A 144179-nucleotide genomic window follows, 5' to 3' on the forward strand; every position below is an offset into this window, starting at 1 on the left:
GAAAAGCCTCACCTTGAAACCCCTGATCTAATGATCAACTTAGGGAGGAATCCTCAACAGATGCTAAAATCTTGGGGGGAGGTTGACAAGCAATGGAATCTTCTCAAGTCTCAAAATCTTCCCTCTCAAATTTGATGAATTAAAAAGAAAAAATACACCTTTACAGTGGAGGAACCTAGCAGACATCTAAACCAACTGAGTAAATAAATTTAACACCAAAAACAGGACTCTAACCTTATGACATGAAGCACCAAAAAAGGTATCATCTCACCTGGGTTGTTTTCGTACCAAAAATGTTTAATCCTTCCTACAGTCCTGAAAAAAAAGCCATCAGACAAATGCCAGGTGTGATTTATTCCACAACCACCAACCCAGACTCATCCAAACCATCAATACGAAAGACCAGTCCTCAAGCCCAGTGAAGGTAGAGGGAATCTTCCAGATTAAGGGAAATAAAGAGATGGATTGAATAAAGGCAACATAGGATTCTGCATGATGATCAAAAGGAATAGATCCACAAAAAAATTTTTTGTGGCCACTGGGGAGATCTGAAGATAGTAAACTGGATAAGATCACTTTCCTAGAATTGAGAATGACATTTTGCTTATATGGGAAAGTAGTCTTAGCAGAGGCATCCTGACATATTAAGGGGTATGTTTTTACAATGTCTGCAACTTTCAAAATTCAGAAAAATGTGTATGTGTGTGTGCGCATGTGTAAAGAGAGAGAAAATACTAACTTTTGGTAAACTCAAGTGAATGAAATGTACGCATTCCTACAAGTCTTTCGACTTATCTGTGGATTTTCAAAAATATCAAAATGAACCAGTGGGGAGAAAATACTACAGACACAATTCATGATTTTTTTTTTAACGTATCAAACAGTTAAGTCCCAAAGGGCACAAAGCAAAGAGTCCATGCCACGATGACAGACTTCAGGTTGATCCAGAGAGAGGCAGCTGGCGTCTGGGAGCACCAGGAGCCCAGAGGAAACCATGCCAGTGGCCCCCCCAGACCACCCACTGCCCTCCGTCACGGGGCCTTCGCGGAGGCAGTTGTCTCTTCATTACAGCTGTCTGGTGAAGGCTTTGCGTCAACAGTTGCCTTCACTTGCCCATGGGACGTGCCTGACAAGGGTGGCCACCCATGCCCCCAGATTTCTGTCAGGGCGGAGAGACCTCCTTCCCAGAGCCTCACATTTCTGCTACTCTTGCTATTCAGTCTCCGCGCTCCTTCTAAGTCACTTTGCCCCAAAGATGTCCAAGGAGGCAGACAAGGCCACTGGTCAGAAAACATGAACAGAATACGGAAGGAGAGGAGGAGTGATGGACGAGAAGGCGTGTAGTCCCTAGGACTTTTCTCAGAATTTCCACCAAGCAAAGGCTCTTCTTGTTGCCATCCAATTTGAACTAGAAGTTACTGACGGCTGTCTTGTAGCTATGAGTGTAAAGCTTGGCGGAGACAGAAGCCGACAGTTGGAGAGATCAGAGCTGCGCTGAGTGGGGGGGAAGAACTGGGTCCTAGAGAGCTGCTGTACTTCCTGGATCGACAGAGGTGTGCCAGGCTACAGTTAATGAGCCAGTCAACTCCCTCTCTTCGTTTACTTTTCCTTCCCCCAGTTTGGACGGACTTTTCTGATAACTTACAACTCAATCCCAACTCAAACATTTCATTAAAGATATATTTTCTTGGGGCATCTGGCTGGGGTGTCAGTTGAGTGTCCAACTCTGGATCTCAGCTCAGGTCTTGATCTCAGGGTGAGGAGTTCAAGCCCTGCAGTTGGGCTCTGTGCTGGGCAAGTAGCCTACATTAAAAAATACATATATACACATATACATATATTATTTTCCCTTGGGCAAATAAACAACTAGTTATTTATAGTTTTATCCCTCTGTTATCAATTCACAAAGCAGATTAGAATACTCAAGGTGCTGAGAAGTCCTGCAGTAAAGAAACATTTTACGTTTGTTCAAGCCAGTAGGTCCCAAACCACTTGACTTTGGAGCTATCTATCAGCAATCCTTAGAAGTAGAGTTTCATCGGAAGTAACCTTGGTTAATTAACGACTGTGGAAATCATTCATTTGCCTGAAAAAGAAATTGTACCATGTACCATCACTTAATTTCCACATTAGAAATTTGAGGTCCAGGCAATCAAATAAAAGATTTTAACTTAATATCAAAAAGTTTAAATGTACTTGCAGGGCTCCACGGTATTTGTGTGCATGCCTGTACTATACTAGTAGTGGAGAAAGTTAGTGATTTCCCAACGTGCCCATGACCTAGCTACTGAGTGGAGCACACAAGCTTTTCATATTTGTATGTGCAGCAGGCTGAATTATGTCTGATACATAGAAGAGACTTAATAAATGTTGAATGAATAAAATCATTACCAATTTACTTTTTTCTGGGGGAATTATTTTCCTTGCTGCTTTTCTTCATTTTCCCTTCTCTTACACATTGAATTAATGCCTTTATTGAGCAATCTGTAGTCGCTCCTAGTTCTCAGTCCTGAGAGGATAGAATTAATTCAATGCTCATTAGTGTATACAACCAGTTTAAATGATTTGTTCATTGCACATTCCCTTTTACTTGTCCAGACGGATTCAGGTCTGATCACTACGGATCTCTTTAATCTTTCATTTCCCTGGACAAACTTCTACAATTAGAAATGTTTTCTAAGTCCTGTTTTACTTTATCTTTCAAACTAATAAAGAATGGCAAGTTTAATATACTCTTTTTAAAGAAGGCACATTAGGGGAAATAATTATATGCTATTGCGCATAGACCTAGTGAAGTTCATTTCACCCCTTCAAAATAGAGTATTAATTTCCAGGCATCAGGTTGTTAGAACAGATAATTTTGCCCCTCTCCATCCATTGTCCGTACAAGCTAAAGAAACGCAGGTCTTTGTGATATTTTTCTATCCTTCCAATGACAGTGCCAAATATGAAATAAACTAAAACATGTCAATAAAAAAAAAAAACAATTACGATAGAAGAACTGACGTAAAGCAGTGGGGACTTTGGTTGGTGTCGCTGAGAACAGAATTCTCCGCATGAGAAAAGATACAGATATAAGACTGAGGAGGATACGTAAGCTGTAGAACTGCTTTCAAGTTGGACACATCTGTATAAACTCATGGTAACACACATAAAAATGCACATTTGTAACTCTGCTAACTAAAAAGGCCAAAAGACTAATCCAGTAATGGTGAGAATCTTAGCACTTGTACTGGGGGTCTCTATCAATTTTTTTTTTCTTTTACAAAAACGAGGAACAAGGGGTCTTTGGAGAAATGGCTTGATTCTGTGTCTGGAACAAGAAATATCCAAGAAGAATATGGAACAGCCTGACATACCGCCAAAAGATTAAAAAAAGAATATTAGGGTCATGTCAAAAGGACCTCGGAGCCAGTATGAATGGGCTCTCACTGACCAAAGATGGGGTACCTTGAGCAACAATGCCAATGAAATAAAACACATCAAATCTATGTAAACCCCTAATTTTGTAATGAAACTTAAAAAAAAAAACCTCCCTAATAGCTTTCGGTGAATGTGAGGAAAGTAACCTCTAATAAAATGCAAGAATGGTAGCCTATGTATCTCGTTGTACCAAATAATTGATGAAAAGTCCCTCTTTATTAAAGCATTCCAGACAATGAATGAAGAAGGATTCACGGGAAGAGATGACGACTATTTTGCAAACCCTCACCAGTAACCAAAGGGCCTAACAATTACAAAGAAAAAAATATCAGGAGACAACAGGGAAAATCTGAAAACTGGGCAGCTGAAAATATAAAGACATTATCATTCATTTTTTACAAGGGATAATTATATTATGATTTTATTGTGGGGGAAAAATGGTTCTTATCCTAAAGAGATACATAGTGTAATATTTAGGGATGGGATAAAGTGAAGTGTGTAAACTGCTTTAAGATAATCAAGTAGAGGGGGCAATAAACGAATGAAGCTTGACCTTGAGATGATCATTACTGAAGCCAGAGAGGAAGATGTGGTGTTCATTGCACTATTCTCTCTGCTTTTGCTTTCATTTCCAAAGAAGTGTGTGTAATGTTTGCAGCGAAAGCTGGAGAAATAGCGATCAGGTGTGGTCCTCAACTTGGAGTTTAGACCTGGAATTTAGGAGTGCGTAAAGTGACAGGGACATAAGCTTCTGATCAAGTACGAGGAAGCGTTTTTGAACTGAATTGTTCATTACGGCAAGAAAGGGCTGAGGAGAGCACACTGCTGATTAGTAAAAATATACAAAGTGGGTACTAAACATGAGCTGAGGGCTTACATTAAGTTATTTTTCAGACCCATTCCCATGTGGTGGTCTGTCAACTCTTTTTTCCGTATCTTAAAGACCACCTGATTCAGGGTACTAATTGCAAAAACATGCACAGCGTCGGTTTCCGTGTGCTTGTGTGTGTAGCATGCATGGATGTGAAGCAGGGGGCCTGGGATTCAGAGCACAGGCGTGGAAGAAAAATGAGAACAGGCCAATAAAACATTTCAGCGGGACAGGAATGATCTGAAAACAAATTTACGTAGTCCCGCTATGCTTAACTTACTGCTGCTGAGAGTCCCAGTGAATTTCTTTTAGTTCACTGAAAACTCAAAATGGTTTCTCTATCACTAGGTAACACACCCAAACATCAAGCTTTAAAACATCAATTTAACTAGGTTTGAGGAAACCATGCAAAGGGATCATTAAAAGAACACAGTCCTATGCTACCTGGGCGTAATTTTCTTTATGTCAGACATGCTAATTTAGTCTGGAGGAATCAGAACTCCCATCCCAATAGGTTTTTAAAAGGGTCCAGATTCGACTCAACATGAAATGAAAAAAGACAGACCAAAGGAAAAAAAACCCAAAACTTCCAAGTAGTCTTTAAGACTATTCTGTAAATCTTGTACTAAATATTTGAATAGACACCACCCATGCTTTTTTTTTCTGCCTTAGCATAAAGAAAGAAGTCTTTTGTCTTCTTAGTCAAGCAAAGAATAATCAAACGAATGCAATCTTTACTTTGTCCTAATCCTCTTCCATCACGAAGAGCGTCTTCACAGTATAACCCAATTTGGATTCTGACCTATGCAATTAAGTAATCAAATCCTCTTTCTGCATTTCTAGTTTCAGTCTACTTCTCTCACCATAATTTGGCTTCCTCTGTTGGGCAGAAAGCCTCTCAGCGTGTATTATTTGCATATCGGATTATCCACTGCTAGCCTCGAATCCCATCTCTGGGCTGAGCGAGTATACCAAGGATTTTTTTACACTTGAGAAACTGGAAAAATCACATTGATGTGCATGTGCGTTCTATTTGAAGACGGTTAGGACTTCCTCTTCCCCAGGCAGCTTGGGTGTTTTGATTCTTCCCATCACTGCAATGCTAAAAATGATTTCTTTGACTCTACTCACTTCCAGCCAAGTTCACTGCTAACCAGAATCAAGGAAAAATAGCATTCCAGATGCCTCAGATAATTGTAGCTTTGAATTCTCAACACAGGACATTTGAAGGCATCATCATCTCGTAGAGTGAGCCAACTCTGTTCCGTGAATTTGGAAAATTTCAGCGGAAGCCTCAGCAACTGACCCTCTCCTCATTTTCGATCGACATTTCGTGAGTGCGTACAGAGGAAATCCTACTTACTGGCAGAGAGATGGTAACGTGAGCCAGGAGTGTGCTTTAATCACTGGAACTCGCCTTAACTCAGCGTGAAAAGTAAATGAGGAGGATTTCAGAGGAACCGTTTGATAAAAGAACTTGTCTTCAACACATTAAGGAGACAGCTACAGATTGAGTTTAGAGGTCCGTGCTATCTGTTCTCTAAGAGAACATGAGCTAGTCATTAAAGAAAAGGTTTGACTAAAATCTGGACAAACACAACTTTGTTTCTGTTAACAGACCCTCCTCCACCTTAGAGTGGGGCCCAAAGGACCAGACGACCCACGTATTTTTAGTCTTTGAAAGTAAAGCTGAAAAGATAAACTACCCAGATGGATTCAGTTCCATCTTGCTCAAAGAAATTCATAAAGATTATAATAATTTGAACCTAGCAAGAATAAATAATATCTGAAGTGATTTTTTTTCAAGTGGGTCATCAATTACTGGGCTCTTCTAGGAGCATTTTGACTAGGTAATTATAGCTTAATTTAATATTCCTCACATACTGACTTCCATCACAAGCATCGTGGGGGACCGTGAAATCCTATGAAATCATCAGAACCATCATGATAATAAGTAAGTTCCAAATAGGCTTCTGCTATGGCACCATCAGCAGAATACCATCAATTGATTAAGCAAAGTAAAATCACTCAAACTTCTACCCATAAATGCTTACTTGCTCTTCATTAAAGAAGGCACTGGGGTCGACTTCCTTACTATTACATCCTTGGTGTCTGAAACACTGTTAAGTGCTGGGAAAAAAGCAAATCTCTGCTAAACATGAATGAATGAATGAATGAATGAATGAACGACCAAATGCCTAACAAGCTGACTCAGCTGGCTTTTCCAGTCTGTAAAACAAATATGGACAATACTTGGGATTTAGTTTGCTTTTATTTTTTTTTTGGGGGGGGAGGAACCACTTATATTTTTCCTCAGCGTTAACTTGTTTCGAGAACACAACATTTTAATAAAGCTGGAGCCATTACTCCAACCCAGCCATGTTTGTGTTTAGCCCCCATAAATACCCTTGGCTGACATCTGCAAACTTGGAGTTGGGCAAAGTCCTACCATTCCTTCATCAAAATGGTGCACTGTGCCTAAGCGCTACGCGAACAATCCAGTCTATGCTAAATATCTTCCGAGAGTAGGGAATTTGGGTACACGGTAGGCACTGGGTATCTATACAACCATCCCCAATAAAACCCCAGAGCACCGAGTCCCTAATGAGTTTCCTTGGTAGGCAACGTCTCACACATGTTGTCACGAGTCACTGCTGGAGGTATTAAGTGCTTTCTGTATGACTCCACGGACATAAGTCTCTTGGATGTTTAAGCTTCATTTCCTTTGGACTTTGCTCCATGTGGCATTTCTTTTTGCTGATTCTGTGTTGTATCCTTTCACTGCAATCAATTATAGCCCCGAGTGTGACTATATGCTGAATCATGTGAGTCTTTCTCATGAATCACCAAACCTGGGGTGGTCTTGGGGACCCCCAACACAGGAGACATAGTGAATCTGAAGCAGTAATGAAACAAAAGCATGGTACGTTAACGGTGGGGAGCTCGCGGGATAGGGCTGAGCTGGAGACTAAGACACAGGCCCATCAGTGGTGTGTGGTCTCCTCTGCCCCAGTATCCAGTTGAATTTGCCATCTGGAGCTAGAGGGCGTTACGCAGGAATGAACTTACGAAAATGTATCTAGTCCAGATTTCTCATTTTTTCACATGGGCTACGGTTGATCTAAAACACCTTTCTACGGGACACAGAGGTAGTTCAAAGTCAATACTAGAACACCAAAATCATGTCTAAGGCCCTCCTCGTTCCTTCCAAGCCATCATTTGTTGCTTGGCCGGAGTCTGCCCTTCCCCAGAAGACCTCCTGTTTGCTTCAAGATGTGCCACATGCTTGCAGATTTGCACCATGTTGCATTTTCAATTAAACCAGCTAAATGGGGTGTTTTAAAAGGATGGTTTCCAAGCTGCCAGGACAATCATGCCACAAACTCCACCAGATTTTATTAGAGTCAAATGACAGTATAAATCATTGGGAAAATGTGTGCCAACCACAGAAACAGCAATGTCTCAAATTCTGGGAGTACTGACCACCATCCAGTTGGCTGAGAAAGGACCATGTGGCTTCAAATCATTTTTCACAATTACTATCCTAGCTAGTTCATCGTTTTTGGCAGATACACCCCGCATGCAGAGTTGAACTCAGCTAATTTTCCCTCTGCTGATCGACAAATATAATTTTTTCCCCTCAGAAAAGCCACCCAGAGAGCTTTCATGAAATCTTGAGGTAGTACATCAAAAAAAGTGAGCCCATTTATGAGAGCCTGGCCTGAAAAATGCATATTAAATAGGCCACCCTATATGCATCACAGAAATTTCCACTGTACTAACTACGATGACAAATTCGGAGTATCAGTCATACGAACTACTAGCGTCTGACAATCAAATAGCAGGATTTCATAAGCCCTCTTTACTTTTCTCTTTTCAACTGTGCTTGCCTTCTCTACAGCAAGAGGGGAAAAAAATTAAGTTATTAACTACGGGCTTGTCCGAAATCATTACTAGTACTTTTTTCTTTCAAAGTATATTTTTAGTTCTTAACAGTCAGATAAGAGATATTATACAATGCTACATCAATTTCTTTTAAAAAAAAAAAAGATTTACATGACTAAAGGAATAAAAGGAATGAAACCTTTTCTATCAAACTTAGGTTTTCACCCAACTTTCATTTCCACGTGGTCTTCTTGGGACTGTTCGTCAATAGCCCAAGTGTCAAATTCCATCCACGGATGTGTGTTTTATGATGATTTCAAAAATCGTTAAGCTCCTGCACACTGAAGACCCCTCCCACAAAGAGAGGTATCTATCAACAAAGGAGCCTCCCCCCTGCATTTCGAATTCAGCATCTGTGTTAACTCTGTAGGGAGGGAGGATGCTGTAAGGACACAGCCCACAAGGGGCTTCAACTGTATCCTGTACTATTCCTTCATCTGGGGGCGGGTGGACAGGTGTTTGTGGTATTCTTAAAAGTATCTCTATACCTGAAATATTTTACAATAACGTAAAAAATATTTAACCCCCTGAATTTGTTCGATTGGCCTTTCCAGACCCTTGAGAGGCACCTTACTCAGCTTCTCTGTCTCTAGACTCAGGCTGAATTTTCTTTAGTAGGGTCAGTGTATCCATTATACCAGATGGGTACATGAAAACCATTTCTAGCATACGGAATTCCCATAAACTTGGCCAAATCTTTGTGACCGTTCCTGTCAGATAACCTCGGTTTGTGGAGCATCTTGACAGAATATACGAGCCAAGCCTATTTTCAATCAGTGTAAGTAAAGTAAAAATATCTTTTGTATTAAAGCTGCCAGCTTCCCAAATAGAAAATGTGGTAACCAAAAGGTAGAAGATCAAGAAAAACAAGTTAAATGGATCACGCGTGGTTTAAAATGTCCCCTAAGTTTCAAAATCCCTTCTTACCCCAGCCGATCGTGGGAAAATGGAAGCTGGCTGTATTCATATAAACCTCTCGTTTGCGAGAGGGGAAAGCAAAGAGGTCTCAGAAGGGTCCTGGGACCCTAACATCAGCACAGATTGGGATCCTATTAGAAATCAATGCAAATTCCCAGATCTTGGCTGGGGGCTGCGGGAGGTGTAGACAGGAATTCTACAGCGTGATTCTGACACCAGCTAGTTTGAGAACCATGGGCATCAAGGTTGGAAGTCCAGCCTCTGGGCTCAGAGCGACTGGGTTTAAATCCCAGGGCTTGACCCTGATACACAGTGAGACTTTGGACAAGTTCCTTAATCCATCTATTCTTTAAGTTCCTCGTCTGTAAAATGAAGATAATAATAGGTCCTAAGTCACAGGGAAACTGGCATGAAAATAATACATGTGAAAGTTCAGCAGCGTGCTTCCCATATAGTAAGCACTCAAACATGAGCAATTATTTTCCCTACCATGGAGATTGTCAAAGACTTGCTTTTGTTTCAGATTACTCAACTGTTCATTTGATTAGCGTTTATTGAGCATTTATTACCTACTGGACTCAGGCAATGAGTGACACAGGATTCCCACCTCGATGGCGCACTTCTCAGTCCAGTCCTGACTGCATATTAGAATCACCCAGTGAGTGCTGATAAAATCCTCCCCACCCCCCACTCAAGCCACACTCCTCAAAACATAAAGAATCTCTAATGGGGGCCCCAAGCTTGGATAGGTTTTTATTTTTATTTTTTTAATTGTTTGTTTACTTATTTTTCAGAGAGAGATAGAAAGACAGAGCCCAAGTGGGGAGGGGCAGAAAGAGAGGGAGACACAGAATCTGAAGGAGGCTGCAGGCTCCGAGCTGTAAGCACAGAGCCCCATGCGGGGCTTCAACTCATGAACTGTGAGATTCTGACCTGAGCTGAAATTGGACACTCAGACGACTGAACCCCCCCAGGCGCCCCTTGGATAGGTTTTCTAAAAGCCACTCAGGGGCTTTCAGTTTCTTCCAATGGAAGAAACAGGCCTGCAAGCGGGAATTACAGCCTAAAACCCAAGAGCAGAGGCTAGATGTATGTACACGCTCCCAGAGAAACTCCTAGAAGGAACCCTTTGTCCGGCAAACTTTCATTGGTGCTTATACATTCCCGTACTGCTTGACTGATCTTCTTAGGAAGCGCGAATCATGTTTCCCTCAATCCCCAGTGCCCGCCGCCTTGGCCCAGCGAAGAGCAGGTACAGGAGACGTCTGTCCACACAACAAGAAGGGAGTGCTGTTTTGAGGATTGCACCCTCCCCACTCCTGGAAGCCTGAGCACAGTGTTTCACAACAGAGGAGTAATTACACGGCCGTCATCTCCGTAACCAGCTCCTGTAGATGTAGAATTCCCCGGATATACTGCCCAAGCTTCCAGGCTAGACATAATGGTTTCACAACCAGTTTCCAAGGGGAGGAGCTACACGGGCAAAGCTTCTAAATTAATTAAAAGAGACAGTCAGGCACACTTCACGCCATTCTTTAATCTCCACTCTCCTGTGATAAATATAGAATGACAGGCCGGGGCCCAGGCTAACGAGCCAAAGGCAGGACCCTATGGAGGCTCGCCAAGCAGCCCTCAGAAACACTCCAGCAGGGCCCAGGGTTCAGAGAGAGGAAGAAGGAAATCAGCACCTTGCCTCAACCGGGTCACCGGGTCACCGATGTGTCACCAGAAGGCTCTGAAAAGCATGCACTGAACATGTGATTCCCCTCCCCCTTCCTTGACTAGCAGCGGTTTAAATAACAGACAAAAGGAAATAGCATGTATTTCTGTTTCACAGCAATTAAAAAGTCAGAGAATAATAACAGTAAAGATTTATTAAGGGTTTTCTAGGGTCAGAAAAGGCATTGCGCTAAAGGCTTCTCATGCAGTACTTCATTTAATTGTGGCAACCAGCTTCCCAAATGATCCTCGCCTCCTAGCATGTACATGCTCACCATACAGTCCTCTCACACGCGAAACCAGAGCTGGCACATGTGACCGACAGAAAACTCCAGAAGAAATGGTCTGTGACTTCAGAGTTTAGATGATAAAAGACATCACGACTGCTGACATGATTTCCTGGATTATCTGCCCTGGGGGAAGCCAGCACCATCACGAGTCGACACTCAAGAAGTCCTCACCACAGGAAGAGGCCAATAACGAGGCCACTTGCAATTGAATCTTCCAGCTCTAGCCAAGACTCCAAGTCATCCAACTGAAGTCCCAGACACCACAGAAAGAAAAGTCATCACTGTCGGGGCCTGTCTGAAGGCCTGATCCACAGAACCCATGAGCTGACTGTTTGAAAAATTAAGTTCTGTGATTTGTTATGCAGCAATAGCTAACTCATACAGAAGAACCAGATACTTTTATGTTATGGTTGAGGAGAGTTAGAGGTAACTCACGGGTACAGAAAGTGAAGCAATGGGGGTCTGCACCGAGGCTGGCAGATCTGAAGTTCTAGCTCTCATTCTGTCATGTTACTCCAGACAGATAAAGGTACGTAACCTCTTTCCCATCCCTTTTGTTAAGGGAAAAGGAACTATTTAATAGGAAGCTTTGAAACTCGTTCATCTTCCAAGGCACCCACCATTCTGTCTTGAATTTTAGTCATTTCTCTATGGATAGAGGTTCCTGGAGTAGCATCTTAGTGCTTGTAAATAGCAGAAGAGTAGGGTCAGGATACGGGGTCAGTCCTGCAGACTCTTATCAACCTGCCTGGTTTGACAGCGTTGCTCTACCGCGTTCAGGCTGGGTGATTTTAATGTTTATTTATTTTTCGAGAGAAACAAAGACTGACCACGAGCAGGGGAGGGGCAGAGAGAGAGGGAGACACAGAATCCAAAGCAGGTTTCAGGCTCTGAGCTATCAGCACAGAGCCGGACGTGGGGCTCAAACCCATGGACCACAAGATTACGACCCGAGCCAAGGTAAGATGCTCAACTGACTGAGCCCTCCAGGTGCCCCAGGCTGGGTGATTTGAGACAAGCTGTCTAAATTCAGGAGCCACAGAAGATTCCTCGCTCTTAAAACAGGGCCAATATTCACACACACACACGCGCGCGCGCGCACACACACATTTGTTCACACAACCTTACAAAGTATTTCACACATTGCCTGCCACACAGTAAGTGCTCCATAAAGTGTTACATCTTTGAATTATCAAACACAACCAACATTTAAATGCGCACACAAAAGCTCTTCCCTCAACCTCTCCTCATGTGAAAAGGGAATTTCCAAAGAAAGAGCAATGCTTCTTGGGGATGAAGAGATCTTGCTCTGTAGGTACTGAAGCCTTGGAGTCCCCAGGCTGGCCAAGGTGCTAATGCCTTCCCAGGTGCCTCACTCTTCCTTGGTCCTGGAGCTAACAAGATGTCAAGTGTCCCTGTGTCCCTTCAGATGATTTCTACTCAGATGTTGTTTCTTTTTTTATTTTTAATTTTTTTTAATGTTTTATTTATTTCTGAGAGAGAGAGAGAAAGACAGTGTGAGCAGGGCAGGGTCAGAGAGAGGTGAGGGAGACACAGAATCTGAAACAGGGTCCAGGCTCTGAGCTGGCTGTCAGCACAGCCTGAGGCGGGGCTCGAACCCAGAGATCATGAGCTGAGCCGAAGTTGGACACTTAACCGACTGAGCTACCAGGTGCCCCTCAAATGCTGTTTCGAGTCCAACCTCCCTTTGAACTTAGCGTTAGGGTTCCTTTTTTTTTTTTTTTTTTTTTTTCTTTTCTGCCTGAAAGAGTTTCTATGTAAAATTCTCTCTGGGGTTCCAAAACACTTCTGCCACCCTCCACTTCTGGGTGAGATGGAGAGAAACGAAATTGGGAGAAAAGCCAGCCACTTTCGCCCATCTCAAAATAAGCACAAATTCCTGGCATTGCGAGGTGCTAGGAGGCCAGGTCTTCCGGGGGGTAGAAGTGACCCCCACCCCTATCCCAGCGTAACAAGAGTACAATTAAAATATTGACAGCAACGAAATCCAGTGCCAAGGGAAAGGTACCATGCGCTGTAGAGACAGAGGGCCCAGGAGAGCGGAGGAAGGAAAGAGGGGACAGATGAGGACAAGGGGGACTGGGAGCAGTCACCTAAGGCGTGGCCCCTGAAGAAGGGGTGAGTCCCCACATAAGTCCATGGCAAAGGGCAGGAAGAGCAGCTGCATGGAAAGCATGAAAGGCACGGAGGCAGGAAAGCATGAGACAGCCCGCAAAACGCTATGGGTTTGCAGAGAAGCAGGGACAGGACTGCAAAAAAAAATAAAATAAAATAAAGGAGATTAAAGGAAATACCCTTGTAATAACCAGCAATGACGACTTTCAAAAAAATAGCAAAGTAAAGGTCTCTTTGTAGATTATAGAGCAAATTGGGGACATGGGGATTTCACGAGTAAGACTAAGTCACGGATTTCTCAGTGATCACAAACCTAAAACCCTAAGACTAGGGAAACAGATATTTTTTTTTTTTTACAGTTAATTTATTTATTTTGAGAGAAAGAGAGCACGGGAGCGTGCATGCGTGTGAGCAGGGGAGGGGCAGAGTGTGGGAGAGAGAGACCCCCAAGCAGGCTCCGTGCTGTCAGTGCAGAGCCCAATGCGGGACTCCAACCCATGAACTGTGAGATCTTGACCTGAGCCAAAATCAAAGAGTCGGGTACTTAACTGACTGAGCCACCCAGGCGCCCCATTGAGAAATAAATATATTTCCAAAGGAGGCAATGTCAAGTGAACAGGTGCACGGCTCTTCTCAACACTCACGTAAATTTCCCTCTCTGAACCACTGAACTAGCTACAAATCACATACTTTCCAGCCAGTGTTTCCCCTAGTTTAAAAAATGATTTTCCCTCGCATTTAAAAACTATTACCTAAAGTGAGCAAGCACATATCAGAGGACTTAAGCCAGGAATCTGTCACTTACCAGCGGGGTCATTTCAAGGATTTCCAAGAGCCATTATCCATTACCCAGACTGGTTTCAAGGTGGAGGAAACACGTATCAGAGACAAACACGATCCCTGATGGGTCTGAGGGGGTCTGTCTGCTCCTCAGTGTAGTTTTCTATCCCCTGGCCCAGATTCAGAAAGCTACACAGAGTAAGCTCTCAAGCCGAAATCCTGCGAATGCAAACTCCCTTCTTTTTTTGCCTTAGAACCAAAGAGCTAAGTTCCAACAAAGATCCAGAAAACATCACAAGCTGTCAAGAAAACTCATGTGGTGGGTCTCCTGAGACGGCAAAAGCATCCCTGGCCACTGCCTCCGTGTATCCCCAGACCCCACAGAAGTCCCCCGTACCACACGGCCCCGGGCCAGGCTTCCTCACCATATACCACATGCTCGGCCACTTGGGATCGTTGAAGTAAGTAGGCTGCGCACGGCTGAAGTCATAATCCCTCTTGGTCCGTCTTTTTACCACTTGCTGTTGGATCCACTCCACCTGCCAAGAAGAAGGGCATTTGGTGAGCGCTCAAGATCCACCATGGTTAGCGCGGCATCGGCGACAGTCTGAAGCGTTTCCCATCCTGAGCCAACTCGGGTCAAGTCACACGCTTCGTGCCGCCAACGAGAGCCCCTGCTCTCAGATTCTCTAAAAACCTAGTTCTCCTTTATTTATTTGTTTGTTTATTTAAATACTTATTCATTTTTGAGAGAGAAAGAGAGACAGAGCAGGAGCAGGGGAGGGGCTGGGAGAGAGGGAGACACAGAATCGAAAAGAGGCTCCAGCCTCTGAGCTGCCAGCACAGATTCCCACGGGGGCTCAAACCCATGAACCATGAGATCATGACCTGAGCCGAAATCTGACACTCAACCAACTGAGCCACCCTGGTCTTTAATGACAGGTCATCCCCACCTCTCGACAACATGCTAACTTTCCGGCTTCTTCAGAAAGTGTATTTTACTCACAATTCTTTTTTGCAAATTGACAGTGTTCATTTTTTAAGCTCCTTATTTTTTCATCTTCCCCTTAAACTTGGGGTCAGCAAACGTTTTCTATAAAGGTCCAGATAATAAGTATCTTGGGCTTTGCAGGCCATCGATCTCTGTTGCGACCACTTCTTCTGATCTTGTGCACACAGACAGACAGAAATGAAGGGGTGTGACCATGCCAGTAAACTTTGCATAGAAAAACAGTGGCAGACTGGATTTGGCCCACGGGCCACAGTTTATGACCCCTGACTTACATGACACATCAAATGTTTTTGATGCTCTGGGGTTGCACAGCAAATTTTAAAATTATCCTGGGATCAAATGCTCTAGGATCACAATTTTTTTTTTTTTTTTTTTTTTAAACACATGGCTCCCTACAACATAGCGGAGTAGAAACAGCAATATTCAGGGAATCAGAAAACCACAGCCCTAAACCGGTCTCTGGCACACAATTGGAGAAATCGTTCAATTTCCTGAGCCAGGGAGGCTCCGTGCCAGCTCAAATCCAAACCCACCACACTTGAGAAACTCTTAAATATTTAGCCACAACGTTTGCTTCAACAAAGTGACTGAGAACTTTTGAGTTTACTGCAGAATGATAACCTAAATGGTAGAACTACATATGGGGGTATTTTTTTTTTTAATGTTTAGTTTTGGAGCGCCAGAGAGAGACAGAGAGACAGAGTGCGAGTGGGGGAGGGGCAGAAACAGGAGACACAGAATCCGAAGGCAGGCTCCAGGCTCTGAGCTGTCAGCACGGAGACCAACGTGGGGCCTGAACCCACGAACCACGAGATCATAATCTGAGCTCAAGTCAGATGCTGAACCGACTGAGTCACCCACACGCCCCATGGGGGTGTTATTTAAAACAGGTCATCATTATGGCAACATAAAAATACACAATTTCCCTTTTGAACGGTGCATCTCAAAGGTGGTATCAGCCCTGGTGGCATTCTACGATTTGTTCCTAAATTCTCCTTTGTTTGCTCTCTCCTGGCCATAGCTAATTGAGCCACAATACTCTAAAATGTTCTGTGCGGCCCTTTATCCCTACTCTTCACAAAGGGATTAAAAATTGAGGGGAGGGAGGCTTTGTGATTCCATTTGCACCCATGCAGTAAAGATTTCAAAACCACTTTTGCCTACTTGATTAAAGATCTCTGGAGGAGAAGAGACTCTAAGGAACCGACTCATAAGCTCAAAGTGCATGGCTGTAAATAAGGTATGGAGGCCAAAAGCCAAACTAATAAATTTCTATGATTCTCACACTGAGAAAATACATTCAACAAGACTATTGGTACGGAAGAAGAATATGAATGGCGAATTCCTAGTTATAGCACTAACGAGGCAAACAGAATTATGCAGCCTCCTAAATAAACACAAAACCCATTTATATGAGGAGGATCCCAGATAAGCATCACACGTGCACCTTCTCAGACAGGTAATTCAGGCACAATTATGAGTCCAGAAAAAATGCTGATAAATGAAAAATAATATTCTATGAAAGGAAAGGTTTTTCTGCTCCTGTTTCAATGAATGTAGACTAAGGGACACCCTGGCACTGGAACATTCTACACCAGCTCCCCCCCACCCCCACACCCCCGACATCATACCTGTGCACACCGGACAGAAGAGGTCATGTGTATTTCTTTAAACTACTTGACAACAGTGCTCGGGGCCACTAACAGATATCTTGTTTTTTCCTGGACTCAAGAGACTGCTCTTCAGAAATCACATCGAAACTAATGTGGCATTAAAAATGCCTGTACATTTTTTTTTTTTTTTACTGAAGAGGGTAATTTTTAAGCGGCTGGATTTCTAAAAATAGAGGGCAAAAAATCAATTTCTTTCTCAATCGGAGCGGAGCAGTAAGCATGGGAGTGAGTGCACTTTTTGTATTTCCAGGAAACATTTTAATCTCTTCATTTCAAACAATCTTTCTAAGGAATGAGTCTCATTCACCCACTTGTTCATTCAAAAAGCATTAAGTGTCTCTTCTGCACCAGACGCTGTGCGGGGAATATAAAGATGAGTAAAAATAGTCTTTGGCTTTGAAGGGCTTACATTTTCCCAAGAAAGAGTTAGCAAGGATTCCACAATTTTCCACTTCATAAAAATGTAGTGATCTCCATGAATGACATCTCGCACTCTATTAATGAGTGAACATTTTGATTATGCAAATTAGATCTGCAATCCGTATTATTACTGTCCGGCTCCTGTCGGAGCGAGACTAGCCTGGTACACATTCGCACGCTGGGTGAAAGGCGGCGGCAGATCAGTTTAGACGGAACTCTGTCCAAACTAATCCTCTGTTGGCAGTGGCCTTTCCTACCAGAACCTTCATAAATTCTGAATTGCCGCCTGTAGGTGTCCATAAACCAGAAAGTGTCACATATCCCAGGGTGGTCACAAATAGACTGCTGAAGATGAGAACGAGTCTCTTCGGGAGCAGGGGTGTTTCATTGTTTCTACGACAACACCGTAAGTGTGCACTTCCCCTAAACGCACACACAAACACAGACAGACAAGTGTGGAAGAAGTATGCGTGGAAACCAAGTGCCAGCCATTTTCCTAGATGAACTGCAGTTACTAAAATAGAACAGCATATCGTACCAAATAGCATCTCTTCTGTAATTTTACCAAACAAAAGTGCTTAGTTATAGGGCTTGGTGGCTGGAAGGTGGCACAGTAAGTTGGCATCTAGATGTGACTGTAAGTCACTCTGTCTGATCACAGGGCTGAAAAGCTTGAGAAAAGTACAGTGGAGATTTTTTTAGCGTCAGATACCATGTATTTTGTCTTGGTATCTAGGAGTGTGGGTATATAGCCCTACATTTTTTGGAAAGTGGGGAAAGTACCTCTTGGATCGGAAGATTTCTATGACTGGAAAGACTGTATTTATATTTTTAAGCCATTATCCATATGTCTGTCCGTGAGCCCTTTAAGAAACAGCTCAGAGGTAATGCATTATACAGACTTCATGTTTTGCCAAGGAGCCCCAATGCGCAGAAAAGATACTTGGAAATTCATTTTCATAAACTATGGTCAGCCCAGGAAACGAGGGAAACCATGTGCTTTCCCTCACTGGTTGAACTTCTGCAAATTCTATTTCTTGTACAGAGGAACTACATTTCATCCAGACTGTAAAAACCATAGGACCTTTGAAATATCAGCGTATCCTCCATTAACGTCAACATATGCATGCTCCAGGTGTTAAGGACAGTTTCTTCCTCTACCCACAGAGCTCCTCTCCCTATATGGTCCAAGTGCACGCTAGGCATCTCCCACTTCAGCATCTCTGTCTAAGGATGTTCTCTTTCATCAGATTTTACTTGTCAGGCAAAGCATGTTAGGTGACAATTCTGGGAAACCCCTCCACCCAACATCTTGGACGGACTCTGATCTCCTTAGTTTAAAATTCAACACTTTCTGAACTAGGATAAAAAAGAAGTTATAGGAATGTACATGACGTAAGTTATTATAAAAATGTTAATGGAAAACAAATTCTAATCTCACAAGAAAGATAAATACCACACGGCATCACTTATATGCGGACTCTTAAAAAAAAAAAAAAAAAAAAAAGCCAAACTCATAGAGACGGTGGAAAAAATGGCTGCCAGAGGCTGACGGGTAAGGTAAAGAGGGGCAGGTTGGTAAAAGGGTACAAATACTCAACTGTAAGATGAACAGGGTCTTAGGATCTTATGTGTGACTGAAGACTGAATATCACATGGTAGTTGAGGACACTGTATCATATACCTGAAATTTGCTAAGAAAGAACTTAAATCTTCTTACCAAATATCATATGTATATGTATACACATATATGGTGATATATGTTAATTAACTAGATGGAGGGAATCCTCACATTTTACATATAAATGATCGTATAATCACTACAATGTACTTTTTTAATATATATGTAGTTTATTGTCAAGTTAGCTGACATACACTGTATATGACGTGCTCTGGTCTTGGGGGTAGAGTCCCATGATTCATCGCTTATATACAACCACAACGTACGCTTGAAATATCTTCCAATTTTATATGCTGATTATGCCTCAATAAAGCTGAAATTTTTAAAAAATGGGGTCACTTTAAAAATGTGTCTCAAAATGGGGAGGAATCAGCCCTCTAGATATTAAATATATTAAAATCCCTACATCTTCACCTATATATGATCATATATATATGATCACTACAAGGTACACTTCAAATATCTTACAGTGTTGAGGCACCTGGGTGGCTCAGTTGGTTAGGCGTCTGACTCTTGATCTCAGCTCAGGTCATGATCTCACAGTTCATGAGTTCAAATCGCACATCAGGCTCTGAGGTGACACCACAGAGCCGGCTTTAAGATCCTCTCTCTCCCACTCATGCACTCTCTCTCTCTCTGCCCCTCCCATGCTCACTCTCTCTCCCAAAATAAATAAATTAAAATAAATACCTTACAATTGTATATGTTCAATGAAGTTGAAATTTAAAAGAAAATTATGGTGTCACTTTTGGGGCGCCTGGGTGGCTTAGTCGGTTAAGCGTCCGACTTTCTCTTAGGTCATGATCTCGCGGTTCGTGGGTTCGAGCCCCGCGTCGGGCTCTGTGCTGACTGCCAGCTCAGAGCCTGGAGCCTGTTTCAGAGTCTGTATCTCCCTCTCTCTCTGACCCTCCCCTGCTCATACTGTCTCTCTCTCCTAGAAATAAATAAAAATATTAAAAAAAAGAAAAGAAAAGAAAATTATGGTGTCACTTTAAAAACGTGTTTCACAGAGGGGGAAGCCAGTCCTCTAGATATTAAAATATATTGGGGCGTCTGGGTGGCTCTGTCAGTGAAGTGACTGACCTCAGCTCACGACATGATTCATGGTTCGTGAGTTGGAGCCCTGCATCAGCTCTGCTGAAATGCTGAGCCTGTTTTAGATCCTTTTTCTGCCTCTCTCTCTGCCCCTCCCCTGCAAAAATAAACATTTAAAAATTACTTAATTATATTAAAACTGAGGATTAAAATATATACTGGTAGCAAATGTCTACAGATTTCCATGGAATGGAATGGAAAGTCAAGAAATCAACCCCAAATATCTAAGAATATTAGATAAGGGTGCCATTTTTTTTCTTAAGTAGTTTATTGTCAAGTTGGTTTCAATATAACAGCCAGTGCTCATCCCCACAAGTGCCATCCTCCATGCCCATCGCCCACTTTCCCCTCCCTCCCACCCCCATCAGTCCTCAGTTTGTTCTCAGCATTCAAGAGTCTCTCATGGTTTGCCTCCCACCCTCTCCCCCACTATTTTTCCCCTTCTCCCCCATGGTCCTCGGTTAGCTTCCTCCTAATCCTCCTATACGTGCAAACATATGGTATCTGTCCTTCTCTGCCTGACTTATTTCGCTCAGCATAACACCCTCAAGGTCCATCCATGTTGCTACACATGGCCAGATTTCATTGTTTCTCATTGCCATGTAGTATTTCATCGTATAGATAAACCACATCTTCTTGATCCATTCATCCGTTGATGGACACTTAGGCTCTTTCCATGTTTTGGCTATTGTTGAGAGTGCTATGAACATTGGGGTACATGTGTCGGTAAGGGTGCCATTCTAGATTACGTGGGGGAAAACCAGATTACTTCCTAAGTGAAATCATTCTGACATCTTACATCAGGATAATTTCCATTGAATGATATTAACCGTAAAAGTAAACAAATACAACCATAAAAGGATCCTGAGAAATACAGATTTAAAAAAATAATCTTGAGCAGAAGATGCTTGTCTAAGTATCAAAAGGGGGATTCAGAAAAGGTGATACATTTAACACTGTAAAATATAAATTTGGCACAACAAACAACAACAAGAAAATAAAAACAAAAACAAAAACCTTCAAAAGCAAGGCAGATGACAAACAGGGAGTTTTCATCTCCTACCACGGACAAAAGGCTATTTCCCTAATATACAAGAAGTTTCTCCAATCAGTAAGAGAAAAATTCAGTAGGAAAACAGGTAAAGGAGAGGAGTACAGTAATCCCTGAAAAGATAAACCAAGTTTTTAACCATATAAAAATATGCCTAACCTCATGCAGATAAAAACAAAAGTAAATGAAACTGACACCAAGATACCACTTTTTCACCTTTCAGATATAAATATGTAAAAATTGGTCACATCCTCCTAGTGAGGTCATGATACACCAATCATGTCCTATCACGATGATGGGAATATAAACCTGTCCAACTTGATGGAGCGTGTTTGGACCAGATCTACAAGAATTCAACAAGAAGTTAATTCTACTTTTAGGGATTTGTCCTACATCTTTATTTACACATGTAAAGATGCAAGGGTATATACCAAAGCACTGTGAATAATAACTGCAAACTATAAACAACCTGAATGGATACTGAGAGAGATTAATAAACAATGGAGTACCATGCAATCATAAAAGAGAATGTAACGGATTACATTATGTACTAACAGAGAACGATCTCCATGACACAACTTAAAGTGAAATGAAAGAGAGAAAGAGACAAAGAAAAAGAGAGAGAGAAGGAAAGATAGAAAGATAGGTAGAAAGACACAAAGACAGACAGAAAGTCAGACAGACAGAAAGTCAGACAGACAGAAAGTCAGACAGACAGAAAGTCAGACAGATAGAGAGAGAGATAGAAAGATGAAAGAAAGAAACAGAAAGAGAGAAAGAAAGGAGAAAGAACAGTGTATAAAGAGTACTACGATTTTTGCCTTTGTCTGAAGCGATTACAGGCAAAACCCTTTGCTAACACTGGTTGCTTCCTGAGATATAAATGCCTAGGATACAGGCGTTGGGGGAGACCTTTACTGAGTGTCCTTCAATACTTTGTTACCTTTGTGCTACAGGAACATGCACCTATACCAACATTTTAACATTTCTTTTAATTTAGGAGGTTCCATTGATTGATTACTATCACATAATCCAATGATTTCAAATGTGACTGGCCGCATAAATTCACAACACATATTTTTTTAGGAAATGAGAAAACAGTACACAAAAGGCATCTTAGGTGGCTTTCCATTATGTTTTAACATGGAAAGTATTGGGAAAAGGTGGATAAATAACAAATAGAAGTGATTTAGTAGAATGTGGAGAATTCAGTTAATAATGTTAGATTTGCCACCATGCACCTGTGTGACCTTGCAAAATCTTCATGGACACTTTTATGTGAAAAATGAGAGAAGACAGACAAAATATACCCTCTCATCTCCTTCTAGCTTTGAAATTTTATCTATATATTCTCTTCTCTGATTTGACTGGGAATAAAATGTTTGCACTACATGCCATAGAGGGGAATAGGTGCTCTAGTTGATAAATGATCTTAAGTCATCCCGTGAAGAAGCAGGATTAATATTTAGAAAGAAGTGTAGTAAATTCTATTATTCCTTTCATGATCTGAGGAAGCAGTTGCCAGGACAGAAAATATGTGGGATTCCGCATTTTGTATCCTTTCTTGGGTACCATCAACAAAATAGTGTGTGGGGGGGGGAGCCTGTAAAGAAATCTCCCCTCCTTTCTCTCCTCTGACACTGAAAACAAAAGAGTGCAGAGCTTTGAAATTTAAATATATATATATATTTAAATATATATATAAATATATATACATATACACACAAAATGTCACTTGAGTGCATCATGGCTACGTACCTGTTCATTGTGGAAAAGAAGGGTTGATGAAGACAATCTAGTGCTGACAAGCCACTCCCAGGCCCTAAAAACCAAAGCCAACATACCCCAAAACTTTTCTAGAAATCCAATGCAGAAAAGAGTTAATCAGTGAGTAAATCAAAGAATCTCATAAAAGTATGTGTTCAGCTGAGGGTATTCCGGTCTTTAAACTTTACTCCAGTTAGTAACTAAACCAGTCATTAGTGAGTTACTCAATACTGACATTGTTTTTGGAGTCACGCTTTAAAAAGAAAAAAAAGTCTGCTTATTTCAGATAGCTACTGGTGAACAAAATAAGCATTCTGTTTATCTGATGGAAGACTTCACCTGATGTGGTTGCGACAGGCACTTGGAATCCTCTTTAATGACGGCAAAGCATCAGAGGCTTCTAGTAAAGAATCATCTAGTCATGAACAGAAGGACTCATGCCGCTTCTGGGAGGTCACTGATAAGGAAATTGTGAAAGAAATACCTTATGTGCATTCAGAACGGTGTAATCGAAGACAACAGGCCAAAGTGAACAACTTTAACTGCTGAAACATTTTATAATTAGTTGGTTCTGTTGGAGCAAGCCAAACTCTTAGAAGTGTGTCACTGATTTGATCTCACGCTCTTTTGTTTGGTGAAAAATTCATGGTATTATCAGTCCAACTGCATTACTTACTTTCAGAGAATTAAAGTCCTATTTCTCCTCTTAAACTACTCCACTATTCTAACTTCTAAATGTTTAATTTCCTAACTTGCTCCCCGTTTTTATTTCTCCTCACTTCGGAGAAGACGATGTGTGAACAGGAAATACTAATAGTTACATCCAATTAAAGCAGTAAAATTTCCTCCCCGCGCTCAAGGGCCTATTGTTCATTTGTCTATCCAGTCTAAAAATATTATATAAAGTATCTACCATGAGGTAGGCGCTGTTCTAGATGCTGCAGAACGGCAGTGAACCAAATAACCAATTTCCCACCTCACCTTCAGGCAGTTTCCATTCTGATTGAAGATGGACCATAAACATGTAAATAAATAAAAGATTATATAACATTCTTTCATGGTGCAAAAAATAAATAAGGCAGTTTCCATTCTGATTAAAGATGGACCATACACATGTAAATAAATAAAAGATTATATAACATTCTTTCATTGTGCAAAAAATAAATAACATAAGGTAATGGAGATTTCGATGGAGGGGGCTATTCTAGGTAAGGTGGTCAAGAAAGGCCTCTTTAACAGATTTCTGAATAGTAAGGACACAGCCATATGAATGTCTCAGAAGAAAATACTACAGGCAACGTGAATCATTAATACAAAAATCCCTAGAATGACCAGATGTCTGTATTTTTGTCTACAGTTCGTCCATAGGCCACAGATGCCTATGGTAATCCCTCAGGGGCTAGCGGTGGGTATACCAGTACTACATTATGCCCTCCAATGGACAAAGAAAAAGACTCTCACAAGTCACGGAAGCAGATTCCCAGACATCTGGTCAACTAGTTCTGGGCTCCTCAGTGGCAAAAATATGATCTAGAAGAAAACACACATTCAAGGTGTCCCCAAGGCCCCACCAGTTTCTCAGCTAATGGGAACAAACGCAGCTGAAGAAAGGCTAAACAAGGCCCTCAGCAGGGGGCCCTCTTGCCTGTATCTAGGGGCAGTACCCTTGTGATGCTAGTCACTATAAACTTGTCCAGTAAGGTGCACTGATGCAGATTCTGACCTTTCGACTGTATGTCAAAGACCACACATTCAATGTAATCTAAACACCAGAGAAACAGTTAAATGATTTCTAGGATAGAAAGGTCCCAGGTACAAAGCATTCAAGCATTAGGGAAGGGTAGGAGCATAAAACTTGGAACCTATAGATCTTCAGAGATGGGATCCTTTTCCCCACCTCGCCAGTCTAAATCTTAGAAACAAAATCAGCATCTACAATTAATGTGGGTCAACACAGAAGAATTAAGGAATTGTTGACCCGGGTCGAGAACCTGGAACATTATGGCAGACACCAGAAGTCAATTCAGAACCTAAGAGGACCAAAGGCTAAATAAAGTCGATGGATCCCACAGTGCTAATGATACATTCTCCCAGTGACAAATTATATCGCCAACATTTTAACCATCAAGGACTAGTCCACAATCAAAGCACACAGCAGACCAAGTGCCATTTTAAGAGCCATCATGGGGGGAAAAATATGAAGATCAAGGAAATGACTGGAAACTAACTCAAAGATAAGAAAAGGTGAAAAACTGATAAGAAGAGAAAAAAAAAAACGTCAGGACATAGTCCTTTAAGGAAAGGTTATTTTTAAGCATTTAAAATTAAGGCTTTGCCCATCCTGGCCACTAGTAATAATACCCATTAGTAACGGTTTCTTCTGGACTTTTGTTGACAATGTTTTATCTTTGCTTTACCTTGTCTTTCTAGGAAAGCTAATTCTGGCAGATTTCAGGTTAATTTTCCCATTGATGTGTCACTCCCTAAACATTCTTAAAATCCCTTGATGGCAAGATACTGATTCCCTATTTGTCTCAAAGGTAACACATTCGTTTCTTGGGACAAGCTGAATTTGTCCTCTGGCGGGGGCAGGGAGGCGGGGGAAGTTTCCTATTCCTAGTCATGCCAAAATGTTTTCCAATGGGTAAAAAAGAATTCAATTTCTGTTAAAAAATTTTTTTAAGGTGTGTGTGTGTGTGTGTGCATGCACACATGTGCACAGAAACACCCAGCACATGGATTGGGGTTATTAAAACGAAAAGCTGGTCATGTGAATTCATTAGATTCCTTGGTGAACAGCAAGGTTATATCCAAAGAACGTTGCATATTCTAACTTGGATTTCAGGGGTTTTTTTTGTTTTTTTTTTTAGGACAATTAATTTAAGCAATGAGAGGAAATTTGCAAACAATTTTGATTGTTTCGAAGTTTGAAGAGGAAATAGAATTCTGAAGTATCTAAAATTAATCCTACATGTCTAAATGCCACCCAGGGTTAAAGTCACACTTTTGATTAAATGCAATCTTAATTCAGGGATTAAACTCAAACAGCACATAATTCCCTCCAGCTTCACTCTGGGATCAAGATTATCACTGCGCTAAAAATACAGTGGCATGACTTCATTCTATGTGTGTTTGTTTTTTGAATACTCTCCCTCTAAGCAATTCGGAAGCCATGGCAATGGAATAAAATCTATTCAACATGTAAAGCAAGTTACACCTCACTCTGCCCTTAACAGAACTGAAGTTTGAGACATCTGAAAGAACGCCAATCTGACTTTAAAACTAAGTGTTAATCACTCGATGGATTTTGGTTCTCTTTGACCAATCCGGCAATTCTGTGTATCAATCATTCAAAATATTCCCAGACCCGTATTTGCAAAAATTGGATGGCCCTGCATAGCAAGTGAATACAAAGACCAGCATTATTTTGTAGAGAGTGGAGAAATTGTTCAACTCAGCTGAGATTAATATAAAAAGAGGCAAACGCTGGCAAAGGAAAGGGAGTCATTCTCATTCTTTCTCCACGCAGAGGACATGGGGTGATCTGCTCAATCTCAAAAGTATGTCAGCATCTTGTGTCTTCATTCCATGGCTCACAAACAATGATCGTGAATGTTATATTCACATGGGGAGAGTAGGAGAAATACTCTCCCCTAGTGACTAATTCAGCTCCAGTGCACACACTGTCCTCTTCTCCTTGCTATTTAAATAACAACAGCATTTGCTTCTAAATTTCCCTGGACTCTACAGCTCCGATTTTGATCACAGTGAAAAAAATCTGAGCGGGTGGGAGGGGGAGTCCCTAACTTCAGAACTAGAGGCCCCAAAAGTTTTAATATCATCAAGTGAATTCTTTTTTCAATGCGAGGCATTCTCAATATTCCAGAAGCTTCTGACTTTTAACTTTTCTCTTTTACATCTCTTCATTGTCAAGATTTCAAATCTTAGAAATCAAGAAACTATCAGTTGGTATGTTGGTGAGCTCTAGTGATGAATGAAATGTAGGGAATGGATAAAAAGTCAGTGTCTTGGGCCACTTGGGTGGCTCAGTCAGTTAAGCGTCTGACTCTTCATTTTGGCTCAGGTCATGATCTCACAGTTCAGGAGATCAAGCCCCGACCTGGACTCTAAGCTGAGATTGGAGCCTGCTTGGTTTTCTCTCTCCCTCCCTCCCACTCTTTCTCCCTCTCTGCCCCTCCTCTGCTCATGCACATGTGCACACACTCTATTGTCTCTCTCAAAATAAATAAACTTAAAAAAAAAAAAAAAGTCCAGGTCTTTTCTTCCTCCTGTTGCTATGAGATAAATATGCAGTTTTAGAGGCAAATGCATGAAGTGTGCATAAGTTGCTCTACATTCTCTTGAGGTTAATCTAAATAGTTCATCTGAAAGGAGCTCAAAAATCCCTAAATGTACAAAGTCACCAGTGGGGAGAAGTCTGAATAAAGACCCCCCCCATGGTGGACCCCAAATAGCAGAGACACGTGAGAAAAGCCAATCTTCAGAATGGGTCTCTGACTTAGGTTTCTATTATATTCCTTTTTTTCTTTCCTTTTTTTTTTTTTCCCCCAGAACTTTAACCTTATACTTGGCAGGGAGGGCAGGGGTGTTTTGCAACAAAAACACTGGAATTGTGGCGGCTCTTAAACACCATCATCACCCTCTGAAATATTCAGCAAACAGCTACTTTGGTCAGGGTGGGGGAGAAGCATGCCTCCGCGCTTCAGGGAAAAATACTGTCCAAAAAATCCCGGGCCAAACGGGAAAAGGGGTTGGCATCTTCTCACCTCAATCCAGTTGCCTAAAGCAAACCAAATGTTTTCTCACTCCCAAGCGGTGTACCCTCACCTCAGAACCACTGACGAGGTGTCCAGCAAGGTGGAACTGGACCAAGCCCGCAGGTCAGGGCACATACAAGTCTGGGGCCGGGCCTGATGGATGAGAGCACTGGCTGGAGCAGCCGCCTGCCACCCGCTCCCAGCTCCTTGGTGGCCCACATGTCACAGCAGAGGAGTGCCAAGTCACTCAGCTGGGCCTCCGTCTCCCTGAACTCGTAATTCATACCCACCACAGTCAAGTACGGGAGCCCTGGGGCCGAGGCTTGAGGAAGGAGGCAGAAAACACATTTTCATCACTGTCATCAAACCTGACACGTTTTCAGCGTGAAGACCCGGGAGCTGCAACTCTCGCCCATCAAGCTTCCTTCCTTCCTGCTGTGTGTTCTGGATGCCTCATCGCACCCCCCTCCTCGGAGTCTCTTGTGTCAACGTCCATGGGAACGTGATGCATTTACTGCTCCCGGGGGGCAATTCTCTCTAGACGTCTCCCCGCCCCTCCGCCCCCTCTCTCCTCCAGTGAGTCCCTCTCTGGCACACTCGGGCTCCCAGCGCTGGGGTGGCAGCTGGCCTAGACCACTGTTCCCAGCAACCCCACTGAGTCTTGGCTAGTTGAGGAAGAGCCGTCAAAACCATGGCCCTGCTGAGCACATTTCCCAGGGACGATGTGCGGTAGAACACTTAGCAGGCCACATCGAGGTGGGGGCAGGCAGAGGAGGTCAGGCAATACTAAGGGCTAGAGTTCGAGGATTATGCCTGGATTTCGTGAAGGCGGGGGCAAGGGCAGCCTCTAGGACTTCCTGTGGCCACAAGCAGCCACGTGGTGCCTTGTTCACACCAGGCACCTAGTAAGGCTTTACAGAAGGAAGGACTGTATTGACTCCTCTTTCAGGAAAGTAATCATTGGGAGTCTGGCCATTCTCTAGCCCCACACATGTAAGGGAAAGCAGAAAAGCCAGCTCTAGGAGGAAGGAAAGAGGAGGGAAATAATTTAATGTCATTTTCAGACAGGAGCCTCTGGATTTAGCCCCAGGTTAAACCAACGAAGTGACTGTTTGCTGAGCTAAAGAAGAAATCACAGAGGTGACAGTGGTGGGTTTTTCCAGGGCTTTAATTTCCAGTGGGTAGAGAAATCATTGGCCATAAGGATCTGGAAAGCCCAACTATTTGTTTGTTTGTGGATTTTTTTTTTCATGCCCTATACAAAATAAACTCTACCTATTGTTTCTTTTAATACCACCCAACTGTCCCATGAAAAGATCATCCTTTTACGGCGGGGGGGGGGGGGGGGGGGGGGGGGGGGGACACTGAGGCACAGGGAGGTCAAGTCACAGGATAGTAGGGGACCTGAAATCATCCTGATAAGGCAAATCCATGCCATTTCTAGGCCTGAAGCTTAGTCAAAGCTGATCACAATACTATAACCAGAAGCTTTACTAGATGAAGGGTGAAGAAAGGAGGGAAGAGAGGAGAGAAAATAGAGTAATTCTGGAGCTGTTCTTGTCTATGCAAGGAATTGTGCAGAAGACTTCAAATATTCAGCTGGAAGCATTTTAAAATGGGTTCAGACACTCATTGAGCCTGCAAATGGCAAGAGAATTACGTGATGCATGAAAAGTAAAAATTTGATTCAGGAAGAGAATTTTTTTTTTTTTTTTAATTTTCGAGAGGGGGGGAGGGGCAGAGAGCAAGGAAGAGAGAGAAGCCCAAGCATGAAGGCCTTTGTGGGGCTCAACCCTCAGAACTGTGAGACCATGACCTGTACAGAAATCAAGAGCCAAACGCTTAACTGACAGCCATCCAGGCGCCCCTGGGAAGAGAATTCTTAGGACAGTCATGACAGAAATCCTTTTTCCTTCAAGGGCACCTTCTGACTTGTAATTTAAGAGCATGTAAAGTAAAAGGGCTAAAAATTTCCCAAATTAAAAATACAAGAAAACAAAAACAAAAACAAGAAGGCCTAACTTGTGGTGACGAAAATCCTTAAGTACCCAGCTGCTCCGAATTAAACTGAATGGACAAGAGGCGACTACGGAAGACATGATGTTTGCTGATTAAAAGTTGGGTTTCTCGAGTCCAAGGAGCCTGTGCTTGAGAATTCTTGCTCGTCCACTGAAAAACAGGCTAACCTGAGACAAGTTATTACCCTCTGAACATACGATGGGGAAGATTATTAAATCTGAAGAGTCAATGAGGTGATTCAGGTCAAACACCTAGCACAGTTCCTGGCACAAGAATACCCACCGTGCAATCACAGCAGTGTGTCAGCGTGCTAAACAATGCCCCCCACCCCCACCCCAAGGAGCTTCTTTCATTAGCCCAAGAGTTACAAGCTTCAGTGTAGTCCCAGATGACCCGAGTGTGACACTGAAAGTGGAAGTTTTATAAAGGCACACCGGACTAGAAACCAGGAGATCTGTATTATCCAACCCTATAGTCTCTTTGATTTCCATCTCCCTCCCTACAAGCCTAACAGGTGAGGTCAGACTAGTGACTTGACCCCAAGGGTTCAGAAAGTTGCCACCAGGGCCAACAGAGGATGACGGGGGTATTAAGCAGGAAAGCCAAATCAATGTTCTAAGCTCCCTCCTTCCTATCCTCCAAAGCAAGCCACAGCTTGAATAAAGTGCTCTGCTTCAAACCAGAGAAGAGGCTCAAAGGATGTGAGATCCATGTGGTTATTAGTAAAGTTCTATGGGATCTCTGAAGGTTTTAGACCTACTTTTTGTCTAGCGTTAGGACAACTTGCATTACCCTTCAAGAACTGGCATCCAGATCAGTAAGAAAAATAATTCTAGCTGTTCTAAGATTTTCCATTGATGATTTTATGCAGATAAATTGCCCAATTATTATTTTTTTTCTTATGGAGTAGTCAGTCAGCAGGAGCCTTGAGTTGAAAACTGGAACAAAGGCAAGCTATGTTGATGCCAGGATTCCACTGAAGGCAGCCATTTTGTTTCCATCCAAGTGGATTTCCAGACTCTTTGTAGAACAATTCTAATGAACACAGATGTCTTAGAGTTTTCCAAAGCCATGTTCAAAAAAGTAAGTAATGTACATAATGATGTCTGTGAGAATGTAAATACTTAACGTTCATAATAAAGAAGGTCACAAAAAGATTCCATAAACCGTACCAAATGGCCCCGACCATTTGACAAGAGCGCTGATAAGTCTGTCTCTGTGGGAAAGATCCGGTCTGACCACGTTTCAGCATTTCCTTAGCCATGTCCCTAAGCCAGACACTCATTTTCTCATATCTTGCTCACGGAGATCCCTAATCATCCTGTTGACTTCTATAAAGTTTGGCCCTCATTTCTTTCATCTTCCCAGTACTTGCCGGGGGACCTAAGTAGGTAAATTCATCCCAGCACCTTCCGGGTGAGGAGGTCTTTCCTTCTACGGCACTATCTGAGCACCCATGCTTATCTCTACCACAACTACAATTAGAAAGCATTTTAAATATTTGCCAGTCTTCGCCATGAAAACATGCATTCAGAGAAGGAAGAGACTAAATTTTCCCTTCCAGTGTCCTTGCATTTGGCAGATTACATGGCTGACAACGGATGTGCAGTAAGTGCTCGCTAAGTGAATTAATATGCCTGTTAATAATACATGAAAAATAGAGAGGACTTTGGAACAAACGTAGACTGGCAGTCAAGGCCACTTCCTGAGAACGGGTCTAGTTCCCGGGACTGACCTCAACCCATGTTTGATACAGATAGTCTTTCCTAAACTTTCAAACCAACTTGATTCAACACACCTTTGTTGAGCACCTATTAGATGCCAGGCACTGGTGTTTTATCAGTCACTTCAACAAGCCTCGGACTTCCTGGAGCAGGGTAGACAATTTAGTTAATTGCTGGCAATTACCTGAAAGGCGGGTCCCTACCCTCCAGCAGCCCAGTGGGTAGGCTTATTAGAACACCAAGAGGGCATACGTCCTAGCAACAGAGGCTACCACTTGGTCCCTTCTTGCTCGGAAATGTTCTATACTACAACCTTTTTAAAGCTTCAGCTTGGTCTTACACTGCGCTGTGTGAAGCGGGTCAACGTTACAGAAACAAGTCCTAATCCTAAAGGGGTGCTGGTAAAAGCTGTACATCATAGGTACCTCGGGGTTCTGGCTAAAAATTGCCACCGTCTATCTATGCGTGGTAAAACTCCAGAGAAAATGGATTACCACCTCCCCTTTGGAGTTTATCTGGTTCCAGAGGCCGACTGGGAGCCAGGCTGAGCGTATCAGGAGCCAGACAGAGGCAGGACTAAGTTTTCCTTTATGCAAAAGCTAGAACTTGCAGTGAAGAATGGTTCCACGGTATTTGCTGTATAGAAACAGGACAGGCAAAAGCAGATGGGCCGAGGCTTTATTATAGGAACGAACACTTACTAAGTAAGCCTGCCTGAGTGACTGGATCAGTCTCATTATTAGTCACCTCATCCTGTTGTGACCCACTGTACAAGGAACACAAAGGTATTTTGTAGAAAACAGTTCCTTTCCAATGACCCCCTACAGTCTTGGGCAACACTGTCTTATGTTTATTGACAGATTGTAACACACTGAGGGTTCACACATGGGTAGGTGCACCTGCAATGAACTGAATTGTACTGAAATCCGTAAAACCACTAAAAACATGACGATCTCTATAGCAAAGAAAGGAAATTTTCAAGAGCACCTTACCACAAGGTTGGGATGGTGAGTCGCTCTGTGCGTAGGCGGCATACCCAGTAAATATACCTGTCGTAGGTAGGTATGGGGCACCTGGGTGGCTCGGTTGGCTAAGTGTCTGACTCTTGATTTTGGCTCAGGTCCTGATCTCCTGGTTCGGGAGATTAAGCCCCGCGTTGGGCTCTGCACTGACAGCACACAGCCTGAGATTCTCTCTCTTCTTGACTCTGCCCCTTCCACACTTGTGCATGGTCTCTCTTTCTCAAAATAAATAAACAAACTTTAAGTGGGTATTTAAAACCCATTGTCCAGGGAAGTACTACAGGTGAAGACCATGAGGTCATTTTTCCATTTCTGAGCTTCCCCACCCCTTTCAGAATACAATTAAATTGTCAGACGCTTTGTTCCCCCTTCACCACTGGAAACAATCCCCAGTGGACATTGTGGCCAGTTCCTAGCTGGTAAATAACATGCCAAGCCCGACTTCTCTAAACACCTCTAGAAAGATCTCTCCTTTCTCTGACATGCCTCCAAGGTGGAGAAACCATAGCCCTTTGCAGTCTTGCCTCAGCACTGGCTGAGACCCAGCAGAAGCAGAAGCAGAAGACCCTGGAGTAACTTGTAGTTGATACAAGGGCATAGGGCCAAGAGCAGCCAACACGACATTGTAAGGTGAACTCCTCTGAGGGAAAGGATGAGCTCCTTGTTTCTACACTTGACATGCATCCCCTGCTGTCACTCTCTAATGTGCCCTCAAGGGCCCACGTGCTGGCTTCTGCTTCCTAACCCCGAACCACATCACCATCGGGAATCCATGGCCATCGCGTGGCAGTTGTGGAGCTCAGGATTATGGTTCTTCCCAAGAATTCCCTCCTATTCCCGGGATCAGTGACTTAAAAAACCCAAAAGCTACTAGCTTTCTATATCTGTTAATGTTTCCTTAATATACTTATGAAAGGGGGAAATAGCCTTACCAAAAAAAAAAAAAAAAGTCACCAATAAGCATGTGATCAAGGCCAAAGGTTCACTTCCTGTGTTCTGCCCCAGATTCTTTCCCTTTGGGGCAGGAATCTTCAACATTATCTAGCTCAACCCTTTCGCTGTACAAACGAGGAACTTGAATCCAAGTGAGGTTACACTTCGTTTGTGATAAGAAAGGTATTCCTCCTCTTAGGCCTGCCCTTTGCCACCATTACACACTCTAACATTTGACGTTTGGATTTTAGTGTAATTGAACCAATGTGGATAATGACACACCTCCCCCCAATGTGAACCAAGAAGACACAAAGGGGCTATTTATTTAAAACAAACTTTTAGCTTTCTCTAATTTGACAATGAACTGATTTGGAAGATAGGCCTACAAGGAAATAGCCTTGTTACACATAGACAGCAGATATGCAGTGAGGACTTAATTAATATGTGAAGCTGAAATGAACCATGAATTAATCATGGCATCCATCAAACTGAAATTCTACTGGTATTAGTCACACATCGGTATTTGTGGGCTTTGTTCCCTCAGTCATTTGTAAACACGCACACACCTAGTAACCATCAAATATCAAGGACAAACAACCTCAGTGCAAAAGAAGCAGATTCCAGGCTCAGTGAAGCAGCCAGTCTTTGGTGGGGTAGGGCTGACCACCCCATAACTCACTGCCGTGGCGGCCTTTTTTTTTTCTCCCCTAGCTGTGTTCTAAACACAAGTGTTATTTTCTTGCTTTTATCCCAAGATGTAAAATATTCAAGAACACTAAGAAAATGTCAGGAAGAGTATCTTGAGAACATTCTCAATTCTGTCCAACGGGTAGCCAAGCAATATATGGTCATGGTCTTGAGGTAAAAATATCAAGAACAATAGGGGCGTCTGGATGGCTCAGTCGGTTGAGCGTCCGACTTTGGCTCAGGTCATGATCTCACAGCTCATGAGTTCGAGCCCTGTGTCAGGCTCTATGCTGACAGCTCAGAGCGCGGAGCTGCTTCCAGTTCTGTGTCTTCCTCTGTCTCTGCCCCTCCCCACTCATGCTCTATCTCTGTCTCTCTGGCTCTCAAAAATACACATTAAAATTTTTTTTATATCAAGAAAAATAAAAACATTACGATACAAGAAATTCTTGGAACCCCCGACCTGTTGGTATTCTTGCCAGAGGACTTTCATCCTTCTGACGTGAACCACCTAGGTACAGAATTTAGATTTTGTCTGGTCTCCTGCCCCACGTCATCCTTACCCATGCACGGGTGAGCATGCTCCCTTGATGCAGGAGGATCACATAGCCTCAAGTGCCCTCAGATTTGCTAAGAACCACAACATCAGCCCCAGGCACTCTACCTATACAACCTCTAATCCTCTCAATGAAAGGTTAGGTGTTATATCCATTTCTCAGACTGAGAAACTGAGATTCAAAAGGCTAAGTAAGCAAAGTGTCCCAGGTCACCCATGGGGACAGGAAGACTGCCATGTACACCTGCTCGTAAGCCCATGTTTTCCCACTACATTCCACACCATCATCGAATTACTCTAACCAAAAGTAAAAATGAACTCAAGCAAATGCTCTCAACACTAGCCGCACCTCCCTTGCCTAGCACGAAGACTATGACTCTTGAAGTTGGCGAAGAACCGCAGGAAAGCTAAATGCCAAGATGCTCTACGTAGCAGACATCGTCAACAAAACGGTTCAGGTGAAGGTGCCCCTCGTACAGCTCCCCTTCCGAGTTGCTTATTTTAGGCATAAAATCTCCTTAGATTTTCACTGTAAATTGTTAGAACTAGAAATCTGAGAATAATTTCAGAGGAAAGCTGTGATTTCCATGGGTTTGCCAAGTCTGCAGCCCAGGAGAGCCAAGATTATGTTATTTTTCCCCGGAGTGGTGTTAGTAGAGTGATCTCTTGATGGTGTCAGCTAAAGATTCCCCAAATGCTCACCTGTGAGCCATGGTGGCCTAATCTGATCCTTTAACCTTGCTTTTAGATGGTAATTTTTATTAAAAAAGAAAAAGGTAAATGGTGAAAACAGTGCCAATACTAAGAGTCACAGTTTATTAGGGACTTTCTGGAAGACACTATATATAAATCCTGTCATGTAACAATCCCCGTAAGAGCCCTAGGAGGTTAGGCTGGCATCGTGTAAACGAGGACACTGGGACTCAGAAAGGTTTAGTCCTTTCCCATGTTCCCACAGCTAGTCATTGACAAGGCAGGATTCCGACCAGATCTGCCTCTGGAACGCACTCAATGAACCATTACACATGCTGTTCCTTATGAAGGGAGACAGGACCAGCTCTGGATCAGTCAAAAGGCCCATTCAGGACTCTCCTGCCACTCATCACTTCTGTTGGTCCCTTTTTAGTCGCAGCCAGCCTCAGGGGTGATGTCTGACCAGCTCCCCGACACCCGCTGATAGGGCCACTCTCTGCAGAGGGGGCAAATGATGTGTCCCCATCACCAATGCTGGTCCTCGGTCCACTTCCCAATCTCCGCTGAGACCTCCGGGAGCCGGGAACAATGACAGATGTAGCCCAGAGCGTCCTGTCCCTTTCCAAAGCGAGGCGGCACGGTGGGGCCAGCGCACACCCCAGCGCCACCATTTAAAGCTGCTATGCATTCTGCTGGGAACACCCAGTCGCCAAAATGGAAAGGGCTTTGATTCCTACGGAAGAGTCACCCTGTCACATTCCTAGCCCTGAACACCCAGCAGGCTCCTCCGGGAAGAGGCATCTGCCAAGGGACTCTCACCCCATGTGCTGGCCGACTGCCTGGCCCCTGGCCCAGCTGGCGCTGAGCCCCTAGCCTTGCGAGGCCCGGTCGCCAGCCAGGAGCTCTCTCTCTGCGTCCTCCTTTTGACCCGGGAGCTCAGGGAGTCTTTCTGAACAAGCTAAGGGAAGCACAGTAGGTTCACCCCTCGGTTGCCAGATCAGAGACCCCTGCTACGATCTCTCTCTCTCAGCTCTCCCTCACTCCTCCAGGCTCAACTGTCACTTTATCTAGGACCACCCCCTCTCCTGCCACGAGCCATACTCTCTAAATGTGGCCTCCCTCCCCCGGTGCTCCAGCATCACCTCCTTCCCCCCCTGCATAACTGGTTCCCAGGACTCACCACAATCTGAACTCATGCGGATTACTGACGCATATCCACGTATCATCCTTCCTTCCACAGGAGCCCCCGCGCTCTGCTCGGGTAGTAACCTCATGGCCTCCGTGCCCACTGTCCATGCAGAGCGCAGCTTGCGATGCACCGTGGGCCCTTGAGGCCCGAATCAGGGCTCTCCAATAAAAAGAGAATGCAAGCCACGTGCTTGCTTCCCTTAAATTCACCCGTGGCCGCGTTAGAGATGCAAAACGAAACAGGTGAAATAAATTTCAATAATATTCTTTAACCCAGTACATCCACGCTGTAACCATTTCATCATTGTGAGCAATAGAGAAATTATTAATTTTTTTAATTTTTAATGTTTATTTGTTTTTGAAGGGGAGAGAGAGACACACACACAAACAGAGTGTGAGTGGGAGAGGGGCAGAGAGAGAGGGAGACACAGAATTCGAAGCAGGCTCCAGGCTCCCAGCACAGAGCCTGATGTAGGGCTCGAACTCACAAACTGTGAGATCATGACCTGAGCCAGAGTCAGTTGGATGCCCAACCGACTGAGCCACCCAGGTGCATCATCTGGGTGAAATTATTAATACGATAATTTATGTTCTGTTTTTTGGTCCCAAGTCTTTGAAATCAAGTAGGTGTTTCAAACTTAGAACACATCTCAACTCGGGATACAAAATTTTCACTGGAAACACGTGATCTTTATTTAGACTCCATAAAACTGACCCTTGAAATAGTAGATTCACATATCCAAGTTGTATCAAACACACATAAACGTTTCCTGACAACCGAATCAAGATTTAGTTTTAAAATTTCACGTTAATAAGTAAAACTAAAACTTCAGCTCCACAGACCTATGAGCCACGTGCCAAGGGCATAAAGGCCACAAGTGGCTGGTGGCTGCCATACTGGAGAGTCAGATTTGAATGATTCAATGAGAAAATATAGTCTGAAATAATGATTGATTGGTGGCACTCATCGATGAAAGGCCTTAAATTTTTTGGATTTTCTCTGGATCCTAAATCACTTTCCAGAATGCCTGTGCAGCGAATCGTTTCCATGTACGGGTACACCAGCCCGCCTATCTCGCCAGAAATGGGAGATAAGACCTCGTAACAGGCCCTGGAAGCAATTGGGAAGCGCAGACTTCCGGCTCAGCCCAGTCACAAAGACTCAATTCAGCTCAGCTGCAACAGAAACTGGTGGAATCAGGGATACTCCCAAGCCACCCAGCAATTTTGTTTCATTAGCAGTTGCTGCCTGATGCAGCACGTTGGCCCTGGACCATTTCCACTCTTCGTCCTGCTTGATGGCGGACACATGTCAGTTTCCCTTATGAGCCAGACGATGACTTGGGGGTGGAAAGCCTTATTCATCACTTAGCAGGGAGACGAGACGTCCCCGCCGGACCAGCACAACTGCAGTTCAAGCCTGGTGGGCTGGTGCCGTCTGCACTGCTTTCCACTCTCAAAGTTCTAGACGATCATAATGTGTCGTGGAAGCTCTCCGAGGACCAAGCTCCTAGCTGGCAACTGGGAAACAGCCATTGGGTGCTAATGGGCACTGCGGGCTGGAGTCTGGAGAGCACCTGATGCTCACCTTTGATCTTCTCTGTAAATACAAATTTGGGGAAATAACACACAAATGCAACCCTGTGATATGTAAAAAGCATAAATTGGCCTTTATTCTAACAAGATTCAATTTACAGGCTTGGGCCTTTTAAATTTCCTTTCGCTCTTTCCTTAATCAGACCTTTCCCTGATGATCACACGCCCTCTGTTTGCCCTGAATATTAACATTGGTTTTTCCTCTGATACTTTCTCTCTATTGCCTTCCTTTCTTTTCCTTCTTCTTCTTCTTCTTTTTTTTTTTTTTTTCCATTTCCTTTCAGTGATTAGCTGCCCAGAGAGCTTAGGGAGGTCTCTCAGATTTTTCAGTCTGACAGAAGTCTGGTCTATTGAGCTTCCCTGACCTCTGGCTGTTTCAAACTAATCCCATTCCTCCCTACGCTTTCACTTCCCCCCAACTCGCTGGCTTGTTAGAATGTGACAATTGCTCTGATTGATTCTTCTGACCTGATTTAAGAAATGTAAGCAAAACAAAGATTTGTTGGGTTTAGTTTGATTTTACAGTGGAAAAAGGACCCTCGCTCTAGCCTCTATAATTAGTTCCTGCAACCTCCTTCACTCTCCAGTCTTCGCCTTTTATGTAGTAGGTCATCTACACATCTGTCTTCCACACCCAGCAAAGGTAGAAGTTTCACCATAGACTTTGTTGCTGGGCACGTGACCTGAATCTCAGCTCTTCTACAAACTAGCTCTATGCGCAAAAGTACTCATTTCAACCTATGCAGAATGAGGATTATGACCCTCTTCTCAGAGGGCTGTGGACTGTTTAAATGAGTTAATACAAAACACAACGACGTCAGACCCACACTGAGCACTCAATATAAGGCAGCTATTGTCATTACTGTGAGTCTTTAGCCTGGTCTTACTCATTCTTATCTTTAGCCCGGTACTAAGCCATGCACATTGCACAGCATCCAATTAATAGTCTTTGAAGCTGAGTGTTTCTTCCCACAAATGACACCAGTGGGAGATGATTCTTATTAGGATTCTTAAGTTTCACCTGGCAAATGTCTCAGTTGGTCCCATGGTCACAATGTTGGCCCCAAGACCAGCCACCGCTGGCATGTGTACACCTGCTGGTCACAAGCACCAAACAAGAAGTTAACTGGGTGAGAGCAAATCCTTCAATAGGTCGGCAGTTATCAAATTCCATGCGCAGCTCATGGTAGTATTGCCTCTTAGCAAGAACATGGAATTTTATAGTCTCACATCCACCAGGACACCCCCCAAAGCCTGCAAGAGGAAGCCTAAACCCGTCAGCCCTGAATAAGCAGTGCTCTGCTGGTCCCTAGGGTACCTGCCTTACCAATTTCATCCCCTCCCCCTGCCAACCCCATTTGCCCCATATACACACGCCTAAGCTGTTCCCAGAATGAAATGGGGTCTAAATGACACTTCCTGTTACACACCTGGAAACTTTGCTAGTCTTCTCCCTCAGAAGTCCTTGTGCCCTGAAATTTACTTGTCCACAGGCCCACTTCTGTCCCTTAAGGGTTGGGTCAAGGGTCTCCCCTCCTCTGGGAGGCTATTCCGGATTCCCCAACTCTTTCCTCAATGTTCCTCCATATTGTGGGCATACTTCTAACCAGGGGCCTCACGGCATCACGCGGTCACTGTCAGCTTCTGTGTCTGCCCTCTAGACGGCTAACTCCGTCAAGACTCCAAAGTAGATATGGCGTGTTGACTGGATGAACAAATGAATTAATATGTTGCTTTCACAGTTACAACATGTCCTTTGCATAAATAAAATGAACCCTCACACCACTATGAATTCTTCTTCTTATCCTATGCATCTTATACTACACAGAAGGAAGCATTTGCTCACAGAGCTACATTCATTTGCCCAAATGTTCACTGAAGAATTAGTTCAGAAGAATTAGGTCTTCTGACTCCAGATCAAGGGTCCAGTCTTCCATGAAAAGAACGTTCCACGTACATTATCAGAGTTAGTTCTTCTGTCTCCAAATCAAGGGTCCAGTCTTCCATGGAAAGAAAGTTCCATGTACATTATCTCAATTCATCCAGAAAACAGCCCTGTGAGACAGTATACACTAAGGCAGAGATCCAAGCTTGTGAATCTCATGTAGGTGGTGGCCACACGTTTGTGGCCTCTGAACTTCGTGCCTTTCCCCCGAACCAAGCCGTCTCCAAGCTGCACGACTCATAGATACACACGGACACTCAGAAAGCAGGATTTCTTCCAGCTGTTGTTTACAGTGAGGCAGGACAAACCACTGCTAAGCAGGAATGATGAGAAAAATGTCCTCATCAACTAGGTTTATCTCCATTCCTGACCCCCCTGTCTTCCAACTGGGGCAGGCGCGAGGGGAGGGCGAGTCCTGAGCGTGCCTGAGCCTGGACGTGGTCAACGGCTGACTTTACTGGAGTCCTGCTTCAGAAGGTTGTTCTTCCCCGAGCGTTACGGGAAGCAACGGAGGTTTATCTCAATTTAGACCTTAAACTTACCACTGATAATATGCTGCTTTTCACAATCTTCTTGAATTTACGAGGCAGTTTTAAATCTCATTCAAACTTCACAAGTTCGAACTGGGGCACCCAGGTAGCTCAGTTGGTTAAGCGTCTGACTCCTAATTTCCCCTTAGGCCACGATCCCAGCGGTTGTGAGATCGAGCCCCACGTCAGGCTTGGCACAGAACACTGAGCCTGCTTGGGATTCTCTCTCCTTCCCTCTCTCTCTGCCCCTCCCCTGCTCATGTGTATGCGCTCTCCCTCTCTCTCTCTCAATAAATAAACAAACTTAGGGAAAATAGAGACGTTCACAACAACCCAGTTTTAGGGCAGATATTATTATTCCTAATAAATGACTTCATGCTGCACCAGACAAATCTACGATCAGAAATTCGGGGCACAAGTCACAGTCCTTTCCTGTGTCATAAACTCTCTCAGGTAAGAGAGGAGGATGTTTGGCCACTCCTAGACCCTTGGCAGGATGCCAAACAGAATCTCTCAAAACAAAATTACCTGAGAGAGATGGTCATGCCCTACGACTACTAGCAAGCAACTGTTACTCTGCTTCTAACAGGAAGCCACACTGTTGAAACAGAGATATTCTCCTCTCTCCTTGCTTAACAGAAAATGTTAGCATTAATACTATAGTGTATTTCAATCTAATATTTTAAATGCAAAAAAAAAAATGAGATTTGTAAAAGTTAGAATGAGAAAACCAAAAAGCTAGACAGGCTAGAACCTCTGAGGCAGATGTCAACAAGCCAGCAAATTAGCAGGATTCCAGAATCTTCTGGAGCCACCATTTCAGCCTTCCACAGGGAGATGGCAGGACTCTGTTTCTCAGGGGATGGGAGCCCAAATCCGAACACTATTTTTGTTAGGAAGATAGGGGGAAGGGTCTTTTTTCCCTCCCTGGTGACAATTTTGGATTCTTCGGTGCATCCACAAGTCATCAAGGGTAGGAAGTTTAAGCTCTAGTCACCAATTTGCTATTTATTGTAACAACACTGCCTGGTGTTTATACAGCACATTCCGTTCTGTGATCTCCCAGAATGTTACAATCTTTTCCACTAAAACAGATGGAGAAACTAAGGCACATAAGACCACCAACACAGTTACCCGGAAGAGCCAAGTGATCGCTCGGCCCACATCCTCGGGCCAGGGCTGCCCTGATTCGGTGGAAGGTGGACCCCACTCAGCACAGGAGCTCACATCTCGGAAAAGGTGGGGCTATAGGAAACCCCATGGAACCAACCCTCAGCGTGACTTACAACCTGAGCAACAGGCCTAGGGTGAGCTGTGGACCACAGCCATCGGGTAGGATGCCAGTGGCTCGGTGAGGTCTTCCTAGGAATTTCCCTGCCCCGAGTCTAAACTGTCACCTCTGATATTTTATCCCCTAAGCTTCAATTTCTGCCAAATTGCAAATAGCTTAATACTTAAGCTATTATTGGCCTGTTACAACTTCTTGGGAATTAGGGGTTTGAGAGTCTGTCTGAGAATCACCGAGGAAGAGCATGTGAGCATGCAGAGAATGAAAAGATGTAAAGATACAGGAGGGCGAGAAGACCAATGAGTGGCAGGCCACCAAGAAAAAAAATTCATCTGTTTGTAATCCAGCCCAAGCTCCAAGGTATTTTGTTTTCCTTTCTAATTGGAGTCCAGACAGCAGTGCCTTCCAGCCAGACTCCCAATTTTTTTTATTATTATTTATTTTTGAGAGACAGAGACAGAGTACAAGTGGGAGAGAGGCAGAGAGAGGGAGACACAGAATCTGAAGCAGACTCTAAGCTCTGAGCTGTCAGCACAGAGCCCGATGCAGGGCTTGAACTCATGAGCCGTGAGATCATGACCTGAGCTGAAGTCAGACGCTAAACCGACTGAGTCACCCAGGCGCCCCTCCCAATATTTTCATGTAGTTTGTACCTTAAACTATGCACGGCTCTTTCTACGGATCTCTTCGGTTTCACAGAAGGGAAGCTTGAATCTATGTCCATGAATCTAGAGTTATTTCAAAGAAGCATTTGAAGGATATTAACATATTCCAAACACATGATAAGAAGCTAGAAGGCAACCCAGAGCTTGGGCTGTGCCGGAAGATTATCTGGGAAGTGACCAGAGAGACCTGTGGGCTTCAGGACACTTCCCTAAACCCACAGCTCCTCCTTGACTTCTCTGTAAAATGAGGGTAGTGACCCCCACCGCTCCACTGGTTATCAGGAGGATTAAAGTAGATAAGACAGCGAGGAACTTACGAAAAGGGCCGAGCCTGGGGAAAAGGCAAGGGCTCATGCTGAAAATCACAAAGTACGCCCAGGCCAGCACCACAGGTGAACCAGGAGAAGCACACTCAGACATCCTTGATCACACTGCGATCAATTATCACTATGCTGTAAAATTCAGTTTTCCTCCCTCCTTACCCATGGCTTTGCTTTCTCCGGCTCCAGTTACGGTCTGGAAGCAGGCCATGTGTCAGAAGGTCGGTAGTAGCCTGACACTACGTCACAGTGCCTACCTCAATCACCTCCTGCCTCTCACCACGTAGACATCCGATCATCTCACATCATCAGAAGAAGTGTGAGTGTGGTACAAGAAGGTATTTGCAGAGAGACAGAAACCACATTCGTACACTTATTATAATATATCGTTACAACTGTTCTATCTTATTATTAGGTATCGTTAATCTCTTCCTGTGCCCAATTTATATATGAAACTTTTTCAAGGGTATGTATGGACAGGAAGAAACAGGAAATACAGGGTTTGATATACTCCTCAGTTCCGGGCATCCACTGGGAGTCCTGGAACACGGTGCCAGTGGATACGGGGAGATAAGTGTACAAAATGGGTTTGCAGACAGAGGTAGCCGTTGGGATGAATGACTGAAGAGTTAGAGGCAACACTGTGTAGTGCTTAAGAAGGTATAGACTGGGGGCGCCTGGCTGGCTCAGTTGGTTAAGGGTTTCACTTTGGCTTGGGTCATGATCTCATGGTCCGTGGGTTCAAGCCCCACCTTGGGCCCTGTGCTGACAGCTCAGAGCCTGGAGCCTGCTCCGGATTCTGTGTCTGCGTCTCTTTCTGCCCCTCCCCCACGCATGCCCTATCTCTCTCTGTCTCTCAAAAATGAATGAATGTTTAAAAAAAGAAGAAGGGCGCCTGGGTTGCATAGTAGGTTAAGCGTCCGACTTTCGCTTAGGTCATGATCTCGCGGTTCGTGGGTTCGAGCCCCGCGTCGGGCTCTGTGCTGACTGCCAGCTCAGAGCCTGGAGCCTGTTTCAGAGTCTGTGACTCCCTCTCTCTCTGACTCTCCCCTGCTCACGCTGTCTCTCTCTCTCTCTCTCTCCTAGAAATAAATTTTAAAAAACATTAATTAAAAGAAATTTTGAAAAAATAAAATAAAAAAAGAAGAGGGTATAGACTGAAAGCTACTTAGCAAGTTACTCAACTTCTTTGTTTTCTCATCTGTAACATGGTAGACTAATAAGGGCACCCAACTCCCAGGGTTGTCAGAGCATCAGATGATTTGGGTTAGTGCATGCATTCTCAACAAGAGGGCTATCATCATCTTGGATGGTAAAAAAAAAAATCTGAGACCTTATAATGGTCTGTGGTCCCCTAAAGCTCAACCTTAACTGACAAAAATTTATCCCTTAGTATTTAATTTTTCTCATCAGGGAGAAATTAAACGTAATTCAAATTCAACTTAATTCAGTTCACTTACATTAAATTAAATTTTCCCCCTTAGCAGGGCAATAATGAAGCAAAAGTTGAAAAACACCAAGTTAGTATACAGAAAGCACTTATAACAAGGCCTGACACATAGTAAGTATGTAAGAAGTATTTATTATGATGATTTTCATTCTGATTTTAAGTAGACACTGTGGTATCCTGGCTCCAATTAAATGTTATAGTTGAATTAATTGGAAGCTACAGTTTAAAACTAAAGTTTGTTATAAACTGTTTAAAATTAAATCATTAAAAATGACTTTAAAGTATGTGTGTTGAAGAAGGAGCTTTATTTATTTATTTATTTTTTAATGTTTATTTTTGAGAGAGAGACCGTGTGAACAGGGAGGGTCGGAGAGAGAGGGAGACACAGATTCTGAAGCAGGCTTTAGGCTCCCAGCTGTCAGCACAGAGCCCGATGTGGGACTCGAACCCATGAACCATGAGATCACGACCTGAGCTAAAGTCAAACGCTTAATTAACTGAGCCATCCAGGCGCCCCAAAGAAGGAGCTTTAAAGACAGGGAAGGGAAGCTGACTTTTCAGCCATGCCTGACAGTTCCAGCCTAAATAATGTCAGTTTTTCTTAATTGCTACTTTTTACCCACCTACTTTTTATCTGCAGAAAGAAAGGCACATGAGGGAGAAAGAATGGGGCAGGGAAACACAGCCGAGGCCTTGGGGAAGTGGCATGGTCCCTCTGAGTCTGCCCTGGAAAGAAGTACCCCTTTCTCAAACGTCTCTCAAGGTCATCAAAGGACAGTCCTCAGGAATTGCATAACACAGAGCTCAGCCTATAGTAGGGGCTTGATAAATACTAGTTTTTCCTTCCAGTTATGTATTTTGAATTGACCTTAGGCTATAGTCAATATTTAGTGTAGAACTTAAAACATATTTGGAAGGAAGATGTCTGTAGACAGAAGGAAGGAAGGGAAGATGGAAAGATCAAAGGAAAGGAGAAGGGAAGAGAAGGTGGCTTAGTCAGTTGAGCGTCTAACTCTTGAGTTCAGCTCAGGTCATTATCTCATGGTTCATAAGTTCAAGACCTACATCAGCGTCTGTGCTGATAGTGCAGAGCCTGCTTGAGATTCTCTCTCTCTTCTTCTCTCTCTTCCCCTTCCCCACTCAAGATAAATAAACTTTTCTAAAAAAGAAAGGAGAGAAGGAGAAAGAAAAGGAAGGAGGGTAGGAATAAGGAAGGAAAAAATTTCATAGTTCTGATAGAATGTGTAAATAGATATCATTTCAAAGATATGTAGGCTCCCACTCCCCGGTAAAGTACTAAGCAAAGTACCAAGTAAAGTGTGTTTTCTAAGTTTTCCTTTCTCCCCAAAGTGCTGTACAGAATTGGTCTTCTGTCAAGAAAGCCCTAAAACAAAATAGTAGGGCAGCTTTGGGGGCCATAGTTCCCATGAGCTGGCCTGACTTGGCTGTTGCACGCTTCCAAAGGGTATGCGTGTATTCCCCTTAGGTTTTCCTGAGCACTAAATCCTCTTGATCCATGCAGCCAAACTCCCACTTAACTCTCGTTAATAGTGACGTTTGGGAGAGCCAAGCATTTTAAGTGTAACAAATTGCCATTGTAACAGCTGCAATTATGAGTAAATTTGATCATGAAAGAAGCCAAGGCACTGTAACTCAATAACTTTGTAACAAAGCTATCGCTCTAATAAGGATAAAGTACCACAGTGTTTCTCGCGGGTGTTTCAGTGGCTCCCTTGAACGCCAGAGGTGGGGGAGGGAGATATTCAAGGACACACTCTCCCTCTCTCCTGGGATGCTCATTAACCAACGTGTGGGTTTATCAATTCATAAGCAACATCAAGGTTTATAAACACAAAGGTAGATTATTGACGGTAGTTGAGTGCTACACTGACCGATGAACCTCATCTGAACAATGATGCACAAGTAAAGAGGACTGCTTCCCTGATGATGATCTCGGAACCTGCCCACAAACTCTCACATGGGAGGGGAAAAAACCAGGCCTGCTTCTGGAAACAAAACACCGGGTATGTTACAAAATCACTTGGTTTTCCATGTTTCCATGTACCATTCAGCCACACAATTACCAATGACTAACCCATTCAGATGGTCTATAAAGTCATTCTATTACTATCTGAAGTTTATCGGCTTAATACCTTCCAGCTCAACGCTGAATACAAAGTTTTCTGTAACCCCCTTTTTCTCCTTGCCTCTTGGCTTAAAGGGGGGTGGGGGGGGAAGCCTACCATCCCACAGGGCTTTGCTAAAGCTCCCAAGCAAAACTCCATCTCTGCCCTTAACTCTTAATCATAGTGACGACACCACATCTTTTTTCTTTTATTCAGGTCTGATTATTCTGATGTACAGTTTCCAAAGTGTGGGGATTTGATAGATGCTTAACACATTTCTGCTGGATAATCAAGTGAGTATATGAATAAAGTAAACACTTTCTTTTTGGCTATCTCCAACTCTATTATAAATGTGTGCACGTGCGCACGCGCGCTCCCACACACGTAAATAAAACTAACGAATTGTTTCTGCTTTCACAGAAAATGCAAAAAGCAAGAAGAGACAAGCAGGCTTCATCCCAATAGGCACCTGGCAGCGGCTTCTCACATTTGGCACCGTGTTTCTGGCCAAAACAAAAGCACAATCCTATGGTGAAATGCATTCTCTCATCACACTCTCAGCTAACTAAACCCTGCATCAACCTGACTTACTGTTAAGCAACCTGACGTGGTGTAGCCATTGCCACAAAGCAACCCGATGAAATATTTATTGACGGTTGGTAAAGCTTCTTGGAGCCCTCCCCTCACCCACATCCCTTTTCCCCAACCTCGCTTTTTTCATGCTTCCTTGCCGTCAAATCTTTACCTGCGGTGTTCGAAACATAAGGGCACATGGTAACATACTTGTTCCTGAGATGAAACTAGAAAATCAAAATATGTGTCCTGCCCAGCAAAGTAAAACACTCCAAAGCCACTTGGAAAAAAACAAGTCACCCACAAGACAGACATTTTAAACTGGGAAATTCAAAGAGTTAATGACATCTTTTGCAGGTTCCCAAAGTCAAAATGTGTAATGGGATTTAACGCGTCCTGACAAGCTGAGTTTACAAATTGCAAACTGCACGGGAGTGAGATCACCAAGTGTGCCCCCAAGTCATACACTTCGTACTTCCAGCAAGCCCTTGACCGTGCACTTGCCTTGCGTCGGGTAGTGGGTGGAGAACTGACAAATCCCAAAACCTGGGTGCAAAACTACCTCACTGCCCATTTAAAGACATATTCCATTCGGTGGATCGTAGCTTTACCCATGATCATCAAAACCTGGTATGCCCAAGTGTCCTTCAACTGGCAAGTGGGTAAACCCTGATACACCCACACAACAGAATACTACTCGGCAGTAAAATGGAACAAGCCACTGACACAACCATCTGGATGAAATCTCAAACACGTTTTGCTGAAGGAAAAGGATCCAGACGCAAAAAGCTACGTATGACATTATGCCTCTCATAGGACGTTCTAGAAAAGGCAAAATGTAAGGGGCAGAAATCAGGTCAGTGGTTGTCAGAGCTCGGGGCAGGGGAAGGGGGTGACTCTAAAGGAAACGAAGAGAGTTTTCGGCGGTGATGAATTTTTGGTGTTCTAGATTATGACTAGCGCAACTGCGTACACGGAAGAAAACTCACAGAACTGCCCGCTATAAAAAAACAAAGTTTACTCTTGGTAAAGTATACCTTAATTTAAAAAAAAAAGTCCTTCCAAACAAATTCATGGCTGGGGAAAATAAATCAACAGTGGGTGCTTCTGGGGAGAGACAAACACATGGAAAGGGCTTGAGGGAAGCCTGTGGGGTAACAGGAATAATCTGGACCTGTCTAGGGGTCCAAGGTACGCACCTGTATGCATTGGTTTAACCTGAGTTTCCCTGTAAGCAAACTGTATATTAAAAAAAAAACAAAACTGAAGATAAATAGATTAATGACATGCCCACCTGAAACATTTAGGAGGACTAGGCAGACATCTGCGATGTGCTTTCAAATGCCATCAAAAACTTAGATGGATTAATGGGCGGATAAAGGTGGACAGGTGCGGAGATATGTGACGAAAGAAGAACATAAATGTTAATGGTAGAATCCAGATACTAAGTACAGCGATGCTTTCACTTGGAATTCTCTAATATCGTTATACGCTTGAGAACTGTTGTAACAAATTAAGACAAAATCAATAGTCAAGAACAAAAATACATATACAGTATAGTGAGGATTTTCAAGGATTTAATAACTTTATATTCCATTAATCTTGAAAAGATGCGAGCTATCGTTTTTCCCTAGGACTATCCTTTTCCCATCAGAGAACATATTCAGATTCAAAGCCTGTAAATTATGCCACAGATGCACAGCTGTGCCTGTTACTTCACAGGGTTTGTTCAACGACAAACTTGAATTAGACACACAAGGCTGAGCACGGGCTCTACTTATCCACTGATGATAGAATCAAACTGACCCTTACGGAATCCTAAGTCCCTGCCGCCGAATGAATTCACAATACAGGAGCTGGTGCAGAGGGACAACCAGTCTAGAATTTTATTCCCAAAGATATAATCCCAGTGCTCCCCAAGGTCTGAGCTACGGAGTCATGAAATTGAAAAAGGCCAACTTATTTACTGGTGATTCATCTTGTTATCTTCATTAGGCCCACACAGGAAGCCTTTGCCCTCTCGGGGTAATTCAGCATTCTCAGATTCCGTGCCAGGCTGGACTTCTGACCCTGTTCCTATCAGTTAATTCCAAATGCTGGTTAGACTTAGGGCTCTGAAGCTGGAACTTTCCTGTGTGGGGGGGCCCGGGCTACAACTGCACTACTTTGAAATGTCCAACATCTAGAAATCTACAAACTGTGTTGCTTTGCCTAGAGACACGCAATCTGACAGCCGATCAGAAGGCTGATGCTTTCATTTAAAAAGCCCTTTGTGGCAGCTCCCAGGTCAGCTGTAATGACCCTCTACCCCTACTCTGTCTCTCTCTCTCTCCTAGAGGTTTATAGGTCAGTTATATAGAGCTCAGTCTCAAAGAAAATTGGCTTTAATCTCTTGGAATCAAGAATAGTTAGAGAGACATTTCACAAGGGGCTGAAAGAGTTTGTCTTTCTACCAAACAACAAAGATGCAATTATCATCAGGCTGGGGTTAGGGTGGGGGAAGGACGAACTTACTTACGGGCTGGATCACATATATTAGTATCAGCCAGGAAACCCATGGAAATGCCAGAAATACTATTGTCATGGGATCCAAGTCTTCCCTGCTTTTGAAAAGTTTGCATTACACCACTTCGCTCTTGCAAAAGACCTACGTTAGTACCTGTTTTTGCTAACTGGAAGAAATCCAAAGCGTCTTTTGGCTTTTACCAAAAAAAGCAAAACTGGAGCTCAGAGGCGATTTTGCAGTGAGCCGTCGTGAAGGCAGCACACACCTCAAGCCAGAACAGCACCGCCACGCTCGGTCCCAGGGAACTACACTCAGCAGCTGCGCACCAAGCTGGCCAAATCCTTAGCTTTGAACTGTGTCTGTTAGCTGTGCTTTACCTCGATTTCTTCTGTGAGTCCATTAGCAAGACATTTCCTCAGGTATCAGAAAAGCCTAAGTAAGAGAGCTTCTTTTGGGGTTCTGAAAATGCTCAAATATTTATTTCCATATAAATTGATGGTCACTGGTTCTTTGCTTTATGCCATCTTGTTCCCAAGAGCACTCTACTTTCACATAGCGGGGGAAGCCGGTACTGGGATTTCAGGCAGCCTTTACTGACCTTAGCTGTGCCTCATTCTGTACTAGTAGCTCAGGTTCAGTATGTCTTTTTCCCTAATTGCAATCTCAGAATGATTTAGGTATAAATTAGGGTTGCCAGACTTACTAAATAATAATACAAGAGACACAGTTAAATTTGCAGTTTAGGGAGACAACAATTTATTCTAGTGTAAGTGTAGCCCATGCAATATTTTGAGTCATGCTCATATTAAAATTTGTTTTTTTCTCTGACAGCCCTAGGTAGAAATATAAACTTGACATGAGTTAGTGAAAAGCTTTCAAAATGTATTAAATGATGCCTTCAAAAGTCTCAGCTTCAGGGACACCTGGGTGGCTCACTCCGTTAAGCATCCAAGTCCTGGCTTTGGCTCAAGTCATGATCTCACAGTTTGGGAATTCGAGTCTCAAGGTGGGCTCTGGGCTGACTGCATCCCTGCTTGGGATATTCTCTCTCTCTCGCTCTCTTTCTCTCTCTCTCAAAACAAACAAAAAGTCTTAGCTTTACATTGTTGCCAGCATATGGGTATATACTGAAGCTGGAAACTAGGCATTGGCTTCAGGCCTGGCCTCCAGGCTTGCTAGACGGTAAGCCCCCTGAAGGCAATCGCTACATCTGCTTTTTTATCTCTGATGGCCAGCCCAGCACCTCCTACACAATAAACTGTTGAAATTCTCCATGAGGAGATTGAACAAATGGGCGAAATCTGACTTCTCCCTCCTGCTACATCATTCCTAGAAGACTTCAGTTTTCCCTATGATAAGGAATGATCGCATTTTTTTTCCCCAGTCCTTCAAGAAATCTCCAACTTTGTCATTTTCTCTCTGTGCAGAGATGGGTTGAAAAGGGGGTTCGCGGTGCACTTGGGTGGCTCGGTCAGTTAAGTGCTAGACTCTTCATTTTGGTTCAGGTCACGATCTCACAGTCCGTGAGTTCGAGTCCTGCATCGGGCTCCCTGCTGACAGCATGGAGCCTGCTTGGGATTCTCTCTCTCTCCCTCTCTCTCTCTGCCCCTCCCTTGCTGGTGCTCTCTCCGTCTCTCTCAAAACATATAAACTTTAAAAAAATGTTAAAAGAAAAGGGGATTCCCACTAGTTCAAAAAGCATGTCTGTATCTTAAGACGCATAACTGAAACATTCCATCTAGAGCAAAAGCTGCCCTTGAGCTTGGGCTGTGCCAATGTGTCCTAAGGACACAGTCTTGTTACTCATCTGCTCACTCTGCTGGTCTTTTACACCTTTTTTTTTGGATGGCAGCTTGCGGCCAACAACTAATAGACGCAAATGCTTGCTTAGTGTTGCCAGTGGATTAACCAAGAATCTCCATGTCCGGCAACAATTTTCATTAATGGGGTCCACCCTTGATCCCATCTGATTTTGCTTTTGGCCCTTCTATTTCCCACTTCTACCCACATCCCCACCACCACCCTCCCAAGATACTTCTCATTTCTGCGGCCAGGCTTTTAAAACTTTTGTTCTCTTGTTGTTTTCATTTCAGGAGCTACCCCATCTTCCCAAATCAGAGAAAGTAATTCTTTTTTTTTAATTTTTTTAATGTTTTATTTATTTCTAGGAGAGAGAGAGAGAAACAGCGTGAGCAGGGGAGGGTCAGAGAGAGAGGGAGTCACAGACTCTGAAACAGGCTCCAGGCTCTGAGCTGGCAGTCAGCACAGAGCCCGACGCGGGGCTCGAACCCACGAACCGCGAGATCATGACCTAAGCGAAAGTCGGAAGCTTAATCGACTAAGCCGCCCAGGTGCCCCAAAAGTAAATTCTTAAAAGAACTTGTACTAAGCATGATGTCTCACTATGTGAACAACAGCCTTCTTCTGAAATTCATGAGCATCAGTAATAAGTACCATTCTCGTTTTCATACTCTTGTTATCAGCGAGAGACATTGACTATGACAACAAAGAATCAATGTTATTTGTTCCCTGTTTACTATGTGTATTGCTGAGTAGGTAACCTCAAGACTAACCAGGGGACTCTCAAGTCTAACTGCACAATCAGCCTTTTCAGGTAAAACAGCATCTTAGAGGACAGTTAAAAATGCTAAAGAAATATTCTAAGTACTGTGGAGAAACGGAGGAGAAAGTTTGGAAAGACACTAGAAAGACTATAAAAAGGGAACATGTGGTGGGCACGGTGGACCGGCAGCAAAATCACAAGTGACACTGGTTCAAGATGGTAATGAACGGATTGGAATGAACATTAGAAAACAGCTCATCTGCTCCATGATTTTATAAGAGAAATAAGGTCAATGAGGAGTGACATGCTAACAGCAACTGTGAGCTCGTAGTAAAAGCTGAGACTAGAATCCAAATATCACAAACCCAGCCAATGCCTCTTTTGTCTGATAACATGGTGCCTCTCCAACTGGCCACTCCCGTGTCTGCGGCAAAATGAGACAGTACCGTGTACACCACCACAGAATGGTTTAAGTTCTGGCAAAATAAGAGAAACTTGCAGAAGATGATAGCTTTATTATTGCCTCCATCATTTATTTTCCATCAAAATTAGTGTCCGAATCCCAACTGTTCATTCATTCTTCTACGGACCGCCCTCCACGCACCCGATACTATGCCAAGTCAAGAGAATGCCACCATGAACAAGAGGTAAGGGGCACTGCGATGCCTCCACTGAAATGATATCCTGGATGGGAAAAACCAACAACCAAATAAATAAGCAACACGGTTTTTGATTCAGATAGGTAACGAAGAGGAACGTAACATGTTGAGGCTAGTCAGTAGCTGGGCAGTTAAGATTAAGAGTCTACTTTAGCAAGGGGCACTGGGGGAGGTCCTTCAAAGGAGGTGACCTTTGCTTTGGTATGTGAAAGATGAGAAGATATCCGTCACACAAAGACCAAAGGAAATATGTCCCAGGCAAAGAGAGAAACACTTAAGAGTTTAGTATTTGGAGAGGTAGGCCAATGTGGCTAACTGTAACAAGGAAAAAGGTGGCATTTCAAAAACTAGGTCAGGGAGGTAGGAAGAGACCAGATCATGAGAGCCTTTGAAGACCATTAAGAAAAAACTGGATTTTGGGGCGCCTGGGTGGCTTAGTCGGTTGGGCGTCCGACTTTCACTTAGGTCATGATCTCGAGAGTCGTGGGTTCGAGCCCCGCATCGGGCTCTGTGCTGACTGCCAGCTCAGAGCCTGGAGCCTGTTTCAGTCTGTGACTCCCTCTCTCTCTGACCCTCCCCTGCTCACGCTGTCTCTCTCTCTCTCCTGGAAATAAATAAAACATTTAAAAAAAAAAAAAACTGGATTTTATTCCAAAGTCAATGGAAAGTCATTGAAATATCTGAACTTTGTGTATCCTAAGAAATATACTCTCAGTGGAGAAGAATAATGAATATAGATCCAGCTGCTATGGTCCAGGTCAAAGATGATGATGGGATTAACCAGACCGGTGGTGGTGCATGAGAGAAAAGTCCACAGGTTCGCAGACTGCTCCATTTTGGGCTTGAGCAACTGGATAAATCATTTATTAGGAAAAAAAGGGTTGAGGGCAATGGTGACACACAGGAATTAAAAGTATCATATGTGTCATGCTGTGTTTTGGATACTTCCTAGACATCTAATTGGAAATGTCAGGTCAATGAGAGAAGGAGGTATAAATCTGAAGAAAGGACACCCGCATAAAGGTAAGCCCTGGGTTCCCCAAAATGTACAGGTGAGGTGGAATGGGTGTCACTGACGACAAAGACAGAAGGTGCAGGAGAGGCATGAAAAAAACTGAAAGAATATGGTCTCAAGCAAGTGAGAGCCATTTTCCAAGAAGGAGCCAACAAATGATTGACCAATCAAATGATGTCAGGTGAAAGGCAGGGTGAGATCAGATCAGAGATGTATCCACAGGACTCGAAATATCAAAGGATTGTTGATATCAAGGAAAGCTGTTTCACTATGAATAGTTTTTTTAAAAAAATCATATGGTATGGAACGTAAGTGATCAGAGTCGTTTTTATGTGTTTATGTATCCTTCCAAAACTACCCCACGTGGAACCACATACATATACACATAGGTCCTTTCTTTGTGTTTGAACATAAAACATAAAATGGGAAGACATCTCCTATGTTCTTTTTATGGCGCTTTTTTAACTTTACGTACTATTTTGAAGAACTTTCCTTATCAGTCTGTCTAGATTTGTAACAGCATTTTATTAGCTACTTTCTACTTTGCTACAAGCCCTTAACCTATGCTTTTGATCTTTTCCTACACGTCCAATTCACTATAGTGGGTTCTACTGTATACTTCTCAACGTACCAGGATGAACAATGATGAGTCTTCAAACGTAGGAGCAATCTGGACAGAGGAGTTAAGAGATCGCCCTACAGAGCTCAAAGCTCAAACCAAAATGCAAGGACAACCTCTGTTGCACCGTAGTCCCTCCTTTTATGTTGCAAGAATTGATTTCTATTTGGTAGAACTGAGTACAAAAATGAAATTCACAGGCACTTATTAACAAATCAGCCCTTTTCAATAGTGATGTTCTAATTAGATTCCTTATTTACTGTTGCCTTCAATTAAAATAAATACATGGATCGGTATGATTGCTCTTTAAAGCCGGGCTGGGCAATTAAAACGGGCTTGGGTTTCCTTGTTGCTGGCTTTTCTTTGTTGTTTGCTATTCTCACTTACCCCTTAGATTTGCTTACTTATTTCGTCCTAACTTGCGCGGTGGCTCCCCAAATTCCCTTCTTAAGCCCGTTATAGGCTAAATGTTTGTGTTCCCCCCCCAAAATGCATACATTGAAGCCTCTAAAATCCAATGTGATGGTATTAGGAAAGGAGGCCTTCGGGAGATGATTAGGTCCAAGATGATTAATGCCACATAAATGGCATTAGGACCTTTACAAAGGAGGCCCCAGAGATCTCCCGTGCCTCCTTTGCTGTGTGAGGGCACAATAGGAAGACAGCTGTCTGTAAATGAAGAAGGAAGCTCTCACCAAACACCAAATCTACCAGCACCTTGATCTTGGACTTCCCAACCTCCTCGACTGTAAGAAATAAATTTCAGTTGCTTATAAGACACCCAGACTATGGTGTTCTGTTATAAAGTGACCCAAACTGAGACAAGACCTATCTAGAAATTTTAGAATGTTGTCATCACCCTACATTTTCTAGATCAAACACCTACTTGTTTAGAATCTGACACCTTAGAAATACTACCGGGGCACCTGGGTGGCCCAGTCAGTTAAGCGACCGACTTTGGCTCAGGTCATGATCTCATAGTTTGTGGGTTCGAGCCTCATGTTGGGCTCTGTTCTGACAGCTCAGAGCCTGGCACCTGCTTCCGATTCTGTGTCTCCCTCTCTCTCTGCCCCTCCCCCTGCATGCAGTCTACCTCTTTCTCTCAAAAAGAAATAAACATTAAAAAAAAGAAATACTACCTGAACTAAGAAAATGATAAAGATTCTTACCATGTTGTACCCTTCCTTCAAGCGGCTGAAGTGACTTATGCAAAATCCATATGGACCCTACCCTTCCCCATCAAGTCTCTCCTCCTCTTTTCACACGGCCGTCACTTTATTTGCCATTTGTTCTTTTCTTTGACTTGTACTATTTCCTCCAACCTTCATTTCCTGTTAAGGCTTTTCCCCCAGTGCAGTTACAGGTGTCAGTGGAAAAGGGAGCACAAGCGAAGTTGGCACACACGCTCCGTCCTGTCCTCGGCAGCCTCTGCTCTGGAACCCAAGTGACCTGAGCCTCTTACCGGTGCCCAAAAGATACTCGCATTTCAATTTGGAGGCTGAGACACTGAGAAATATCACATTTGAGCCGCTCAGCGGAGCACGACCCACCAGAACAAACATTGGCGTTGAGGCGAGGGGAAGACTCCAGCGAAGTAACGCAAAGTGCTGGCATCTGTCTTCCGTGCCTTCCTCCCGACCCAGCCCACTCTCGGGGTCGCAAACTGGGGTGCCTCTCAGCCGCGTTTTCTTTGGCACACACAAATATTTGTATGCTTTCCAGTTATTTGCCAACATGTAAAATCAGGCAACATTACTCGCGGGCTCTGTGGACCTGGAGGGAGCGACCCAGCGTGACACATGACAACTGGATGCAACAGAGTGTTAGCTGCCCCCTCACATGCCGCGAGGGGTCTCCACTGTGCCATGTGCCCAATTATTTTCTCTCTGGCCCATCTCACTCACTCTTCTTATCTGCGCTCCCAGTGTGGGTATGTGAGTTTATAACCTTTCAAAATGAAATACTGCCAAGTGCTGTCTAATAAAGATTTGGCAACCTTTCCAAAGTAGCTGAGAATTTTATTTATTTTTTTTTTAATTCACTCCTGCCTATAAGGGATTTGGGTCCTGACCCAAACTTTCCCATCAAAGAACCCAGCAGCGCACAATCTGACTCTCCGGTTTCTGACCATCCAGACATCTGGTAGACCCGGAAACAAGACCGTAAAGAAGAGGCGCGAGAGAACACAGTGGAAACTATACATGCCTCCTTCCATCTTCTCCAAAATCCCAGCTGTCCTGCCAGTAAATGTACCAAAGTTTGCAAACTTGGTGCTGAAAGGCTTTTGCCAAGAGTATATGGATTCTAGAAGCTGTTTCCAAGATGGAGAAATGCTACCAAAAAACAAGACAGGGCTCTAATGGCTGCATTTTGCAGCTGGAAAGGTGGCAAAGAAGGCAGACTAGAAGAAGACAGCTTCCAGGAGGCCCCCTGACTGCCATGTCCATGTCCTCCTGACCCATCATCAGAGGCAAGTCCATGCTGCTTCCAGAAGAACTCATCCTCAGGACACTTGGTAACTGTCACTCCCTGGGGAGACGCTGAGAGGCACATGCACAAGGATCATGGCTATGATGTCTGCTAAGAACACGAGGCGTCAGGTACCTACTGCTACCGTCACCCCACCTCAACACACCCGGGATCATCGCACACGGCACCACCCCAGGAACGATCGATCACAAAACACAAAACACAAAAAGAAAGTCAAACCATTAAGCTATTATCATGTTTAAAGGCAAAGAGCAGAAAATTACCCTACCAAGGAAAACAGTGCACACGAGTGTCTGGAAAGAGGTGGGGCAGGTGGGGCAGGTAGGGCCCCAACAGGAAGCACCTGAGCTCAGGTGACGCCAATTCCACGGCTGCGTCAGGCCAGATGGAGTCGGATGAGTAAGAAGGTCTTACCTGCGACTCCTACACGTAAGACTGAGTTCAGACGCTTCTGAGTGCCTAGCTCTCACTAAATAAGGTTTCCCCACTTCCAAGGGTCTGCTGGTGATCGGGTGCGTGTAAACAATTTATAACTAGTTTGTCTCAGAGTGAAGAAAAAAAGGCAACTGACATGCCAGTTCTCTCCGTGGACCAACTAAAGATCAATCAGAAGTGGGAACAAAACATTCCAAAGCGACACGGCGAATCCATGGGAAATGGGCTCTGGCCGATAAGAAAGGGATGTGTACAGCTCTTCAGGAACACTTCCGTACACTTCCTCCATCCCGTGATCACATGTCTTTCCCTCTTGAGGCAAAAAGGGGAAAAACTCTAGTCATCGGAAAATCAAATCCTGGGTAGAGTAGGTACCGACCTGGGTCAGGAAGGACCTGCCTTCTTTCCCAGGTCGGATTTCCCGCTGACCTTGCTGACCACGTCCAAGCGCCTCATGTATCTGCCCCTTCCTTTCCCCATCCCCCTTTATTTGTCGTTGTGCGAGGCTTGAATGCTCTGCCCGAACATTCTCTTCAGAGGATATGGCTTATGTATAAATGTAATGAATGAGCAATATCTCTGTGAGCTAAAGGCTTGCACTTAATTCTGGCCCACATTTACAGAGGGACAATTACTGCTTCCAGAGAATAAGCAAGGGGCTTCGGATATTTAAAGAGCTGTTAAATGTAGAAGTCTGGAAGGCAAAAATATGGGTAGAAGTTACGGGCAAGCAGAAGATAACTCAACAAGTTAAATCTCTTCAATTATAGAAAGGTTTGCTGTGTCCAGTACTGAACTCTGTCACTGGGCCCGCTTAACAGGTCTGAAAAAAAAACCCTCTTAAGAGTACACTGGAAGGTATGCCCGCATTGGATACGAAAGAGAGAAGTCTAAATCTAAAGGTCCTACGATTCTGCAGTTAATAATATTATACAAATAGTTATTTTATAATGAGATACACGGTTGTACGCATCCATGTGATGGGGCGATTTGACAAACTTGACCTTTAGGAAGAAACTAGACAGGAGAGGTGGCTATCCCTTACCCCGTAGCAGAAGAGGACTCTCAAGGTGCCTGGGTGGCTCAGTTGGCTGACTTCGGCTCAGGTCATGATCTCACAGTTCATGAGTTGGAGCCTCACATTGGGCTCTGTGCTGACAGCTCAGAGCCTGAAGCCTGCTTTGGATTCTGCGTCTCCCTCTCTCTCTCTCTCTGCCCCTCCCCTGCACATACTTGTGTGCTTGCTCTCTCTCTCTTAAAAATAAACATTAAACAATTTTTAAAAAAACGGTGATTCTATCCTAGATCTGGATAAAAACTGACCTGTAAACAGACTTGAATTCAGCAAAAGGACTGAAAAAGATAAAGACATTAAAAGGCCAGAACTTTCAAGATAAAATCTAATGGGCAAAAAAAGCTGTACTTGTATATCACACACACATAAGACACAGAGACCTAATTTAATGGTAGTTTGGTGTTGGTTTTTTTGTTTTTTGTTTTTAATTTTTTTTTTAAATTTTTAAACGCCTACTGTAATAGGAAATTTAGGATTCTGGTTTTTCTGTTCTGGGTAAGAAGGAGGAGAATAAAAAATACATCCCGCCTCTGCCCCTGCCCGTGTCGGCATGGGCAACACAAAAGCTATAGAGAAGCTTGCTACAGATGACAGCCTCCCTGACCAAATGCCACAGGGCTGGCAAAGATTTCTAAACAGATTAATGAGAGGCTTCGGAGAACGTTAACTCAAAACCGTCATTTCTGGAATTTAGCTCAGGTCTCTCACAGAAAAGCTGGTCAGTCCAAAAGAAAGACATGGCTAAGAATATCGTAAGAGTCACTCACTGATCCAGCTGCTGTACTAACGCCCCAACACGTCCTGCGAGACTGTCATTACCGTACTTGTGATGCTGTCTCAGAAGCCTGTTGAGTGTCTGTCGTTTAAAAAGCTGATCATAACACAATGTTAACACAGGGAAATCAGGCTATTCTTGCTCCCCGGGCTCATGCACCCCAATGGACCACAGCATTTTCTGAGCACCGGGAAGTTCGTCCTGATAGTGTTGTCCCTTTTGCATTTCCTTCTTTAGAGCCCTCTAAATAAAAACAAAAGCAGAGGCAAAAAAAAAAAAAAAAAAAAAAGTGCAATTTACTACAGGCAGCCAAAGCCAGGAACTGTTTGGTGTGCGTATTCCCTGCAATTCACTGATTCGGGTTCCCTTTTTGAAGAAAATGGCGATCAAGAATGACGCGTGCCGATGGGGCGCCTGGGTGGCTTAGTCGGTTAAGCGTCCGACTTTCGCTTAGGTCATGATCTCGCGGTTTGTGGGTTCGAGCCCCGTGTCGGCCTCTGTGCTGACTGCCAGCTCAGAGCCTGGAGCCTATTTCAGAGCCTGTGACTCCCTCTCTCTCTGACCCTCCCCTGCTCACGCTGTTTCTCTCTCTCTCTCCTAGAAATAAATAAAAATATTAAAAAAAAAAAAAAAGAAGAAGAAGAAGGATGCGTGCCCAGTGATTTCCACCAAGCCATTTCACGTGGCCCCATCACCCAAATCACACATGTGCCTCCACTCAGGCACACAAACCATCCACCACACACACACCCAACGGCAAAGAAAAGATGACCTTCCTAAGAAAGGAAGTCACACGGGCACTAGATTTATACTCCCAATGAGGTCTGTTGGAAGTGAAACACATCACGTCAGTCAGCACATATTTACAGCATCTCAGAGGATCTCCCCACAAGACACGTATTCACTAGGAAGGGGAAGCTAGTTATTTTAAGGTAGAGAAGACTGGGGGGCACCTGGGGGGCTCAGTCGGTAAAGCATCTGACTTCGCTCAGGTCATGATCTCACGGTTCATGGGTTTGAGCCCCACGTCGGGCTCTGTGCTGACAGCTCAGAGCCTGGAGCCTGCTTCAGATTCTGTGTCTCCCTCTCTTTCTCTCACTCTTTCCCTGTCTCAAAAATAAACATTTAAAAAAAAAAAAGAAGCAGCAGCAGCTTAGTGGCTTAAAATAATGATAAAAAATAAAATAAAGTAAAACAAAATGAAATAAAAATAAAGTAGCGACACTACACATGTCACCACCAAGTAACCACAAAGTCATGGGCAATGAAACCAATCAACATCACGGACCCCCGATCTGATGCACTGAGAAGAGCCTAGCACTTCTCTAGAAGTGCTCTTGCTACACCTGAACTAATCATGACATTAGATGTTCTACAAAATAACTGGCCTGTAATTTGCAAAAAAGGGCTAGCTGCTGAAAGAGGAAGAACAAAATAAAAAGAGAGAATTGCGGCCCAGTATACAAAGAGGGTGTGGGAAAAACACAGCTAAATGTATTCTTGGCTCAGAACAGAGACGATTGGCAAAGCTTGTGTGAAATCTCTAGATTGGATAACAATATTAAGTGGATGTTAATATCCAGGGTTTTGCCAGACTGTTAGCCGTTTGTACTTCTGGTTACAATAACAGGATGTCTTTGGTTTGGGTAAACACAAAATCCAATATGTAGAGTTAAAAGGGCATTATATCACGTGTGTAACCCGCTCCCAAATTTGCAGAAAAAAATGTGTGTACATAGTTATGTACACACACCTATACATGGGAGGGGGTGTGTACAGAGAGGAGACAGAGAATATGATCATGTATGGTGAAATGTGAAACATAAAGAACATTTGGGGAACGTGGACAGCTATATAGGGATTCTGCATAACGTTTTTGCGACTTCTCTAAGTAAAAAGCTTTTTAACATTAAAAAACAAGAACAACGAGGGGCCCCTGGGTGGCTCAGTTGATGAAGCACCGACTCTTGATTTCGGCTCAGGTCATGATCTCACAGTTCGTGGGACGGAGCCCTGCTTGGGATTCTCTCTCCCTCTCTCTCTGCCCCTCCCCTGCTCATGCTCTCTCTGTCTCAAAATAAAAAAGCTTTAAAATAGTAAAAATAATAATAATAATATTATTATTATTGGCTCAAGAAATGGCCAATGGATGAATGAATGAGCTGTAAGAAACATCCAAAAGAAAGTGTAGACAGCCCCCAATCTGTGGTACCCCATGGGCAAGGCGGGTGGGATCACGGGCCTCTTGTATAAACAGCTGGGTGGGAATGAGGGGCAGGAGACATCAGAATAGTTACATATGGTTCTCCCAAGGGGTGTTCTTTTTATTGGGAAGAAAGGGGAATTGAGCAGGTACCCTAGAGCCGGCCTGAAGTGGCCCTGCTCACCCAGTCTCGGTGAAGAGGGGCATATATTCCAGGTACGATGTGTGCCAGCATCCGTGGTCTCTGCTGGATCCTGCATAAACTATCTGATGCCCCGAGATAAGAAGAAATGAAGACCAAGATTTCCTAAGATAACGTTAGAGACTGAAACAGCTCCATATTCAGTAAATCCTTCATTATGAGCACCATGCCTCATTACATTCTGTCCTTACCTCCCAAACCGACTCGTATTTGGTTTCTCAAATTCACACTGACTACACACATGAGCTATGAAATTGGAATCATTTTAATTACCAAAGTTCAAGAAAGCTTCAAAAAAAAGTTGTGTAGCAGATAAAAAACGTGACTCTGCTTCAAAAATTTAGCTAATTCAAGAACAGTCCCAACAGACTGCTTTTCCAGAGACATTCAATTCTGAGTAGAGATGGGGGCAGGGGGGGGGGGGGGGGGGGGGTTACAATCCTCAGCCCATCAGAGTGTAAGTCTTAGGAGCTATTCCTATAACCCAAAACTGGGGTAGAGAAAATTGAGACCTACGAGAAATGTGCTTTCTCGAACTACCGAGATACAATTTCACAATCACGAATGCCGGGCGATAATATTCCAGAAACAAATTAAATAAGGAACCATGGCATCTAGCAGAGGGCAGGCCTCCCACCTCCAAAGCTGATTTGCATATTAATTCACATAAGGACTTCTTGCTTTAATAAGGAATACAATTTTCACGGAATCTCTTGGTGAGATTGCTACTGCTTACTTGTAGGGGCTTGTTCGCCAATTTATTCGAAAATGAGCTCATGTGGCAAAACATAATGGGGGGAAACCCCTTCCTAATCAATACAAAGTCACCAGCGAGCCCACAGAGGACCCAGGGCAGGCTGGTACAGCTGCTCTCTCCTCTGCTTTACCTGCCACGTCTCCTCTCAGAGTCCGTGCCTTCCTCTACCTCAAAAAGGACGGGTACGTAACTCACCCTGAGTTTTAGCTGCCACCTACTACTTTGTTCCTAACTTCCTTCAGCTTCCTATCTCCCAGGAGAGAGCCACCCCACCGCTCTAGGATGGAGTGGGAAAAAGTGGACATATCACACCTCCTTCTACATATTCACAAGGGTATGTGTCTATATCACCCATCACCCAAAAAGACAACGTGCAAGAAAGACAAGTGACGAGCCCTCCCTCAAGGGCAGGAGCCAACTTCTGCCTCTTCCATGCTCAGTATGCCCGCTGTCCCAGACACTGGGCTGCCAATGGCATGGCTCTATCAATGCCACCTGAAATTGTGAGGATCCATGGTGACCTGAGGATTCTGTTAGAGACCCCGCTATGGAGTTCAGAGAGGACCCCAGGTCTACGTGGGACTCATTAGGACGGTGTGGGATTTTCGTTACCTCAATACTTCTGAATCAATCAATACCTCTCCCGACCACACGGCTCCCTTCTCCAGGAGAATCCAACCTTATGATCCCCCTTGGCTGTCATACAAGTGCCGTATGGGAATGGCATTCCAGGGCAGGGCAAGCGATTGTGTGTTTTTGTCTGAAGAGGAAGCCAAGCCACTGGACGGACCAAAGGACAGTATGGCCGCTCCTGAAATTTGAGCCTCCACGCTGGTCAGCGGTTCGCAGTGTGATGTTACCAATGAAAAATGCAGAAGCTTTGCCTCTTGGTCCCCACCCAACTGGTTCTTCTTACCTTTGGTTCCATTGAAATGAAACTGTGGGTTCCTCTGCTCGAGAGAACTGACCTTTTAATCGTCCTGCTATGGTAGAAGTGGTAGTAGTCCTTCAGGGCTCCGATCTGCAAAGACAGGAGGGGAAAGAACAGAAAGGAGTTAATGGGAGTTCAAGGGAGTCTGCGGAGTTCCTGTTTTTCATTAAAATAAGAACACAAAACAAAACAAAACAAAAAAAGGTCTATAAATTATGCAGTTGTCTGCTATGCTTAAATGTTACTTGAACCTTGGTGATCACTTTTCAAAAGAAGGACATGTGATATGAAATGGAGTGTCCTTGAGGCGGTGACTGCGGAACTAAAGATTATAATGGGGCAGCTTAGCCTCTCTGTATCTCCCTTTTAATGTTTAATTTATATGCAGCATTTTAAGTAATTCTATATCCATTTATATCCAAATGTGAGAAAGAGAAAAAAAATCAAATAGCTATCTGGTTATAAAAACACATTGCGTTCTGTTTGCTGCGAGAAATGTACAACGAAGGACCTTGTTAGATTATTTATATCATCAGTTTGAAACAAGTCCTGAGCAGTTGGTCATTCACAAAGAAAACACTTTGTTTCCCGACTTAAGTAGACAGTATAAATACACAGCGGTTATTCATTTATTGTAAAACTCAAAGTCGGATGGCAGGCTCTAACACAAGACTAAGATCACAGATCCTACCTATCGACTAAGCATCCCGAGTAAAACACAGTCCAGTCCACGTTATCTGAGCCACTCTTAACAAATTCATCTTCCCGTGTGTGTACCCTTTCTTTAGTTAAAAACAGTGAGGTCAGTGCAGGATAGCTCGGAAAATAGGCCACTGTCCACTTTAGGAAAACAAACAAAATCCCAGACAGTTGTATTTTCTCAGCAGATTATAAGATACGGATCACATACATGAAAATTGAACAATGCACCAAATGAAGACAGAGGAGGGAGGCTCTCATTTCGGCTGACAGACGCTGCTCAGAAGTGGTTTCTTGGCTACATCCCATGTACTTACTGTTTCCATTTCCATTCTTATAAAACTTGAGGTTGGATTAATTTCTAAGACCTCTGCAGCTCTCAAATTCCATTCTTTGACATTGACACCCCCCCCTGCACCCCTCTTTTTTCTTTCTTTCTTTTTTTTTTTTTTCTTTGCTTTGGGTAATTACATCAAGTGGCTATTCCTCCAGAATACCATGGCTCTGCCCTAAAAGAATGGCCATCCATGGGATGTTTTCCAATTGGGACATTTCAAAAGTTGGGCTTTCTTAATTTAAAAAACAAAAAAAGTCATTGGTCCAGCTTCATTCTTTCAGGTAAAAGGTTTATTTTTAAAATTTTCTTCTTTCCATCACATTTTCAATGATCACCCCACCTCTCCGGTAAGGATGATTAACCCAGCTACTGTCCCATTTAAGAGTCATGCACTCACGGAGACTTCACGCTCTAATTGAAGGGCTCTAATCATTGTTAGATTTGATCATCTTGAGTCACGCATTTTTAACTCAAGGGGAAACTGATGTACCCAGAAAAGGTCAGGGAGTCTGTCTGAAGCAGCAGCAAACAATGAGGAAAGGGGCCCAGATGCTAGCCTCAGTCTCCAAGAGTGTTTCAAGGAGGGATTTACAGGCCAATTTTAAGATTCCTGAGGACCAAGGGTAGAATTCACAATGGGCTGTGTAATCCTTTATTAGAAAATCTTAAAATCCCAGGAAGCTTAGAGTTTTCATCTCATGTAGCTTTTGTCAAGAGTGCTCCTTGGGTAAACATGGCAGTTGTTGTAGAAAGGAACAGAAAATCTCCGAGGAAGAACTTTCCACAGAACCTGTCACCAGTGTGAAAAAGGTCAGTGAGTTTCAGACCATGTCCACGCAACTATAATGAAAACGCTTTGATTGTTGAAAATAACTGAATTCGATGGAACTATGGGACTCAAATGTGGATGAAATACACCCTGAAGAGATAATCAGATCTTTTACGGCCTTGCTGGTAAAGCCTGGAATCCTGGCCTTCCGTAAGGTGTATGAAGATGCAAAAAGGAACCTTGTCCTCACTTCACTTGCTTTGGGATGTTAGATACGTCACTTAACCATTTTGGGGCCTTTGTTCCTCAACTGTAGAATAAGGACACAGGCGGTATAGTGGACAGAGACCAGGAGTCAGAGTCAAACGGGGGACAAAAATGTTTATGGCCAAACGTGGTTATAAGGACTGAACGCAGTGCACTGCCTGCTCAAGCCACTGCCTGGTACATAGTGTCCAGTTACCACTTTCCCTTTCTATTTAAACGTAAGTCCTATCTTCTCTCACCTCCTATCCTGCATTTAATTCCTTAGCTCTATCCCCGGGTCAGAATTCCTCTTGGTCAACCCTCATATCGCTTCTTAAATACCTGTATGTCATGGCAAATGTCAAAGGGTCTGATGATACACTCATGGTGAGGACAGAGGCACAAACATGGCAAACATGGGATTGGTCCAGAGCATGCCCTGCGACAAGGGTTTGGAGAGCCATTTGGGAATATGAATAAAATTATAAACTGCACCTAACCTTTGACCCAGCCTTTCTGCTTCTAAAACTTATTATACAGATACAGCCACTTTTGTTGAAGAACGGATGTCAGAGCAAAGTTTGTAAAGCAAAACAATGTAAACAACTAAACAACGATCTATATATAATCAACAAGTCACAGAGATGTCAAAGAGAGAGGAAAGAAGGAAGGAAGGAAGGAAGGAAGGAAGGAAGGGAGGAAGGAAGGACGGACGGACGAACACATAACCCAATTTTTGTAGGAGAACAAAGAAAGCATCTGTATTATGTATATACTTATAAGCAGAAGATATTTCAGGTAGAATACTTGAGCTGCAAAGAAGGCCTTTCTTATCATTGTTTGTGTGTATGCCTTCTTTTTTTAATTAAAAAAAACTAATTAAAAATGAAAGAAATCACAAATAAAAAGCACACACTCAAATCCCACCTTCTCTTTCGGGGACGAATATGCTCCCCAAAGTCCGTGTGCCTCATACAAGGGGCACATTTATCTGGGCCATTAAATCTCTCTAGCAGCAAGCTCTACTTTACCACCACCTTTCAGGGATTCTGCTTCCTCTGTAGATTTGTGCAGTGGTGGTCAGTGACTGACTGAGGTCTCATTCACTGAATGCCTACCACGCATCGGGCAATGACATGTTGTCATAGTTAACTTAAATCCCCCCAGGAACCCTGGACGATAAATATCATTAACTCTAATTTGATAAAGGAGGTCACTGAAGCTCTGGGAACACCCACGTGTCCACAGCTAGTACTGTGAGGCAGGAAAAGGCAAATCCTTGTTGAATGTCTAGCATCGCGGTGAACCCAGGGCACACGGCGTGTCCTATAGGAGGGCTCATTCCTGCTTCCTTATGGTGAGTTGCCCTAGACTGTAGAGCTAAAAAGCTAAACTCTATGCAGCTAGGGTTCTGATGTGATTAAGGTTCTGCCAATCGAAGACGGACCACAGCATCGTGGGGCATGCACTGGGAGGCATTTATGTGTTTGGCGGTAGTTGTGGAAGAGATCTTAATGGCCTGGCTGCTAGCTTTCTGCGCATTCATGTTGCTTTCTGCACATTCGCGTTGCCCATCCTGTTTTGTTGATCAGCTGGGAAGAGATTGTACAGGAGCTGCAGCGACAACAGAGGGAAGCCTCCTCTGCTCTGAAAATAAACAGTAATGGCTAACACTGAATATTACTTAATAATGTCATTTATCAAATAAGTCCGAATAATCCTACCATATTAACATCTATGCTCGTCAGCGTTCCGTGGAAGATGAGGCAGCAACTCTTGTGAAGGTCTATTCCGTGATGTGGCTTTGGGGGAACGTTTCTGAAAGCGTGGCCTTCTCAATGGATTCTACAACCTACTTAATAGTCCTAGTGAGATGCCTTCCAAAGTCGAACAAACGAGTGGACTGCACAGTAGGCTTCCTACTAACTCTAAAACTGGATAGATCAAAGTTTCTGGAAAAGTAGCCGTACACTTGCACAATCTCGTACAGCTTAGAGACCCTCCACGTCATGCAGCTCTTGAGTCATGGCTGTAGGCACCAGTCAGCCACAGGCCCCTGGACGACTCACCGTGTCTGTCCCAATCCCTTGTCCAGTGACTACACTTGCGTCCGGTCTTCTCGGAGCCCTATGCATCAAACCTCCTCTCTCATATCTGTTTTCTACACAGCAGCCAGAAAAAGGCCACGGAATGCAAATTTGACTATGCCACATGTCACTACACCTGCCTAAAATTTTTTAGGGGCTTCCCTCTGCTCTGAAAATAAACAGTAATAGCTAACACTGAATATTACTTAATAATGTTGTTTATCAAGTCTGAATAACCATATCATATTAACATCTATGCTCTCCCAAGAACTATGCTACCTCCTTGACCGCACTCGGTGAACAAAGACCATTGTCCTACTCTGACCTACGGGGCCTGCATAGCCCGGCTTTCTGGCCTCACCCAGGCTCTCAGCTCCCTGACTGTGTCAGACTTGCTGTTCCCTGGACATGCCGGACAGCCAGCCTCCCTGCCTCCTCCCTCTCTGCCTGGCTTCTCCTTCTGCATCCTTTATCTGTCACCACGGCCAGGAAGTCCTCAAAACTCCCAGGCCGGGGGCGCCTGGGGGGCTTAGCTGGTTGAGCGTCTGACTTTGGCTCAGAGCATCATCTCCGGGTTCATGGGTTCGAGACCCGCATCGGGGTCCTCTGTCCTCCTCTCTCTCTCCCCCTCCCTGCGTATGCTCGCTCTCTCAAAGATAAATACTTTTTTTAAAAAAACTTTTTAAAAACCCTCCTAGGCCAGGTGAGCTTCCACCACCTCACACAAGCATAAAAATATCCACCCATAGTTATACCCTGATTAGTACAATTATCTGTTCAACGTCTGTGCCCGCAACCGCAGGCCTATACATTCCAGGGAGGCAGAGACACATCCATGGTGTGCATCGTTCTGTCCCTGCTCAACACGTAATGGGTCCTCAGCAGAGACTACTGATTGACGATGTGAACATCAGAAGCCTTGAGCTGCTAACACTCCATGCATTAGAGCCATAGCTGATTCAAAATCTCTGGCATAACAGGACTATCAAATTAAGGTAAATTTCAGCAAAAATAATTTAATGCCACCTTAACCGCCAAGGCTCTGGTTCAGTAGGCGATGGAGACTGAGACATCTCTATGCTTTTCTTTTTTGTCTTTGCAAGACACCAGCTAGGGAGTGGTGTGTACTAGGTTCAATCATTCTCCATCATTCAAACAAAATGATCTGTCACCTTTCAGAGAGTTGCACATTTTAAAATCTAAATATACAGATTTCAAAGCATGTTTATGTCTCTTATCTATTAATATGCATGCCCCTCATTGGCAAGAATTGTGTCCTTTATATTCTTTCAACAGCGCTGGGCACACTGAGGGCATTTAATAAAGGTTAAGAAGAAAAATGTCCTAACATGTTGGAAATTATTCAAAAGAAAGACAGTATATGAAAACAGAGCAGTAATATTATCTACAAGCAGGCATTCCCTCTAGCTCCTCCAGGGTAATGTGAAACAAAAGATGACTGTGTTTATCTGTCATGCTATCCCAACAAGGGCCAACACAAAGAAACAATAGATAACTAACATAGGGACATTTTATAAACAAATCAGAACCCATAGGTATATATGAAGTATAAAAGCAAGAGCAGAATAATCAAAGCTCAACCTTTTCCTTAATCCCACATAAAAGGAGGAAAATACTTCCTTCCTTCTTGCCTCTCTTAAGCTCCTTTTCTGTGCAGTCACGTACACACACTCTTCCTGGCCTAGCAACATAACCCTATAGGACACTAAGTCAGTAAATTTCATCTTTTGTTCCCAATTCTGTCAAGCATTTGTGCCATTTCATCCTTAGTGGAAGCCTCTCACCCCTGCACCCAAAATTTTCCTATCATGTCCCTTCCTCAAACCAAAGTGTTCTTAGAAAAGGTTTTTTAATAAACTATTTTACACTAAGATGTAAGTAACTGATAAGACTCAATGTTGTAGTAGTTCTTCCGGGAACAACTGCATTTGACCAGAAAATCAAAACTGAAGCCAAATAAATGAGCCCATTATATGTATAACGTCAAAACATCATCACTGATCACTGTCAGAAAACAAGGACTAGACGGTGAGTGGAGAGTTGTTGGGTTGGTTTTTTTTTTTTTTTTCTTTCCTGCCAACAAGAGAGAACCTTCTGGGTGTTCCTACTGACTTCTGAGCAGAGGGCTAGGAGCCAGAAAACCCTATTTTACAATGATTTTGACCCCAGTGAGGAGCAGTGCAGCCTTTCTGAATTCATTTACCACCAACAGTTTCTCCCATGCTGTGGCTAAAATCCTCTTCAGTCTAATGACTCCGGGCATATAGTTTGCAAATTTTTTATACATCATCCTATAGGCTGAACAACCATATTCCTTTCCCCAGGACTGAGTTGTTTCCAGGGACATGGAACTTTCAATGCTTAACCTGAGACAAGTCTCCATCAACCTGGTCGCCCTGGTCATGAAGCCGTCATGTCAAGGACCCTGTGGCCACCTTCATGAACACTGTCTGCCTTGTTCTACCCCCTGCCCTAATTCATAGATTTCCCCAAATTCTGAACTCCCTTTTGAAAGATAATTGATCCCCATTCTACATTTTTTTTTAACAGGCAAAAATTTGAAAAGACATTTCACAAAAGGAGATATACAAATAGCCAATAAGCAGGTAAAAACATGCTCAAATGCTAATTAAAATCATAATTGTACTGTACACACACCAAAATGCCTACAGTTTAAAGGAAAGACCATACCAAGATCTAATAAGATTGTGGAACATTGCAACTCTCGCACGTAGCTAGTAGGAGTGTAAAATGGTTCGATATCCTTGGAAAATCATTTGGTAATTTCTTATGAAACACACATCCTCCTTAGGAATCACATGTTCCATTTCTGGGTATTTACCCAGAAAAGAAATGAAATTCTATTTTGAAACAAAACTCATCCACAAATGGTTACAGCCACCCTCTCGATAACACAGGGCACAGTGCAAATATCCATCAACAGGTAAATGGTAAAATACATTGTGGTATATCCACATAGTGGAATGCCCAGCAATAAAAAGGAAGAAACTACTGATATATGCAACAACATGGATAGATTTCAAAACATCGTGCTGATGCGGAAGAAAGCTTACTGTATAATTGCACTGCTATGAAATGCTAGGACTATGTCAAACTATGATGAAGGTAACACAACAGGGACAGCCTAGATGTGCAGTGGGGACTGACTGGGAAAACCCGGAGAAATCTGGACGGTTGGTAATGCACTGTATTGTTAGTACGGTGATCACAACATCAGCGATAAGTGCTTAGATGAGGTGGGACCACTTCATCGTAGGCTTATAATCCAATTTCATCTCTTCCCAACACCCTGTTCAGTGACATCGCATTCATGACTTGAAATCAACAATGATGGAAGTACTAATATATCGGGAAAAACTGGCAAAGACTACAAAAATAAGGGCTTCTTTTCTTCCTGAAGAATCGCATGTTTGGCATTTATTTATCAGTATACCACGGGGCGTACAGATTTGTCAACACTCATCAAACTTCCTACAAAAACGGCTGCATGAGGGGGTATGTAAATTATACGGCAAGAATGCTGATTTCAAAAGTTATAAACTCCCCTCTAGTGATTTCTGGTTCACTCTTTCCCGTCTGTGGAATGACTTACAGACTGGAAAGCTTAAGGACCAGTTACTTGACGCTGGAATTTACCTGCCAGCCCACCTCTCTTCCCCCACATCTCTTCCCCCACTCCGGTGAGATGGAGAAGAACTGAGTCACCAAGCTCACTAGTCTTGCTGACCAACCCCTTTCCGAGGCTCCACATGGAAAGGCCCAAACCGTCAACTTGCTGAATTCCTTTTACGGTTACAGAGACAGCAACTGGATAAACTGCTTCTCCTTCATTTAAATGTTCACTCTGGTGCCTCTTTTGTGCTTCCCCAAGAATATTAAAACCACTCCAATAATTTGCCTTCTGTGTTCTCCAGACTCTGTAACATTTTATAGTAGAACCAAAGAAAAGGTGGCCACGACTGCTTTCCCCCAAGTCAGCAAGAACACGCCAACCTCAGGGTCTTTGCACCTGCTTTTCCTTTGCCTGGAATCTTCTAGATCTCTCTGACATACATCCTCTCTGCTTTCAGGTCTTTGGTCAAATGCTCCCTTTACAGGAAGGCTTTCACTGACCACCCGATTTAAAACTGCCACCATGCTTTTTCAGCATACTCTACCTCCCCTTTTATGATTTGTTTTTTCCTGTAACATCTATCACCATTTAACCTATTACATATAACTTTTATTTATCCCACTTGTTATTGGTCTTCCCCCATAAGGGCAGGGATTTTTGCTTCATTCCACCAATTCACCTTAGCTCCTCTTAACAGTGCTAGGCTTATCCAACAAATGCGTCAAATCAATGAATGGCCCCTTGCCCTTGGGGTGATCAAAGCAATAGTGAGCATGCCTCTAAACCTTTGGGAAAGTTCCTTGCTCATTTCTTTATAACTCCTTCTATGATAGAACATTAACATATAACACGACATATGCTTTATGCCTACTAAGTGTTGAATGAATAAAGTCCCCACGTGTAAACATGTCTGAAAAGTGAGCATTTCCCACTGGCCAAATCTGCCTTTATGTTTCTCAGTCCCCTCTCTCGTCCCTCCATAGTCAATGACCTCTTGGAGTCACTGAACGGAAGTGATATTTATAACAAGGCCGTTGAATTAACTATTAAAGAAGAAGGTAAGTCAATGCAGAAAGCTGATGAACTGCTAATATTTACAGAGTGCAAACCCAGGCATTACTGCACTGGGCCCTCCCTCATCACAAGACAGTGTGAAGCAAGTATTGTGATTTCCATGTTACATGCAAGAAAGCAAAAGCTCGCAAAGTTTAAGAGATTGCCTAGGGCCACACAGCTGGCAAAGCGTGACGTTCAGGTGGGTCCTGGGTAGCCTAGCTCCACAGCATATGGTCTTAACTACTCTAAAAGCTGTTTAAAGCCAAAGGTTTCTTAGGATGCATTTAAAACCACAGCCACCCGGAGATCTCAATTACCCAGAAGGCTGTGCTCTTAAGAGCTGTACACAAAGGCGATGTTTTCTAGGGATGTTTCGATCTACTCTGAGCAGATGCAAAAGAAACTTACATAAGTATCTTCATGTGAGAAAGCAGCTTTAAGGCATACCCTTCACGGAGAAGTTCAAGGGGCATTCTAAGTTAAACAGTACGGTCTGGCACCACACATCTTAGATACAATTGCTTGGGGCCACGGAATGCTACAAAATAACATGAGGAGTATCTTTCTTAGACTCTAGTTTCGAATATCAGAGGCCACTTGTGATTTTTTCCTGAATTCCTTCAAGTTCAGGCTCAGCATTTGAGCTCTTCAGAGAGCTCTTCAGAAAATGGCATTAGGGTACATGAATTCAGAGCAAAATCACTACCATATATTTTTTTTTCTTTAAATCAAGGTGCTCAAGGAAAGATGAATAATCTGTAGGATTTCAGTGCAACGTTCTAAGATAGGCAGGCGGGTAATGGGTTAAATGGTGCCCTGCCCCCAAATGTGCATGTCCCAATTCCCAAAACCTATGAAGATGTCACCGTAGATGGCGGAAGAGAGTTTGCAACTGTGACAGAGGATTCGGAGATAGGGAGATTATCCTGTATCATGTGGTTGGGTCCAATGTAATCACAGGGGTTCTTATAAGAGGGAGGGAACCAAGTTAGATAAGATTTGATGGCAGAAGGAGAAGGTTGGGGATAGGGACAGGGAGAGGGAGGGGGGAGAGGGGAAGAGAGAGAGAAAGAGAGAGAGAGAGAGGAGCACAGATCAGAGATGGGGAAGGGAGAGAAAGAGGAAGAGGAGAGAGAGAGAGAAATTTGAAAATGCTATGCCATTGGTTCCAAAGGTAGAAGAAGGAACCACAAGCCAAGGAATGTGGATGGGCCTCTAGAGGCTGGAAAAGGTAAAGAAAGGAGTCTTCTAGACTCCCCAGAAGGAATGAAACTCTACTGACCCCTTCATTTTAGGCTAGGACTTCTGGCTGCCAGGGCCGTGAGATAACGCATTTGTGTTGTTTTAAGTCACCAAGTTTGTGGCTATTTGTTACAGGAGCAGTAAGAAACCACTATAAGCTAGAGCTAGTACCTCAGGAGACATCCATTGGGAAGCAAAGAAAATGAAACTACAGTGTCTGTATTTGGAGCCTATTTATTTTGGGTAATTTTTCGGACTCTCTGGGTATTCAATTATCAACATCCAAATAATTGTACCAACATAATAACTGTTTAATAGTGGCCCAGCCCTCTGCTGAGCTCAGTATTAGCAGTATCAAGTTTAATCTTCAAAAGAAAAAAAAAACTGAAAACCAAGATAAAGCCATTTGCCCAGCAAAAGAGAACTAGCAAATGGCTTGTTTTTTCAAAGCCATTAGGCAGTTAACACTACCTATAACCGAAGCTACCGCTTACTGATGCTCTCCTACATTCTCTCCTATCATCCCAACAAAGGAAGAATTTTTCTAGTTTTAGGGAGAAGGAAATGGAATCCAAACACAAGAGAAGGTAAGTTGCACATTCAAATGGGGAAGTGTCAGACTCCAAAACTCTAAGCTTTTTCTAGCGCACTTTAACTTTTCCTTAAAATGTATTCAAAGGGCTTTGTTTCACCATTGATTCCATGGGCATCTCAGATACTCCCATCCTACCTCATTGGCCTCACCAACACGAGAGGCCTCATTATTTTATCCTAAAGCTACCTGATCAGCAGAGTGTGGGAGACCCCAGGTCCCTGTAGTTCATCTTAAAAGCAGGTCATCAAAAACATCTTATTACAAATCCCGAGCAAGCAAGCAACAGATAGAATTTCACAAAGGAAATGCGAGACTGAGAAAACAGAGTAAGCAACCAATTTTCCCAGTTTCAAGTGAGAAATCTACGGTCTGGCCCACGATTCACACGGGACCCAAGACTTGCCTCAAAGCAAATCACAGAATATCAGAATTAGGAAAAAACCATAGCAGGATTTTAATCCAATCTACCCCACTGGATGCAGAATCCATTCTTCAAACTGTACAGAGCACTGCATTGCCTGAGGTAGCCTACTGGTTGGAAACTTCTTCCAGAGAATAAGCCTAAGTCCACTGACTACTCCCAGTGCTAGCCTCTCATCCATCCCTCTTCTACCTGCCAGATGGCCAACCCATCCCCACAAGGTCTTCCCTGTTCTTGGCTGACCACCCAAGTGCTTCCTTTTTTCCTTTTCTTTTCTTTTTTCTCATGCAACAAGTCTTCTCGGGTCTTGCTTTCCCTAGACAAGCCAACATGTATAACACCTCACCGGAAAATGGAGCCCAGAATGCCACACGTGTTAATCCCACATACGATGGCCAGGCTGCAGTCCATGATCCCATGACTTCCCCTTGGTGATGTTCTCCTAATGAGAAGTAGCTTCAAATTGAAAATATTTTTCAATTTGAGAATGAACTTGGCCAACTAGAAACAATCCTCAGAACCCCTTTTTAATGTGATTCTCTCCTCCGGTCTTTATTTGAATCTCTTAAGTGTAAATGTGAATGTGAAGGTTGAATGCCATTTTCCATATTCTACTCTAGACACTTAGAGCCTGCCCAGAAATGATGACTATATTTACCAAGTGTGTACAATATGCCAGGTACCGATCCAGACACACTGTAGACACAGTAAAGAAAGTCTCAACTAAAATGTAGCTAATTTTCGGACTTGGCTCTTCAACCCCACTGTGTCAACTACAAGGTTGAAAGTTAGGCCTTCTTGACTCCATCAGAATATTTCCCCCCAAGGAACTCAATTTCTCATAGTAGTACATGAGATAAGCACTGGGCTCAGCATCCAATATACACTGTGTTTGTAACAGTTCTCTAAGAATGAACTGTAAACGGCATCAGGCTTTTATTGCCTTCAATCCATTTTGGTCCAAAGTGAAAAATTACGTCCTTAATGTAAAATAACCCTTGTATATTCCTCAGATAAGAACATTCATTACTGCTGTTTAGAGTCCGCTATTCTTTTACAAAGTTTTTAACAACCCATCTGTAAGTAATTTCTGGAAAAACTAAAAGAAGTTATTGTTTTATATTTAAGCTATTCCACCTGCTTGTAAGATACACATCACACACCCACAAAGGAAATAGAGAGTCCAAGAGAGGCTGAGAGAGAAAGAGCACGCGTAGCCTGCATTTAGGTCTGTATTCTTTTCATTACTGATCACCTTAGCCACTTGAAGCCACATACATGGAAATAAACAGAAAATAGCATGTATTTGGATAGTTAGAACCATTTCTGGAATTACTGCTGGAATGGTAAATTTTCTTTAGATTCAATGATTCTCAACTCCTGTTACATGTTAGAATTGTACGGGCACTACAAAAATTACTAATGTTAGGTCTCCCCACACCAATCCCAGAGATTCTGATTTAAGAGTCTGAGTTAAGGGGCACCTGGGTGTCTCAGTCTGTTAAGTGTGCAACTTTAGCTCAGGTCAGAATCTCACAGTTCGTGGGTTTCAAGCCCCATGTCGGGCTCTGTGCTGACAGCTCAGAGCCTGGAGCTGCTCCGGATTCTGTGTCTCCCTCTCTCTCTGCCCCTCCCCCACTCATACTCACTCACTCTCTGTCTCCCTCAAAAATGAATAAACATTAAAAAGACAGACAGAGATGGAGTTAAGACTAGCATATCAGTATTTTTTAAAAGAGCTTTCTAGGTGATTCTGATGTAAAACCAAGGTGAAGAATCACTATTCTAATCCATCCATCTCATTCTGAACAAATGGAACAATTTACTCTGAGTCTGGCAATCTCCATTCAAATATTCCTAACTAATTAATTAAAATACATTTAAATGAGAAAAATCTCTAATTAATTTGACTTCGGTACTAGTGTAACTGACATGTACTGTTCTTTTATTCATTTCTTTAATTATTTCAAAAGCCCTCCTCACCTTCAAAAAAACTAGAAAAATGTATTCAGCATAACCAGACTTAGAATTCCTAGTATTTTATTATATTGGGAAACAGAGGCTATTTTGAGCTCTACAGCATTTTAAATGACATGTTTTGTTCCTAAAAGGAAGATTCTGAATCTTTTAAGGGGGTGAGCATTCAAAACATGAGATAGAGACTATGTGTATTCAGGACACTTGATAGTTTTGACATCCTCAATTAAAAAAAAGAATAACTTACTACAAGTGTCACAATCCCAGATTTCATGATCTACTACAAAGCTAAGTAATCAAAACAGTATGGTGCTGGCTCAAAAACAGACACACAGATCTATGGAAAAGAATAGAGAGCCCACAAATAAACCCACAACTATATGGTCAATTGATCTATGATAAAGAAGGTAAGAATACCCAATGAGGAAAAGACATTCTCTTCAACAAACGGTGCTGGGAAAACTGGACAGCTACATGCAAAAGAATGGAGTCAGACCACTTTCTTATACCAGACACAAAAATAAACTCAAAACGGATTGAAGATCTGAAACTATAAAGCTTCTAAAAGAAAACATAGGCAGTAATATCTTGGATATTGGCCTTAGCAACATATTTATGGACAGATCTCTTAGGCAAAGGAAACAAAAGCAAAAATAAACTATGGGGACTACACTAAAATAAAATGCTTTTGCACAGTGAAGGAAAGCATCAACAAAACGAAAAGGCTACCTAATGAATTTGCAAATGGTCTATGTGGTAAGGGCCTAAGTCCCGAAAGATATAAAGAACTTGGACTACTCAACACCAGAAAAACAAACAATCCACTATAAAAATGGGTAGAGGACCTGAATAGACATTCTTTCCAAGGAAGACATACAGACGGCCAACAGACACGGGAGAAGATGGTCACCATCACTCGTCATCAAGGGAATGCAATGAGAGATCCCCTCCCATCAGTCAGGATGGTGAGCACCGAAGAGAAGAAACAACAAGGGTCGGGAGGGATATGGGGAAGAGGGAACCTTTGTGCACACTTGGTAGGAACGTAAGCTGGTGCAATCACTGTGGAAAACAGTATGGAGGTTTCTCAAAAAATTAAAAATAGTACTCCCATAAGATCCAGCAATTCCACTTGTAGGTATTTACCTGAAGAAAGCAAAGGAGCTAACTATAAAAGACACATGCACTGCTCACTGCAGCTTTACTTACAACAGTCAAGATACGGAAGCAACCCAAGTGTCCACTGATAGACGAGTGGACAAAGGTGTGCCATAAAAAAGAATGAGATCCTGCCATTTGCCACAACATGGATGGAACTAGAAGGTATTGTGCTAAGTGAAAGGAGATCAAGAAAGACACATACCATATGATTTCCCTTATATGTGGAATCTAAGATACAAAACAAACAAAATCCTTTTTAATGTTTTAATGTTTATTCAATTTTTGAGACAGAGACAGAGCATGAGTTGGGGATGGGCAGAGAGAGAGACAGAGACAGAGACAGAGAGAGACAGAAAGAGAGACAGAATCCAAAGCAGGCTCCCAGCTCGGAGCTATTAGCAGAGAGCCTGACATGGGGCTCGAACCCACAAACCATGAGATCGTGACCTGAGCTGAAGTTGGACGCTTAAACGACTGAGCCACCCAGACGCCCCCAAAATTCTTAAATATAGAGAACAGACTAGCAGTTGCTAGAGAGGAGGTAGGTGGGGGATGGGTGAAATACGTAAAGGGGACGAAGAGGTACAAACTTCCAGTTACTAAAAAAAAAAAAGATTATTAGGAAGAGAAGTGCCCGCCATGTCTTTGCTGATGGCTGTTCACAGATGCCTCCCCATCTTGGTCCTTCCTGGGGATTAGCAGAGGTAGCACTTCAGGACAGTGACCCTACACTGGGCCCAGAGCAGGGGATAAACCAGCATGTGACATAATGGCAGAGGAAAAGTAAGTGAGGTTTCCAGCCAGATGTGAGGTTCTACATCCAGGCAGATGGGAGGTTGGGTCCTACTTTTATACCTCATGAGGCTCTGCCACTGTGGGCTGCTCTTAGCCGGTTCTATCAAAGATGTCATGGATACACATCTAGTAAAATAGAGAAAAAATGTCAATACCAAGTGATGGGGAAGATGTGGGTAAATGAAAGGCTCATACATTGTTGCTGGGAATCCTTGAAAACCAGCTTAGCAGTTTCTTAGAAGATGAAGCATTCACTTACTAGAGGACCCAGAAATCCCACTCCTAAATATTTTCCCCCGGAAAACCAAAAATGTATGTTCTGCCAAAAACTTGGAAATGAATATGTATAGTGGCTTTAGTCATCATCACCAAACAACTCAATGTCCTACAACTAGCAAATAGATGAAAAACTGATAAATCCATACAATGCAATACTTCTCCTCAATACAGAGGACCAACCTACTGGTCAATTAATCAGGGATGAATCTCAAATGCACTAGAGCAAGGGAAAGAAGCCAGGCTCAGAAGGTCATATACTACATTACTGTCTTCACATGGCATTCTAGAATAGGCTATATGGACGAGGAAATACATTAGCGGTTACCAGGAGTTGGGGGTATAGCAAGAGGCTAATTACAAAGAAGTACTACACCAGTCTTCTGAAGTGACAAAATTGTTCTGAGTCTTTATTATGAAGGTGGTTACATGGGTACATCCATTTGTCAAAGCTCATAGACCTCTACAGTGAACGTTACTGCATGCAAATGATACCTCAATAAACCAAATACATTCTTTTTTTAAGTCCGTAAGGAACAACTCAGTCATCAATGTGAGCTTATTGGAAAGGAGATATGAATGCAAGAGCAAAAAACGTTAAGAAGTTGTTTGGGTGAAAATACATTATCAAACTGACTTAATCAAGGAACTTCCCTAAAGCTATAGCTACCACTTCAAACCTTGGAAATTACACAATGCAAATGGTAACCCTGAGAACCATCCAAGAGATAGAAGGCTTTCCTTTTATCAAAGGAATGAAGTGTTTTGACATTTCTTAGTAAAGTACTGCTTTCCACTAACATGACGACCTTCATCACAACAGAATATGACTGATTGTGCCAAATGAACTACTGTAAACACTGAAAATATGGCTGGAAATTTTGAAACAAAGACGAGAACACAGAAATGGCTTAGGGTCTCCTGAGTGCTGTTAACCACACACTTAATAGAAGTGCTTTGAAAGTGAGTAAAAAATCTATGCCCAGGGATTCTCCAAGTGTGGCCCCGGGACCAGAAGCATCAGACCAGTAATACTGGTATCCCCTGTAAACTTGGCAGAAATGCACAAGGGCAAGCCCCACCCCAGCCTGAATCAGAATCTGGTCATCACCCTGCTCAACCAACTCAAGAGGAAGAGATGAGGAAGTCCCAACCACGCATGACTGAGGAAGCAACATTTAAAAAAAGGACGCAAGCACTCTGTTGTCTATCTCGACCTGTGCAGTCAAGATCAAGTACGAACCTAACGCTTCCATGCGCCCGTACAATCCGTAAAGTAAAAACAGGGGGATCATTCCAGGTTTCACCCTTTTATAACGCTAAGGGCCTGATCTAAGTCTTCAATAAAATTAGATTTCACGTAGAATTTTATCCAAACTCAATTCTAGGAGATAATTTAAAACATTAATAATGTTCATGGCACGAAGAGAGGTGTGGTTATCTGTGACACATCAGTTCATTTCAGAACCGAGTGGGTAAAGTTTCCAGAACAAAAATTTCACAGGTGATCTACATACTAATAATTATAACTATTAAAAATTAAAAGCTGTCTTCCAATAACCAGTAGGTCCTTCCATATTCTACTTTACGCAGGCTATATCTTTTTGGCTTCTGCTTCCCATATAGAAAGATCAATAACAATTTCTAAATTTTCAATAAATGCCTCAAGCCATGAAGAACAGATTTTTCTTCCTCTTCAAGAAAAAGGTTCTGCTATCTCAATGGATGTCTTCATAGCAAAATGTTATTTTCGTCCATCAATTGGGGCATCTGGGTGGCTCAGTCAGTTAAGCGTCCAACATCGGTTCACGTCATGATCTCAGCATTTGGGAGCTCGAGCCCCACATCGGGCTCTGTGCTGAGAGCCTGCTTCAGATTCTGTGTCTCCTTCTCTCTCTGCCCCTCCCCTGCTCATGTTCTGTCTCTCAAAAATGAATAAACGTTAAAAACAAATTGAATGAAGGTTCGTCCAACACAGAGGAGATGAATAAAATCCTCCCAAATATCACCGCAATTATATCAGCAGATATGCTCAATTTATAAAGCAAAGCTGTATTTGTATTAAATTATCAACATCTCCTCTGGAGTCCTGTTTTATTCATACTCCCTGTCCGTGATATTCCAAAACTACAAATTCATAATTCTGCATAAATGGTCTATGTAGGCTTTCAATCACCAAGGGGCAAATATTTAATGTGTTTTTTTTTAATTTATTTCTAGGAGAGAGAGAGAGAGAGACAGCGTGAGCAGGGGAGGGTCAGAGAGAGAGGGAGTCACAGACTCTGAAACAGGATCCAGGCTCTGAGCTGTCAGTCAGCACAGAGCCCAACACGGGGCTCGAACCCACGAACCGCAAGATCATGACCTAAGCGAAAGTCGGACGCTTAACCGACTAAGCCACCCAGGCGCCCCACCAAGGGGCAAATATTTAATTCAATGCTACTTCTCAGCTGACATCCGGTTTTTCAGTAGATGCATGTTCACCGCCAACAAAACTTGAACATTGGCTTAAGCACACCACTACCAGGGTAGATCTGTTCCCCGTCACCTCCACACACACAAGTGGCCCCAAAACATGTAAAAATACTGCCGATGTTTTGGATTATCTGAGTGTCTTAGTACCACTGCCCACGTTAAGAATTTGACAACCTTGTGAACAGGATAACTCATCAGGCCACAGGCGTCTGTCTTGTTCCCTCCCAGGTAACAATTAATTGCTTATAGGCACATGCTGTTTCCATCTTTAAAGTGCTTCCCCATACACTGTTTTATATGAGTAATTAAGATAATGTCACACCTCTTGGTAAGAGTGGCCAGTTACTTCCTGGTACTTTTATAATAAAACCAAAAATGCCTTTATTTGGCCCATGAGGAGCTACCCGATCTGACTCCTGTCCACCTTCCTAGTGCCACTTCCTAGCACCACCTCATAACTGGCATCCAGCCCCCCGGGCCCTCTACCTAGCCTCAGGACCTTGGCACTTGCTATCCTATCTGCCTGGAATTCCTTTTCAATCTCCTATGGCCTAACCCCCTTCTCATTCTGCTGATCTTATCTCCAGCTTCACTTCCTCAGGAAAAAAATCTTCTTTGAGCTCCTTGCTAAGTGACCTTCCCCAGTTACTATCTGGTCATGCTGTTTATTTCCCTACTAACTTTTAAAATGTTGCTCTCCTGCTTGCGCACACCACAGTGCTTGGCACACGGCATGCCCAAGGAGCACTTGTAAAACGAACGAGTGAGTGAATGAATACTGTGAAATACGAATTATTATCCTGATTTTCCAAATAATAAGACTGAAGTCCGGCTAAATTCAGCAATTTACTCAATCTTTTAGGATAAACAAGTGATAGGAATAAGATATTTCTTCTGACACCAAGCTCAGTCTCATTTTCACCATTCTATACTTAAACCAGAGTAGGCTAACTAAAGAATATCATCATTCGTGCTTGGAGTCATATTTTCAATTTTTATTAAAGGCTCAACTCCAACCTGATTAACTCTAGGATTAATATCTTTATCTCAACAATTCCTGAGGCTGGTTAAAGCGCCACACTGTTAACAATTCTTTTCTTAACATAAAAAGTCCATTGACCTTTCTCTCAGCAGCTTGCTTGGTCTTAGATATATGCCAAATAAACCCAAAAAGAGAGTTTAAATAACCATTATGCCTACCAAGTAAATGTTTGTATCTATAAAATAGAAAGTTAGAAGTGATGTTTAAGAAAATGTACTTGGTGCAGTAGATTGAGTTTTAAGTTCTCTCTCTTCTATCATTCCTAAGTACTTACCGTTGACATAAAAGATAAACCCAATACAGTGTTTTGCTGAAGGAATCACTGCGATGTTTACAGATTTCTGCGGTAACTGAAGACGTACACTTATCTGGACAAATATCTCGTATCGGCATAAATGAAGAAACAAGTGTATTTAATATATATTCACCTTCTAGCTGAGGCTTCCACAGGACTGGAAATTAATCCCTGCGTTATTTTAATATTCCAAACACTGGATATTGCCTGATTGCTACATCTGTATCACTCAAACAGATGCAGTCAGTTTAGAAGAATGGGGCTCCATGAGTTTTCCTCCTTCTTAGCTCAAACATGCCAATGTTCTGTAGCTAAGTGAAATAGGTTTAAAGCCCCCATAAACTAAAGTGACAAAGACCCAGCGTGGAGAACAGTCTGGGCGGCCACAAGCATTTACTCCCATTTCAAATGTATCATGTTAATTTCAATTCTTACCGTGACTGCATTAGATATGCTGATATGTCTCTATTCTGTTGTTTTGGTTACTGCATAACTTTCAGAGATCTATAAAAGGAACTTCTATGCTCAACGCGATGGATGCAGCAATCTGCCCCTCACAGCACAGTTTAACAAAATCCCATAATACAGTCAGGATCCGCCAAGGAACGCCGAGTTTGGCTTGTAGTCAGGGGGAAAGGCACCCGCCTCCCCATTATAAGAGGCCATTTTCCTATTTGCAGAAGTGATGAACTCACCTACCTTTCCCACAATGAGCCGTCTGACTTTCCTCAGGAAAGAGTTCTCTGGTTCCGAGGGACTCACTGAGATATTAAGACCAATCAATCATGCTTTAGCCATTAGGCCAATCATTTACCTTATTACTAAACAGTCACCAAGGTAGGACAGACATTTTGCTGTATCGGAGTCAGGAAAAATATCGAACAATTCTTTTCAAGTTAGTTTAATAAAAAGGGCATAACAGATTTTCACAGAACTAGAGAAAAAATAGTGCCTCCAAAATTGGGTTCTTTGTTCACATACCACATACCAATACATTCATGAAAATTTTCCCTCGTGCGTATCTCCTAAGGAAACAGAGCCCATTATAAATATGAAAATTATTAGCAACGATTATTCAAGAAATGTGTATGCTGCCTAGAAAAGAACAGGATGACCAGAAAAGCTTCTCTACATTATTAATAAGGCAACTCTCAGGGATCACTTTTATAATTGGGGCTTGAAGGGGCGCCTGGGTGGCTCAGTCGGTTAAGCACCCGACTTCAGCTCAGGTCAAGATCTCACGGTTCATGAGTTCGAGTCCCCTGTCAGGCTCTGTGCTGACAGCTCAGATTTAGATTCTGTGTCTCCCTCTCTCTCTGCCCCCCCCCCCCACTCATGCTCTGCCTCTCTCTGTCTCAAAACTAAACTATAAAAAAAATTTTTTTATTTTGAAAAATAATTGGTGCTTGAAGATACTAGAACTCAGGTCTGCTAAATACCAAGTCTAGTGTTCTATCCAGACCTTTTCTTTTTGGGCCTCAGTTTCTTCATCTTTATAATGGGGGAGCAGGGAGGGACAAGGTCCCACTTTTGCCCTCAACTCTAAAACCCAATGGTTCTAACTACCTCACGGGCATTTACAGTTCAGGAAACATTATTAGGACTGTTCTCGGGCCACAGAATGTTAGCAGTGGCATTTCTTTCAAGACAGATTGCCATTAATTAATACAACCCCTATGTCCCCGACACGTACTTTCTTCCCAACTATAAGGAAGAAAACAAAGCCAGTATGGTAATGTGGGGGCAAAAAGCAGTACCTTAATGGAATGCTGGATCCAGCAAGATTCAAGCAATAAATTTTATGGAGCTTTGGCATACTCAGAGCCCTTTATGATAACACTCAAGTAAACCCATCTGGTTGAGTTAATAATTAGTTTAAATCTGTTACAAGTTAATGATGCACGGACAAGTCATTCCGGGTACATGATAATACAGGGAATTCGTGATATAATTTACAGATAATATTTTGCACTGCCTTTCATTTTTCTTGATTTCCTGCTCTGATCAGAGAACAAAAAGTCATTAAAGAGCAAACAGGACCTTCAAATAAGACATACACACAAACAGGCTGAACTAAAGGGGAAAAAAAAAAAGGCATTCTCGGGAGTCACCCAGGGTTTCAGAAGGACCTCTCAAAGGCTGAGACAGACCCCGGGCCGCTTCTGTAGTTTGAGCTGCCTGCTGTATTATAAAATAGAGAAATGCTAAAATGTGTAGCATATTTATTTGGTACAAAAATATAACTATACTATTCAGCAGATAGTTTCAGAATGAGCAATGCATATTCATTCCGAGTGTACTTGCTATAAACAGTGAAGGGTAGTAATGACACACGAGATGAAAGTTTCAAATGCACACTGTGTTTCAATCCAACCAGAGCACGAAACTGATTGGGAGACATTTCGTCAAAATCGAACCTGGAGCCAAATGATCTTCCAGCCCATGTTCCCAGCATCCTGCCCCCCTGGGTAAGATCCTGGAGTTCACTTAAAGGTCTGTTATGTGGCCATGGCCTTCTGATATCCATTATACACAAAAAGCCCAAATGTGAGACCCTCTGTGTGGAAGCTATATATAAGCATAGCTATACAAAGATCAGCCCCCTCTCCAAACACAGATAGATTCTAAGTTAGCAAAAATCTGACCATGGAGGCTGGAACCATCAAAATGCAATAGGGTTGAAAATGAGCTGATGATCATGTGTTTTGACGGTTGTGAAAAGAGAGAAGGTTAAGGCTAGAGAGGTGGGGGAGGGCTGGAGAATGGATTCCTCAGGGAAAGAGAAGCTCTGTGCTCAGGGCTGTACTGGGGTGGGTGGGGGACGGGACTACCAGCATATCAGGTAAGTGGTTGTTCTCTATCCTGGCTGCATATTTAAGAATATTGTTGCCCAGACCTCACCCTAGAGCCACTTAAACAGGTCAGTGAAGGCTCCCCGGTGACTGGACTGTGGAGCCAGGAAATGAGAACCACTGAGTCAAGGAGGCTGAGAATCCGAGAAAGAAAAGGCCAGATAACAATCAGGATTTGGGTGAGTGTGAGGAGACAGAGCCAGTTTGTTCTGGAACAGATCTGGCATGGGAGTGGGGTAGGGTGAAAGGCGTCCAGAGACGGGTCTCTCACTTACTTACCAGCAAAGCAGAAGGGCAAGCCCTGTAGAGGCCATCAGATGACTGAAGCTACGTGAGCTAAATCCAGACAACACCCTCTCCACGCTGGGCTGCGTGATGCCTCCATCTCCTTGCACTCTGTGTGTGTACACATTACCTTCTCTTATAAGGTAGCATAGAGTAGGTCACATGTCTGCTACAAGTCCGATGGTCTTCCTATCTAACCCTCTCGGAGGCAATCTAGTCCTTACTGTGCTCAGCCTGTGGAGAGCTGTAGGCTTGCTTCACAAAGTGTGGTCCCCGGCCCAGAGGTACCACTGATATCGCCAAGGGCTTGTTAGCTACAAACTCTGGCCCCATCCCAGACTTACTAAATCAGAATGCACCTTTTAACTGGATCCCCAAGGGCCTTAAATGCACATTAAAATGTGAGAAGCACCAACATAAGGGATCTACCTTACCTCCCCATACCACCCCCACGACCTCTCCAGCCCATGTGCTACCCAGATATCACTCAGCCTCACCGATCTTCCTACCTACTCTTCTTCAACATATCAGGCTCTCGCCTGTCCAGGGCCTTTGCACTGGCTGGGTTCTCTACTAGAATGTGCCTCTCCCAGATATATGCCAGGCTCATTTCTTTCCCTCACCTTCTCCAGCTCTTTACACATGTCACCTTCTCCAGGACAACTTCCCTAGCCATCCTGTTTACAACTGGAAAAAAAAAAAAAATGTCCAGACGCTCCCCTTCCCTGCTTTCTTGCCTATAGTACTAACTACCAATGGACATACTTTTGCTGTTTATCAGCAGTGTCCCTGTGATGGACTGAGAAATATGGCCACATCCTTTGCACCCATTCCTATGAAGGACTGACGTTAGGTCACCACCTCTCGAAGCTGGGCTTGGTCACGTGGCTTGTTTGGACTTAGGGAGTGGTACTGCATAAGACACAAGCAGAGATGTGCAAAGGGCTTATACTCGAAGAATTCCTCTTTCTAGCTGCTGGGCTACCATCTTGTCCCTACGGGAAGAAGCCCAAGCCAGCCTGTGGTGGATGATGGAAGGCAAACGGCCAATTACCCCCATAATCTGAGCCAGCGGCCAGCACCAGCCACTGGGAATGTGCGCGAAGGCATCCAAGACCAGCCAGGCCCTGGGCGGACCACCAGTTGACTGGAGAACCTACCAGTCAACTCAACAGCCTCACAACCATAATGCTTATTGTTTTAAGCCCCTGGGTTTGGGGTGATTTGTTTTGAAGCAAGCTGCTACCCTCCTCCTGTGAGTATTTTAAGTTTCCAGAAGTAGAGATTTTTGTGCCCAGCTGCATCTCCCAGGCTTAGCATCCTATGGACATTCTAAAACATTTGCAACAAATGTTAAAAGACAGACTGACAGCAAAGGAAAATCATTACAAGGGAAGGAAGTAAATGTCAAAGATAGTCGCCAAAGCAGAGACTCTAAAAGGGAGAAGGGTCTTTGGGGTTCATTAGAATCTCCACCTCTTTGATGTTACAGTGAATTAGGTAAGATTCTGACTACTTTGGTAACAGGCTATTTGAGCAAAAATACAAAATCCGCATGTCCACATGTGGTTTCAAATGTGTTCACAATAATTCCAGTTTCATGGTGCTTCACTTGCCTCAGACTTGCACAACCATGTGACCTTTAGAATATTTTTCACATTATGCGGTGCTCACACTCCCTGTTTTAGGTTATTCTGATTTTTAACAGCTCGCAAATCAGCGAACCAAACTGCTGCCTGTTGCTTCAGTCCTGCCTTGCCAAAGACAAAAAATCTGCTGCTCTGGATTCGTTTCAACAGTCGGAAATTTGGGCCGTAACATTTTAAATCTCAGATGTTCCCCGCTGTGTCCACATCACATAAATCAGGAAGTGCACAGATCCCGACGTCTGGGAAGCTGGCTCTTAAACGATGAAGGCAGAAGGGCCAGTGGAATGGGGCGGCGAACTGAAGCGGATCCCGCAGCAGTCGGGGAATCATAATTCTGGAAGCATGGGGTGGCCCTTTGAGAACGCACAAACAAGTGCAACTGGCAAGCAGGAAGCACGTCCCCTATTAAACAATCATTCGAGGTACAGAGGTAACATGCTGTTTTCATTTCACGGGGAAAAATAAAAACACAGAATGCAATCCGCTACGTTTCTATCCTCATGGAAATGAAAAAAAGCCTTCGATCTTCTAGAGAGGCTTACGGGGCCTGAACATGTATATCTGAACCCATGGAGTGGGTCTCACCCAGAGAGCTGGCAAAGCCAGAATGAAGCAGCTCGGTGCAATTAAGCTCTGATACGTTTAGGATTTCTTTCAGGAAATGCAAATCTCTAGGCAACAGAACACACGAACGTCCATTTGGAAATACCTACTATCTGGCCTCTGATTGTATTTTTTTTGAGCCCATCGAATTTTCATTTCTGTAAGGAGAAAATGTAGAAGAGACCACTGAGGTCTTTCGAGTAAGTCACAGGGTTTGTATCCAGAGATTCACATCATCTCCTGTCCCCAGTCCATCCCATCCCTGTTCTGTGTGCGAGGCTAAGGAGGAGGCCGGCTATATTTCGGTGTTTGGTGCAATGAGCACGATTTCCCAGCAGGAACAAATGAACCCATGAATCTCAGTGACTTAAAACACAAAGCCTTGTTTCCAGTTCCTATTACGAGTCCATCGTGCAATGGCGGGGAGAGCCGTTCGTCAGATCCCGTCAGGACCCCGGCTAATGGGGAAGCCACCCCCTGGGGCTTTGCAGACCACAGCGGATCCCGCACACACTGGTAAAGAAGGGACACGGGTCCCTGCCGCTCACCTTTCCAACATTTCAGTGTTGGCCCATCCCATTGGTTACATGGCTGCCCTTAATGCCCAAAATAAGGAAGTACAACCCTATCACATGGCTGGGAGGAGAACCAGAAATATGCAGTGGACCATACTGACATCCGCTGCAGTTTTGATTGACCCTCCGCCTTTATTTACCCACAGCCAACTCTCCCGTTCAGAATAATTTTCTGAGGGCATTTTAACTGTACGGCAAGCACTCTTCCAGGTGCTGTATGCAGAACAAAGGCAAACCAAAAAAAAAAAAAAAATCCTGTCTTTAAGGAGATTGCTATCTAGCAAGAGATTACACACACACACACACACACACACACACTGAATACAAGCTAAATGTGTCAAATGGCAGGAAAAAGAAGCATACAAATTTCACTGGGAGTTTAAATGAAGGAAGTTTTAGCCACAGGCCATTTCACTCGAGGAAATACTCTCAGATGGGCTTTGCAGAACGAGGGAGAGCCCCACGTGAGGATGTCCAGGCAGTGGGAATGACACACTGGGGCAGCAAAGCAGGGCATGCACTGTGCAAAGAATGGTGAAGTGTTCAGGTTGAATTAGGTTTAGAATAGAGGAGGAAGAGGAGGAGGAGGGGGAGGAAGAGGAGGAGGAGGGGGAGGAAGAGGAGGAGGAGGAAGAAGAAGAGGGGGAAGAGGAAGGGGAGGAAGAGGAAGGGGAGGAGGAGGAAGGGGAGGAGGAGGAAGGGGAGGAGGAGGAAGGGGAGGAGGAGGAAGGGGAGGAGGAGGAGGGGGAGGANGGGGAGGAGGAGGAAGGGGAGGAGGAGGAAGGGGAGGAGGATGAAGGGGAGGAGGAGGAAGGGGAGGAGGAGGAGGAGGAAGAGGGGAAGGGGGAGGGGGAGGGGGAGGGGGAGGAAGTAGTCTTTTTGATCAGATTGGGTTCTGAGAAAATTATTCTGACCTAAGTGGCAACCTTCGAAGCAGAAGGCAGTGGGGACAGGACTAGTACAACAGTCCAAACAAGAAGTTAACAAGGGGCTCAGCTACAGAAGAGCATCCCCACGGAGAGCAGGGAGTTCTACTCTCGAACTGTAGACAGCATGAGAACACTTCCCTTTCATCTGACCCAGAAAATAACTCACCTTTTCCTCCGTCTAGGCCTAAAGGACTGGTCATTTGAGACTTAGATCGGATCAAAGGGGAAAAAGTCGGACTGGGAGACCCATCTCGAATGCGGGACTGGCTTCTGGCCATGTCACTCAAACGGGAGAGCATTCCTTTTATAATGGACTTAACTCCCAGTGGATATTTGCTCTATTTGTCTTGAGTTTACTTCCGATCTCCAAGGATATTTGTGAAGCTGCCCCTTAAGGACTAAGCTCCAGGGCTTAATTTTATGTCTGTTTGTCCCAGACACTGTAATCTCTCCTTTGGAGCTGATTTAACTCCAGCGTTTGGGTCCTTCAGAACGGCCAATCCAGGTAAGCCCTGCATGAGCGTCCGACCATCACAAGATTCTACTGCTTACATTTTCCTGAGCTTTAGGTCTTTCCTATGCACCAAATCTGCTCATTTTTGCTACTCCCGCGGATTCCACACAAACAGTAAAATGTGCCTGCGACCTCAAACGGTCTCTTACTATAGACCAATTTTTTTTCCCCATGGGGGGAACTCTCTGTGCCATTCCCACTATCCTAACAGGCATAGGAGGCCACTGCCACCCCGGGAAGATGACTATGGCCAGCAGGGTCCCCAAGGTTCTCTGGGCTCCACGCAGAAGCGATCCGGATCCTAGGCTGACCTGGGAGTTAGTTCATAGGCAGTGTCACACTGTGAACTCTGACTCTCACCCGAAGAATTTTCATGGAAGTCAAAGCCAGAAGGAATGACCCTGCTGATGATGTCGAGGTCTGGAACATTTAGAGATAAGGGTCAGGCTAGTTCCCAGGAAGGCCTGGACTTTAGGATCCATACACAAATGACTCATCACTCCTAGGTCACTGCTCTTCCCACACGCTCCTTTATAGAATATACTATGCACTGTTCGCCTTCTTTATTCACTGGGTAGTAGAGCTCCTTCGTAATTGTTCTCCAAAGTTCAGATTCATTGTTCACTTTATATGCATTGCCTGTCTATAAAATACGTTGGGACTCAACTGCTATTTAATCGTTACTTATGTAGAACAAGACACCATCCCACATGCTACAGAATGATACTGAACTCCCCCAAGAGGGGGGAAAAAAAAGGTTAACTATATTAAATTCCCTAAGAGGATTCTGAGCAAACTGTACCTAAATTTTACCTATACTTTCAGAGCAAGGTTTAGCAAAAAGGTGACAGTGAGATGTTCCTTCCAAAAGAGAGAAGATTCCCAGAAGAGCAAGGAGGTCAGGTAAATGTTCCAGGCAGAAAGACTACAGGAACAGGAAAGTAGTAAGCATATTCCCTGGGGAGTAATGGGAAGTCCAGTTTGGCTGCGTTAAGGGACAGAACAGAAAACATGGTAGAAATATCTGAGGACAAGTAGGGAGAAGCCTTCAAAAGCCCAGAGAGGAAATATGTTTAAACACAGCAGGAAATGGGAGCTACTGGTGGCTTCTGAACAGGAAGATGGCATCACCAAAATAAGCTTTAAGATCATTCCCTTCTTAGGGCACCTGGGTGGCTCAGTCGGTTGAGCATCCGACTTCTGTTCAGGTCAGATCTCACGGTTCGTGGGTTCGAGCCCTGCATCGGGCTCTGTGCTGACAGCTCAGAGCCTGGAGCCTGTTTCCGATTCTGTGTCTCCCTCTCTCTCTGCCCCTCCCCCACTCGTGCTCTAACTCTCTCTGCCTCAAAAATAAATACACTGTATAAAAAAATTAAAAAAAAAAAGATCATTCCCTTCTTGGGGCCCCTGGGTGGCTCAGTCGGTCAAGCATCTGACTCCTGATTTCAGCTCAGGTCATGATCTCACAGTGTGTGAGTTCGAGCCCCGTGTTGGGCTCTTCTGTGCTGACAGCATGGAGCCTGCTTGGGATTCTCTCTCTCTCTGCCTCTCTTTTATTGCCCCTCCCCTGCTCACTCAGGCTCATGCTCACCTTCTCTCTCCTCTCTCCCTCAAAAAGAAATTTTTAAAAAAGATCATTCTCTCCAACTTCAAGTTCAACCACTTCTTGTAGACTAGAATCTTTTTATACCAGCAGGTCTCTGTTCTTCAGGAACACTGGCACTGGCTGTCTCCTCTGCGCGGACCTGACACCACCCCAGACCTCCACGTGGTTGGCTCCTTCTTACCATTCAGGTCTCTGCCCTTAGGGTTTCCTCCTCAATGGGCCTCCCTGACCAGCCTGTCTCCCTGACTCCCTCCCACCTCGGTCACTTTCACTCTACCATTGTGTTCTGCTTTCCGACAGCACATATCACAATTGAAATTATGGCATTCGTTTCATTACTGGCTTACGGCTTGTCTGCTCCACTATAATACAAGCTCTGTGTGAGCAGATAGCTTATCAAGGACAAATGTAGTAGTGCTGTGCCCCAGAGAAGGGCTGAGAAGCAAGACGTACTCTGTAACTACTTTTAACAGCTGTATCGAGGCATGATTCACATATTGTACACATCGCCAATTGTCAAGAGACTATTCGATGGTTTTGTATTGTCACAGAGTTGTGTGAAAATGACCACAATATATTTTTTAACACTTTCCTCACCCCCAAAAGGAACCCCGTACCCATCACCCTATTCCCGCCAACTCTTCCAGCCCGATGTGACCGCTCATCTACCTGCTGTGTCTGTAGATTTGCCTGTTCTGGACAGTTCCTAAGAACAGAATCCTAACATACGTGGCCTCTCATGACTGGCTGTTCTCATTTAGCATAGCTGTCGTCAAGGTCCCTCCATTGTGTACTTCATTCATTTTGATCACAAAATAAAATTCCACAGTATGGATACACTCTTCCGTTTCTCCCTCCATCTGCTGATAGAGTTTGGGTTGATTCCACATTTTGGAGTTGTTGTGGGAACAAATGTTCCCACTTTTCTTGGGTATATAGTGAGGAGTGGGAACACTGGGTCCTATGGTAACTCTATGTTTAACTTTTCGAGAAACCACTGGACTTTTTGCAACAGTGACTGAACCACTTTACACTTCTACCGACCATGTAGGAGGGTTCCATTTTCTCCACATCCTGGCCAACACCTCTGATGAGCGGTCTTTTCTATGACAGCCATCCGACGGTGTGTGAACTGTATCTCACTGTGCATTTGATTTGCATTTCCCTGAGGTTGTCTATCTTCTTATGTGCTTATTGTCCATTCATACATCGTCTTGGGAGAACTGTCTGTTCAGACCCTTTGTGCCCATTGTTAAGTGGGCTATTTGTTTTTTTATTATTGAGTGCATTTTCTGGATATAACCTTCTTATCAGCTATGGCCTGCAAATATCTTCTCCCATTCTGTGGTTTGCCTTTTCACCTACTTAATGATGTCCTTCGATAACTCATCTTTTAAATAAAGCAATGGGGGGTGCCTGGGTGGCTCAGTCAGTTAAGCATCTGACTTTTGATTTCAGCTTAAGTCATAATCTCACAGTTTGTGAGATCGAGACCCCTATCGGGCTCTGTGCTGGTAGTGTCGAGCCTGCTTAGGATTCTCTTTGTCTCTTTCTCAAAATAAATAAATAAACTTTATGAAATAATACAATACATAAAGCAATGTACAAAACGAACCCTTGAAGACAGAGAGAGCCTATGACCAGCTCATAAGTATGTGGCAAATTAGTGGCAGGGCTTGACCCACACGGGTTGCAAATCACCTGTTTTCTGCCTTGAGACTTGCTCCCAGGTTCTCAGTGTTGTCCAACTGAGCACTGACATCATCCTACAGCAATTCAAAGAACGTAGCATTCGGTAAATTGGCTGAGGAGCACTAATCAAATAGAAAGATGAAAGGGAGGAAGGAAGGAAGGAAGGAAGGAGAGAGAGAGAGAGAGAAAGAGAGAGGGAGGGAGGAAGAAGGTTTTTCTCTTGAAAAACTTTGAAATTGATGAATGATGGACGATCCACACACACACACACACAGGAAAAAAATATACATATTAGTTAAGTGCAAGTAGGATAGGCCCAGCATGAGCATGTGGTAGACTTCTACACTTACAGTTACGGCTCTCTGCTTACAAGATTAAAGGCGCTGGAAGAGTCCCCCCCGCCCCCCATCCCCACACACTGCATTCAAACTAGCGAGCACTGCCCAGTCTTATTTTGGTTGAGAAACGTCCACTAGTAAAAACAAGGTACAGGCCTGGGAACAGTGACATGGGGGGGAACTAGGATATTTTTACAGCTGTAAGAGCTTCTTAGAGTAGAGAAATACCAGACCTTAAGTACTTATTACAAAAATATCAGACCTTAAGTACTTAGTACAAATATAGATATATATGTGATGTGTGTGTGTATACACACACACACATTCCATATATATCTACATATATACATATATGTGTGTGTGTGTATATATATATATATATATATATACACCCTATATATAGCAGGGAAGGACTTACTTTTAATAAATCTTAATTACAGTATGGTAATCACACTGTAATTTTCCCAAGTCAAAATGAACCTCTTAGATAATGCACAGATTAAATTAGAAACTTAATGCTTCCTTTGTGAAGCTAACCCTATATTAACAATCAGATTACATACCAATGCAACAAGATTAATCTAATATTACACAGGGCAATCTACAAATGTTATGTATTAAATAGAGAGCAACATATACATAACATTGTAAACAGACATTTTAAAATATATGTATATTCCTGGACACCTGGGGGGCTCAGTCCGTTGAGCATCCAACTCTTGATTTCATCTCAGGTCATGATCTCACGGTTTCGGGGATCGAGCCCCGCGTCAGGATCTGCACTGACCACAAGGAGCCTCCTTGGGATTCTCTCTCTGCCCCTCCTCCACGCATGCTCTCTCACTCTTTCTCAAAATAAATAAACAAACTTAAAAAAAAAATTTAAATACATATGTATATTCCTATAGGGCAATAAAAGTTTGTACTAAGATAAATAAACGACACGTTCAGAACACAATTTCATTATACTCTCTAAAATAATGTAAAGGGCAGAATGCCTGACATGAGAAGTTCTAGGTATAATTATTTATTATAATAGAAGTGACAACTCAAGGTGACAACTCAAGGTGGAGGCAAACATGAAATACAACAAAATATACACCATTTTAAAATCATCCTTAAATATTATTTCTGGTTTCATATTCTCTATTTTTCCTCTCTACATTCAGCGTTCAATGCAATCTGCACTTTTTAAATCAAATACAGGGAGGCACATTTGGGAGTCGAAAGCAATGACCCAGGTGTCTGGCTTTATCCCTTAAGTCAACACAGGACCTGGAGTGCAAATAACAGTGCACAGATGCGTCAAGCAGAGCTAACACCTGAATTTATCCAAGGAGCATCGCAGTTTCAGGCAAACCTCACATTTACGTGTCTGGAAGGTGTACGCGCACAATTACGTGCAAGTCTCATCTTGTCCAAAATGATAACCGTTCCGATCAGTATCCCAGCCTCATGCTTTCTTGAGTCGGTCTAACCCACAGTCTAACCCACCTGCCTGTTCTCTACCTAATCAGCTCACCAGTGCATCCATACCTTGGACCTCCGTGTGACACCGAACACCTCTAACTTGGAGCTTACAAAACAAAAAACAACCAACCAAACAAACAAACGCCCTCTGGGATGTCCTGTCAAACTGGCTCCTCCATTTTTATTTTGCACTCACAGCCCCTAGACCCTCCCAATTCTTTTGACCCACCAGTCCTATTTGGGCCCCTCCCCCCTCCTCAAAGCCAGGACACTCTGCTGTGTCATTTCAGAGGCGCTGCCCCTTGTATTCAAAAGCCATTGGATTCATTCCCCACCCCCATCCTCCCCCTCAACCCCTCAACCCCCGCTCCCTTTTCCCTTCTCTCTCACCCTGGCAAATTCTAACTCCCGTTTGGTCCCATTCTAATGTCAGATTTCTGAGCATTCGTGACAAAAGCAGAAAACAATACGGATTGGTTCATTGTTCCCTCATTAATATTCAACCACCACTTACGGAGCGATAACTAGGTACAAGCAGCAAACGATCTCCTTGCTGTTTGGCTATTCTTTTCCTAGTCATTCATCAGGGATTCTTTTTCTTTTGAGATTGTATAGTTAAGAGGTGATGGTACATTAGTTTCAGGTGTACAATGTAGCCATGTGACAAGTCTCCAGGTTAAGCTGGGCTCACAAGTGTAGCCACCATCTGTCACCATGCAACGCTGTTACAATACCACTGACTATATTCCTCATGCTGTGTCTTTCATCCCCAGGACTTATTCATCCCATAACTGGAAGCCTGGCCCTCCCCCTCCCCTTCGCCCACTTTGCCCGCCCCCCACCCCCTCCCCTCTGGCCACCATCAGTTTGTTCTCTGTGTTTATAAGTCTGGTTCTGCTTTTTATTTGTTTATTCATCTTTTTTTTATTCCACACACGAGGAAATCATATGGTATTTGTCTTTCTCGGGTTGATTGGTTTCACTTGGCGAAATACCCCCCCCAGGTCCACCCATGCTGTCACAAATGGCACGGTCGCATCTTTTTCTACGGCTTCTTATCAGAATTTCCTTAACACGTGTCAAACCACGGGAGCTCCCGGACACCAATTTTACCCAGCTCTCCCCTGTCGCCGCAGGTGCCTCTGAAGTGACAAATGAGATGGAGCTCTTCCATACATCTGGTCCCTTCCCCTCCCCCGCAACTTGGACTCCGGGAACCTCTACTCATTCTTCATTCCTCTTTAGTCTCAAGATGCCGGTGTTCCTCTTGCCTTCCAAACCTATTTCTCCCCACGTAACGCTTCCTATCCCAAGGGCACACTGTGCTTCTCCAATCCTATAGAGGGTGCTAGGGACACAAGGAAGGAAGAGGGACAGCTCTGCCCTCCCAGCTAGTAGAAAGATGTGCAATTACACACACGCGCGCGCACCCAATTAATGTTAACCATATCCCTTCTCTTCCAAACTCACACATGTTTGAAAGTAAAAGGGGACATTAAGCAATACTTAATGGGAGGAAGGCACAGGCCAGGATGATGCCTGGCAACATATGATATACAGTCACACGAATCGTAACATAGTATATGATACCTTCAATCCTACAGCCGTCCAAACGCGTCTAAAATTATTTAGTGACCTCGGAAAAGACTCACAATATAATATTAAGTGAAAACAGGATGAAACAGTATATAGAAACTGAGCAGAGCTTGGTTATAAAAACAATAACAACAATATGGGGCACATGGGTTAAGCATCCAGCTCTTGACTTTGGCTCAGGTCATGATCTCAGGATTCGTGAGATCGAGCCCCATGCAGTGCAGAGCCTGCTTGGGGTTCTCTCTCCCCCCCCCCTCTCTGCTCCTCCCCTGCTTGTGTGCATGCTTGCTTTCTCTCTCTCTCAAAATAAATAAACAGGAAAAAATGTCTTAAGAAAAAATTTAAAAATTACAAATTACTGAGTATTTATTACATGCCAGGCACCTTTCGAACTACTTTCATGATTCTAGGAGGGAAACGCTATTGGATCTTTCTTACACATGAAGAAACTTAGGCACAGAGAGGTTAAGATGCTTGCCTAGGGTCCCCCAGCTAAGCCATAGCAGTGTTAGGACTGAAACCCTTTTGATGTTAGACCTATGATCCTAGCTCCTCCTCCCCTGCTCCCCCTGCCCCGCCCCCGCAGTGCATTGATGAGACAGAGACGAGGGAGAAGGTAGGCAGGTAGGCAGGTGTACAATAAGAATCTCTTGTTCTTACTGCCCCACATCCTCAAATTGCCCTCGCTGTCCAACCAGGCACTGGCACTAAGATCACAGGCAACCTCGTCATCACCAAATCTTTGAGCCGTGTTTCAATTCTTATATGCTCTCTCCACAGCTCTTTCCACTAGTGCACACCCTACAAAGGGGAGCACCGTTCTCGTGACTTCCAAGTTCTACCTTTGGGACCGCGCCCTGAGCCTTCAATTCTCCCTTTATCCTTTTACCCCTAAGTGGAGACACTCCCCCAGGGCTCTAGCCCCCTCGACCCCTCTTCATGCTGCACCCCTCACCCAGCCTCTGCACCTTCTCCAACTTCACTTACGTGGGGGTGGAGGAGAGCCTGTCTTCACTTCGTTCCTGACCTAAGTCTCTTCTGCATACTGGACATTCCTTCCGCATGCCCTTCTGACTACCCACAACACTAAGGCTGAGCCTGTCCCTTTTTCACAAAGTGCCCCTGCAGACGGCCTCAATTCTATACATGAGTCCACCATTCTCCTGGCCCCATGGTGATCGACTTCATAGTGACCTTCACCCTCTCCATCCTCCACACCCACTCAGTTACCAACCCGTATTAAACCCACTGCAACAAGACTCCAAGTCTGTTCTCTCCCACCAGCTCAGCTTCTGATTCATTACCAACCACACTGACCAACACAACAGACTCTCTGCCCCCTCCAGTTCCTTATGCACATGGGCACCAGCAGATTCCTCCCAGGCACAAATGAACCGAAGGCGTTGCCTGTAACCCATTAGTATTTGTCTTGCTGAAGGACAGCTATGAGGGACACCTACCTCCTTGAAAGCACAAAACGTCTTATGTATGGGGTGCCTGGGTGGCTCGGTTGAGCGTCCGACTTCAGCTCAGGTCACAATCTCATGGTTAGTGAGTTCAAGCCCCGCGTCAGGCTCTATGCTAACAGCTCAAAGCCTAGAGCCTGCCTCGGATTCTGTGTCTCTCTCTCTACTCCTCCCTTGCTCGCTCGCTCTCTCTCAAAAATAAATAAACATTTAAAAATATTAAAAATAAAGACTCCTGGATCTGGATGCATATTGGAATTCATAACCCTTCTGATAATAAAGTACAGCAGGGCATACACAGCAGTGCATTATCTACACCTCTACCTGCGTCTAGAACACCATCCTCATCATCAAACTCATTAGTGCAGTTCTGCAACCTAACAAAAGAATCAGTGTCCCAACTGATGTCAGTTTAGGTCAGCTTTTGCCATGAAGAAAGGACACACCAGGTAAAGGATGTTTGTGCAAAGGGCTCGGCCTCTGTTTTCGGAACCGCAAATAAAGGCACGTTGGATCTGTTTACACCAACAGAGCCCCTGTTTCCTTATCGGATTGCCTGTGAGTTTTATTTAAGCAGCAGGAGTTTGGGTTTCCACCACTTGCACTTACAACAGTCCCGTCTGTATTCCTAGATTTCAGTTTTATTTCCTGTTATCCCTCTACACGTGCTTGCATCGGAGTCAAATGTAAAAGTACAGCATTGGCGATAGAGTCCGTTATATTGTAATAATGTTACATGGTGACAGAGAGTGACTACACCTCGCAGGATGACCACCAAACGGTATACAGAATTGTTGAATCAGGGGTGCCTGGGTGGCTCAGTCGGTTAGGCATCCGACTTCGGCTCAGGTCATGATCTCACGGTTCGCGGGTTCGAGCCCCACGTCGGGCTCTGTGCTGACAGCAGCTTGGAGCCTGGAGCCTGTTTCAGATTCTGTATCTCCCTCTCTCTCTGACCCTCCCCTGCTCACACTGTCTCTCTCAGAAACAAATAAAACATTAAAAAAAATTTTTTTAAACAAAAACAACAAAAAAAGAATTGTTGAATCAATATGTTGTACATCCGAATACTACACCATTGCATGCAAATAATACTTCAATCAAAAAGACTGTGTTAGGACTCTTTAGGTAACAAGTCTCACAACCTCTGTATTGTATATGCCTTATAAGCAAAGCTGTCCAACCCGGGGCTGGGGAACCCTAGCTGGTTCCTTCCCTAGTCCATTGTCCCAGCTTTCTACCTCTGTCCATGGCTACCACTATCAGGGGCAGACCCCTTCCCCTTCCCGCCCCCACTAGCTCTCCGGGGGATAAGCGCAATAATCTAGAAAGTCCCAAGTGGCTCCGCTACAGAAATCTTCATGACCCATAGCTTTCGCTTACTTTCCTTTCAGCCACCTTTGCATATCCCGGAGCCCTTTGAGATCATGTAACGCTTCCCATGTCTTATGTTAATTCTGTATTCATGTTCATCATTAGGCACTTGATTTCACAGCAACCCCTCGAGGTGGCTGGAGTAGGTATTAGGGTCCTCTCTTGGAAAAATGAGTCAATGAGGGTTGAGTGGTTAATGAAAGAAAAAACCCCGGAGTTTTCGCTCCAAGCTGCTGACTCCTACTCATGTTTTCTTTCTGGTCTCCTTCTGCTGCAGGGATTAACCCCCACTGAAGAGTTCATTGGCACTAGTTGCCCTTTCTTGCCACCTTTAGATGCAGAGATCTCCTCTGCTGAAACTTGTAAGAGTGCCGCATGAGTAATTTCACTCTAAATTACGTGCATATTTAGCTTTGACAAAAGTAAAAACTAACAGATACAGGCATGGGCATAGACACACGCACATATCTTCTAGCATGCATGACAGTCTGTAAGCATTCAGTTTCCCCCTCCAGGAGGCCAAAGCCTTCTCTGTCACTGAATCCAACCTGAGTTCACCAAGTGATCAAGTCCCAAGGCCCGGCAGTGCCTGGAGGTACTTCAGCCTTGGGGAAAACACAGCCGCTGCTGCTTCGCATAACTGGAACACACAAACACCCCTCCCTGCCCAGGGGATGCTTCTGGGTCAGGACTCCCTCCCTTAACCGAAGAGTCAGACGTCGCTGGCCATTTTCCCAGCACACTACCCTGCTTCTCTGGCTGACCTTTAAGGTTAGGACCTCTGGATGTAAGCTCATGAAAGACAGCGATAAGGCAACTTCAGCTGCCTTTGGGTACACAAAAATGCATTTTTCATTTCAAATAGACCCCAAAAGTCCCAATGGCCACATACAAGCCATTCCTTGCCTATGAGGTTAATATAACAGATCCACTGTCATCAGGCCAAGCTCTCTGAATTGCTTTTTCCAAGTAAAGGTTCTCCTGCTCATGAGAACTGAGCGTGTGAGGGCCGCGAGCAGAGGTCAGGGCTGAGGTTCCTGGGCGTGAAGAGCGGCCCTCTGTGCAAAGCCAGTCTGGGCTCCCACATCAACTTCTGCTGTTTGCAACATGCCTAAAAATTCTGCAGGGGGAGCACAGTCCCCTCCCATTCAACCCAGCAGTATCTGCAATGCCGCCCCATATTCGCAACGCCATCCGTTCACACCCTGAACCCACTCTCCACCGCTCATCAACATTTTGATCATCCCACGCTGCCCGAAGATCAGCACTAATCAGCAGAGGGGGAGGCCTTGGGCCGATCTCTGAACAAGAGCTCTATGTGCCACAGATCCCTGGGAAATGTGGCTTCTAACTCTCTTCATATGGACTGCCTTCAGAATTCAAATATGAATTCAAATATGATCTAAGGTAATGTACCACGGTAAGAGGCTTTCTAAAGTAATCAGTCCTCTGATAGTTCCCTCCCTGGCTTCCGTCTCTCCAGCAGGCTTATCCTATACTATTTAACGGGCGACCCCCAGGATCAACCAGGGAGGAAGGCACTGCCACGGGGAACCAGCCAGAATTGTTTAGAGTCCAACAGAAACTATTTGTAAAGTATTTTATACTGTTAGTTGAAATGAAAAACCACTCTCCCTGTCTACAAAGCTCGGATTTAGCTCTTTTTACTCAACCATTAAAAATTTATTTTCCTGATCGTCACCTTTTGCATCTCCCATTTACAAAATGTCTTCCTCTCTCCCTGTCCAAATAAAGTTCGAATCTCACTTATTTCCGATTCGGACGCAACACACCTTTCACCGCAAGCCTAACTAGGTGCTGAGCAATGCAGAGTCAACTCAGCCTATTATCTGGAGATTTATCGTTTTACAGATGAAGGAACAGGGACCCCATTAAGTTCGCTGACTTTCCTGCTTCCAAAGACCTTGCAAGTGGCTTTCCTGGAGTTTCTGAGATACGGATGTTCTGCTTTCAGGGGGAACTCCGGGTAAAATATTTCCGCAGTACGGCCTGCATCTGGCCTTATCCCTCCAGAATCTTGCTGGAGATAAGGGACGTGGTTTGAGGAGAGCTTTCTGCTACTGGTAATCTCGCCTGGGGATCAAGGATTATACGCAATTCAAGGAAGGATAAATACAGCTCTCTGAACACTGCCGACAACCTTCACCAGGGACCTTCTTCCTGAGTTCAGATAACCAGAAATTAATCCTCCTGGTTTGCAGGGTTAGTCCAAACAGAGGTTCACAAGGAACGTGACGTTGCGTCTTGATCTGTTGCTGTCGTTGCTATTCTCTCGCCACTAACTACACTGTCTGTTCAAATTGTCAGGGCACCCAATTCAGAGGCAGGACCCAGGGCTCCTTTCCATATGTGGGAGGCGGACCAGGAGGTGTGGTCCTGGGAGGGCTTGACGGGGGAACACAGGGCATTCTACGGCTGACACGAATGCCAAGCAAAACGTGGCATATGCCACCATGACGACATCTGCCACCGCTAATGATGGCATCATTGCGGCTCTGCAAGGCATACCCATTCACAAATACTACCATGATGGTGGAAAACCTACCGAAACATAACACTCTCTCTTTAACCAAAGCAATAAAGCCTCCAGGATTTATTCTTCCCTTCCAGGAAGCTATGCATGTCCTTTTTGCCCACTGGCTTGCTTGCTCTTGTGTTAACTCTGCACATCTGCACATCCTATTTTTCACCTCCTCTTTTCTGCACAAGTCCCCAGGCCGGAAATTTTACCTCTGGCGACTTCTAAGTGCTAAGAGGCTGTATAAAACCTTACGCTGAAGCTCTGAGTAGTCACGATGGAAAAGTCACTACTTCTTCCACCTCAAATACTAGACCAAAGATGTCAGAAAGACACCCCCCCCCAAGATACTGAATGACTTCAGAAACAACACTAGGTCTCAGTTCCAATGTGTGACCCATGAGGTGGGACCCCAAGCCGAAATGGGTAAGAACAGAAGAACATTCCAGAGACGGCTGCAAGTTAGTTACTGCTCAATGGAACCACAACTGGCTTATGTAGGGAAAGAAAGAAGATCCAAAGGATGGCTGAAGTGTGAAAAGGTCAGAGCAGTAAAGGGTGACTAAGAAATACATTGGGCCCTTACCGTGCAATGATATTGTCTGTGTAACTCAATTTATCACCCCAAACACTGAGCACAGGGTGACTCCCCTTTGATCTACAGAGGAAGCCCTTTACACAGTGAGACTAGCGTCCTTTTTACACCGGTTATGGTGTCGGTTCAAGGGGTCCCCTGTAACTTCTGAAAGCACTAAAGGTCTTCACTGGCATTGTAAAACCCACAATAAATTGTGTTTGGTGTCATCAGTGTGGAAAGTTTTCTGAGTATTTTACAAATGAAAAGCCATAGATCTCCATTAGAAGGCCCTCTGTAAACACAGATGAAGTTACAGGACACTGCAGTATCTGCTTCTTCAAAAGGGTTATGGTGAGAAAAATCTCCTCCCTTGCTCTGTCAGGCTCTGCAGTATCTAAGTTCTGTTTAATGAGTTCATTAAGAAACAGGTATTTCTGGGGCACCTGGGTGGCTCAGTTAGTTAAGCATCCGACTTCAGCTCAGGTCATGATCTCACGGTTCCTGGGTTCGAGCCCCGTGAAGCCTACTTTGGATTCTGTGTCTCCCTTTTTCTCTGTCCCTCTCCTACTCATGCTCTCTCTCACTCACTCAAAAATAAACATTAAAAATTTTTAATAATAAAAAAGAGAAACAGGTATTTCTGCCCTTACAAGTTATGAAGCTTCTTGAGTCCAGAAGTCTGGGTCTGTTTGAACTAAGTGTCTGCGAATCAGTACTGAGGGTTTGCTTCTAGTCTACTGAGCCACTAAATCAGAATTCAGGGAATTGGGGATATTACTTTTTTTCCTCCTACGGGGTGGAGGGATATCCTAAAAGGCAGGACTCATGCAAGATGGGCAGGGGCCACACAGTCCTGGATCTGAATCGCGGTTTTGCCACGTCTAGCTGCGTGATCCTGTGCACATCAACTTCTCCCGAGTCTTGGTTTTCCAATTTGCTGAACGCGGAGGCATATCCACCCAAAAATGATCGTTTCGCAGATTACAAAAGAACTCTATATTGAAGAACTTATTTTCTAAAAACGTCTCGTCTCATATGTAGGAGATACTCCCTGTTAGCGGAACCTGAGAGATGCATTTCTAGAAAGAATAGTACAAGGCTACTTTCATTCATAGCGTTCCCAGTTACATTCCTGGGTCACAGGCAGCACCCAACTTTAAGCTTAGGTTAGAAAAAAAGGAAAAGACTCTGTTTTCTTCCAATGAAACAAGAAGCTGGTAGAACCTAACAAGCCATTAGCATGGAACTCTCCTGAAGACGACAGGCACTGGGGGCAACAAAGTCTGGCTGGCTTCCCTTACTTCCTTCCGGGGGTGTGTGTGTATTGGATACATACCAAGGCGTGGGGGGGGGGGGTGCGAGTGCGCGCGCGCAGGGGGGCGTGGTGGGGGTAGATACCAGACCTTGCCCCTTGCCCTGGTTTCAGCCCTCTCCACAGGACTGACTTCTCTGGAACACGTCTTCCCTCTGGACCCACAGAGCCCAAGACCTCAAGCTCCTGTCCCCGTGACACCCCCCCCCCCCCAGCGCTCCCGATCTCCTTCCAGACGCAGTGACCGCAGCTCTGCCTCCTCAGTCAGTGCCGCATCGCCGAGGCAGCTGAGGGTCCCCGCGCTCCCGGGCTCCGGGTCCTGGACGAGGAGCACAGGGCAGCAGAAACCGGCTGCGCCAGCGGCACCCCCCTTTCCCCTCGCCCTGGTAGCGCACATGCCTCCGGAGCAGTCCCGAAAGCCGGTCTGCAGAGAAGGTGACCCATCACCCCCCCCCCGCCCCCAGCAGGGTCCTCGGGCCAGAGCCCCCTTCTCCGGCCAGGCCTAGAGAAGTGAGTGAAAGGGGTGTGAGCACTGAGGAGGGGAGGGGGGTGATCGGGTCACTTTCTGGGCCCCGCGTACACTGCCCTCTCCATTTCTAGCCGGAATGAGAGCGAGGAAGCCAAGATCGCTTAGCTTCCAAATCTGCAGCGCTTCCAATCATCCCCAGAACACCATTCGATTCATTGTTCCCCGCGCCGGGCAGCTCTGCCCAAAGCCCGGGGGCGGCACCCCATGAGAACCCCGCGCGGCGTCTGCCCGTGCAATTCCTCGCCCCTACGCGCCGCCGCTGGGGGCCCGCACGTCCCTCGCCGCCGGGAGACCCGCACTTCTCCCGGGGCAGAACCCCGCCAGCGGGTCTCGGAAGTTTCCCACCTCCTTTTGCGACCCCGCTCCGGGAGCCCCCACGCGGATCCCACGGGAGAGGCGAGGAAGCCGGGAGGGCTCTCCCCAGATCTGCGCTCACGCCGGGTCCGGCCCTCCCTTTCCCTCTCTTCCCTCCCTCCGCCCCCCTCCGCCTCCCTGCCAGCTCCAGCCCCGGCGGCTCCGGAGCCTCCAGCGCCCAGCGGTTCTCCCCCCACCCCGCACCCCCCACAGGAGCAAACTACTTTCAGGGCTAAATTCAGGTCTGAGCAGGAAAGGCTTTCCCTTCCTCGCCGCCTTCTGACCCTGGCTCTCAGAAACCGCAAGGAGCGTGCTCAGCCCCCTAGCCCCCCGAAAGAGCTCAGGCTACCGGTGCTCCCTGACTTTCCAGGTCACAGGATCCGGCTGGGGCTGAACCCACCACGGGGGTATGCACACTCGGAATCTTTCCAGAGACCCTACCTGTGCCTCGTGGCTTGCAAAAAAGAAAAAAAAGAAAGAAAGAAAAAACAAGTAAACAAAACCAACCCCGCTAACTTTTGCGGGGAGAGTGTGTGTGTGTGTGTGTGTGTGTGTGTGTGTGTGTCAGAGAAAATAGCTCAAGAGTTAGGGCAACAGCTGCAAGCGCACATCTGGAAGAGGGGGAGGGGGGTGACAAGGAGGGGCGCAAGAAGCGCGAGGTCGCCGGGGTCTCCCCCGGCGCCGGCAGCTTCGGGGCGGAGGACTGGGCCGGCCCGTCGTTACCTGTCCCATGTTGATGAATCCGTACTTGCTGGCGATGCGGTTGGCCTCCGGGAAGCCGCCGGCGATTTTGACCGCCCAGTGGTTGGTGTAGACGCGCGTCCGGCACACGGGGAGCAGGCAGCCCCCGAGCAGCGCCAGCACGCACAGCAGGTCCGGGCGTCCCGGGCGGCCGCCGCGGCTCCCCCAGCCCATGGCCCCGGCGCCTCGCTGCCTCCCTCGCTCGCTCGCTGACTCGGCGCACGAGCCGCGCGCACAACTAACTTCTCCGGCCTGGGCCGCCGCGGCGCGCAGCCCTGGGCGATCCGCAGGAGGCGGCGAGCCCCGGCAGGGAGCAGACGGCGAGCCTGGCGCCGGCTCCTAGACCATCCCTGGGGGGCTGCGGGGACCCGCGCTCCGTGCCCTCCGGCCCGCGGGGCGGTCGGCGGGGGCTCCCCGGCTCCGGCGCAGGAGGCGGCCGAGCGGGGCGGGCGCCCTCCTGCAGCTGGGTCTCGCCGGCTCGGCTCGCGACTCTCCGACTCGCCTTCGCTCCTCCCCGGGCCCCGGAACGCGGCGGAGGCGGCGGTGCAGGCAGCTGCCGGGCGCCCCCTCTGCTGGCCCGGGCTCCGAGCGCTCGCTAGCTCGCTCCCTGCGCTCCCTCCGGCTCCGAGCGGCGCGCGGGGAGTGTGAGTGGCAATGGCAGCAGCGCCTGCTCTGCATAAATGACTCCCCCCGCCCCCCTAACACCCCTCCTCTCCCGCAGCCCCCTCCTCCCCGCGCTCCTCCGCCCGCCGGAGAGCGGCAGCGGCCAGGCGCCCGCCAGGTCCTAGCGCCGCCGGGTTCTCCGGGCTGTAACCTCCAAGGGTCCAGGGCAGCAAAAGCAAGTCTTTCCAAAGGGCTGGGAGCAGAGCTCCCGGCGTCGCGGCTTCACCCCCTTCTCCCCCTTTTCTCCTTGCATTTGAATCCGTTCGCCGCCCCCTCCCGGAAGACTAAAGAGATCCACGGGACGGTGAGAGTCCAGCGCCCCGAAGATTCATTCATCCTAGCTCTGAACCTCCTTAAGCAACTCAGTTATTTAGGAGGAAGGTCACTTGCGTGTCAACTGCCGAACAAATAACCCGAGATTGTCACTTCGTTAATTCTTCACGCTTTTCAGCAACTGTTTATTTTACACACTCGGCTTCCCGGAGAAGCTACCACCCAGGACCGTAAGGCGCATCGACTCTTGCAAGCGCCAACCACGGGGACTCGCGGTGCTGACTTTCGAAGTCTGTGCGTCGGAGACTAGGCAACGCCACGGGAGAGTAGAATTCCAGTCGCTGAATCGAGGAGGGAGGCTTCTATGAATATTTGGTATGAAAGTGGATGGAGCCGTTCGGGCCAAGGGAATAACTTCATTCATTCGTTCCACTAGGTCTGATGAGAGCTGCTTTTTCTCCACCGAGGGGAAAGTTTTCCAACTTTTTCAAGCGCGGCCCCGTAACAGTGAGAGACTTCAATGCAAAAAGGACCACAGAGGAAGTTCAGATGAAATATGTGCCTGAGCCGGCTACATCACTGTCTCCGGGCAGTGGGCAAGAGCGAGCCTGGATTAACCCCGTTTCTGCTGAACAACTTCCCCGCCTCTTTTGGCGGCCCAGGATGATGCCTTGTGAAAAGAAAATAGATCCTTTATGGAATAATTCGACTGGCCCCCAAAGTAATTGCTGTCCCCCTGGCTCCCACCCGCCCCTTTTTTCTCCCCTTTCCTAAGCATGGGTTAAATGGGCTTGAGATTAATTAACCCATCACGTCTCTAGCTTTGGGTAATGAGTCTTTCATCCGCCTAGGGCTTCACTTTGCTCCCTTCTCCCCTCAGCTGAGCCATATCTGCAAACTCAAGATGCATAAATGTATTAAAGCTCGTCAAATTCGTAAAGTTACATTCAGAACTCCTAAAATGGTCACTTTATGACATTTGGCACATCGTAGAAGGCATGCTACGTTACTTAATCTTTTTTTTTTAATGTTTATTTATTTCTAGGAGACAGAGAGAGAGAGCGTGAGCAGGGGAGGGTCAGAGAGAGAGGGAGTCACAGACTGAAACAGGCTCCAGGCTCTGAGCTGGCAGTCAGCACAGAGCCTGACGCGGGGCTCGAACCCACGAACCGTGAGATCATGACCTAAGCGAAAGTCGGACGCTTAACCAACTAAGCCACCCAGGCACCTCCCTCACTGATGAAGACGTGGAAGGTCAGAAGGACTAAATTATTTGCAGAAGGACATATATCTTACTGTTTATTTGACTGATTGGGCACATCCGGTGAGCACCCAGAACTTGCTAGGCATTGTGCTAGATAAGGAAGAAAGAGCGAAGAGGGTGAGAAAATGGGGCACAAAGGATTAGTGACATTCAGACTCTGAATAACTCCAGGGTAAATACGGTTTATTATTGTTGTTGTTGTTGTTGTTGTTCTTTACTGGTGGAAAGGCCTAAGCACTAGGCGTGGGCTTCAGGGTTTCAGTACAGTCTTGCTACTGACCAGTATCTTTGCACACACCACTTCCTCCGTCCCCAGTGCGGAGTCCAGCAAGTTTACGATCTATTAGGTCACTGTTAACTGCCACACAGCCCACCTACTTCTATCCACAGGACATTGGGTTGTCCTTCCAGAAGCTGATGGGTTTCAGATGGTGAGGGGAAGAGCTCAATCGAAATCCATATCTCAATATACATCAATCAGTCTTTCCTCCCTTCAGGACTGGGGGAGTTAGCTGTCAAATGGTAGGGAGCTCCTTCTGGGGATGATCACAGGAGGGTGGCTCCTGTGAGGAAGACACAAGGTACTTGATGAGTCAAGGCTGAAGCGAGGCTTGTGGTTTTCTCTGGGATTCTGGGGCCATTATTGTTTAGGACTGCATAAAATGCTTCTCTCTGAGAGCAACGTTGCCTCTGGGCTTCAACTTTTGAATAAAATGAAGAGGCGTCACTGCACCTGGTCTCCTGAGGCCTGATGGTGCTTTCCTACACAAGGCCACCTCACTGACAGTTTTTCTCCATGCTGTCTTTCCCCATTTTCTTTCTAGCTAAGATTCTTGTCTTCCGTGAGCACGTCCTGTGTGGCCCGTGCACACAGCATTCACTGCATTGAACATGAGAATTGGAAAATGAGGTAGGAAACGGGCAAACCACTTTTTCTGCTCTGTAGACCAATCCCTGGGCCAGCATTTTTAGCTTCCTCAAAGAGTATTATAGTCTTTCGTCTGGATGCATATGCGTTTACAAGGGAAAACCCTAGCTCTGTTCAAAAACTAGAAAAAGAGCTGGGACCCCATCTATCTGTCAGATTAAACACATGAATGTAGACGCATTCATCTTGTCCATCACATTTGCAATTGCTTTCCAATTCAGTTATCAAGAGCATGACTCTTGAACTTCCCTGATACTGGAGGAAACTCCTCTACCCTTGATGCAAAGGCACATCCTGCTTCCGGCTTTGGGATCTGCCTTCATGAACTCATTAGCCTCCTTGATTAGAGCCAGTTGGCCACAATGAAGCTTCCAGATAAAGATCAGTGGCTGAAACACACACACACACACACACACACACACACACACACACACACACACGTTCTTTCCCGACCTTAAGCCCGATTGGTTCCCACAGCCAGCTCCGTTATCCATGCGCCCGTAGCCAAAGGAACAAGATAGAATAAAAAGAATAGCAGTGGCTTGTGCAAAACCATCACTAACATTGGAAAAGAAGCTAAACCCAAGACTTGCACAAATGCTTCCTTTTTGTATGCAAAGAGTAGCCCTGCAAATCTGACCCTTGACTCTTCCCCCAGAACGTTCCATATGGCAGGAAATCAGGCAGTTTTAAGTTTTACTCTGCCTTATACTTAAGCAACATATTACTTGATAATGAGGCCCCACTAGTCTTTGGCCTCTCTGCCAAGGTCCCTCACAGCTTTAAAAGAAAATTACAGTGAAATGCAGTGAATAGAGATCCAGGCAGTTTAGTAGGAGAGGTGAATAAGAGCTCTGTAAGGGTTCATCTGGAAACTCTGCAAATGAGAATTGTTCTGAGGAGAGTTCGCCTTGTGAGACACCTCACCTCTTCCTCTGCTACCCCTTTGCTGAAAATTGACCGTTAAGGGCTCTTCTAACCTCAGATTCTGTGAATCAATAATAAATTGGTAATGGACAGTTTGGAGCTGACCAGGAAGGAAAGAGATGCCACTAGGAATTTCACTGCCCAGGAGTAGAGTCGCCAAATTTATGGAGATTCTAATCACTTTCCCAGTGCATCAAATTCAGAATTGGCAGTGAAAATTTGTCAAATGTAATGATAATAATAAATGGTAGCAATAACTACCATTTATTAAGGACTCGTAATATGCCAGGCACCGAGCCAAACACATTTCAGGCCTTAATCTCATTCACAGAGCATCAGAGCTGAAAGAGATCTTAGATCTCAGAGAATCTAACTTCTTTATTTCATAAAGAAGAAAACTGAGGCCAGTAGAAAACTGAATTGGAAGACAGTCATCCTATCACGGGAAATTAAGTTCACAATGCATGAGTAATATAAATAAAACAAATAGATGGCTACAAGGACCAAAGATGACAGTGTGCTACGAACCTGGGGTTGACATTGTTTTGACTGGCACTCCCGGGTTAATATGACAAATTTCAGTAGAGTGAAAACTGGACTTAACATTTCTGATTTCTTAGATATTTAACCACCACCATTTAAAAACATCATCCGTGACATGTATGAGGCAGCACAAGTGTTAATTCGGGGCTTGATTTTGCCTTTATTGCAAATGAGGTATATAATGGGACACTAGCAGGTGGCTAATAGCCTGAAGATTTCAGGAAGCTTAGGTTCATCTTTGACCTGTTTGAGGTGGATTTAGATTGGCACGGTTGACCCCCTTCTGTGGACATTTAAATCCTGCAATGACAAATTGGTTCCCAAAGGGCTTTCAGTTGGAAGGAAGGAATAAAGCATGCCAGTGACTTCTTTGGGATATATATGAAGGAAGTGACCCCAACTGTCTATCACCTTCTAGCCTCGACCCCTGGGTCCCCAAGCAGTATCCCTCCAGGACGTATATGATGGCTGGATGTGATGTCACTTCTCCGCACCTCAGACTCGAATCCAAGGAAAACCAAGTAGAGGAATGATGGGAAAAATCAAAGAAGTAGGCTTCGATGTTGGAGTTTCACCTGCCAAAAGGAATCAATCCCACGTCCATGGTAATCGCCCTCCTCCAAGGGCTAAGACTTTCTCTTTTTGTAGTGCCTCTGACCCCTTTTTTCCAAAACATTTTATTGGCTTTTTAAAATTCTTGAACCTCTCAGAGAATTAGGAGTTTAATAACTACCAACTCAGTAACTTGATCTCGCTTAGGAACAAGTTAAATGGACCCTAGGAACTCAGTTTTTGTTTTGCTTTGTTTTGTTTTGTTTTTGAGTCCGGGCAGTAGCTCTAATTCACTGATGCCAAATGATACATTAAAATTCAAAACATATTCACTGAGACTTGTACTTATTTATCTGAAGCAAGATAAATTGTGACAAAATTATTTCACAAATATCTTGTAGGAGTACATACTTTCATGCTTATTATATTCCACCATTTCCAGAAACTATATCTAGATCGTAATGCATGACAGAACTTCATTTCTCCAATGTTTTTTTCAGGATGTAGTTATTATACAACCATTGTGTAGCTATTCAAGCACTTCCCTACCAACCTTGCGTGCCTCTACTTCAGATGTTATTAATGTATGGGAAAAAAGGACATCTTTTCTTTTAAAATTTTTTAATGTTTATTTAGTTTTTTTTTTTAATATTTGTATTTATTTCTAGGAGAGAGAGAGAGACAGCGTGAGCAGGGGACGGTCAGAGAGAGAGGGAGACACAGACTCTGAAATAGGCTCCAGGCTCTGAGCTGGCAGTCAGCACAGAGCCCGACGCGGGGCTCGAACCCACGAACCGCGAGATCATGACCTAAGCGAAAGTCGGACGCTTAACCGACCAAGCCACCCAGGTGCCCCAATGTTTATTTAGTTTTGAGAGACAGAGAGAGAGAAAGAATGAGCAGGGTAGGGATAGACAAAGAGAGGGAGACACAGAATCCGAAGCAGGCTCCAGGCTCTGAGCTATGAGCACAGAGCCCGACACGAGGCTCGAACCCACAAGCCATGAGATCATGACCTGTGCGGAAGTTGGAAGTTGGTTGCTCAACCGACTGGGCTACCCAGGTGCCCCTAAAAGGACATCTTTTCTCACCCTTAACCCTTAGATGCTTGGTCAAGGTATTTATCAGCGAGACATTCCAGAGTCAAACCTCAGCGCAATCATTTACCAGGAAGTTCAGTTTAAACTTATGCCAGGGAACAGCTACGGTTCTTTCCGATTCTATATACAGAACGACAGCAACGTTCCATTTTCAGAAAGGTTACTCCACACTTACAAATAATTCATTGATAAAATGTTATTTTTTTAAAAGCAGCGGAATACAATTCACTAGGAAGCTTTTCAGGGCTTTCCAATTTCAGAAAGTGTAAGATTTCCCTGGCTCTGTGTTTACAAGTTCCCTGTGGCAGCTCAAAGCCAGTTTCTGCATAAAGAAAAAGCTGACTCTCATTTGAACTCTGGCAAGTGCGACTCTTTTAAGTCCTATGACTTAGTTGGCTTCCCCAGGAAAATCCAGAACTAAGAGTCCACTAAATCACTGGAGACCCCGGGGTAGGCTTCTCCAAATTTCCCCAAATCTGAACAGTGAGAGCCTGTTTCACAGACATACTAAGACTATACTATAAATTCGCCATGTAAATGCTAAATATTGCCTTCTGTGAGGAAAGATGAGACCAAGGTTATCAAAACACTATGCATCATAGTTAGGGTTTGGGTAAGGAAAATCTCTTTCTCTGTACTGCTGTACTTTTGTTTATTTAATTTTTTTTGACATTTATTTAGTTTTGAGAGACATAGACAGAGCTTGAGTGGGGGAGGGGCAGAGAGAGAAAGAGCCACAGAATCTGAAGCAGTCTCCAGGCTCTGAGCTGTCAGCACAGATGTGGTGCTCGAACTCACGAACCGAGAGATCATGACTGACTTGAAGTTGGACGCTTAACCGACTGAGCTTCCCAGGGTGCCTCTTATTTATTTTTTCATGTTTATTCATTTTTGAGAGAGTGTGAGCAGGGGAGGATCAGAGAGAGGAGGAGACACAGAATCTGAAGCAGGCTCCAGGCTCTGAGCTGTCGGCACAGAGCCTGACATGGGGCTTGAGCTCATAAAAGGTGAGATCATGACCCGAGGTGAAGTCAGATGCTTAACTGAGCCACTCAGGTGACTCTCCTGTTTATTTATTTAAAAAAATAATCAGAGCACAGTTTGGAGATCCCGTCGTAAATTGAACTGTGACAGGTGAGCATGGACTGAATCCTGTGCAGAAAGAACAGGTAATATATTCGATATCATTAATCATTTCTTATTCTAGTTTTTGTCACATGAGTGTGTGTGTGTATGTGTGGGTGTGTCCATACAGATACAACTTGGCAAATTCATAGGATATTTGCATGTTGACATTTTGGTAGCAAAATGAAAAATGAAAAGAATTTTGCAGAAAATGTCAGCAATGTAAAACTTAGTGACATTCTATAAAACCAGGCTAAGCATTACTAGGAAAAAAAATCTTAAGGGATGGTGGCAGTTAAGACTTCTAGACTCAAAAGAGCCAGATGCTGGGTGCTAGATGGAGAAGAAAAGTTAAAACCTACAGGGAAAAGGCTGACCACCTAAAGGTCAGTGAAATATTCAAGGCCACATCATTGGCTAAATGAAAGATCTGGATCCATATGGAATCGATTTTGCATTTAATACCCTGGACACTTTGGAAAATACCTTTTCTAGTCAAGTGTGTGTGGGGTGGGTTGGAGGCTCTGGGTTTAGCCGATGGAGTCTCATGGTTTGAGAGATGTGAAGTTTCAGAAGTGGTTCAGTTATGTGTGGAAACTAATGACTCTGAAGCAAATTATCTAATCAATATTCTATTATCGGATAGCCCTTTACTTACACAGGGCCTCAAGTGCTGCAATTTTCCTATGTTAGTCATGCCCTCTATATGTTTAATGATAAACTCTCCGCCAAATGGAGTCTAGACAGGAACAAGCCTTTTCCTTTCTCCACATTCAAAGTAAAATTCCCTGAAAACATCTGGATCAAAGGAAAAGAGGAAATGGGCCAATCTGTAGAGTCAGGGTGAAAGTAACCCATCACATCGGTCGGGTTAATAATGACCTAGACTGTGAGCACAATGACTGTTATGGATAGAGCATGACTGACACAGCTTTTGTGTAGGCTTTTCGAAGTACCTTCAAGTTATTATCATATTTACTCCCCACAGCGACCGCCAAGTGACTGGGGAAGGGGGGAGGGGAGGGACATCGCCATCATTTTAGCACCTGGCAGCCATCACAGTCACCACAGGTATGGAAAGCAGGTGTTGTTGGAAGGCTCTCCCAGCTGCACCCAGCCTGTCAGCGGGAGCACGTGGGCTGAATCCTGTCTTTGGGCCAAGTCCACCTTCCCAGAGTTACAGCAAAGTCTGTACAAAGGTAAGCCCTCCGAAACATACTTCTGTCCCTGTGCATTGACCAGTCACTCGCTGTGGAAAAGTCTTGTGTCGTTGGTTGAGGAAGAGAGACTGGAGAATCCAAAGCCAAAGGCCTCCTTCCTTCAGGGTTTCCTGAGGCTATCCTGAAGCCGCATTTTCCTCTCCCTGCTCCCTTGAACTCTCTTCACCTCGAAGTCCAGTCATTTCTCGGCTCCATCCAGAGACAGACCCAAAACAACACTGCCCCCTACGTTTCTGGGAAGAATGCAGACGTGTGATTCATCAGGTCTAAAAAAGGCTTTGCTCCTTTCCTGACTGAATTCAGAGGTCCTCTCCCTCGCTAACTATCCAGATCCTACAACCTGCCGCTGTGATGAATTGTGATGTGCTCATTAGTATGAAATTTCCCTAGTTTTAGGAGAAGCAATTGTGAAGTCTTGTTGGTGATTCTTTGTATGAGACACCCTCGTGAGGGATCCTCTTAAGGCTCGCAGTGACATGCTTGTCTTCGAAGCAGTACAAGTATCCATCACTTGCTGGCCAAAGGTGGATTTGTAAAATTGGACCCTCCCTCTCCTTATACCAATTATACCTCAGTAAAGCTACTTCAAACATCGTGTTCTCGTACCACACACACACACACACACACACACACACACACACACGAGCCAACACACATAATTACTAGTAGAACTTTGAGAATCACAAAGAAAGATTCATGCAAAAGTAGATGCACAGGTAATAGATGCCACAAGGGAAATTCATCACGGGTGATGCACATGAACTGAGTCTCCCCATGGCAAATTTCATTTCTTCACCCCACATTATTCCCATTTTCTTCCCATATATCCCTTGTTCCAAGTTTCCTACCAATTTGTCTCCCCATCCCTATGTTACCCTCCATCACTGTGATCTTAATAAATAATAATAATAGAAAAACACTTAGGACAGCTGGGAAAAAGGAGACTATAGTAATGTTTCCATTGCTGAAACATAGCTATTTTCATATTTATGTACTCCCTCCTCGTATTGGTCTGAAAACCATATCTTTATTAAGTTAGAAACATCACACATACCCACATTCTGCATTTTTCACATACTACATTCTATAAATATATCTCTCCGGTCCTTGTTATTAGCATTTTAATGATGATACTCCATTGGGTTGATGCATAATTTACTGAACTCCATTGTAAGACATTTAAATTGTTTCCAATTTTTCCTTGTTGTAAATAATGCTGCAGAGTATCTTCATGAATATATGTTGTGTGTGTTTTAGTATTTTTCCCTTCGGATGACTTAAGATCCATTCGGTCTCCCGTACTTCAAAAATCAAAGTATGGTTTGGTTTGTAATCTCAAACTTTACAGGAAACAGGCAGGCATATAATTTAAACAAGTGAGGTGGCCCAATAAATATGGTAAGTTATTTCTTATCTCAGCTCCGATAGCATTCCCCAAGTCTACTGCCCTGACTACCAGTATTGAAGCTTCCATCTGTCCATCATTCATCCATCCATCCTTTCATCCATACTTCTATCCATCTGTTAGACAGACAGTCAATACAACATGCCCAAAATGAAGTCACTTATGCTAAGCCCCACATCAATAAACTGAGACTTAACCCAATTACAGTTTCAGGCCTCCCAGAAATGACATCTTAAACCAGGCAATCAGGAATCACTTGATCAGCATTAGTTAGGCCATCTGCCTAATATACCCCTGCAGGTCCCTAAAAGAAAGCAACTTTGCAAAAACCAACCCACATTTTGTCTATTATACTTCCTGGTCCCTGCTCTCTTTTACCAATAGATGTCTCCCATTTTGTACAGCTCTTCAGAGCTTTTTTCTGTCTAACAGACTGCCTGATTTGTAAACCAATGAATAAAGCCAATGAAATCTTTAAATTTACTCTGTAGAATTTTGGTTTTTTGAACACTGGGTTAGGTGCTATGATCAATGACTAATATAGAAGCCACAATTTCACAAAGCTTTCAGCCATTCCGTAAAATTCTTGAATTGTTAGATTATTGTTTAATCTGCTTGATTGTCAATGCTAAATGCTGACACTAAAAGAGAAGCATTAAAGGAATGAGGAAGACGCTACCAGAATGGTCTAGGTAATTTCACGGAGAAAATAGAGCTTGAGATAAATTTTAAAATTTGGGGGGTGAGTTTAAATAGAATACAAGTATTATTGGATTCTGATCATTGGTACACTTTTCAGTGACATATATCAGGGATTTTAACAATTTTTTAATAACTTGAAGTGCCTGGGTGACTCAGTCGGTTAAGCGTCCAGCTTCAGCTCAGGTCACGATCTCACTGTGAGTTCAAGCCCCAGAATTGGGCTCTGTGCTGACAGCTCAGAGCTTGTAGGCAGCTACAGGTTCTGTCTGCCTCTCTCTTTGCCCCTCCCCAGCTCATGCTCTCTCTTTCTCTCTTCTCACTCTCAAAAATAAACATTAAAAAAAATTAAAGAATTTTTTTTCTACCTTTAACCAAAGCTTTCCATCTCTTCAAGTTGAAAAGTAATAATCCTCCTTCAGCCAATTGGAATCCCAATGACTTTGTGTCTTCCCTTATGTGTAAGGGACTGACCAAAGTGTGAGGATCTGGACTCTTGATCAGATTAGGGGAAAATGGTCTGTTCTCGGAGACATTTAAAATCTATTAAAAATAATCTAGTCCTCAATGTATGGAGAAAACCAGGCTTGGGTAGGAAAATGGAATACCATTACGCTTCCCCATAAAGGTTGCCAGTCTGCCAACAATATCTCCCAAATCCAGCTTTTGGCTTCTATAGGAACCAGAGAACAAGGGTATGTTTCCAGTGAGTTCAAGGACACTTAATGGTCCAAAAAGTAATTTAAAATTTACTTGAAACTCTGCAATCTAATCAATAATGCCAGAGGCCTTACTCAGATAAAACAATCAACAAAAATCACCAGTTTCCTGCCTAACAAAAAAATGGCCATTTCCCAGATTCCTTTGGGTCTCATTCATGTGTGTCTTCTCTTCAAATAGCAGATGCATTGAAAGTTTCCAGTGTTTTCTCTAAGAATGCGAATTTCTTTCTTCGTACTCTTCCCTCCTTTGTTGTGTAAAGTCTTTAACACTCCTTGTCTGCAGCTTTAATTATTTAATTTCTTCACTGCATTATTTAAAGAAGACAGGTCTGAGGATGCAGTATGCATGCAGGAAGTATGACTCCATGCAGAATTGAAGGAAACTGGGTAACACTGCACTACAGCACATCATTGAGGACAGAGTATTTTGCAGTCTCTAATCATCTTTTATTTTATTTATATTTTTCTTAATGTTTACTTATTTTTGAGAGATAGAGAGGGAGAGAGACAGAGTGTGAATGGGAGAGGGGCAGAGAGAGAGGGAGACACAGAATCTGAAGCAGGCTCCAGGCTCTTAGCTGTCAGCATAGAGCTGGACAACGCAGGGCTTAAACTCGTGGACCTGGAGACTGTGACCTGAGCCAAAGTCGGACGCTTAACAACTGAGCCACCCAGGTGCCCCTAATCAACTTTTCTTTTAATGTCTCCTCCTCCAAATATGGACTAAATGACCATTTTGCTTGCAATGTCAGATAAATATCAATGACGAAAGGACCTTCAGGAGCTTGAAGCCAGGTGATGTAAGTGAAACTATATCATTCTTTTCTGTTATGATCATTTAGAAATAGGCCAAGATTAGGGCAAGGCTAGAAATGCTGATCACGGCATTTAAATCCAGAGATTTCTTTGACTCTTCCAACATAAACATAAAATGGAATAGAAGTAACGTTGGAACGCAAGTACAGTTTGTAAAAAATGCATGATTCTCCTGTATTTATGACACATTCTCCAACCAAAATTCTAAATACCTCAAAGGTAGAGGCAGACTAACTCACAAATAAAAAGTCCTTTTTCTGACTGGATCGGTATGAGTGTATCGTAGAAAACAGTAAACTTAAATATTCCATAACCCGCCCACCCCAAAACACCACTAACCTCTAATCACTACCTTGGCATATATGTTTTAATCTCTTCCTCTTTCTCTCTTCTCTCTCTCTCAATAGATACACAGATGCAGATAGATATATGTGATATATAGACACAGGTAGATATCTAATATATATCAAATTATCTTTGTATCTTATACACATACATATATACATACACATATATATACATACACATGCAGTTTTACCTAATTTAACATTTTGGTTATTTTAATTCATTTTCACTTGTGTATTTCAAATATATTCTAATTCCCTGTTTATTTTTAAAATATATCTTTTCACAGCTACAAAAAAGTGTATCATATGGATGTACTATACACGATATATATACATATACATTACCAAATTACTGTGGACAATCCAAGCCATTTCCAATTTGGGGGTATATTATAGATAATACTGTATTGACATATGTGCAAAGGCACATTGTTTCCATCATAAGTTATCATAGTCAAATGATTTTCACATAGGAAACTTCACAGTCTCATAATGGCCTATGGCATGGCCTGAAAATACATGGAAATCATAAAATGTCAAGAAGTTTACAATGAAGGTGTTAACACTCTGGATTCTGAAATCACACCGCCTAGGTTTTAACACCGTATTTACTGCTTGTATGACCTTGGGTAAATTCCTTAAACCTTTTCTGTCTATATCTTTTATCTGTCAAATGGGTATAATTCTAGGATCTCCCTCGTAAGTCTGTTGTGAAGATTAATAAAATAATTTCTAGAAAGGGATTTAGCATGTTGCTTCACATAAGAGTTTCGCAACAGGAATTAGCAGTAAAAGATATTTGTATTCATATCATAGTCTATGAAATACTTATGCCAAAATACCTCTAACTACATGCCATCAGGTAGTATTCTGATTTCTGCCTGCAAGAATTTGAACAATTTTTCGTTGGAGCACATGCAAGAAAAGTATAACTCAAAATTTAGAGTGTCTATTTAATTGATTTTGTTAGCATGCCAGCCAACATTTATCTACGTTGTCATGCTACACCACAAATACTCAAATCCAGTCGAACCATTGGGTGATATTATGTAGGGATTATGGTGCAGAGTCACCGTCTGTAGATTACACTTTCTGACTTGCCCAGATCCACATACATTCCCTTCCATGCAGTACATCCTGAGAATTTTTCTGGGTGGGCTAGGGGCACTAAGATATAGATGCGAGTACACACTGTCTGTAGTCATCGAGGAGCAGACCTGCCTTCTCTCAGAGACTAGCTTCATTATGGAGGTTCTGTCTGGAGTAAGAGCGGTTGACCGTGGCCAAGTGTCAGAGCGATGCCAAATGGCCCCTGAGGAGAGAGGACTGGCTAGAGCAATTTCAACAGATGGGCAGACAGGCATTCAGCATGCTGCTGAGGCTGGAAGTTTTATAGGGTTCTTCCCACTGCCTGGAACTTCTGTCAGCCTCCACATCATCATTTAGTGATGAATTTTCAAAATTCACTCAAGGAATCGGTTTTGGCAAAAAGCCTTTCCCAAAACGTTGTCTCCTTTGCTGGCAATAAGCTGCATTGTAGCCAGTTCGATGTTTTTCTTTTTCTGCCCCTCCCTCCAGCTATTTACCCACCTACCATCTACTTACCTATCCACCCATCCACCTACATACCTGCCTACCCACCCACCCACCTACACATCTACCTACCCACCCACCCATTTATACACACACACACACACACACACACACACTGAACTTAAAACTCCTGAAGACAAATAGCATATCCAATTGTATTTGCTATCCTAAGTAACACACATGTGTTAGGTGCCCAATATCTGTCTGTTGAATGAATAATTCTGTAGTCTTTCATTTCTGAAAGACTGGGATAGACTGATGGCTTCCATCAATCCCAGGAGGTGTGCTGATAAAAATAATATTGACAGGGATTAAAAAGCATGTCTCTTTTGAAGGATTTATGAGTGGAGCCAAATGCCTGGGATTTGCCTCAAAAGAATCTAGGTATTTTGCTTGGGGCGGGGAGGGGGGGATGCCAGAATTGTGGTGACAGAAAATGTAGGTATTGATGAAAACACATTGGCCACATATTGATAATTGTTGAAGGTAGGTGATAAATGAGGAAAAGTCAAATGTATCTACTCTTTACGCTTCTATTTGAAAATTTCTATTTGTGTTTAGAATTTTTCATAAAATAAATATATATAGAATATATATTGAAAATTTTCATAAAACATATATAAATATATATATACATAAGCAGTGTGTCTTTCTATATTTGTGTGTGTGTGTGTGTGTATATATACCCATAAAACACACCACATGAAAGCACATCCTAAGAACACTAACTTTATAAAGTTAGTATCTTAGAGGAGGGCATACATTGATGGAATTTTATTTTTATAGCACATAACTGTTAGGTTTGGGGAAATATGATTTGAACGCGATCCAGATGCAGTTTGTTCTGCTATGAAAGGCTAACTACCACTGTACTTCAGCCAAAACTGGTAGGATTACAAGAGCTATGTGGATAAAAGTCTCCTTTATCCAAGGACCCAAAGGCAGACATTGAACCAAAAATAAGAAGAAAGAGAAACAAACTCCGAGCTACAGAAAGAAAAAGAAACAAACTATAAGCTTCAAACGTTTAAAACCTAGCCAACAAAACTCATCTGCGAAGTGCCGGGAGATGGCAGCCGGACTGGGGTGGTAGCGTTTCTGTTTACGTTGGCTCTTTCTTTCCCCTAAACACCTTAGACATCTCTAATTAATCCCTTTGGAGCAGTGGTGGCTGGAGTTCTCAGCCCACAGCCATGCCAGCCAAATGTAATCCTGAGCCACCGCACGTACGTGTTAAGGGACATTATCGCCCCTCAGATTTAAGAATAACTGTCTAATCTGTTAGGCCGAGAGGTCTCAACTCTGTCTGCACATTGCAATCGATTCAACCAGAGGACTTGGAATCGGGTCTAGGAATTTTGAAAAGTTGCTCCCGATGATTCTACTTTGTCAGGCCAATATCTCAAAAGCTGAAAGTCAGCTACCCCCAGACATCAGGGGAGTTGAGGGATGAGAAGAGGAAATTGTGCGGTCGATCACCGGAGTGGATGCCGTAATGGGCTGCTCAGGTGATCCCCACTCCACGCCTTCAGGACCGATGTGCTCATTCTCTGAGTGTCCTTTCCAACACTGTTGGCTACTAGACTTCACACCTGATTCCTTCCAGGGAATTGCCCAACCCGCGGAAGCTGCCCCACCCAGGACTGCACCCCTCCCCAGGGCAGTCCATATCCAATCTCTGCACAGGCAAAAATGCATGGCCTCTTTGCTTCAATCTGGGACATCTCCAAAGGGCCATCCCTGCTTGGGCGCTCCCCATGCAGTCAACTGTACCTCTGGTATAACTTCATTGCAGGTTGATTCTCCCTCTACTGAATGCTTGGAAGGGCCTCTGCTTCCCAGTGCTTTCCAACTCCCTTGCAGGTCCTTCCCAGTAAACCAGCTCCCTGGAAATCTCCATCCCAGAGGCTCTTCCCAGGGCATCTGATCAAGAGAGTCATGGCGGCTTCCCTAGAATGTGGTTCAGCCTGAATGCTACCAGTGGGGACAAGAAGACTTGGTATTTGCTTTGCTCCAAGTGATTATTTCCAAAACCAACCCAGAACTAGACTCGGAATGCTTTCCCAAAAGTTTCCTCATTTCTACTAGTTATAATAGACAACTCAAGGCTCTGACCCATAATTAATATATTCAAAATATCGTAAGTATGAGAAACATCGATCGATATGCTACCAATCAATTAAAGGAAAGTAATTGTGAACAACTACAGATGGCAGTTATCTCAGATGTCACTAGAAGCATTGTGTGCTGTCTGGGTATTTTTTGGACTGTTTGGCTTCCTCTGTCCCCATTGGGCATCTCTTAAGGCTCTCCGATGCTGCTTTCTTCTTCTTCCATGTCCTCACTTCTTGGTTTTTCTTTGCCTCATGATCAATGCAGGCAAAGACCAATGGAGGCATTTACTGGGAAGGCCTGTTAGGAACAGATCTCTTGGTTTGTGGAAGCCTAACAAGGGATTCACAAGAGACTATAGTGGCTAAATGTGTAGATCTGCCAGACTTGGAGCTTATTCTAAGTAGAAACTCTGATTTGTAGATTTGAGGTTGTATGATAGACTCAGAGATAAAGATCATTGGCAGTATAAGAATTGTATCGGGGGATCCGAGAATTAACGTCTTTCCCTCTCCTCACTGGTTACTAAAATCCACGTGGCGTGGAGCACAGCTTACTCAGCTATGGGGGTGTACTCTTCACTAGCGTATGGGATCCAGGACGCTGTCATTCTCTTCACCTTGATAAGCGACTTTCAACTTGTACCTAGTCCCAAAACAAACAGAGCTGTGACTTATATTTTACAAGCGGATGGGTAACTTAATTTACTCTAGCCCTTGCTTATCAGTGTGTGGTTTATGAGCCTGCAGCGTCAACATCACCTGAGAGCTTGTGAGAAATGCAGAATTTTGGCCCCAGATCTAGTAAATCACAATGATTCTGTAGTTCTGGGGGGCTCCCAGGTGACATAGATGCTCTGATCCAAGGACACATTTTGTGTAGCAAGGCCCTAGAGAGTTCTTTCCTATTTCTGGTGCTTCCAACTCTCATCCCTTATGGGAAGCTGCATGGTGGAGGTATGTCCTTCTGTATCCCTTAGTGCTGCGTTTGGCCCTCCCCATTGGCACAATAAGCCCAAAACCGAGGAAAAACAATTACACAAGAAGCTGCAGTCAAGGGGTCACAGTGGTAACTGTCCCCAAAGAGACAAAGAGAGTCCTTGTCTTATGGCCCCGACCACTGTCAGGTGTAAGGGCGTAGCTTGTAGCTCACCCCCGAGACACGGTTGGTTGCCTTATACAGAGAGGTCACCAAGAAATGGCTTTCACATAGAGGGGAATGTCACCCACCCAAATCGAGAACTGCGTCTCCACCAGCTCTGTCCAGAGGCAGCAGAAAGTGAGGCCTTGGGAGACAAAGAAAATCACACCAGTGAGGGTATTCTTTAAACTTCTAAAATAGAGAGAAAAAAACTCCTGACTGGGAGACAGGAGACCTGGATACTGGACCTGTCTCAGTCACCAACCAGATATAAAGACTGACACATCCCTTGTCTTCCCTGGGTTTTGGTCACCTCATCTGTAGAACGAAGAGGCTTCTGAGACCTAGCTCTGTAACACCTAAGAACTCCGATGCTCTAGAATCAGCTGCAAAAACTGCTCTTGCCACAAGAGGGAGGTCTCCTTCTGAAATCCTAGAGATTCGGTGTATTGTCTTAATGAAATGAGTTAGGCAAACCGTAATATTTGAGCACCCAGAACTAAATGGTCTTCCAGAAACAATTAAAATAGATTAAAAGGCCCATTAATTTTTTCTAAACTGAGATTAAATCATGACTAATTCCCTGCTTGAACAAAGTAAAAAGGAGATCTTTAGACTGATGGGGGCAGTCAACAAAAACACAGATTGAGAGTCTATAAATGTAACAAAAAAGAATAGTCCTAACTTGCCTGCTCAGCTTAAGAATTCAGGGCCTGTTCAGTGCTTCTCCCCATCTTCAGACTGGCTGTCCTGGGGGTGTCCTGGCCCCATGATAGAGTTGTACGTGCCTGAGAATAAATATGGGACTCAAGGCGTGTATAGGAAAACAAGCAGTAGTTGCTGGGATTAAACTGGTGCGGAAGTCGATGGGGGTAGGGGACGCTGTTTATAGAATTCCAAACATCTGCCTGCAAAGTGAAATTTTCCGTCAGGTTTCATCATATTGCCCTCACAAGAGATGTTTTCAAATACCTGTGAACGCAGCGCCCAGCAGAGGAGCGAAGAGTCTCCTCCACCTGCCCTGGATCGCTCAGACCCTACTCTGTCACTGATCTCCCCCCCTCCCCTTTTTTCTTCTTTCATTTTTCCTCTATCTATCTGGATTGTTAAAGAGAATTTTCCAGGCTGAAGTTGGTTGATTTTCCACAGGGTAGGGGACAGAAAATGGGACGTGAAATTTTGGCTAGGCCTATGGAAGCAGGAATAACTTTTGGTGGCTTCCAATGGCATCTCTTCACCCTCCCTTGTTTTAATGTTTTTTTGTTTTGTTTTGTTTTGAGAGAGAGAGAGAGAGAGAATCCCAAGCAGGCTCTGCACTGTCAGCATGGAGACTGATGCGGGAGTCAAACTCACAAACCATGAGATCCGGGTCTGAGCTGAAATCAGGAGTGGGAGCCTTAACCAACTGAGCCACCTAGGTGCCTGGCTCCCTGCCTTTGACTGGAGGCTGTGTCTCTGAGATTGTGTAAGCAGGCCCTCTCAAGGCCAACTAGCTCAGCATTTCCCAAAGTAAAAGAGTCTTCCATTCATAAGACAAGATATTGTTTTAGCTAACGCATGGACGTGATAATAGCATTGAATCACAGAGGGATGACAATTATTCCCTTTTGAGTTCTCAGGCACTCCTTCTAATGACCTCAAGGAAGATCCCTCAGTCTTACGCTAGAATCTTTCTGAAGCCCATCTAACAGTTACCAATGTCTCATTTTAACAACATCAGAGAAGACCTCAAAAATCAGAGCCTTCCACAGACAACCCTCTCTAGCTAGAATGTAATGGTATTGCTTGATATATCCTATTGATTTACTTATGACAGTGTTCTATTTGTGGCCATGATGTTTGTTTTCCATCCATGGTGACATCAAATTTGCTTCAAGTCAAATTTCAGTAGAAACATGGGTTGGCTTAAAGAAGAATATCATGTAAGTGATAATACTCTCACAGGTAGTGTGAAGATGAGGCAAAAATTGTGCAGATGGTCCCAGGAGGTAGAGGGGCTTGACAGTAGACACGTGGCTCTGTCTTTGGACTCTGTGGCAAATTCTCCCACTTGTATAACTGGTTCTATGTTGGGCTTGACCACTAATGAGTTACTTTAGTCAGGCTGACACAGAGAAACAAATGCGCCCTAATTTTCTTTCAACTAGTCAAGTTTTTACTTCATTACATATATTAAATAACTCATATTGCTCCTTGGAGACAAACGGGAAAGAGGAAAATTCCTTTTGTGCCAAATAATACAGTTTTATGTTAAATCCCATTGCAGCCCACAGGCAAAAATCCTGGAGCCGCCAATGCCATTTCAAAGAACGTTCTCTATTTCCATATCCCTGTAGCTCTGAGTTAATAGCACTTGGTTTACCTAATTACAACAAATTCTTTCCAATAATAATCCTTACAACTAGTGCTTTCTCTGGCCTCGAGCCAGTCACTCAATAAAGCAAAGCCTCAACTGTTATTTCCTTTGGGCAGGAAATCCTTTCTCTATTACCTTGGATATTTCTCATCATTTTATTTGTCTGTTTATCATCCAGAATAATCATACTCCTTGAACTGCGTGAGCTTCTTGAAGGCTGGTTCTCTGTTGTGTGCATGGCTGTATTCTCAATGCTTGGAATAGTGCCTGAGCCTCAGTAAACATTCGTTCATTACCTGCTAGATTCATGAACTGCACTGGTGGGAACAAGTCTTGATTTGGGAGAATTGCTTGTTTACGTAAAGCCAACTGAAACATCTGCTCTGTGCAGGTGCATATCACGGAAGCAGCTTTTATCTTCAAGAGGGAGATAAAGAACATCCTAGTGATGCAGGGCTGTGCTCAGATTGGGAAATCATGAATTCCAAAGAGTACCAGAGGTTATCTACTCCTTATTGAACTGTAGAACGATCCCGGGTGCAAAAATGCTTAATAATCGTCCAAGGCCATCAGGAAAGTAGGCTGGTTGGCAGGGAACTCGTTGCATATTGCCAACAGGTAAGTGTTCTTGTTCTTCCTGGGAAATAACACAGAATTACCAAGACCTCCTGAGGTTATTATGATTTCTGTTTTCGTTTTGTTTTCGCTAAAGATTCCACTGATTTAATGCACACGTTGGATTTCATATTGCCAACAAAAATGGGGCACTTTAGTTCAGTGGAAAATATAAAATCGATGGGAAAGTTCAGGGTCACAGGTAGAAGGGTTGGTTTAGAAGAGCCTGGTCCCTGAATCTCCCCTGCAGCCACAACACTTTGTTTTCTCAACAGGTGTTTAGGTGCTAGAGAGCACTGGCAATACAATATGTACACCCTGTACTCAAGAAGGGTAATCACAAGGGCGCCTGGGTGGCTCAGTCACCTAAGTGACCGACTTTGGCTCGGGTCATAATCTTGTGGTTTGTGGGTTCGAGCCCTGCATCGGGCTCTGTGCTGACAGCTCAGAGCCTGGAAGCTGTTCAGATTCTGTGTCTCCCTCTTTCTCTGCCCCTCCCATGCTCGTGCTCTGTCTTTGTCTCTCTCTCTCTCTCTCAAAAAGAAACAAACAGTAAAGAAAACAGAAGTGTAATCACAGCCAAACAGAAGACAGACCGATGAGCTAGTGACTACAATTCATATATGTCATAGAGCCTATAAGAAGAGAAAATGGGGGTGCCGGCATGGCTCAGGTGGTTAAGTGACCGACTCTTGATTTCCACTCAGGTCCTAATCTCACGGGTTCATGAGTCAAGCCCTGCTTCAGGCTCTGCGCTGACAGTGCGGAGCCTGCTTGGGATTCTCTCTCTCTCCCTCTCTCTCTGCCCCTCACCTCTCTCTCTCAGAATAAATAAATAAACTTAAAAAAAAAGAAGGGACAATGCATGGATCTAGCGGAGCATGGGTCAATGTGGAAAGGCCTGTGCCCAGTGTCTATGTGCCATGTGGGAACTGGAAACCCTGAAGAGCCTCTGGATGATGTTAATAACCTAAAGATGCTGAAGGACTTAGCCAGGGAAGCCGGGTAAAATGTTCCTGGAAGAGCACACATCCCTTAAATGGTTGTCATAATGTTCTCAGTCTCAAGGTTGTCTTCTCCTTTGCTCTGCATTGTGTTTCTCTGCGCGCAGTTATCACATGTCATTACAGAAGAAAGAAAGATCCTTGCTGTGGGCCAAATGCTTGTGTTCCCCACCCCCCTAAATTCCCACGCTGAAGTTCTAATCCCCAGTGCAATGGTATTTAGCGGCGAGGCCTTGGGGAGGTCACTGCATCGTGAGGGTGGAGCCCTCAAGATGGGATTTGTGCTCTTGTAAGGAGACATGAGCGTGATGATCTGGCCCGCCCCGTGTGGATGCAGCAAGGAGGCAGCCTTCTGCAAATCTGGAAGCAGGAGACTCTGAATCCTCAGGCACCTTGATTGTGGGTGTCCCAATGGCCAGAACAGTGAGAAATAAATGGTTGTAGTCCAAACCACCCAGACTGTGGTATCTGTTGTAGCAGCCCGACGTGACTCACATGGCGGCGATGCAGTCGAGCCCACAGTCACATGAAAACGTCATCTGACCTTGGCTTCCAGCCTAAGAGAACCACGCTGTCTCCTCTTTGATCCCAATGAAACCCTTCTATCATCCAAGAGCAAAGTTGGGCCAGGAGCCCCAATGTAGCCTCGGGACAGGAGTCTGGGGGCTAAGCAGGAAATGGGCATATGGCCCCCTCCTCTGGGCAGCATCAAAGCTAACGTTGCTGTCATTGGCTTACACGGTACATAGGCTGGCTCAGTTTGTAAAGTGCACATATTTTTTAAACCTGGTTCTTGTCCTTGGACGACAAGAGAGAAAAGTCTTTTTGTTTCATAAGCTGTCTCTGTACCAAAAAAAATCATACTGAAGCTTCTGGCAGGTAGGAGGAGGGAAGGAATGGGTAACAATGAGCAAAACGCCTTCTGAGTTTTCCTAAGAGACTCCCAGAAGATGCTATCCATTCTTCTTTAGGAGAACAACTAATTTTAATTTTTTAAAAGCATGTTGATTTTTGAGTAATTCATGGGAAATTAAATGCTACATGAACTTGTTCTTTTCCTTAGATTTTTTAAAAAATCATTTTTTATTTTGAATAGTTAAATTTTTTTGAATATTTGTTTATCCTTCAGAGACAGAGAGACAGAGAGAGAGAGAGAGAGACAGAGCACAAGCGGGGGGAGGAGTAGAGAGAGAGGGAGACACAGAATCCGAAGCAGGCTTCAGGATCTGAGCTGTCAGCACAGAGCCTGACGTGGGGCTCGAACCCACAAAGCGCAAGATCATGACCTGAGCTGAAGTTGGTGACTCAGCTTAACCGACTGAGTCACCCAGGTGCCCCTATTTTGAAATCTTAAGAATCATAAGAAGTTATAAAAATAGCATGACGGGCACCTGTTTACCTTCCACCCAGCATGTAAATAATCATAGTACATTGACGAAATCAATGCTCCTTACACTTTAATGTTAACCTCCTAAAATAGAAAACTTCTGTTCAGTGTGCATTGGTTCATTTTAAAATTTATTAGTTCCACAAATATTTAATGAGGACTCCCTCTGTTCCTAACATTGTGCCAGGCCTAGGGATTGAAAGCTGACTGAAACACGGTCCATTCCCTGAAGGAACTTACTTCAGGAACTATTCCCTGAAGTCCAGTGTGGGGAATAGACCAGGATGATGTGATCAGTCCCAGGACCCAGAAAAACATGGTACTACCAAGGACCAGAGGAAAGGCATCTCCATAAAACCGTTTGTCCAAGAAGGCTCCTCCAAGACCAGCCTGATTGGACTTGCAAGGGCAAGTGATCTTTAATTACCCATAGGGATCAGAGAATATTTGGGGTAGAGGAACTGCATGTGCTGAGTCCAAGCAATATAAAATAGCAGGCTTTGTTCAGAGAACCAAACTATCTCAATTCAGACGGGTCAAAGAGCAAGCAGCATGTCTCTGTTCTGGTAGGTGGCGGCAGGAATATAAGGGAAGAGATAGAGCTAAGATATGATAGGCAGTCAGGGGCCAGATCATGAAAGGCCCTGCTTGCTAAATTAGTGCCTTTGAAAGTTAACCTGAAATTCAGGGTGAACCATTAGTGGGCTTTGAACAGAGAAGTGATATTATGACATAAGCATTTTGGAACGCTTGCCCTGACAACATTGTGGAGAATGCATTGAGAAAAAAAATCCGAAGGCAGGGAGATGAGAGTTAGGAGTCCCTTTTCCACACTGAAGCAGAGAAGGAAGGGAGAAGGAGGAGAAGGGCAGAGGTCGTGGGGAAGAGCAAAAGCAGAAACGACAGAATTCAGTGACTGGTTGGACACTGTGACTGACGGCTGAGTGAGAGCCAGGCTGGGCTGACTTTCAGGTCCCTAGGTCTGACCACTGGGGGAATTATGGAGACAGAACATAAAGGAAGAAGGGCAGATTGGGGAGGGCATTTGGCTTTGGACACCTTAACCGTGGTGGAGATATTCAGTTGGAGATTCTCTCTATAAGGCTGACATGAGCAATAAAATATTACTCACGTATGATAGTTATACCTTCAGGACCTGGTTAGAGCTGCAAAATACTTGGAGGTGAGACAATCAAACCAAAGTAAATTCCCATCTTTACTTCATTCTGTTCCTTTCACAATAGAATCTTTCTACCAAAACACCCATGTGGTGGCAATCGCCTTTGTGTCCCCAGAGTTACGCACACAGTAGGTGCACGATTTTTCCTAAATGAATGCACAACAGCTCTGTTGGTTTCCAGGACTACACAAGTACTTCCTGCCTTAATGTCTCTCCCCTCACTAGGTGCATTTCCATCTCTGTAACCCCAATCCCCACTTATTTCTTCTTCCCTTATTCTTGGAGCTCTGACAGAAGCCACTAGAGAATGACATGACAATACCCACTTAAGTGGCTCAACAGAGAAAGCCTTCCTCCTCCAGCAAGAGACAGAATGGCAGGGGACACTCAGGCATCCAGCCTGTTCCCTGAGAGAAGAGGGAAGTAGTGCCACCTAGAGGCAAAGCATCCAATTGCCAGCCTGTGGATGCCACCATGACCACACCAGAGGCAAGTTTTCTCACCCACAGAACGAGAGCGCGAGATTTATCTTTGTACACCATTTCTGGCTTTTTGAAGTTTAGAAGGTATCATATAATGTCCCAATTCCAACTAAAACATAGTATAACAAACAATAATTTTTCAAAAGCACACTCTTAAGAGTTAGCATAAAGAGTTCCCGCTAAATTTTGGTAAAGATTTTGGCAAATGGAACTCCTTGGGCTGTTTTTATTAAATAATAAGCAAGCAGGAAAACAATTCGGAAGTATGTATGAACCATTAATTCGCTATATTCATTTATTAAATGAATACTCCCTGGGTACCTGCTGATAGAGCAGCAACATAACATAAAGAACTGGCTTTCCTGGAGCTTAAGTTCTCATGGGATGAGGAGTCGGAGAGACAAACACACCTTGTCAGAGGGTGCGGAGCCCTGTTGGGGCAGAGTGCCCGGAGCCCCCTGTCATTCGTAATCGTCACCCCTGTTCTCATGCCTAGGACTGCACCACACTTGACAGCTTCCGAAGCACTCTCCCACTCATTATTTCATTCTTGACGTCATAGAGAGGACAGGTATGTTTAAATAGACAGGAAAATGGAAATTCAGAGAGGTGGAGCCCAGGAGGCAACATCATGCGGGTGGTCTGGTGGTAAAGCACAGTGCTTTGGCTTCAGAAATGCTAGTGCCCTCACAGGAAGATCTGACAAGGAGCTAAAGAAGTCTTTCTCACTTGTCTATCAACGAATTGATTTGCATTGAAAGTAAAACCCCAGCAACAATCAAGGAATTGTGCATTTTTCCAGTTATATCCAATGGATAAGAAGCGCTTTGGTCCCAAAACAAGGGGGTGCAGGAATAAACGTTAGGTAAGGAGAGGATCCTTTGAGGTGGAAAGATGTTGAACTCAAATTTGGTCTCTTCTTATGAGCCTGGAGGACACCATAAGTGTCCTCTGGGGTGGAGTAGGACCCAAAGAGACGCACAGGTGGCCTTCTCATTCTCTACTCTTAAGCGCCTTCACTGCCTGGGGAGCCTCCTTCAGAGAGCCGCCATTTTGATCCTGACACTTCTAGGTTCCGAAGAGACTGTATTCCTTCAAAAGCAACTTCTTCAACAACTAATTCTAAGTACCAGAAAGGGTATGGAATCAATGAATATTCATTATGTAGCTAGATAAATGGATGATTTTAATAACATAAAACTTATTTTACATTAGAATGCACCCCTGTGCTGCCTGTATTATTTCTGCATCCATTTGCGGATCTCTGCCAACAAAAAAGTGTTTCACTAGAGCACATTCTTTTTGTTCATAGAAAGATATTCCTTTATTTTTGGAAAACAAGCAGAACTGGTGACTGTGGGATGCTTCTCACTACTGACTAATCAGATGTGCCCAACTGTACATTGAAGTAGAAAGTGCACCTCTTTTCAAATGCTCATTGGAGCCCTGCAGTCTACCTTCTTCAGTTGCTTTAAAGCTATTGAATTTAATTCAATTTTAAAGCTATTGAATTTAAGGGTGACAACTTCTGACCCCAACGTCTGTCTGAAGTCTAGAACCAGACGTGCAATAACACCGATACACTATCTTTCCTTGAAATTCAGTATGTGCGTTTCCATTTGGCTTAGATAATAATTTTTGAGTCTGTTTATCTGCCGGGCTTGTTTGAAAAGTTGACTTCACTTGGAAAGGCAGTCTTGGAAATTTCTTTTTTTTTTCTTTTTAATGTTTATTTTTTTATTTTTAATTTTTTTTTACAAATAGTTTATTGTCAAGTTGGATTCCATATAACACCCAGTGCTCATCCCCACAAGTGCCCTCCTCCAGTCTTGGACATTTCTGTGAGGACACTTCACAGGATGCAAAAACAAATGAGGATTCCAACACTCAGGCCACCTTCTCTTTCCTTTGGATCATGTGATATGGAAGGAGAGTGGCTCCCTAGAGAGCTGTTAGACTACTTTGCATTTACACAACGTTATGCTTACTGTTGCTTATGTTTTGTGCTCATTGAGTTGGTAAAAAAAAAAAATAAACACAGAGAGGAAATTAAATTGGCAATAGGACCCCAGCAAGGAGAAGCAAAGGCAGTATCTGAGGATTGCTGTTTTCTCCCCAACACGGAGCAGTTCAAGGAAGACCAAAAAAGTATCTCCCTTGACATATATCTATGCTCATTTTTGTTGTTGCAAATACGATTATAATTATGACTATGTTTCTGCCTTTCAAGATACCTCTCAGGGAGGTGACAATGTATTTCGCATAGCGTTAGAGCAACTGCAGCCATGATTTAGCAAAATCATTTTCTCAGGCACTGAGGCCCCTCATTCAATGAATGGGTAGTGGGGCTGCTGATTTTCAGAAATTGGCCCTTCCCTTCCGGCTGGCATGTTTCAGAGTGGCTGTTATCTGGGAGAGACCTATTCATTCGGTGGAAGGGTGAAGTCATTGGGATGCCCCCACCCTTCCTATACTTACAATGCTGAGACCTTTCCTCCCAATATCATGCGCCAAAATCTGGTGAGGGGTGGAGTCCACCAACCAAACTGAACCAGGAGACTTGTTTTCTGGAGAAAGTTGATTTCATGCTCCCCGTGTAGAGAGCTGAAGACAGTGTATGGGGGACGGGCTTGGATAAGGAAAATTGCAGATGCCCAGAATTTTCAAACAGATTAGGAAGCTGGGGGTCATCTAAATCTACCCAGTGGAGTTTAAAAACAAAACAAAACAAAACAACGTAAACATTACATAACCCACTTTTTCACCCACACCCAACAGCGAAGAAAATAAGATCGTTTTCAGAAAGTTAAGCATTAAATGTAATGATCATGAGCTTTGCCTTATACAGCAATTTCCCATTTTGGCTCAAATTATATAAGCAAGTGCTTTTTTTCCAAAGCTGAATCCTCAAACCCTGCTTTTTATCTTCCCAAAAAGAGACAAACAAATAAATTTAAGGTTAGTATTCTGTGCCCCCTCTTATATTTAGTGTTGCTATTTCCCGATGTATCACTCACATCTAGAACAGTGCTTGAGACAAAAGTGATCAACATGTGCTTTTAAAGTAAATTAATTACTTAAAAAGTTGATGCTTTCTTCATGCCAGACATTTGAGGACCATTAAGATTACTCCACTGAAGTTCTTATTCCCAGTGAAGCTACAGGTTGAAAGAAAAAGTAATATATGTAAATCAATTAAAAGCATACAAAGTAGAAAGTAACTCATAGTATTTATAGTTTACATATATCACCTCCCTTAACCTGAACAACAACCCAAATAAGTAGATACTGTTATCATCCCTATTTTATAGATAGAAACAAACACTAACCACGATGTCTTTATAAAGGAGATGCATTTGAAATATACTTTACAAGATAAGCAGGATCTAAGTGTGTAGGGATGAAACAAGAGTTGAGAACTGTGAAAGGCTTGTGTTCCTATGTGCTTGCAAGCTGAGTGAGCCTACTCCAGTTGTACGAATGAGACACGAGACTCCAGGGTCAGAAATAAAGGAGAGTTTATTACTCACAGCGATCGAACGCTTCTATGTCTAAGTATGGGTGCCAATTATGAGTTCTGCCACTTGTGTATTTCCCACCCATCTGTGGGTAGCTGCAGTGACATGCCCAACCTCATTTGCCTCGCACAGATCTGTTATTCTGTCACAATTGTTTCCAAATGGGGAACACCAGAACAACAGATCTAACTACATGTCACCTTAGCACATGGAAGAAAGTTTGCAGGCGAAAGTATGTTTCTGGTGGCAAGGTAATTACTGTGGGTTAATTCTAAGTTCGTCCAGAATTGAGTTAAATTGCTAATAATAATAATTTTAACATTCTTTAGATGGGAGTAGGGGAGAATAAAAAAGGGGACAGGAAAATTTTCAAAGACATGGTGGGGTTAGATGCTCATTTAATTATGATACCTGTATTAGCCTGAAGATTAAGGCACCAGCAGGGTTGATGTTTAGTGAGAGTTCTCCTCCTTGGTTGCAGATGATTGCCTTCTCTCTGCTTACACACTTTTCCTTGGCTCATATGCATAAGGGAGAGAGGTCAGAGGAAAGGAAAGAGACAGAGTATGAGTGCTTTCTAGTGTCTTTTCTTATATGGACACTAATCTTATCAGATCAGGGCCTCGCTTTTATGACCTCATTTAACTTTAATTACTTCCTAAAGACCCTATCTCCAAATACACATTGGGGGTTAGGGTTTTAGCATACAAATTTTATTTTATTTTTAACGTTTATTAATTTTTAAGAGACAGAGTATGAGTGGGGGAGGAGCAGACAGACAGGGAGACACAGAATGCGAAGCAGGCTCCAGGCTCTGAGCTGTCAGCACAGAGCCTGATCTAAAGCTCGAACTCATGAACTGTGAGATCATGACCTGAGCTGAAGTCGGAAGCTCAAACGACTAAGCCATCCAGGCACGCCTTTAACATACAAATTTTAGGCAGGGCAATACAATTCAGACCATAGCAATATTATGCAAACCTCAACTAACACCCGTAGGTCTTTATTCCCATTCTACAGAGAAGAAAACAGGCTCAGAAAGGTTTAATGAACTATGTAAGGTCACAAAACTGATAAGTGGAACAGGTAGAGATTGAAATCAATCTTCTGGCTTCAAAGTGCATTTTAACTTCAACATCACAGACTGTCATCGACCACAATTCGCTAACATCTCCTGTATATTGACTACTTACCAAGTGTCAGCAACCTTGCTAAAGGACTTTACATTATTGTTTAATCTCTCAACGCCAAAGGGAAGGCACAGAAAAGTTAAACAACTTGCCAAAGAGCACAGCTAGAAAGCAGAATGACCAAAAAAAACCCCTTAAATCCACATTAATTTTATTCCAATGTCAAAATTTTTGTTCTGTTTCTCTACAGTGGATTTTTGGGCTTGGTCAATGACTTGCTAATCAATAACTTAATTAGAATGCATTCTAAACTGGTGTACTTCAAGCCTTATGAAACTATGGAAAGTTTGTAACATGAGAAAAAAATCCACAGAACATTAATCAAGGTGAAAAGTTTTACTATATGTAAAGGCAAATGATATCAAAATCAAATTTATATTGGTTTATTCCTAAAAGTCCACATTAAAGAAAGGCCAGGATGAATTGTAATCACATGGAATGACTATTAATTGGTGTAAGGACTTGAGATCAGGAGTATTTCCATAAATGTCTTTGGTTTCAAAGCTGTGTCCAGTACAGTTAAAGTTATATTTTCCGCCCAAAGGTGGCAGCACATATATAATTGCTTTTGGTGTGCTTTTGACTGCATTTAACATAGTTTGAAGCTTTGAGAGCTTCAAGAGACCTGAAAGATCCTTTAGCGTAGCCCCATCGTCTTGAAACAGAGGAAGCTGAGGCCAAGAAATAATCTGTGCCCTGAACACCCCACAGCTTTTTCAGAACAGGGCCCAACTCAGAATCCGAGGTCCCTGACAGACTTTCAGATCTGTCTTCACATGCCAAGCTCTCCTCAGCTTAGTAACAAATTCGCGGCTGATGGGGGAATGATGAGAGAGTAAACTGGAGTTTAAAAGAGGAAAGGAAGAAGGCAGGAAGAAGAGGAAGAAAGGAAAGAAAGGAAAGAAAGGTATTTAATTTGGGGGGAAAAAGACTTGCTGCAAACAGTCTTGAAGCAGGCTATTGCTTTACAGAAACTTCCACCTGCAGTGTAATTCCACCCTGCAAAAGAGATCACATGTCCTAGGGAACAGGTAGGAATCCCTCGCCCTATACAATATCAAATCCACCTGGGCCAGGCTGGCCAAGTCAGCCACACCTGGGTGCTTGTTAGGAAGGCCGGGTCCCCGGCCGGCCAGAATTGCTGAATCAGAATCTGCATTCACAAGCCACTGGAGAAACTCATAGGCATGTTAAAGTAGGAGAAACACTGGCCTGGAATCTAGATTCTTGTCTACAGTGTGGGGGCCTCAAAGTACGGTAGCTGGACCAACAGCATCAGCACTTAAGTCAGAATCTCTGGATGGGACTCAGCGATCTGTTACTTGACAGTCTTTTCGGGGATTCTGATGCATCATGAGGTGGGAGAAGCACTACTTTGAACTCTTCTTATCCCTTTGCTTTCAAAAGTCCTGTGTCTCTGTTAACCATATCAGCTGGGCTTACTTTAAACTGTTTTTTATCCAGATGTCACCTCCCACCTTCTTTCCTTCTACCTGATTAAATGGTCTATTACGGAAGACCTACTGAAATGGCATGGCTCCTATTCACTGGATTAATTCTTTATACACACACACACACACACACACACGTATTCTAGTAAACAGCCCATTTCCTGGTTAGGATACCACTAGAAGCCATTAGCTAGATAGGGGGCTGACATGTCCTGAAGTGGGATCATTCAGACTTTCAGAATTTACCAAGGGAGACACTGTGATAAGATCTGTCCTCACTTTGTTCACATGCAGTACACATGCAGAGATGGGTGCATGACACCTTCTGTATGACCTGCAGGAGGCTCTGAAGCCACCAAAAGCCCTACGTCTTCTGTACTAAATACTGGGTTGGGGTACCTTCAGAAGAACATGAAAGGAATGCCAATCCTCACTCTCCCACTGGGAGGAATGGAGACGGAGATGTTTCCAGGGGAAACATGGGACTTCACGACCCTTTGTTCATTCTGCAAGTAGTTTCTGGATCACAAGCAGTGCTGCCTCAAACCATGGGGCCCACAAAGATGTAAATGAAGTAAACCCAAACTATGTAACAAGATCAGGGTGCCCCAGCGGGGGCAATGGATGGGGCAACATTGGATGGAGATCTTCAAGTCCCAGCTGCATGGTAAAGAAGGACTGACTAAGGCTGTAAGGCACTATTGCTATTAGTATTTTGTTGTTGTCGCTGGATATCATAGGAAGACCCAACCGAGCATCAATTTTAAAAAGCCCTAGAACACATAATCAATTTCATCTTGCATACAATGGGAATAAACTTGCTCTGTCTACCCCATCCAGATGCTAATTGAATCAAATGAGATTATATATGTAAGTGAATTTTATAAATAGGTGTTTACACACATAGATATGCATATGTGGCATTATATACCAAAAAGGTTCCCATTATTATAAAATTATCATGAAATATTATTATTTTCTGTACCTGTGAATTTTCAGAGCTTCTCTTCCATATCCTTTTCAAACCTGCTAAACAACTCAAAGGTTCTGTGGTTTCAACTGAAGCAGGGGTTGGCATGCTTGTTCTACAATGTGCCAGACAGTAAACATTTTGGTTTTATAGGCCATATGGCTGCAAATACTCCGTTCTGTCGCTGTGGCCGGAGAATAGCAACAGACACTACATAAACTAACAGGCATGACCGTGCCTCTGTAAAACTTTATTTATGAAAAGGTGGTGGCAGGCAGAATTTGACCTTATAGTCTGATCACTCCTGACCCAAAGTCCTGGCTTGAGTTCTTACCCTTCCGGTAGGTGTCTGCAGTGTTTGGGAGTCCAGAGGCAAAGAAGAGAGGAAAAAAATAGCGGTGCACCTCGATGCTGTGTTTCGGAATGGGGAAGTGAAGATTTGAGCGAAGGTGATATTGAGAATTCGCTTCAAATAGAAGAGAATTAGCAACTATTTATTGCACGTCTGCTGTATCAAGCACTGTTCCAGATTATGAGGGTGTGGTGTTGAATGAGCCAGTCCCCCCCCCACCTCGTGGTGTTTACAGTCGGCACAATACCTGAGACACCACTGCGGGGCGCGGGGGGGGTGCTGACAAAGTGCACAGTTTGGGATAATTGGCTGTGATGTCAGAGTAGATCGGTTTTGAGCACTTCCTGTATATTCTGGACTATGCTTGTCACAATGGAGAGAGACAAGCTCCTTGTCACCCAAGGAGCATACTATTTCCTAAGGTTGGTAAAGAACATTGACCAACTACTAAAGGCGGTAAAGAAGGACTAAATGGAGGGTGGGACAAGGAAGGCTTCACGGAGGAAGTGGGGGCTAAGCACAGGGGCTGGGACAGGCTCAGTTTTTCCAAACATTAGTAGTCTGGTGACAGAGTGGACCTTGGAGCACATCCTTCTCTGTTTGGGATCAGAGCCTTTGGTCAACGAATAGAGAAACTATGCATCTACTCTTTCCTTCTCTGCATTTTCTCACAAAGAAAGATAAACCAAATAGTTTATCCTCTACCCCCAATCACCCCCAACCCCCAAATAAGTAATGTAGAATTGTGAGAAACATAGGCTACCTTCCTATTTGGTTATTTCTTTTTTAAAAATTTTTAATGTTTTTATTTATCTCTGAGAGAGAGAGAGAGAGAGAGAGAGCAGGGGAGGGTCAGAGAAAGAAGGAGATACAGAATCTGAAGCAGGATCCAGGCTCTAAGCTAGCTGTCAGCACAGAGCCCGACACGGGGCTCAAACCCAGGAACCATGAGATCATGACCTGAGCTGAAGTCGGATGTTTAACCGACTGAGCCACCCAGGCACCCTGTGTTTGGTTATTTCTTTGGGTGAAGCCCAAAGAGATGCTCACCCCAATCAGGACAAAGCCAACTTCACATGGCTTAGGGTCCAGAGAACCCACCTAGCTGAAGTCTATTAAGGCAACAGAAAGGCCAGATATTCTAGAGCTGAAAAGCTAAAGTCGTTGACCATTAAGGCAAGCGATCCTGTTTTACGGAAGAAAAATGGCCACCTTTCTTCACCTCATGCCTGTAATGTCATTGAAAAAAAACAAGATTAGAACTACAAGTTTGAAATACTATAGAACTGATCATCTCTATAGCTCTATAGCTCATGGCACACTGTCCTAGTTTGTCAAAATTCAGCAAGTAAGGTGACAAACATGACACAATAGCAGACACATTGCCTGAAACCCAACCGGACAAATACACATTTTAAAAATATTTCATTTTAAGGGTAGAAACAAAAAAGTTGCTTTGAATTCTGAAACAGGTAAGTCAGGCTGTGAGTGTAGGAAGACAGTCCTAAGAGAAATTCCAAGGGATATTTTGGAGAACTAACATTCATGGTAAATAATAGCTCATGTTTGTTTCCCATTTGCCATGCACTATGTAGGGCTTTATATTAATTAACTTATTAAACTTTACAGTACCTCTGTGAACTCTGTAGTATTATTTTTGTTTTATTAGAGGTGATAAAGTCAAGGCTGAGAGGAATTACCTAATCTTCCAAGGCTCCCAGATGGTAAATCCTGCCCCAGCCAAATCTTCAACCACAGTATAAGATTGCCTTGGGTATAATCAAGGCAAGAGATGAGAAAGCACCTTCAAAACAAGAATTTTAAAAGGGGGTGGTGAGAACACGACCTGTGTATCTTTGAATCTACACATTGGGAGACCCGTCCACTGTTACGGTGAGTTGAGAACTTATGGTCCAGAGTCGCAGAAGGTGTTGAATGTCCACAGCCCAGGTCCCCTGACCCCATTTCCTGGACTTCCTCATACTTGCCAGACCACCTTGAACCATATTTCCTTCTACAAGATGCTGAGAGATGAGAGGAAGTATACTGGCTGGCAATGCCTACTGGTCTCATTCAGGCGCTTTTTGTTTTTTAATTTTTGATTTTATTGAAGTATAGTTGACAATGTGTATTAATTTCAGGTGTGCATCGAAGTGAACGTGCGATTCTGTTTATTATGCAGTGCTCACTATGTCATCACCACCTGTCACTATACAACGTTATTATAATATTATAGGTTAAGGGCGCCTGGGTGGCTCAGTTGGTTGAGCGTCCGTCTTCAGCTCAGGTCATGATCTCGCGGTTCGTGGGTTTGAGGCCCATGTCGGGCTCTGTGCTAACAGCGTGGATCCTGCTTTGGATTCTGTGTCTCCCTCTCTTTCTGCCCTTCCCCCTGCTCATGCTCTCTTTTACTCTCTCAAAAATAAACAATAATACATATACATATACATATATATATACATAAAAATATTATAGACTATACTACTAAATCTTGTCTAATATGGTTTGGGGTAGGGAAAGGGACCAGCTCCCGATTCCCCCTCTTTTTAAAATTATTTCTCCTTTTTAGCTCTTTTTTAGTTCCCACAGAGAGGCATAGCTTTGTTCTTCTATAAGAATGAAGCCAATATTTGCTTATTGCATTTTAGCAGAGAGCCAAAATTGTGCATAATTAAACTCAAGAAGATAGAGTGCTGTGTCCAAATGGGAAAAGAGCTTTGGAAGCTGAAGTGCCAGGCCCCATAGCGGTTCCTGCTCGTCACTCTTTTTTTTTTTTTTTTTTTTTTTTTTTACAAATAGTTTATTGTCAAAGTGGTTTCCATATAATACCCAGTGCTCATCCCAACAAGTGCCCTCCTCCATGCCCATCTCCTCCCTCCCCCCCACATCCATCAGTCCTCAGTTTGTTTCTTAGCATTCAAGAGTCTCTCATGGTTTGCCTCCCTCCCTCTCACCCACCATTTCCCCCCTTCTTCTCCCCCACGGTCCTCCGTTAAGTTCCTCCTAATCCTCCTATATGTGCAAACATATGATATTTGTCTTTCTCCGCCTGACTTATTTCACTCAGCATAACACCCTCAAGGTCCATCCATGTTGCTACACATGGCCAGATTTCATTCTTTCTCATTGCCATGGAGTATTCCATGGTATAGATAAACCACATCTTCTTGATCCATTTGTCCATTGATGGACACTTAGGCTCTTTCCATGTTTTGGCTATTGTGGAGAGTGCTGCTATGAACATTGGGGTACATGGGCTCCTATGCATCAGCATTTCTGTATCCCTTGGGTAAATTCCTAGCAGTGCTATTGCTGGGTCATAGGGGAGTTCTATTGTTAGTTTCCTGAGGAACCTCCACACTGTTTTCCAGAGGGGCTGCACCAGTTTACATTCCCACCAACAGTGTAGGAGGGTGCCCGTTTCTCCACATCCTCGCCAGCATCTAGAGTTCTCTGATTGGCTCATTTTAGCCACTCTGACTGGCGTGAGGTGGTATCTCAGTGTGGTTTTGATTTGTATTTCCCTGAGGAGGAGGGATGCTGAGCATCGTTTCATGTGTCTGTTGGCCATCTGGATGTCCTCTTTGGAGAAGTGTCTGTTCATGTCTTCTGCCCATTTCTTCACTGGGTTGTTTGTTTTTCAGATGTGGAGTTTGGTGAGTTCCTTATAGATTTTGGATATTAGCCCTTTATCTGATATGTTATTTGCAACCATCTTCCCATTCCGTTGGTTGCCTATTAGTTTTGTGGGTTGTTTCCTTTGCTGTGCAGCCTGCTCGTCACTCTTGAGCTCGGATCCTGCATGTTGAACGGCTGCTCTGGGATGCAAAGCCCATGCTGTGAAGCCACTGTCAGAACATGTGCTTTGTTTTTCTGTGATTGTCTGGGACATTTCCTGAGCCATCTATGCTTTTTTTTTGGGGGGGGGGTGAGATCAAATTCTTGAGAAGGGATGGAAACAAACCTTTCCTGTGTACCTACTGCATATACACTCATCATCTCATTTATCATTTATTTATTTTTAAAGGTTTTTATTTTTATTTTTGAGAGAGAGCACGTGAGCAGGGGAGAAGAACAGAGGGAGAAAGAGAGAGAATCTCAAGCAGGTTCCAAGTTCAGCATAGAGCCCAATGCGGGGCTCAAGCCTACAACCCCAGGATCATGACCTGAGCTGAAATCAAGTCAGATGCTCAACCAGCTGAGCCACCCAGGCACCCCTGTATCATTTAGTCTTTATGGTGCCACTCTCCCACAGGCACGGTGGTTTGGGGAAGCTGCCTAGAGGTGACAACACTAGGATTTGAACCCAACACCTTTCAGGTCCCAAACTGTGCTCTTTTCCCCACTGTCTTCTCCTATTTCACCAGATAACAGCTTGTTATAGGTGGAGGCAGGGTTTGGGGATTTAAAAAAAATGGTATCTCCAGAAAAAAATGATCTTATCTTGTTCCAGAAAGGCATGTGACTAGGATACAAAGCTCTATAGAGAATAATACAATTGAAAACAATTGCAATTACAGCAAGAGGGAAATGAGGTTAATGGTAATTTTTAACATATTCATAGAACACTTCAGAATTTGCAGGGTGATTTACCCACTTGATCCTACTCATTCCCCCCTAACAGAACTCATTTCCCCCCTGAGAGGAAAGCAGGGGAGGTTTGGTTTTGCCTAAATTCACAAAGCTTAGCTGAGCTTAGATGTCCCTCACCCACATCTTCATCTCACCCTGTTTTCCCACCCCTCTCCCCCGACCCCATGCTTTTCCTATTAGTTTGAATGTTTATCATCTGGAAACTGTCCAATGTCAGTTGACTGTGGTGATTATAGGCCTGACAATTGGGTTGTGATATTTCCACCTGCCAATGAGCTGAGAGACTCTTTCTAGCTCTCCCTATAGCATTCTCTGTGTTCTAGAACAGCTTTCCAACACACGGCTCGTGGCTACTAAACAGGAGCGCTGGCAGTAGAGCTCAGGACTTCCAAATCCTCCCATAGATTTGTTTACACCACGCTGTTCATGGATTGTTGTGTTTTTAGATCTTTTCATTTCTTTATTTGAGAGGCTGGATTTAGTAAAAGTAGAAATAAACTTCAGCTTGTTACATATTGAATCTTTCAACAAAGAAAATGGTACGTTTTATGCCTTGCCTTTGACTTTGTGTGGTGCCATGGTGACCTTTTATTTCCTTCCTTGGTGTACTCAGCATATGAATCTCCTGAATGATTCCTTCCTAAGGAGACTTCAGATCTGTCAGACTTTTGACTATGCATGAAACAGGCTGGTTTCTGCTAAGACAACTTGAATTGTTTTTTAAATTTATACATGGGATATAGGATTATACTCACTGTAGAAAAGAAGGTCAAGGAATATGAAGAGAGAAACCAACAGGTATGCACTCCCCCTACCCTGATCCCATTTTCTCTTTTTAAAAAAATATTTTAATGCTTATTTATTTTTGAGAAAGAGAGAGAGAGAGAGCAGGGAGGGGCAGAGACATATTGAAACACAGGATCTGAAGCAGGATCCAGGCTCTGTCAGCAAAGATCCTGATGCAGGGCTTGAACCCATGAGCCATGAGATCATGACCTGTGTCAAAGTCTGATGCTTAACTGACTGAGCCACCCAGGCACCCCCCATTTCCCTTCTTAGAGGTCACATCTAAACAGTTTGATGTACTTCTCTATAAGACTTTTTTCTGTGTGTTATAGAAATAGTATTTTCAAAAATCATATGGCCCTGGTTTTAACCATGGCCTCTCATGGCACATAGTGAAATGTTGACAATACCCAAAGTTATACACACTGTCACAGAGACAGTGATGGTATGACGAGGAGATTATCATCATGTAATTTAAAATGTGTGACTCTTTCCCAGACTACACTGGCTCAAGCCAACAAATGCTTCATATATGTTAAAGACTTACTGTATTGTTATATTATTGTATATTGCATGTACAATATTATATTCTGGATCTTAAATATAATATACATATAATTATGTTTACAAATCCTGCAGTTATCTTGAGAGAATCTTGTAACTTTTTTAATATTAATACTTTAATGTCAACCTACAGGAAATCACACAATTTCTGTGATTCTGCTTTAGAGAGCCTCATTTATTAGTAAACCATGAGCCCCGAGAAATGCATATGGCATCTGTAGAGCACAGGCTTGGGAAACCGTCTGTGGCTCTGCTTCTGTTAGTGTGGCTGCAAACTAGTGACGTCACCTTGGCCCACCACATGCAGAGGCCACTCTGATCTTGTCTTTAAAAGGAAGAGGCCGCTTTGTAAAGTCCTCATTTGCTCTCACTCGCTGGCGGGGTCTTGCAGTAGACTCAGCCAGGCTGCCTGACCATCTACTCCCCTTGGTCTGTCTGCTGCCTGGTCCTGTTTCCTCTGTAGGACACAGGTGCTCCTGAGGAAGGGTGGTATATAAGCGGATGTAAGACAGAGTGTGTATATGGCATGCACAGCCAGAGGGGGTGTTACAGGCAAAATCTCTGATCTAAACAGCAAACAGTGTGTTCCCTTCCACACCCAAACACCCGTCATACCTCCAAAGGTTAAAAAAATACATAAGGAGGGGCGCCTGGGTGGCTCAGTTGGTTAAGCGTCCGACTTCAGCTCAGGTCATGATCTCACGGTTCGTGGGTTTGAGCCCTGCATTGGGCTCTGTGCTGACAGCTAGCTCAGAGCCTGGAGCAAGCTTTAGATTCTGTATCTCTCTCTTTCTCTGACCCTCCCCTGCTCACACTGTGTCTGTCTCTGTCTCTCAGAAATAAATAATAAAACATTTTTAAAAATACATAAGGAGTCTTTTTAGCTCTGTGATCTTACACCAACTTTCTGGGCCTTAGTTGATCTATAAAATGAGTGGGTCAGACTCATTAGAAAAATTCCAAATCTACCCCCCCCCCCCCATTTTACACCAAAGAAGTATTTATTGCTTTCCTATTGTGTTTAACTCCGTGTGCACACTTTGTATACTGCCAATCTCGGGCTCCTTTC

The 144179-nt window shown here is 43.9% G+C and overlaps 1 protein-coding gene across 1 annotated transcript; it reads right to left on the reverse strand.

Moving 5' to 3' along the window:
- Positions 1 to 5300: 5300 nt before the first annotated feature.
- LOC120221846 (proprotein convertase subtilisin/kexin type 5-like) lies at positions 5301 to 105497 on the reverse strand. The gene is made up of 4 exons (XM_039219462.1): positions 105216 to 105497; positions 63090 to 63194; positions 14508 to 14621; positions 5301 to 5396 (listed from the first exon to the last, which is right to left on the reverse strand). Exons 1-4 carry the CDS (start codon positions 105405 to 105407, stop codon positions 5301 to 5303), a joined length of 507 nt encoding a protein of 168 aa, XP_039075393.1. The 5' UTR covers positions 105408 to 105497.
- Positions 105498 to 144179: the final 38682 nt, after the last annotated feature.

This window comes from Hyaena hyaena, unplaced genomic scaffold (genome assembly GCF_003009895.1).
Source record: "Hyaena hyaena isolate Hyena2069 unplaced genomic scaffold, ASM300989v1 scaffold_819, whole genome shotgun sequence".
In the NCBI taxonomy this organism is placed as follows: Eukaryota; Metazoa; Chordata; class Mammalia; order Carnivora; family Hyaenidae; genus Hyaena; species Hyaena hyaena.

Bases quoted from the DNA above. Each gene is read 5' to 3' on its own strand.
- LOC120221846 (XM_039219462.1), bottom strand. From the start codon at position 105,407: ATGGGCTGGGGGAGCCGCGGCGGCCGCCCGGGACGCCCGGACCTGCTG. The intron at 63,195-105,215 runs GTAACGACGGGC...CTGTCTTTGCAG, and splicing joins GATTCATCAACATGGGACAG to ATCGGAGCCCTGAAGGACTA. The intron at 5,397-14,507 runs GTGAGGAAGCCT...AATCATTTTTAG, and splicing joins GGCCGAGCATGTGGTATATG to CATTGCAGTGATGGGAAGAA.